At 51.9% G+C, this 138,404-nt stretch overlaps 7 protein-coding genes across 16 annotated transcripts; 5 read left to right on the plus strand and 2 right to left on the minus strand.

Moving 5' to 3' along the window:
* Positions 1-674: 674 nt before the first annotated feature.
* On the minus strand, positions 675-4,505 carry ZNF784 (zinc finger protein 784). The gene is made up of 2 exons (XM_010379202.2): positions 4,390-4,505; positions 675-2,554 (listed from the first exon to the last, which is right to left on the minus strand). Exons 1-2 carry the CDS (start codon positions 4,465-4,467, stop codon positions 1,661-1,663), a joined length of 972 nt encoding a protein of 323 aa, XP_010377504.2. The 5' UTR covers positions 4,468-4,505; the 3' UTR covers positions 675-1,660.
* A 14,491-nt stretch (positions 4,506-18,996) lies between these two features.
* Positions 18,997-27,694, plus strand: ZNF580 (zinc finger protein 580). 3 transcript variants are annotated; one of them, XM_030942723.1, is made up of 2 exons: positions 18,997-19,701; positions 26,721-27,694. In XM_030942723.1, the coding sequence occupies exons 1-2, from the start codon at positions 19,663-19,665 to the stop codon at positions 27,249-27,251; spliced, it is 570 nt and encodes a 189-aa protein (XP_030798583.1). In that variant the 5' UTR covers positions 18,997-19,662; the 3' UTR covers positions 27,252-27,694. The 3 variants fall into 3 exon arrangements, with proteins under 3 accessions (XP_030798583.1, XP_030798584.1, XP_030798585.1); XM_030942724.1 differs by lacking the exon at positions 18,997-19,701 and adding an exon at positions 25,132-25,419; XM_030942725.1 differs by lacking the exon at positions 18,997-19,701 and adding an exon at positions 25,599-26,381.
* Positions 27,695-27,775: 81 nt separating this feature from the next.
* Positions 27,776-29,847, plus strand: ZNF581 (zinc finger protein 581). Its single transcript, XM_010379208.2, has 2 exons — positions 27,776-27,998; positions 28,776-29,847. The coding sequence occupies exon 2, from the start codon at positions 28,795-28,797 to the stop codon at positions 29,386-29,388; it is 594 nt and encodes a 197-aa protein (XP_010377510.1). The 5' UTR covers positions 27,776-27,998; positions 28,776-28,794; the 3' UTR covers positions 29,389-29,847.
* A 1,388-nt stretch (positions 29,848-31,235) lies between these two features.
* Positions 31,236-36,508, plus strand: CCDC106 (coiled-coil domain containing 106). Of its 3 annotated transcripts, XM_010379204.2 has the most exons (6): positions 31,236-31,951; positions 32,665-32,740; positions 32,867-32,971; positions 33,068-33,244; positions 34,886-35,098; positions 35,755-36,508. In XM_010379204.2, the coding sequence occupies exons 2-6, from the start codon at positions 32,710-32,712 to the stop codon at positions 36,069-36,071; spliced, it is 843 nt and encodes a 280-aa protein (XP_010377506.1). In that variant the 5' UTR covers positions 31,236-31,951; positions 32,665-32,709; the 3' UTR covers positions 36,072-36,508. The 3 variants fall into 3 exon arrangements, with proteins under 3 accessions (XP_010377506.1, XP_030798582.1, XP_010377509.1); XM_010379207.2 differs by lacking the exon at positions 32,867-32,971 and having other exon boundaries at positions 31,823-31,951; XM_030942722.1 differs by lacking the exon at positions 32,867-32,971 and having other exon boundaries at positions 31,236-32,740.
* An 878-nt stretch (positions 36,509-37,386) lies between these two features.
* On the plus strand, positions 37,387-58,100 carry U2AF2 (U2 small nuclear RNA auxiliary factor 2). Of its 2 annotated transcripts, none has more exons than XM_030942130.1 (12): positions 37,387-38,487; positions 42,525-42,660; positions 43,489-43,533; positions 43,824-43,927; positions 44,451-44,602; positions 45,912-46,028; positions 46,972-47,110; positions 51,548-51,627; positions 51,711-51,833; positions 52,121-52,207; positions 52,468-52,716; positions 57,325-58,100. In XM_030942130.1, the coding sequence occupies exons 1-12, from the start codon at positions 38,439-38,441 to the stop codon at positions 57,457-57,459; spliced, it is 1,416 nt and encodes a 471-aa protein (XP_030797990.1). In that variant the 5' UTR covers positions 37,387-38,438; the 3' UTR covers positions 57,460-58,100. The 2 variants fall into 2 exon arrangements, with proteins under 2 accessions (XP_030797990.1, XP_030797989.1); XM_030942129.1 differs by having other exon boundaries at positions 38,405-38,487; positions 52,121-52,219.
* Positions 58,101-58,547: 447 nt separating this feature from the next.
* Positions 58,548-81,167, plus strand: EPN1 (epsin 1). Of its 5 annotated transcripts, none has more exons than XM_010387061.2 (11): positions 58,548-58,841; positions 61,891-62,264; positions 70,188-70,437; positions 74,020-74,144; positions 74,445-74,519; positions 75,018-75,101; positions 76,891-77,194; positions 77,792-77,902; positions 78,056-78,142; positions 80,127-80,384; positions 80,549-81,167. In XM_010387061.2, the coding sequence occupies exons 2-11, from the start codon at positions 62,037-62,039 to the stop codon at positions 80,755-80,757; spliced, it is 1,731 nt and encodes a 576-aa protein (XP_010385363.1). In that variant the 5' UTR covers positions 58,548-58,841; positions 61,891-62,036; the 3' UTR covers positions 80,758-81,167. The 5 variants fall into 5 exon arrangements, with proteins under 5 accessions (XP_010385363.1, XP_010385362.1, XP_010385361.1 ...); XM_010387060.2 differs by having other exon boundaries at positions 61,915-62,264; XM_010387059.2 differs by having other exon boundaries at positions 61,935-62,264.
* A 12,435-nt stretch (positions 81,168-93,602) lies between these two features.
* NLRP9 (NLR family pyrin domain containing 9) lies at positions 93,603-127,490 on the minus strand. The gene is made up of 9 exons (XM_030942131.1): positions 127,189-127,490; positions 118,884-120,435; positions 116,366-116,527; positions 110,120-110,287; positions 102,082-102,252; positions 99,769-99,939; positions 98,861-99,031; positions 97,268-97,438; positions 93,603-94,215 (listed from the first exon to the last, which is right to left on the minus strand). The coding sequence occupies exons 1-9, from the start codon at positions 127,466-127,468 to the stop codon at positions 94,083-94,085; spliced, it is 2,979 nt and encodes a 992-aa protein (XP_030797991.1). The 5' UTR covers positions 127,469-127,490; the 3' UTR covers positions 93,603-94,082.
* Between the last annotated feature and the right edge of the window lie 10,914 nt (positions 127,491-138,404).

Below are 138,404 nucleotides of genomic sequence, written 5' to 3' on the forward strand. Positions count from 1 at the left end.
GGAGGCAGAGGTTGCAGTGAGCCGAGATTGTGCCATTGGACTCCAGCCTGGGCAACAAGAGCAAAACTCCATCTCAAAAAAATAAAAATAAAAATAAAAAAACAAAAGAGGGCAGCCACTGGACTGCTATGCAGTTGTCCGTGTGCGAGACCGCTGTTGGTCTACAAGGGTAGTGAGACTGAAAAGATGTTCCAATTCCAAAGATATTTAACTGGCTCAATTGAGGGAAACTGATAAGGGATTGGACATAAAGATGAGGATGAAGAAGCTTTAAACCTGCTCAGGAACCCAGCTTGGGTGGTGGTGCCAATGACATCAGAAGCATGGAAGTTTCTTTGAGGTACAAGGAATGAGTTCTGTTCACATTGTGAGTTATCTCATGGGGCCCACTGGGTGAACAGAAAGGTGTGCAAAATCAGAGTCTCTCACTCAACAAGCATGCAAGGCACACTGAGAGTGCTTTTGCCAGACTTCCCTGACCCCCTCTCCTACAGCTGAACCACGTAACACGTAACCACACAGTGGGGCGCATTCACTCCCCATTCTAAGGATGGGGAAACAGAAGCTTGGAGGAAGGTATGATGCAACTCACTGCTGGTGGCAAGACCACAGTGTGGCCCCCTCCTCCCCCACCTCCCCAAAGTGGACAATCCCAATACAAGACCGACAGAGAAGCCCTTCAGATGGTCCTTTAATAGGAACAGAACTGAAGGTGTCACACCTCCAGCTCCCAAGTCCTCCTCTCGCTCCCACACAGTGACTCTTTCACTCCACACCCTGGCCAGCCCACCATGCTGCCATCAGCCAGCCCTTCCTTGGGATTGGTGGGGACTAGGCAGTAAGCTGTTTGCTTCGAACTGGGAGTGGAGGAAATCAGAGAAACCTGAGGCTACCTTGAGGCTTGTGGGGGACCATGGGCTTTGAGTCTAAAGCTTTAGGAGGGGGATGCTAGGTAGCTGCTTGCTTTATGTGTTCTCAGTTGCCTCTGAAGAAGAGTGGATGGGTTAAGGACCGACCACAATGGGGGTGGGGGTGGGGGTGGGGGTTGCCGCTGTTGGAGTCCTATGGTCAGGCTTACATCCTTGAGGGTCAAGTGCTCTCAGCTGTGACTTGGAGACCCTCTGGCTTTGAGGTGATGGGATCCCAGAGTCTCTTCACAGATAACCTGGTGAGTGTCTTCTGCCTGAGGGTGGATAGGCATCCCAGGTCCAGTGCAATGCAGTGAGGTAGGCAAGAGACTCCATCCTGGTCCACCCATGGAGGACCAGAGCAGAACACTATGGTGGACCCCAATTCCCCCCTTCCATTCGATCCTGGCTCCTCCTCTGAAGTGCCCAGGCTCTGTCATGACAGGCTGGGTCTTGCACAAGGACAAGCCAAGCAAGAGGCATCGGGGCAGTGACATCCAGCTCGTGGACCTTGCCTTTGGCCAGAGCTGCACCTGTCCTCTCCTAGGCCTGGCAGAGGTGCTGTGTGGGCGTGTGGGAGTCTGAAGCCTGGCCCTCTCCCTCTGCTCTCCATCACTAGCCGCTCACAGCCATCCCTGCAGCTGTCATCTCTCCCCCAATCTCCCCTCTTCTGTTCCCTGCCTCCGTTTCCCCACCCCCGCCCCCCGGGTCGGCCGCCTACCTCCGCCTTAACTACCCCATGTTCCTGCAGCCTACTGGTCGGCCTCCACCTTCCCCTTCGCGGTCTCCCCCCGCCCCTCCTCCGCAGGGTCCCCTGCCCCACACCGGCTCCCCGACCCCTGAGCCGCCGACGAGCCCAGCTGGCGTCCAGAGTCTCCCAGCCCCGGCCCCGGCCCGTGGAAGTGGGTGCGCTGGTGCTTGCGGAAGTTGGAGGAGTTATTGAAGGTGCGATCGCAGAGCGTGCAGCGGAACGGGCGCTCGCCCGTGTGGATGCGGGCGTGGCCGCTAAGCACCGAGGACTGGGTGAAGCCCTTGCCGCAGATGCCGCAATGGTACGGCCGCTCACCAGTGTGCACGCGCTCGTGGTCTCGCATGTCTGAGGAGCGGCGGAAGGGCTTGGCGCAGAACCTGCAGGCAAAAGGCTTCCCCACCGCTGCGCCCGCCGCCGCCGCCGCCATCACCACCTCCGCCCTTTCCGGGGCTACCCCGGGCCTCTGTTCTTCAACGGCCGCTGCGTCCGGAGGCCTCCGAGAGGTGCCCGGCTCCACCCCGTGTCGGTGCTGGTGCCGGAGCAGGGGCGCCAAGGCCTTGAAGGCGCGGGGGCAGAGCGCGCAGCGGTAGGGCCGCTCCCCCGTGTGCAAGCTGTAGTGCGCGCGCAGGCTGGCGGGGCCCGGGCAGCTGTGGCCGCACACGTGGCACCGGCTCGGGTCCCCACCAGGCCCGCCTCCCTCGGCCCCGGCCAGGTGGCCATGTTCGTGGAACAGCAGCTCGGAAACCAGCCGGAAGGCAGCAGGGCACAAGGCACAGTGGAAAGAACCTGGCTCTGGAGGCTCAGGGACCAGTGTGGTGTCTGTCACCTTCACCACCTGGATCTCGATGAGGTCACTCGGGGGTGTGCCGGGCCGACAGTCATCAGGCACCAGGACCTGGGCAAAAGGAGAAGAAACAGGAGCCCGTGGAACCTGCCTCAAGATCGCCCCAGCACGCCCCAATTATTAAAGCTTCCGCTCCTTTATTATTTTCAGACAGGGTCTCAAACTGTTGCCCAGGCTGGAGTGCAGTGGCACGATCGTGGCTCATTGCAACCCCGACCTCCTGGGCTCAAGCGATCCTCCCACTTCAGCTCCCTGAGTAGGTGGGACTACAGGCGTGCACCACCACACCCAACTAGTTAAAAAAAATTTTCTTTCTGGCCAGGTACAGTGGCTCAGGCCTGTAATCCCAGCACTTTCGGAGGCCAAGGCAGGTGGATCGCTTGAGGTCAGGAGTTTGAAACCAGCCTGGCCAACATGGCAAAATACCGTCTCTACTGAAAATGCAAAAACTAGCCAGGTGTTGTGGCTGCTGCCTGTAATCCCAGCTACTCGGGAGACTAAGACACAAGAATCGCTTGAACCCAGGAGGTGGAGGTTGCAGTGAGATGTGATCATGCCACTGCACTCCAGCCCAGGCGACAGAACAAGACTCCATCTTAAACAAAACAAAATGAAATTATTATTATTATTATTTTTTAATGTTGAGGGAGTCCCACTAGGTTGCCCAGGCTGGTTTCCAACTACTGGGCTCAAGAGATCCTTCTGGCTCTGCCTCCCAAAGTGCTGGGATTGCAAGCCTGAGCCACTGCGCCTGGCCCATCCTCCAACATTCTGTTGTATCCTCATCAACATTTCCCCTCCTGTCCAAAATATATCATGGATCCCACCTTTTCTTCTCCACCCTAGTTAAAGCCCCATCACTTGGCGCCTCCACAGTTGAAAAACCCAAGGGCATCTCTGTTCCTACTTCTGCTGGCTTGTAACCCACCTCCCCAGAATAGCCTGAAGGTCTTTTGAAAATGTAAATCAGATCAAGTCATTTTTCGCACTCAAAACCCTCCAATGGCTCCAAATGTACTTATCCCAAAACGTCACTATAATATCTGTGGCGACGTAGCTCCACTTATCTCTCTGACCCCAGCTTAAACATAAGCCAGCACCCAGCTGACTTCTCTCGTCTAAATTTAGCTCCCCCACCCCCACGGTATTGGCTCAATTTTTATTTCCTTTATGGAACATATCACAGTGACTCTCATTGATTGTCTCTCTCCCCTCAAGAGACTGCAGGCTCCAAGAGAACACAGCCCTTGTCTGTCTTGGTCACTTCTCTATTTACAGAGCCCAAGTAGGAGCTCAGTAAATGTTTGTTGAATGAATGAATGTCCTCAATTACTCTAATTACGAGTGGGGAAACGTGGAGGAAGTTCCAAAGTCACCTAGACCACCCACTTCTACTCCCAAATCCTCCCTTGGGCATTCGAGAAGCATCATTAAGACCCTGCAGAATTATCCCCTACCCAAACATAGGTGCGCCAATCATAATCCCCCACGTTTTTCAGGGTCACCTTCCCCACCTTCTACCCTAGAATTAGCCCTACAATTTGAGGCCCCGCCCCTTACAAGGCTCCACCCAAATTATGCAAATTATCCCTGGTAAGCCCCCTTCCCTGGGACCCAAACCCGCCCCACAACACACCGTCCTCAGACTCCGCCTCCATCCAGCCCCGCCCACCACCCATAGGTTCCTCCCCACGCCCCGCCCACCAAGGCATGATCTCCTCCCCTGCCCCGCCCCTCGCGCAACCCCCAAGAAGCCCCACCCCCAGGGCCACGGCACTAAATACCTCCCCCGCCCACCCCTCATAGGCCCCGCCCCGGCCCCGCCCCCTACACTACGACCTCCTCCCACCTCGAGCCCCACGCCCAGGCCCCTTCCTTGCCCGCACCAGGTCCAGTGGCTCCTGGGATCGCGACTCCGGGTTCGGTGCGCTCGGACTCCGGGGCTCCGGGCGCGCAGCGGCCATCTTGTGCCCAAGACCCGCCCCCGAGGCCAATGTTCTCTCTGAAAAGGGGTGGGGCTCGAACTGGCGTAGGAGCTACTGCGCAGACGTACTGCGGGGCGGCGGGGGGCGTGGCGCAGCAGGGGGCGTGGCGTGGCGGGGCGTGGCGGCTGAGCCCGAGAGAAAGTGAGTTGTTAGCTCTCTAATTACCTGTTGGTCCCTCCGAGGGGACGCTCTGATGGCACTAGGACGCCTGTAACACCCTGGGAACAAATCCCAGCGTTCCTTCTAAACCAACGCAGGCCGACTCGAGGCTCTAGCAGTCAGGGGAACCTCAGCAGAACTGAAGACGCTTTGCTTTGTTTCCACAGTAAACGTTTTTGTGGTTATCTCTGCCCTGCTTATGACAACATAATGACGCCAAGTTTATAAATGTCGGCGTAGGCCGGATGCGGTGGCTCATGCCTGTATTCTCAGCTACTCGGGAGGCTGAGGTGGGAGGATCGCTTGAGGCTGGGAAGTCGAGGCTGCAGTGAGCCATGATCTCGCCACTGCATCCAGCCTGAGGGACAGAAAGACTCTGTCAAAAAAAAAAAAAAATGCAGTGGAGAGAAAAATATTCAGTAAACAGCAACACAGGTGGTCCTGGGAGGACACAACCCGCAAGCTGATGTTATGTTTGGGAGGAAAGACCTCAAAGACGCGGGGTTTTCGGCAGCACCAAAGACAGGGCTCTTCTTAGCTGCCCAGTTTAGTCATTCCTGGAGGTGTCACCTTGGATAGGTCACTCCACTTCCCTGGACCATTTTTCTTTCTTCTGTACGGAACTGTAGAAGCATTGTGACAAACCACTGAGAAGAGATATGGAAGAGTTTGGAAACATCTTTAAGTAGTTTTCTTGAAAGGGCAGGATAGGAGATACTTAAACATGATCCTAATCATGATCCTTTCATTCATAAATATATATGAAATTATATTTTGTGGTATAGTGGTATAAAATAAAAATAAACACCACTTAGGCTGAATTATCTCCTCCTCCTCCTCCTCCTTCTTTTTTCTTCTTATTTTATAGAGATGGGGGTCTTGCTGTCTTACTTTGCCCAGGCTGGTCTTGAACTCCTAGCCTTAAGTGATCCTTCTGCACGCAGAAGCTATATTCCCAAAGCTATATTCCCCTTTCTTTTCTTTTGATTTATATATATATATATTTTTGAGACGGAGTCTCACTCTGTTGCCCAGGCTGGAGTGCAGTGGCATGATCATGGCTCACTGCAACCTCTGCCTCCCGGGCTTAAGCGATTCTCCTGCCTCAGCCTCGTGAGTAGCTGGGACTACAGGCATGTGCCATCACGCCCGTCTAATTTTTGTATTTTTAGTAGAGACAGGATCTCACCATGTTGGCCAGGCTGGTCTCGAACTCCTGACCTCAGGTGATCTGCCCACCTCAGCCTCCCAAAGTGCTGGGATTACAGGCGTGAGCCACCGCGCCCAGCCTAAAATGAATTTTTAAATGTTGTGGGTCGCTAAGAGTATCATGGGCCCTAGGCACTGTATCTACTACTGTGTCTAACGCATAAATCAGCCCTTTCTGTCCAGGTTTCCTAATTTGCAAAATGAGAATGATAATAAAACCTACTTCACACAGTTGCTATGATGATTAAAGAAGTCATTATATGTAAAGTATTTTGGACAACGTATGGCACACAGTAGGTGCTATGGGTTAGCTATAATAATTACTACCATTTGGCACTCCCACTAGCAATAAATAGGGACCTCTGTTGCTTAACATTCTTTTTTTTTTTTTTTGAGACGGAGTCTCGCTCTGTTGCCCGGGCTGGAGTGCAGTGACCGGATCTCAGCTCACTGCAAGCTCCGCCTCCCGGGTTTACGCCATTCTCCTGCCTCAGCCTCCCGAGTAGCTGGGACTACAGGCGCCCGCCACCTCGCCCGGCTAATTTTTTGTATTTTTTAGTAGAGACGGGGTTTCACCATGTTAGCCAGGATGGTCTCGATCTCCTGACCTCGTGATCCGCCCGTCTCGGCCTCCCAAAGTGCTGGGATTACAGGCTTGAGCCACCGCACCCGGCCAACATTCTTATCAATATCTGATAGTCAAACTTTAAAATGTTCAGTAATCTCTTGGGTGTGAAATCATTTCATTTCTTTTCTTTTCTTTTCTTTTCTTTTCTTTTCTTTTGAGAAACAGCCCAGGCTGGAGTGCAGTGGCGTGATCTCAGCTCACTGCAACCTCCGCCTCCCTGATTCAAGCGAATCTCCTGCCTCAGCTTCCCGAGTAGCTGGGACTACAGGCGCCCACCACCACGCCTGGCTTTTCTGTATTTTTGGTAGAGACAGCGTTTCATCGTGTTAGCCAGGATGGTCTCGATCTCCTGACCTCGTGATCCGCCCGCCTCACCTCAGCCTCCTGAAGTGCTGGGATTACAGGCGTGAGCCACTGCGCCTGGTCTATTTCTTACTGAGAAGCTCTCTATTAAAAGAGATCATTTATAGCACACAGAACTCATCCCCCAGTTTCCCTTTTTTGAGAGCTGGAAGTATGTCATCTCTGCATCCCTATAGAGAAGGCACGCATATGCCTCAGTGCGTGAGTGGTGAATGAACAAGTGAGAAATTGAATTCATGCAGGTAGAAGAATTTTGTACCAGAGCTTAAGGCTATTGAGTATTTTTTTCCCCTTTTTTTTCTCCCTAACCCCACTAAAGCTATTAAATATTCATAGAGGAGAGCACTATTTAGTGGAATTACCATAAGCTTTCAAATCAGGCAAACCTGGGTCCAGATCCATTTATCCACTTGCTGTGCAACTCTGGGCAAGCCACGTCCCCTCTAAGTGTCTAGCTGACATCTACAAAGTGGGCACCATAATGCCATTTGGCAGGGTTGTAGTTAGAATGCCACCGATTGAGAATGCTGAAGGTCTATGTGATGCCTGGAACCAACTGGTGCTCAATAAATATGGGTTCTGGCTGGGCATGGTGACCCCATCTCTACTAAAAATACAAAAATTAACATGCACAGTGGAGCATGCCTGTAGTCCCAGCAACTTGGGGAGCTGAGGCAGGAGGATTGCTTGAGCTTGGGAAGTTGAGGCTGCAGTGAGCCAAGATCACGCCACTGCACTCTGGCCTGGGTGACAAACTAAGACCCTGTCTCAAAAAATAAACATAAAATAAATATAAAATTTTAAAATTTAAAAATAAATCTGGGTTCCTTGCCTTTTCATCTGTTGTCTGGTTTCTGAGTCCCTCAGTGCCTAGCATAACACTAACAGACTACTGCATGACTTGAGGCCAGAAGCCCTGCCACATGGAGTCATTAGAAAATTGCAGGAAGATTTTAGTGGGGCATGGTGGCGGGTGCCTGTAATCCTGCTACTCGGGAGGCTGAGGCAGGAGAATCGCTTGAACCGGGGAGGCGGAGGTTGCAGTGAGCCCAGATAGCACCATTGCACTCCAGCCTGGGAGACAGAGCAAGACTCCATTTAAAAAAGAGAGAAAAAAAAAAAAAAAAAAAAAAAAAAAAGAAAGAAAGAAAGAGAGAAAAGAAAAGAAAAAGAAAATGGCAGGAAGAGTCTTGGACTTGGAATCGGAAGATTTGCCTCGCTTCTTTCCATCTCTACCTTCCTGTAAAACCTGAGCACTTCACTTCTCACGGAGTCTAGATTTTCTGCCTTTTAAAAGAAATTGGCTGACAGAGTTAGCTAGATGGCTCTGCAATTCCTCTCCCTTTCATTTTTCTGTGTACCCAAGAAAACTGAAATATACGTTCACACAAAAACTTGTAAACAAATGCTTGTAGCAGCATTATTCATAACAGCCAAAAAGCAGAAACAACCCAAATGTCAGTAAACAACACGTGGTATATCCATAGAGTGGAATATTGTTTGGCCATAAATGAGTAAAATACTGATCTGTGTGACAACATGGATGAACCTTTAAAACATTATGCTAACTTACAGGCTGGGATGGGTTGTGGTGGAAGAGGGGATAAATGAAGGTTGGTTAATGGGTACCAACATCCAGCTACATAGAAGACATACTTTTTTTTTGAGATGGAGTTCTGCTCTTGTTGCCCAGGCTGGAGTGCAGTGGCGTGATCTCGGTTCACTGCAACCTCCGCCTCCCGGGTTCCAGCAATTCTCCTGCCTCAGTCTCCTGAGTAGGTGGGATTACAGGTGCCCACCAGCACGCCCGGCGAATTTTTGTGTTTTTAGTAGAGACGGGGTTTCACCATCTTGGCCAGGCTGGTCTAGAACTCCTGACCTCGTGATCCACCCGCCTTGGCCTCCCGAAGTCCTGGGATTACAGGTGTGAGCCACTGTGCCCAGTCTGTATATTGCAAAGTAGCTAGGAGAGAGCACTTGAAATGTTCCCAACACATAGAAATGATGAACACTCAAGAATGGTGGTTACCCCAAATGCCCTGATTTGATTGATCATTACACATTCTATGCGTGTAACAAATACTCACCTGTACCCCAAACTATGTAAAATGTGTCAGTAAAATAAAATTTAAAAATAGATTAAGTGAAAGAAGCCAGGCACAAAAGACCACATATTAGAAGACTATTAATACCAGAATAGGGTAATCTGTAGCGGCAGAGTGTAGCTTTGTGGTTCCTTAGGGTGGGTGGGGATAGAGAGTTGGAGGGAAGGAAGAATAGAGAAGTGATACCTAAAGGGCATGGGATCTCTCTTTGAGGTGATCAAAGTGTTCTAACATTGACTATCGTGATATTTGCACACAACTATGGATATACTGACTATTGAATTATACACTTTAAATGGGTGAGTTGGGTGGGGTTCAGTGGCTCATGCCTCTAACTCTAGCACTTTAGGAGGCAGAGGCAGGAGGATCCCTTGAACGTAGGAGTTTCAGACCAGCCTGGGCAACAACATCACCACAGCCATCTCTACCAAAAACAAACCAAACCAAACCAAACCAAAAAACAAAAGTAAAAAACGCCCGGCGGAGTGGTGCATGCCTGTAGTCGCAGCTACTTAGCAGGTTGAGGTGGGAGGATTACCTGAGCCCAGGAGGTTGAGGCTGCAGTGAGCCATGACCGTGCCACTGCAATCCAGCCTGGGCAACAGAGCAGCCAGACCCTGTCTCAAAACTAAGTAAACAGGCCGGGCGTGGTGGCTCACGCCTGTAATCCCAGCACTTTGAGAGGCCAAAGCAGGTGGATCACCTGAGGTCAGGAATTCCAGACCAGCGTGGCCAACATGGTGAAACCCTGTCTCTACTAAGTAAACAAACAAACAAACAAATAAATTAGCCAGGCCCATGTGGTGGTGCACGCCTGTAATCCCAGCTACTCGGGAGGCTGAGACAGGAGAATCGCTTGAACCCAGGAGGTGGAGGTTGCAGTGAGCCAAGATTGGGCCACTGTACTCCAGCCTGGGCAACAGAGTGAGACTCCATCTCAAAAAAACTACAAAAAGGCTGGGCACAGTGGCTCACGCCTGTGATCCCAGCACTTTGGGAGGCCAAGGCAGGAGGATCACCTGAGGTCAGGAGTTTGAGACCAGCCTGACCAGTATGGTGAAACCCCATCTCTACTAAAAATACAAAAATCAGCCAGGCATGGTGGCGGGTGCCTGTAATCTCAGCTACTCAGGAGGCTGAGGCAGGAGAATCGCTTGAACCCAGGAGGCAGAGGTTGCAGTGAGCCGAGATCACACCACTGCATTCCAGCCTGGGTGACAGAACAAGACTCCATCTCAAAATAATAATAATAATAATAATAATAATAATAATAATAATAATTGGCTGAATATGATGACCTTTCAGGATCAAACTGTAGATGCTATTTAAAAACTATAAACCTGGCCGGGCGCAGTGGCTCAAGCCTGTAATCCCAGCACTTTGGGAGGCCGAGACGGGCAGATCACGAGGTCAGGAGATCGAGACCATCCTGGCTAACATGGTGAAACCCCGTCTCTACTAAAAATTACAAAAAACTAGCCGGGCGAGGTGGCGGGCGCCTGTAGTCCCAGCTACTCCGGAGGCTGAGGCAGGAGGATGGCGTAAACCCGGGAGGCGGAGCTTGCAGTGAGCTGAGATCCGGCCACTGCACTCCAGCCTGGGTGACAGCGCGAGACTCCGTCTAAAAAATAAATAAATAAATAAATAAATAAATAAATAAATAAAAACTATAAACCTGGTATGGTAAGTATGTGGATGTTCACTAAGGAATTCTTTCAACTTTTCTAAATATTTGAAATTTTTCATAATAAAATGTTGGTGTGGGAGCCTGTAGACTGTTTTTGTAATCTGAATTTTGAAAACCTCTAATCAATTCCATGACAATTCTCATGATACTGTAAGTTCCCTGAAGGTAGACACCATGTTCACATCTTCACCTCCCATATCTCTGGCGTCCACACTAGTGTCTGGGAGTATTCAGATATTCAATACACACGAATTGAATTAGTGAATCAACACATAAGTGTATTGAATGTGAAATGAATAAAGAGACGAATAAGTAGCTGGTAACAATGGGCGTCTGAAGTCCTACGCCAATAGTAATCCTCAGAGATCGTCCTCAAACCTTCCTGTTGGATCTGCAAAGTAACAGTAACATTAACAATAATAGCTAATATATATTGAGAGCTCACTGACTGTGAGGGGAGGCAGGTCCAGATTTTGCAGAAAGCGAAGCTTATCCAATTAAGAAAAAGAGTACTAAGCTAAAAATACAAAATAAGATACGCAAGCGAACATTTAGCATGAGAAAATAAATCCCACCTAATGACATTTGCAAGATGATAATTACCATATGCAACCTCCAGTTATAAAGCATACAAGACATTTTTATTAATTTACAGTCTTACACAGCTCTGTAACACTTTCCTCCCTGCATCCTTCGATCTGTACTTCACACCACAACAATTTACAGTTTAAGCAAGTTTTATTTCAGATTCAGGACAGTTACAGATTTAGTACGGTCAAGTTTGGGAAAATCAAAATCACGTTTCTTTCAGGTATGAATTTAAGTTTACAAGGCATGGCAAACTTTTTTGAGCAGTGGCTAATCTTAAATATTCTTTGAATTGTTGACACCCATTAGGTAGAGAAGTGGTCGTGCCCGCGAGGAGCTTCGGAAGCTTAAGCTTTGTTAGCTTCGTGGTAAACCCACCTGAACAGCTACGTTTAACGACTTTTAAAGGAAAGAATAATATCCGCTTTGCTACACGAAAGGGGGAATCCTGATAGGTAAGACTGGACTCCGGCTTGGAACCGGATTGTGGGGGCCCTCCATGCCTCTCTCAGGACCCTTCTTGTCGCTACCTACCCCGCCTATCTTCAAACAGAAAAACACGGAGGTTCCCAGAACGGAGAGTCGGGAGCCCCATTTGGCTCCTGGCTGGTTCCGAGCGAGTTCCTCCCCATTCTGGCGCCTGAGGTTTTCGTCTGTGTGATGAAGTGGGCACGTCCCGATCTCCCCGTCGGTTCCCAGCGCTGTCAGAACAAAAATGAACGAGAGACAGGAAGCCCCTCTGCGGAGCGTGATCGTTTGGGGAGTTGTGGGGCGGAGGGGTCCCCACTTACTGAAGCGGGTGGGGTGGGTCAGAGCGGAGAGCGGCTCCTTCCTCTCGGAGCCTTGTGTTTCCAGCCGGAGCGTTTTCGCAAAGCGCCCGAAACGCGCCCCTTTTTCCCAGGGACTCTTCCCAGAAGTCACGGCCCGGGCCTTTCCTAAAAGCACTCTCACTGGCCGCCGTTTCCTCTCGGCTGGACCAGAGAGGCAGCTCGGATAGCCGACCCAACCCGCCTAGGACCCGCTGGCTCCAGTGCTGAGGAGCTTAGAGAAGGAGAAGTTGTAACAAGCCGGACGGCTGGGCCTGGGGAGACGGGGAAATCATAGAGAGGCGGGCGGGTAGAGGGGCCAGTGTGGGAGTGCAGACGAGAGGAAGCCTGTGGGTAGATGGGCAAGAAGGGAAAACCCTAGAGACGCGAGGCGGCTAGACGGGCTGTCACGAGCGAGATGCAGTGTGGGGCGGGCCGCTGGCCTCCGAAGGCGGGAACGGAAAACGGATCTCCTTGGGTTGAGGGATGTTGGCATGTTGGGAGGACTTTAGTCTCAGTCCAACGCTACCAGCGTGCCCTAGAGCTGTGAACTCTTTAGTCAGCTTCATATTATTTGTCACTTGTAAAACAGGAATGATTCTGTTACCGCTCAGGGCGATGAAAGAAAATCATGTATGACAGGACAAAGCATAATGCCTTTGCACAGACAGAATAGGACACTTGGGAACGGCGCCAGTATTATTTTCCCACTCTGAAGTTCTGCAGCTCTGAAGTTCATCAGGGAATTAAAACCAGGCACTCGCGCATTAAGGGAGAGAGAGAGAGATCTGAGGATTCCCATATAATCACTCTCAAGGTGTCTCCGTCTCTAAAGCCTCGTCCCTAGCTTGGCTCAGACCTCATTCTTTCTCATGTGGGTCACAGTATCAGCCAGCCTCCTCCTCCCTTCCCTAGTTTCTCAGCTCCCAACTCAGCCGCTTAACATACACAGACAGATCCTTTTTGTTTGTTTGTTCCGTTTGAGATGGAGTCTCGCTGTGTCGCGGGGGCTGGATGCAGTGGCGCAATCTCGGTTCACTGCAAGCTCCGCCTCCCGGGTTCACGCCATTCTCCCGCCTCAGCCTCCCGAAAAACTGGGACTACAGGCGCCCGCCACCACGCTTGGCTAATTTTTGTATTTTTAGTAGAAACAGGGTTTCACCATGTTGGCCAGGATGGTCTCCATCTCTTGACCTCAGGTGAGCCACCCGCCTCGGCCTCCCAAAGTGCTGGGATTACAGGCGTGAGCCACCGCGTCCGGCCAAGTCCAGGTTCTTTAGTCTGGTAGTTGTGGATGTCTCCACCAGCATCGTCCCCTGCTTGGTCCATTGTGTGTGCTCTGTTGCCCTGAAAGATGGACAGTTCTTTAGGCTCTTTCAGTCCTGGCTTTTGTACCCACTTCCCCATCTTGGCTAACTCTCTTGTGTTCTCCAAGACAATTCAGATGTCACACTGGAAAACCTTTCCAATTCTATTCCTCTCCCCTGCTGAGTCAAGTGGCCCTTCTGGCCTCTTGCACCTGTCATTGCACTTATGAGCCTGCATTATAATTGCCTGTTTACCTGTCTACTTCTGGAGACCTGTCTGTCCAATATGGTTACGTTACTAGCCACATGTGGCTTGAAATTGCATTAGGCCAAATTGAAACATGCTGTAAGTGGAAAATAGACACTAGATATCCAAGATTTAGTACAACGAAAATGAATGTAACACAACTCAGTAATTTTTATACTGATTATATGTGAAAAGTTTTGATAATATTTTAGATAGGGTGGCTTAAATAAAATGTTATTCATATGCACTTCACTGTTTGTTTTTTACTTTATCAATGTGGCAACTATTAGAAATAATTATCTATGTATATTTACACTGGCTAGCATATACATAGAAGACTATAGGTGTATTTCCTTGCTCTGTTGGCTGAAAGGACTTAGAAGATGATGCCCCAGTAGCAATGAGCACACTAAGCACCCAGGTGTTGGTTTCTGATACCAATCTCCAAGGACTCATTGGGAAAATGATGGTAGGAATGGGACAGGAAACATACAAGATGGGCCCAAACGATCTTCTTTTTCTTTTTTGGTTTCTTTTTTGAGATAGAGTCTCGCTCTGTCACCCAGGCCGGAGTGCAGTGGCGCGATCTTGGCTCACTGCAGCCTCCACCTGTTGGGCTCAAGGGATTCTCCTGCCTCAGTCTCCCAAGTAGCTGGGAACACAGGTGCCTGCCACCATGCCCGGCTAATTTTTGTATTTGTAGTAGAGACAGGGTTTCACCATGTTGGCCAGGATGGTCTCGAATTCCTGACCTCAAGTGATCCGCCTGCCTCGGCCTCCCAAAGTGCTGGGATTACAGGTATGAGCCACTGCGCCCGGCCCCTTTTTCTTTTTCTTTCTTTTCTTTTTTTTTTTTTTTTTTTTTCCGAGATGGGGTCTTGCTTTGTCACCCACGCTGGTGTGCAGTGCCACAATCATCACTCCCTGCAGCCTCGACCTCCTGGGCCCAAGCAATCCTGCCACCTCAGCCTCCTGAGTAACTTGGACTACAGGTGTTCACGCCATCACGCCCGGCTAAGTTTTGTATTTTTTTGTAGAGACAGGGCTTCACCATGTTGCCCAGGCTGGTCTTGAACTCCTGGGCTCAAGCAATCCTCCCACCTTGACCTCCCAAAGTGCAGTCCTCCCACCTTGACCTCCAAAAGTGCTGGGATGACAGAAGTGAGCTACCGTGTCTAGCCGCCATAATTTCTGTTTCTTTTCTTTTTTTCTTTTTGAGAGAGTCTCACCCTGTCACCCAGGCTGGAGTGCAGTGGCGTGATCTCAGCTCATTGCAACCTGCACCTCCCGGGTTCAAGCAGTTCCCTGACTCAGCCTCCTGAGTAGCTGGGATTACAGGCGTCCGCCACCACATCCAGCTAATTTTTGTACTTTTAGTAGAGACGGGATTTCACCATCTTGGCCAGGCTGGGTTCGAACTCCTGATCTCCTGATCCACCCACTTCGGCCTCCCAAAGTGCTGGGATTACAGGCGTGAGCCACCGCGCCCGGCCTACTGCCATAATTTCATTCAACCTCTCTGGTCCTCAGTTTCCTTATCTGTGAAATGTTAGTGCTGAATCTGAGAAACCAAGGGGCCTTCTTCTTCCAAATTCTAGTCGTGAGTTAGGTAAGATTCTTTAGTGAGGCTGAACGAGTCTTTGAACTTGAGTTTCTGTAGGCTAGAGGAAACAGTAGTCCCTACCTACTTCTCCCAGGTTCTAAGGTGGGTGAGACATTTTGATATTTTGGTCTTTGTCGCCCCCACGAGGCCTAGGAGGGTTCCCTGTGCCCCAGGTGTCCAATAAAGATCAATCCGCCAGGTGCTGTGGCTCAGGCCTGTAATCTCTGCACTTTGGGAGGCTGAGGAGGGCGGATCACCTGAGGTCAGGAGTTTGAGACCAGCCTGATCAACATGGAGAAACCCCGTCTCTACTAAAAATACAAATTAGCCCGGCGTGGTGGCGCATGCCTGTAATCCCAGCTACTCCGGAGGCTGAGGCAGGAGAATCGCTTGAACCCGGGAGACGGAGGTTGCAGTGAGGTGTGCTGAGATGATGCCATTGCACTCCAGCTTGGGCAACGAGAGCGAAACTCCGTCTCCAGAAAAAAAAAAAAAAAAGAAGTGAGAAAGATTTACTTGCCACCTAGGGTAACTGCTGGTCTTCTTTCCCCTATTAGTGGAACTCAGGAGGCGGGTAATCTATTTTAACTCTGCACCTGCTGGACTTTGTGAATGGGGAGTTTACTCTCTGGTCTCAGTAGCCCCATCAATAAAAGGGAATAACTTATCTCCTCCTTGTCAACAGCCAGATGGTGGGGATTTGCCAAATCTAAGACATCTATTTTCTTGCCTTGTTCTTCTTTATTTTTTCCCTCTCAGTTTTAAAACTGGATAGTCCCAAGACTTCTCCCAAACCAGGGTGAGTTGCTCACCTATTTTGTCCTCACTTGTATTCTTAAGTGCAAACTGTCATTACCTTATTGACCACCAGGGGTGCCCTACACACATAGTACTGTGGTTAAAGAAGCTGGCTCAGCAGAGGGCAGAGAAACAGTGCCCAGTTCCCAGCCTTGCCCTGAGTTCCTACAAACCTTCAAGGGCCTGCTCTACTTCACGCAGCATCATGTCTCACACTCAGCATCCTCCTGGCCTTATGATACGAACATGTGTGTGGTCCTGTGGAAAAGTCTTTAAGTACTCCAGCCGCCTCTGCCAGCACTGGATAACCACCTGGGTGGATGATCACTGACTCTCTGTCCATTGTTCCCAACATTTCCAGGAGGTGGCCCAGCATATCCCGGCTGGCTGCGGAGGCTGAGGCCACATACTTTATTTATTTATTTATTTATTTTGAGATGGAGTTTCGCTTTTTTTTTTTTTTTTTTTTTTTTTTGAGACAGAGTCTCGCTCTGTCGCCCAGGCTGGAGTGCAGTGGTGTGATCTTAGCTCACTGCAAGCTCCACCTCCCGGGTTCACGCCATTCTCCTGCCTCAGCCTCCCCAGCAGCTGGGACTACAGTCGTCCGCTGCCATGCCCAGATAATTTTTTTGTATTTTTAGTAGAGACGGGGTTTCACCGTGTTGGCCAGGATGGTCTCAATCTCCTGACCTCGTGATCCGCCCGCTTCGGGCTCCCAAAGTGCTGGGATTACAGGCGTGAGCCACCGCGCCCGGCCAGGGGCTTCGCTCTTGTTGCCCAGGCTGGAGTGCAATGGCGCCATCTCGGCTCACTGCAACCTCCGCCTCTCGGGTTCAAGCGATTCTCCTGCCTCAGCCTCCCGAGTAGCTGGGATTACAGGCATGTGCCACTTCGCCCCGCTAATTTTGTGTTTTTAGTAGAGATGGGGTTTCTCCATGTTCGTCAGGCTGGTCTCGAACTCCCGACCTCAAGTGATCCTCCCGCCTCAGCTTCCCAAAGTGCTGGGATGACAGATGTGTGCCACTGTGCCCGGCCAGGAAAGATTTTCTAGAGTAGGAAAGACAGCATAAAGTATTTCTAGAAATCGGACCTGAAATCAGAAAGGTCTAGCGATTTGTCTATTGCTACAGAGCAAAGGCAGAGGGCGGAAATTCTTCAACTCGTGAGACAGTTGAAGACAGGCCCTAACTCTTGATATACTCCATGGCAAGAAAATGGAGTACTATATCCCCATTGGTTAGGTGGTAATGCCAAGGCCATAGAGGGGCAGTCACTGGCCCTGGATCACACTACTAGTCAAAGCTGGCTAGTAGAATGTAAAGGAAAATGAAAGTCTCAGGGCTGCCAAATTCATTATGCCCAAGGTAAGCCTGGAGACTGAGTCATGCAACACTGCTGTCTGCTTCCCAAACTGCTGTCGTTGCTTCACAACCCAGTGTCAAAGCATTACACATTAGCCAGACCCTCACAGAAAGACAAAGGGCCTCAGGCATCTCCACAGGACCACCAGTACAGATTGTTCTTTGCTGTCCTCCATCCTCCCATAAAACAAGAAAATAGGCCGGGTGCTGTGGCTCACGCCTGTAATCCCAACAATTTGGGAGGTGGAGGCGGGCAGATCACCTGAGGTCAGAAGTTCCAGACCAGCCTGGCCAACATGGTGAAATCCCGTCTCTAGTAAAAAAAAAAATAAAAAAAACCAAAAACAAACAAACAAAAAAAACAATTAGCCGGGCGTGGTGACTACACCTGCAATCCCAGCTACTTGGGTAGGCCCAGGCAGGAGAATCGCTTGAACCTGGGAGCTGGAGGTTCCAGTGAGCCAAAATGGCGCCACTGCACTCCAGTGTGGATGACAGAGTGACTCTGTCTCAAATAATAATAATAATAATAATAATAATAATAATAATAATAAAGAACACGTCCCTTGTAACTTTAGGTCTGCAATCTAAGTCTAGTTCCCAAAACTAAAGTCTGTTTGATTTCACACTGATAATGCTTATCTTCCCAGGTACAGAACAAAAACGATGAGCTCAATCATTGTTGAGGTGGGTGGATCACTTGAGGTCAGGAGTTCAAGACCAGCCTGGACAACATGGTGAAACCCCCATCTCTACTAAAAGTACAAAAATTAGCCGCCCGTGGTGGCGGGCACCTGTAATCCCAGCTACTCGGGAGGCTGAGGCAGGATAATCACTTGAACCCGGGAGGTGGAGGTTGCAGTGAGCCAAGATCGCGCCACTGCACTCTAGCCTGGGCGACAAAGTGAGACCCTGTCTCAAAATAAATAAATAAATAAATAGGAATAAATGAAAGTCTTTCCTTGGCTCAGTAGCCCTGGGGGACAAGGGAAAGGAGGAAGAAAGTTTTTTCTGTTGTACAGTCTTTCCCTTTGTAGAAAGACTGGCTCCTTCTCGAGCCCAGAAGGATAAAGTGACTTTTTAAGGAAAGTCCTTTTCTAGCTGGGCACGGTGGCTCACGCCTGTAATTCCAACACTTTGGGAGGCTGAGGCAGGCGAATCACAAAGTCAGGAGTTCGAGACCAGCCTGGCCAACATGGTGAAACCCCGTGTCTACTAAAAATACAAAAAAATCAGCCGGGCATAGTGGCGGACTCCTGCAATCTCAGCTAGTCGGGAGGCTGAGGCAGGAGAATAGCTTGAACCTCGAGATGCGGGGGTTGCAGCGAGGCGAGATCACTCCGGTGAACTCCTGTACTCCAGCCTGGGTAACAGAGCGTGACTCTGTCTCAAAAAAAAAAAAAAAAAAAAAAGAAAAGTCCTTTTTTTTTTTTTTGACAAAAGCCATCTCTGTTGTATTTCCTCCCTCAGCATCCGGCACGGCGCCAAAAAATAGTGATTTCATTTTAACTTTTGTGTTGTGTGTGTGGAGTACCAAGCTGCGCGATGCAGGAACCTTTCTCTTGTGGGTGCGTTTCCGGACGGAGTGCTTTCCTGCTGCTCTCCGAATCCGGAAGCTGCCGGAGAAGTCGGAGTATCCCGGAAGTCGTCCCTGCGGGTACTTCCGGACGTGAAAGTTTGCTGCGTAGGGATAGGGAGACCGGGCCGGACTGCGGGGAGTGAGCAGGTTCAGCAGTGACGGCATTAAGAGTCCTGTCCAAGTGAGGGATTTGGGGTGTGGGACAGAGTGGTCCCCAGGGCAGTGGGCATTGGAAACTGAGAGGCCCTGCGAAGGAGGCTTGGGGAGGGGCTGCGGAGACCAGGGGACGAGTTATAGGAAGAGGAGGGCAGAAAGCCTTGGGAGTAAGTGGGCTTGGATCCAGTTGCCCTAGAGGCACAGGCCTGGGAATCACTGTATTTCCCAAGGGATGAAGGGGCTATTTCCCATGGGAAGACAAAGTGGGATGAATAGTGGACCTTGAGAAGAGGGGGTGGCCAAGAAAAGGTTCCTGAAGGAGGCAGGACCCAGACTGCAGGCTGGGGAGGGTTTGGGCAGCCAGAGGGAGGTGAGGGTGCTGGAGCGGGGGTCACTTGGTCACTCCGGCCGGAGATCTGAGTGGCTTCTGCTCCCTCTGCGCTGTGGAGTGCATCTGTTTGCCAGCCTCGCTGGACCGTTGAGAGGATTCATCGAGACCCTGGATATGAATATGCAGTGTGAACTGAAGTTTGGGGACATGGGTAATCAGTCACAGTGGCCCAAGATTTGAGGTGTAAATGGAGAAGTCAATGATTCGCTGCAGCTGTCTGGAACAGGTTGGGTGAGGGCAAGGGTGGGAAAGGTGGCTGAGGTCAGGTTGGGCCTTTCATGCCAGGCTGAGGGGCTTATACTGTAGGGAGGATTTTAAGCAGAGGAGCTGGTGGACTGGTGAGCAGGGCATATAGGTGACACCTAGCCAACTTGAGAGGTCAGAATACATGATTCCAGAAGGCTAAGGAGAAGGCTGCCAGTAAAGGGGAAGAATTCTCAGGGCGAGGAAAACACATAAGCCGTTGCGTGTGGAGCTGTGTAAATTCACGGTCTGGCCAGGGGCCTGTGAGATGCCATGTGTGGCTGGAGCACAGGAATGAGAAGTGAGGTGGGGAAGTGGCTGGGCCACCTCACAAAGGGTCTCAGATTCTAGGCTGAGAAACTCGGACTTGGTCCTGAGGGTAAAGGGGGCCAGGAGAATGTTACGCACGGTGCTGAAGTTGCATTCAACACAGCTGTGAGAAGAACCTGTCGAGGTCAGGCCAGTGTGGGAGAGGAACTGGAGGCCAGGGTACCAGGGAGAAGGCTGGTATGGTGGTCCAGGTGAGAAGGAAGGGGCCAGAACTTGGTTTGGAGAACGGAGGGGAGTGCCCTCAGGGGGTGGAGGTGATGGAACTTGGTGCTTGTCTGACTTTGGGGAGTGAGGGAGTGGGAGGAAATGGGGACGTTCAAAGTTCTAGATGGTGTGACAAGAATTTTGTTTAGATGGTGTGGCTTCCCCATGATCATGTCTTGGGGGTGAGCAGGGGTTCTCTTTGTTAGGGAGCTGGGTAGGGAGGTAATGCTTGACTTTTGGATGGGGCGATCAAATTCATTCATTTATTCAACCAATATCGAATTGATTCCCTACCCTTTCCTAAGACCTTTGATAGATTCTGAGGGTAGAATTTTGACCAGGATGGTGCTGGGCCTTGGAGAGTGGGGAAGGCAGGCAGTCACACAGCAGGCAGTAGATCAACGAGGCCATGATGGATCGTGCCATGGGATGTGAAGGAAATGAACAGGCGGAGGACACCGAGCAGGGCACCTCGAGCTAACACGGTCACTAAAGGCTGCTATGACCAGGTGTCCTATGAGCTGAAACTTGAAGGCCAGGAAGGAGCCACTCTTGTGAGAGGCTGAAAGGAACATCACAGAGAGAGGAAGAGCAAGCACAAAGACTCTCCAGATGGGAGAGGCTGGTGCATCAGGCAAGGGAGAGGCAGCACCATGATGCCCAGAAGGGAAGGCAGCCGCGGGGGCAGTCTATGCGGGGCCTTGCAGTGTCTAGGTTTACTCTAAGGGCAGAAGGAAAGGTTTAGATCATAATGCACTGCATTCTGTAACTCCTGGACTCAGGCAGTCCTCCTGTCTCAGCTTCCTGGGTAGTTGGGACTGTAGGCAGGCACCACCACCTCTGCCTAATTATTATTACTTTTTTGGAGAGATAGGGTCTCAATATGTTGCTCAGTCTCAGAAGGGAAGGTTTTAAGTCAGGGAATGATTCTATGAGCTTAAAAAATCACTTGGAAATTGCCACAGGGAAGGGAGGGAGAAGGCCAGGCATGATGGCTTACGCCTATAATCCCAGGACTTTGGGAGACTGAGGCAGGTGGATGCTCGAGGCCAGGAGTTCGAGACCAGTCTGGGCAACACGGTGAAACCCTGTCTCTTCTAAAATTACAAAAAAGTAGCCGGCTGTGGTGGTGCGTGCCTGTAATCCCAGCTACTCAGGAGGCTGAGGTGGGAGAATTGCTTGAACCTGGGAGGTGGAGGCTGCAGTGAGCCGAGATTGCACCGCTGCACTCCAGCGTGGGTGACAGAGCGAGACTCTGTCTGAAAAAAGAAACAGCAACAAAACGAGAGGGGAGGGAGAGTGATGGGGGGGGGGCTGCTGCTGCTATAGGCTGGGGCTTATTGGTGGTGGTTGGCGCTGGGGTGGCAGCAGCGACGGTGGGATTACAGGGAAATGTGTGGCTTGCTGACGGGTCATGTGCACTGACCTGGTGCGGACAGAGGCAGGTGCTGTCCTGGCCATCCCGCTTGCGGATATGTGACCTCAGGCCAATCACACCATCTCTTTGAGCTCTGCTTCCCTCATCTGTAAAACAGGGATCCTCATGGTACTTTCCTTGTAACTCTGCCCTGAGGATGCTGTGCATTTAGCAATGGCTGTTCCCGCGTGAGGGCTCAATAAATGGTGGTTATTGTTGTCATTATTTCCGGGGACAACAGTGGGGGTGGGGGTTGTGGCCACTACAATGCCAATAGTTACATGGTCTGAAACTCAAGAGAGGGATTGTGTTAGTTTCATTGCGTCTCTATGAGTGAATACTTGAGGCTGGGTAATTCATAAAGAAAAGAGGTTTAATTGGCTCATGGTTCTGCAGGCTGTACAGGATGTGTGGTCCTGGCAGCTGTTTCTGGCGAGGGCTTCAGGAAGCTTACAATCATGGTGGAAGGTAAAGGGGTGGTTGGCATATTACATGGTAGGGGGAGAAGACTGGTGAGAGGTGAAAGGTTTTTTTTTTTTTGAGACGGAGTCTCGCTGTGTTGCCCAGGCTGGAGTGCAGTGGCCGGATCTCAGCTCACTGCAAGCTCCACCTCCCAGGTTTATGCCATTCTCCTGCCTCAGCCTCCCAAGTAGCTGGGACTACAGGTGCCCGCCACCTCGCCCGGCTAGTTTTTTGTATTTTTTAGTAGAGATGGGGTTTCACCATGTTAGCCAGGATGGTCTCGATCTCCTGACCTCGTGATCCGCCCGTCTCGGCCTCCCAAAGTGCTGGGATTACAGGCTTGAGCCACCGCGCCCGGCCACTTTTTTTTTTTTTTTTAAGATGGAGTCTTGCTTTGTTGCCAGGGTGGTGTGCAGTGGTACAATCTTGCTTCACTGCAACTTCTGCATCCCAGGTTCAAGCGATTCTCCTGCCTCAGCCTCCTGAGTAGCAGGGACTACAGGCGCTCGCCACCACACCCAGCTAGTTTTTGTATTTTTAGTAGAGATGGGGTTACACCGTGTTGGCCAGGATGGTCTCGAATTCTTGACCTCATGATCCGCCTGCCTCACCCTCCCAAAGTGTTGGGATTACAGGTGTGAGCCACTGCATCCGGCCTGACATGCTCTTTTAAACAACTAGATCTTGTGAACTCAGCGAGATCTCAGTCATTACCTCAAGGATGGCACCAAGCCATTCATGAAGGATCCACCCCCATGATCGAAATGCCTCCCACCAAGCCTTATCTCCAACAGTGGGGATTACATTTCAACATGAGATTTGGAGGAGGCCAGGCGCGGTGGCTCAACCCTGTTGTCCCAGCACTTTGGGAGGCCGAGGCGGGTGGATCACCTGAGGTCAGGAGTTGGAGACCAGGTGGCCAATATGGTGAAACCTCGTCTCTACCAAAAATACAAAATTAGCGGGGAGTGGTAGTGTATGCCTGTAATCTCAGCTATTTGGGAGACTGAGGCAGAAGAATCGACTGAGCCCGGGAGTTGGAGGTTGCATTGAGCCTAGAATTGCGCCACTGCACTTTAGCCTGGGCGACAGAGCAAGACTCCCATCTCCAAAAAGAAAAAAAAAAATTTTTTTGGAGGGGACAAACGTTGTAACCGTATCAGGGATCTGGGCAAGAGACTCAGGTTGGGTAATTGTCCGGGTAAACCAGGGGTTCTCATCCAGGAGCACTGTTGCCTCCAGGGGACACGGGCAATGTCTAGAGACATTTTGGGTTGTCACGACTGGGGGTTGGGGAAGGGTGCTACTGGCATCTGGTGGGTGGAGGCCAATGATGCTGCTCAACACCCTACGGTGCACAGGATGGTCCCCCACAACAAAGAGTGGTCTGGCTCAAAATGTGTGGTGGCTCATGCCTGTAGTCCCAGCTGCTTAGGAGACTGAAGTGGAAAAGGATCACTTGCACCTGGGAGGTTGAGGGTGCAGTGAGCCAGAAGCATGCCACTGCACTCCAGCGTGGGTGACAGAGTGAGACTCTGTCTCAAAAAATATACATACCCCCCAGTAAAATGTTTAAAAAGTACCCTGTGTTCCAAACCAAATATAACTGTGAGGCCTTTTGGGCCCTGGGGCCTCCAGTTTACAACTGGTTGACGGTGGTCTCTGGAGTTGTTCATAAGGCAGGAGCCACATGTGGCTTAAATTTTGATTATGGGGGGAAATTATTTTTTTGAGAGTCTCCCTCTGTTGCCCAGGCTGCAGTGTAGTGGCATGATCTTGGCACACTGCAACCTCCACCTCCTAGGTTCAAGCGATTCTCCTGCCTCAGCCTCCCAAGTAGCTGGGACTGAAGGGGGGGACCACTACGCCCGGCTAATTTTTGTATTTTTAGTAGAGACGGAGTTTCACCATGTTGGCCAGGCTGGTCTCGAACTCCTGACGTCAGGTGATCCACCCGCCATGGCCTCTGAAAGTGCTGGGGTTACAGGCGTGAGCCACCGTGCTGATTATTGGACATTTAATACAATTTAAAATTCAGGTCCTCTGATACACCAGCCACATTTCAAGAGTGTAAGAGTCCCACGTGGCTAGTAACCGTCATAGAACTTTGTACCATTGCAGAAAGTTCTGAGGGACAGTGCTCTAGGACGTAGCTGTGGCACCCCCAGGGTCCTGGGGCTCGCTGCAACTGTTACTCCTCTTCTGTCCCCCACTCCCAGCTGCACCTGCAGATGCTGCTGCTGCCGCCCTCCTGCGAGGCCGTGGCGCCACATGGCTGGAGGAGGAGCTGCAGCTGCCGCGTGTGCAGCTCTCCAGTGCAGCTGCAGCGCCACTGCGCGTTGCTTTCGACGCCGGAGTCCTTCGCATGCGCAGCCAGCGCCCGGGCCTCAAGTGCCCCGGGACCTGGCGCAGCCCGCGAGCCCATTTCAGGCTTCTAGTGGGCCCCGTGGGCAGTGCCAGCCTTTCCCACCTCCGCATCTGGCAAGGCCTGGCCTTCGCTGCGCCTCGGTGTCCCCATGTGCCTTCTGGAAATACCACACCTCCCCACCTGCGCATGTAGCCGTCTGGCTCTCTGTGGGCCTGGGTTCCCGCATGTGCCCTGTGGGAAGAACACACCTTCCCCAACTATCTGGCAGCTTCCCCAACTATCTGGCATCTGGCCTTCTCCGGGCCTCGGTCTCCCCATTTGCTGGGTGGAGAATCACGGCCCGGCCACATCGGAGCCAATGCCTGGCCTCTGGACCTCGGTCTCCACATTTGCTCAGCCGGCAGGAACATCCCTTCTCCCGCCCTCTACCTCGGTGGGTGGCCACGGCCGAGCAGACAGCGACGGCCCAGTGGGAAGAGGACAAACCCTTGTGGGCCTTCGGGCAAAGACGTAACTTTGCTTAGTCTCGGTTTATTGGCCGATCTCTTGTCAAGTCGCGGAATTGTTCCAGTCCGGAGGTGGGAGGGGAGCGGGGCCAACGGGGGCGGGTGTCTTCAGCGTGCCCCGCGCCTCCGGTCCCCTCCCCGCAGGGCGCTCCGCAGAGCCGAGGGGTGGGAGCGCCGGCTCCAGGCGGCGGAACCTCCGCACGGGGCTCGCGCGCTTCCGGCCGGCGCCTTTTCCCAGGGACGCAGCCAACCCCTCGCACCCCCGCGCCCGCGCCCCCAGTCCCCGCGTCCCCGGCGCCGCCGGCCCGGAGCTGCCCGGAAGTCTCGGTTCCGCCGCCGGCGCTCGCCAGGGGAAGCCCGGGGCCGCCCGGGACCTCGGCCCGCTCCTCCGGACCCGAGAGGCCGCCGCACGGGGTACGGGGGCCGGGATGGAGGGAGGAGCCTGGCCCCGGGACGACGCCGAGGCCGGGCAGGCTGGGGGAGTGCACTGGAGCCACCCGGGATGGGGATGGGGGTGGGGAGCGGCAGGGTCGGGCGGAGGGACGGGAGGGGCAGTCGAGGCGCCAAGGCTCCTTGGGGAAGTGAGGGGAATAGGAGGGGCCCCGGGGCCGGGAGGCGCGGGTCGGTGTGTAGCGGGATGGGGGCGAAAACGCTGGGGTTTCCAGAAACAAGGGGAGTAGAGCAAAAGAACGGGCGGGGGCCATGCTGTGTGTAACAGGCAGAGGGATGGGGCTCCTGGAAGAGGTGAAGAAGAGGAGGAGAGATGCCAGATGTACACAGAAAGGAGGGGAAGTGGGCTTGGGAGCGGTGCCGTGGGAAGCGGAGTCCCGGGGCCTGGTGTGCATAACGGGGTTTGGGAGAAGGCCCCTGGTGGGTACAGAAAGAAGTAACGATATCACCGCCATATATAGGGGCGGGGGAGAAAAGGGGGCCCTTGGGGAGAATGTAGCAGGTAGCCAGGTTGGGAGGGCGGGGTATACAGAAGGAAGGCATTTGAGTCATCTTGGGGTGTATAGATGTAGTGAGATGATGGGTTCCGTTGTGACTTGCGGTGGCTAGACTTCGAGGTGCTAAGTGTAGGAACAGGATGGAAAGGCCCTAGTGAAATGTGGGGAATTGGGTTAGTGGGGCTCTGGGGAGGTACCTAGAGAGGAAGTGAGGGAGGCCACGGAATATGAAGATGGGGCGGCCCTGCGGCATGTAGTGGGGATGGAGCCCCAGCAGGGCCTGGAGGCCGATGCGGGGGCTGGTGGGGGGGGGGGTGCGGCAGAGGGAGGGGAAGCAACCTGAACTGGGGCTGGGCAACAGGGAAAGAAGAAACCACAGATTAGAGAAATCTCGGCGATCAGCAGGGCCGGGGTGTGAGATGTAAAGAGGTAAACAGATTTAGGGATTGATTGCAGGGGTAGGTTGAGAGAAGAAAAGGGAAGAAAAGTCGGGGGACTACGCCCCCAGACCTGACCTGGGTGCTGAGAGGTGGATCCAGGAGTGGCAAGTGGTGGCGGGGTTTTGCAGAGCTCAATTGGATGTCCTCTCCGAGGCAGCTTGATGGAACGTGGGAGAGCTGGGCTGGAGTGAGTTGTTCTTTTGCTGGGGAGGTGGTCAGTGGCGCACAAAGGGTAACAAGCAGCGATAGTGGGGACGCTTTCCATTTTAGGAAGCTTTTCCTAAAAGGAAGTGGCAATTTTAACTAATCTCCCCTCCGCCGCTCCCAGCTGCCGCTCCAGATGCTGCTGCTGCCGCCGCGGCCACCCCACCCTCGGTCCTCCTCTCCGGAGGCCATGGACCCACCGCCCCCCAAGGCTCCCCCTTTCCCCAAGGCGGAAGGCCCTTCCTCCTCTCCTTCCTCGGCGGCGGGGCCCAGACCCCCGCGGCTGGGCCGCCACCTCCTCATCGACGCCAATGGGGTCCCCTACACATACACGGTGCAGCTGGAGGAGGAGCCCCGGGGCCCGCCCCAGCGCGAGGCGCCCCCAGGAGAGCCCGGCCCTCGCAAGGGCTACAGCTGCCCGGAGTGCGCCCGTGTCTTTGCCAGCCCTCTGCGGCTGCAGAGCCACCGCGTGTCGCACTCGGACCTCAAGCCCTTCACGTGCGGCGCCTGCGGCAAGGCCTTCAAGCGCTCCAGCCACCTGTCGCGGCATCGCGCCACGCACCGCGCCCGCGCCGGGCCGCCGCACACCTGCCCGCTCTGCCCACGCCGCTTCCAAGACCCAGCGGAGCTGGCGCAGCACGTGCGCCTCCACTAAGCTCGAGACCTGGCTTGAGCTGCCCTGCCCCTCTCAGGGCCACGAAGTCTGACCCACACAGCGTCACTCACTCCCACACACACTCCCTGGCTCCGCTGAGGTTACTGCCTTACCCTGGGCCTCAGTTTCCCCACCTTCCAAAAGGAGGAGCATCATTCCTTCCTTACCCCCTTTCTAGCTGTGTGATGTAGACCAAAGTCGTTGCCCCTCCCTGGGCCTGGGAACCAGTCGGAACTGGGTTCCGGTCCAGTTGTGCTATGTGAGCCTTTGCAAGTGACATGACCTCTCTAAACCTTGGTTTTCTGCTCTCTGGAGCGGTGAACCGGTGGTTGTCTGTGGGGAAGAGATGATAAAGAGCACGGGCACCGTCTGGTTCATTTCTGTATCTACCCCCCTTCCGCCCATGCCCCCTACCCTTTGCTCAATAAACATTCCGCACTTCATTTTCAAGCTCTTCCTTGCGTGTGCGTGCGCGTTGGGGGCTCGGGGGTGGAGACCGGATCTTCCTCGCTTGGGTACTTTTCTCTCGGTGTGTGTTTCTGGCCGGAGCCGTTTCGCGACGGCCCGGGCGCCCCGCCCCCACCTTCCTTCCCTAGACCCTTTCCTCTCCCTTCGGCTTCTCTCTTTCGGCCGGCGCCGCCAGCTCCTGGGGCACACCCAGAGGTCCCCTTCCCGCCGCCGCCTGCAACTGCGAGGGTAGCCCGGGGCCGCTTGGAGTCGCCCGGACCTGAGAGGCTGCTGCACTGGGTACGGGGGCCGGGAGGAGGGAGGGGGCTGGGAGCGGGCGGCAGGAGGGGCCGGACCGCGTGGAGGGTACCTGGGCCGGGGCGGCAGTGGGGCAGGCGCCGGAGGAGGCTCTTCTGGAGCTTGCAGGGGGCGAGAACGTACACAGAAAGGCCCAGAAAGCGAGGGCTGTGGCCCTGGGGGTGGAACCCCCGAGAGCGCTGGGACCTAGAACGAGCCTGGTGGTGGCCGGGCGAGCACTAGAGAGAACCTGAGGTGGGTGGACGGGTGGGAGCACGGAGTCGTTCAGACATGTCGCTGGAGAGAGGGCCAGGACCTGGGGGTCCTAACGTCGGAGCCCCTGTTAATAGGTTTGGCTTGTGTGGAGGGGGTCAGGAAAGGCTTGAGTATGTAGGATGAGCCAACACGCAGACCCTGGAAAGGGCTAGAAGGAGGGGAGGGAGAGGCCTGGAGGCCTGCGGGGTGGGGCACCCACTGACCTGGGAGGCCACAAAGGGGAAAGTTAGAGCGAGGTCCAGGTTGTGCAGAGCAGGTCAAGAGATCCTGTGAGGACAGTGTGTGGTGGAGCACCGAGGCTAGGAGAGCTTTTCCAAGGAGGGAAACCCTGGGGACCTTTTAGGGGGTCACAGAGTCCAGCTGTGAGTGGGACTGGAGAAGAGGGACTGAGGGCAGCAGGATGCAGAGGTCCTGGGCCGTTTATAGGGAGGGAAAAGGATGGAGCCTGCAGTGCTGAGCTGCCCTCCTCTATATAACCGTCTTACCCCATCTCCCATCCACCAGGCCTCAGCCAGCCCTCCGGATGCTGGTGCTGCCATCCCCCTGCCCTCAGCCTCTGGCATTTTCCTCCGTTGAGACCATGGAGGGCCCTCCCCGTCGGACATGCCGCTCCCCAGAACCTGGACCTTCCTCCTCCATCGGATCTCCCCAGGCTTCATCTCCTCCAAGGCCCAACCACTACCTGCTCATTGACACTCAGGGTGTCCCCTACACAGTGCTGGTGGATGAGGAGTCACAGAGGGAGCCAGGGGCCAATGGGGCTTCAGGCCAGAAAAAGTGCTACAGCTGCCCCGTGTGCTCAAGGGTCTTCGAATACATGTCCTACCTTCAGCGACACAGCATCACCCACTCGGAGGTAAAGCCCTTCGAGTGCGACATCTGTGGGAAGGCATTCAAGCGCGCCAGCCACTTGGCACGGCACCATTCCATTCACCTGGCGGGTGGTGGGCGGCCCCACGGCTGCCCGCTCTGCCCTCGCCGCTTCCGGGATGCGGGTGAGCTGGCCCAGCACAGCCGGGTGCACTCTGGGGAACGCCCGTTTCAGTGTCCACACTGCCCTCGCCGCTTTATGGAGCAGAACACACTGCAGAAACACACGCGGTGGAAGCATCCATGAGCCGGGCTGCCGGGTGCCCCAGGTACCACAGGACTTTGCAGGGAGCCTGGACTCCTGTCCAGACACCTGGTGAGAGCCCGAGGCTGGTGTGCAGGGCCCTGGACACAGACACAGAGCAGCCGCATCTCCAAGGCAGAGCCCTGCCTGAAGGAGGAATCCGTGAGTAATCTTCAGGTCCTCCGTGTTTTGGAGCTGAGATGGGAATGAGCCCCTACACAAAATGGAGTCCTCTAGCCTAAAGATACCAGCTGTTCCATGGCAGAGCCTCGACTGGATGGGGGTGGGGAGTGTCGTGTGTAAAGTCTCTGGCCTCATAAAAGATGGCTGTGGGTCATCAGGAATCTGTGCCATCTTCCTGAGGCTTCTGTGCAGTTGTTGGGGAAGGGACCCCAGTCCTGCCTTCCACCCCCCAGCCAGGCCTGAGACCGATCAAACAATAAACGCGTTTCCCACCCTGAACACTCGAGGTTTGTTTTTAGAGACAGCATCTCAGACCCTCTTTGGTGGCTGCCCAGCAGGGAGACCTCAGCTTGCCTGGCTGGGGAATGGGAAGGTTGGCCCGCCTTGGGTTTATCCCCTCCTCAGCTCCTGAAGACCTGGGTCATCTGGGAAGAATGTTTTTAAACTGAAACAATTTTAAAACCACAACCTCCTATCACAAACACATTTTATATGGCAATAGAGTACACATACGTAAAATATATGTGAACCAAGTTTCCTTCCTTTTTTTTATTTTTTTTAATTTTTTTTAGATGGAGTTTCGCTCGTCACCCAGGCTGCAGTGTAATGGTATGATCTCGGCTCACTGCAGCCTTCACCTCCTGGGTTCAAGCGATTCTCCTGCTTCAGCCTCCCAAGTAATTAGGGTTACAAGCGTGTGCCACCATGCCCAGCTAATTTTGTACCTTTAGTAGAGATGGGTTTCTCCATGTTGGCCAGGCTGGTCTCGAACTCCTGACCTCAGGTGATCCACACATCTCAGCCTCCCTCAGGACCCTGGGCCTTGAAACAAAAGTTTCTTTACCATAGTTACCTTTAGTATGTGCAGATTTTTTTTCATTAGCTATTATTACTTGAGACGGAGTCTCGCTGTGTCGCCCAGGCTGGAGCAATGGTGCAATCTCGGCTCACTGCAACCTCCACCTCCCTGGTTCAAGCGATTCTCCTGCCTCAGCCTCCTGAGTAGCTGGGATTACAGGCGTGCACCACCATGCCCGGCTAAATATTTTTTTAAAATGCTGATTTCATCCTATTCTATTGAATTCTTCACCCATGAACGTATAGTTTGGAAAAGACTAATCCAGGGCAGGTGGCTCCCCCTGGAATTTTTGGACCAGGCTGCAGTTTATCTGTAAAGTGAAGTGGGGAGGGGAGGATCATGGGTACAGCTTTGCAGGCCGTGCACACGTTTAGATTCTCCCTCCATCGGGTTAAGACCTTGCTCTCCCAAGGGCTGGCCACAGTCCAGAGCATGGATACTTCTGGTGAACAGGAGACGCAGGTGGAGCTGAGCCTGAAGCTAAATAAACATCTGCTTATTAATTCATTTTTCTTGCCTGTCTAGTTTGTGCCAGGCACTGTGCTAGGTCTCATTTGCTCTTCCGACCTCTTTTTTTTGGGAGGAAGAACAAATCTTCCGTTCGTACTCCCCAGAGTGGGAAAGAGCCTCGCGGAGGCTGCGATCATACCCCACCATCTGACCTCAAATAATACCAGCAGCGCGCGTCTCCAAGCCCTGACTATGGCCAGGTGCTGCTGGGCTGAGCTGTGTGTCACATCACTGCATCCTCACAAGAAATGTAGAGGGGCTTGTAAGTTCCCCATTTTACAGGGGAGTTAACAGGCTGGGGAGGAGCAGGAACAGTCAGGACTGGAATCTAGCTCTGTTCCAAAGCCAGCTCGTAATTACCAACATGGGGGTGGGGGTGGTGTGTTCCTGGCTCTCATTTTTCGGGAGAGGGGTAACTCCCCCCATTTTGGCCCCCACATCCCTGAGAACCTTGGGGTCTGGCTGTAGGAGGTGGGGGAGCTCGGGGGGGGGGGGGGGTCTGCGTTGGCTAGTTCCTGAGATCGTTAAAAGTAGATTTTCGTTTCGCTCCAACTTTCCCGGTGTCTCACACACTCTCCTGCCTTCTCCTGGGCCCACTGGGCCCACCGCCACCCAATTCGGCCCGCCAGCTCTCCAGGATGGGAATTTCTCTAGGCCCGCCAGCTCTCCAGGATGGGAATTTCGTGACGTTCCCTGCCTGAGCTTCGGGAAGGGCGGGGGAGTGCTGTAAGGGGCTATCACGCAATTGCAGACCCTCTGCTGCTGCCGCAAACGGCGGCCCTCACCTGGACCCGGGGACTCTCCAACGAGGGGCGCTAGCCTGGCCCGACTGGGCGAATCCCCGCGTCCGTACCCGTTCCGTCGCTCAGTTCCACGACTCGCTCCCCTGCCGCCCCGCCTGTTCGGGGGTGGGTGGGCGCTTCTCTCGGCTCCCCCGTGACACTTTGCAGACGCTCCCTGGCGCCGGGCATGGGCGCCGCCGCCGTCGGTCCCCGAGCCGGATTCCGCGCGCGGGTGGGTGAGCGCGGGGGGCCTCGGCCCCTCGGACCCGGGGCACCCGCGGGCGGGGGATGGTGGCCGCATTTGCACCCCCGCCCTGGTGCATTCCCCCCGGGATCTTTCCATGACTACTCCCCCTCCCACCCCGGGACAAAGGGCGGGGGCGGTGCATCCCCACGCGTGACCTTTCCCCGTACTGCGCACGCGCCCAGCCCCCACCACCGGGGGAGGGTCCGCACGCCCACGCGAGTGCGGGGGAGGGGTGTGGGGCCCCGGAGGTGGGGGGGCACCGCGCACGGGCTGGACCTCCTCCTACCCTGGGGAAGTTGGGGCAGTTTCCCTCGGCACCTGCCTCTTCCTTAGGCCTGGCGGTGGCCCGCGATGAGAGAGGGTCCTTCCCCTTCAGGCCAGGTGTCCCTGTCAGGCGACCCCTTGGGGCACCCAGCAATTTAGGGCTTCAGCTTCCTTTTCCTTCGATACCCGGGAGCCCACGTCCCCAGCTTACGTCTCCCCCAGGACCTCGGTGGCTGGGCCCCCTGCCCCTGACTCTGGGAACCCAGGAGTTTGAAGCCCAGGCGTGTTTTGCCTCAGTCCTGGGGTCCGGGCTCCCTCCTCCCTCAGACCAGGGATCCAGGCCAGAAGGTCCTTCCTGTCTCACTTCACCTCCCCCAGGATGGACCCTCGAGTCCATCCGCGTCCCTCCATTTGTGGCTGCTGTTTCTGTCCAGTGCCCCTGAGGCCCTCGGCTGCTGGGGTCCGCAGGAAGCCACGCCATGAATGACCGGAGCAGCCGGAGGCGGACAAGTGAGGAAGCTGGGTCCCCTTCCCTACCCTGGGTCCCAGGGCGCTCGGATCCAGGCTGCCGTGGTTGGGGGGTGGTCTGAGGGGCCCGGGACTTCTCTGGGGTGACCCGGGGCCTCTCCTCTCCAGTGAAGGACGATGAGGCCTTCGAGATCTCCATCCCTTTCGACGAGGCGCCCCACCTAGACTCACAGATCTTTTACAGTCTGAGCCCTTCTCGGGGAAACTTCCAGGGTGAGCCGGGGGCGGGGGAGGGACTGGAGTCAGCTGGCTAGCCAGGCCCTGAGTCCCAGGGTGTGACCTGGTCCCCCACCCTCGCTGTGTCCCTAGAGCCTCCGGAGGCTGCATCCCCCGCCCTGGCTTTGATGAACAGCGTCAAGGCCCAGCTGCACATGGCTCTGGAGAGGAACTCCTGGCTGCAGAAGCGCATCGAGGACCTGGAGGAAGAGAGGGACTTCCTGCGGTGCCAGCTGGACAAATTCATCTCTTCTGCTCGGATGGAGGCAGGTATGTGTGGGGTGCTCTGATCCACCTGCCTCCCTGTCCTGCTACTGGGTACCCGCTCACCCAGACTCAAGGCTCCACTGTTTGCCTGGCTGGGTGGGACCTGCCATGTTGGCCCTCTCTGCTAGTCCCCTGCCTGTTTTGGGCCCCCAGGCCCAGCTTCCTCCTCACTTGATGTCCAGGGCCTCATCCCCATGAACTGTCTACTGGGGCCTGTCCTGCTTTCTCCTTCAGCTCCCCAAATCCCATCAGCCTCCAGTGCCCTGGCATCTGCTTCCTCGGCCCATGGTGACTTCAGGACCCTGGAACCTGAGAGTCCCTGTCTTCTGACTACTAGGGGGACCTTCCTTCATCTCTTTGGCCGAGAGGCCCACCCTAGTCCTTCGGGTTTCCTCAGGGGGCCCCTGATCCTCCTCCTGTGCCCCCCCCCACCCGTGACACCAGGGGCCATCTTCCCACCCACCCTGTCCCATCCTTGGTTAATGAGCTCTTCTTCCTCATCAAAGACATTAAGGCTCTTCCTTTGTGGGCCTTTTTGGGTGGGGACACCAGCAGGTGCTGTCCCTCAAACCCTGCCCCACGTTCCCAGGCAGTCCCCGCCCACATACCTTGCTTTGCTATAATTCATGGCCAGAAGCAGCCGGGAGAGCTCCCATGGCAGCCCCTGGCCCCAGCCAGTTCACAGCTAGCATCTTCTCTTGACTGGTGGGACCCTGTGCCCTGCTTAATACATTTTGGACCCCAGCCGCATCCTCTTCCCCATATGGTCAGGCCCTTTGCCAGACAGCCCATGTCCTGGAGAACCCACACTTTACCCCACCTACCCTCAGCTCGGCTTTGCTAGCTCCTTGGCTGGGAAGACCCCCTCAAAAACTCCCACATCTCTCTTTGTGAATTCAACCCTTTCCCCCAAAAACCTGGGCAAGGGGCCTATGGTCTCGTGGTGTCTCTGTTACTGGGAGCCCAGCATCTGGGGATCTGGCCTTCCCTCTGCTCTGGAACAAACCGCCTCTGACTGCCCTTGCCTGCCACTGTCTCCTCCCACTGATGGTTCCATCCTGGGTGACTGACTCCTTTGCACAGTTTGGCCCTGCGGCCTCGGCACTTTCCCAGTGGGGACCCTGGCACCAGACCCCTCTCCTAACCCGCCTTCTAGAGGACCCTATGTCTGGGCCTCCGCGGGCCAGCTCCCTCTGTCTAGATGGAGGTGGGACCCATCCTGCTGGACCCAGGACCCCTGATTTCTCTCAGGGTCTGAACCCCCGACTCCAGCCAAGGCCTTGCCTGCCTGCTGGGTTTACAGAGGCCACTCTCCGGAGTTCCCACCCAGTCCCCAGAAATCTCTCCCTCCCCTATGGGAACTGCACATAGTCACAGGGGTCCTGAGGTCCCTGGTCGGCTGCCTCCCCAAGACCTCTTGCCAACCGAAGCTTCTGAGAAAATGCTCGGCCCATTACTACCTCCCACAGACCCCAGCAGGCTCTACTCGGCCACCAGCGTCTTTACTGTACTCCTTGTCTGTTTCTTTAGGGGACCAGCCCAGGTTGGGGGATGCGGTTCTGGGGACTGCAGCCTCTCTCAGTCCCAGCACCTGTGATGGGATGTCTGGTCCCATAGTTCACGTGTGTGTCTCTCTCTCCCCAGAGGACCACTGCCGGATGAAGCCTGCGCCCAGGCGGATGGAGGGGGACAGCCGAGGTGGGGCTGGGGGTGAGGCCTCGGACCCTGAGTCAGCAGCCTCCTCCCTCAGCGGAGCCTCCGAAGAAGGCAGCGCCAGCGAGAGGAGGCGGCAGAAGCAGAAGGGAGGTGCTAGTCGGAGGCGCTTTGGGAAGCCCAAGGCCAGGGAGAGGCAGCGAGGTGGGTGAGGTGCATGGCGCGGGCGCTGAGGGGCCTGGGCTGCTGAATTGCTGTGTGTCCTTCCCAGAGGCCCCCCTTTCTCTCCAAGCCCCTCCAGCCTTGCTGGAGAAAGACCCACCGGGTTCTGTCTCCTCCTCCTCCCTTGTCATCCTGGGATTACCAGGCGTGAGCCTGGCCTGGGTTTACTTTAAGTTTTGGTCAACCCTCGAGGGCAGGGCCACTTTGGGCACCTCCTTCACCTTCATCGGTAAGAAGGAGGTGCGCAGTAGGACCTACCTCGGGGAGGGTGAGGCTTGAATAAGTGAATTCACCCGAGGCAGGGAGGCGAGGGTGATGGTTGGGCGTGGTGGAGAGGCAGGGGTGGGGGGGTGCTGGGACTGCGTTGAACCCGGCCTCTCGGCTCATTTTCTCTCCTCACCCTCCTTCCTGGGCCTGCCTCTTCCCATTTCCCACTGGTCCAAGTACTGGGTGCGCTTCTTCCCGCCTCTCCCCCTTCCTTCCCTGTTGTTCTCTGTCTCCTCCTGCACCGCCCGTGCCTCTGCCCGTGCCTCGGCTCGCTGGGATCCTTCCTTCCCATGGCCATTTCCCTTCCCGTGTCCGCCCCCTCGGTCTTGTCCCCTGCTCCTCACTTCCGTGTCCCCGTCTCCGCCCCGCAGTGAAGGACGCCGACGGGGTCCTCTGCCGGTACAAGAAGATCCTGGGCACCTTCCAGAAGCTCAAGAGCATGTCGCGGGCCTTCGAGCACCACCGCGTGGACAGGAACACCGTGGCGCTGACCACGCCCATCGCCGAGCTGCTCATTGTGGCCCCCGAGAAGCTGGCCGAGGTGGGCGAGTTCGACCCCTCCAAGGAGCGCCTGCTTGAGTACTCCCGCCGCTGCTTTCTGGCCCTGGACGACGAGACGCTCAAGAAGGTGCAGGCGCTCAAGAAGAGCAAGCTGCTGCTGCCCATCACCTACCGCTTCAAGCGGTGATCGCGCCCCGCCTCCGCGCCTCCGCCCGGGCCTTCCTCCCCCGCGGACCCCGGCCCTCCCCAGGCCCCCGGTGCATGACCTGCGCCTCGCCCTGCCGCGCCCCTGCCCCTCCTCCTCGCTCCCTGGGTTGGGGGCTCCCTTAGCCGGGCCCCCAAGCGCGACGGTCCAGAGCCCGCCGCAGCCCCTTCCCGAACGCCGGCATCCCCTTCCGCTTGGGCTGGCCAGCGCTGTCCTCGCCGGACCCCTTCCTCCTGGAAATCAACCAGGCAGGAGGGTGCCCCCCGCCTCGGGTGGGGGACTATATAGACCCCGTCTCCGCCCCGGCCCCGCGGAGGAGCTGCCCACCTGATTGCCGGGCAGACCTCCCCAACTCCGCGTGAGACAGAGAATTATTCAGAGAATTTAAATTAAAAAACGACGTGAAAATTTGGAATAAACTGGGCCTCAGCCTTTTCCTAGGAGGGGGACGTGCCTGGGAGGGGAAGGCCGTCGCCCCGAAGACGGTGATGGAGTTGCGGGGGCTTCCTAGGGGGTGGGCGGTCAGGCGGGAGGCCGGTTAGGACAGGGTGTAATTAGCACCCCGGAGGCAGAGACGGAGAAACAGCTGTGCCCCTGAAAACTCGGAGGCAGAGCTCTGGAAAAGAAGCGCGGACACAGCCGGGCGCGGTAGCTCACGCCTGTAATCCCAGCACTTTGGGAGGCCGAGGCAGGCGGATCACGAGTTCAGGAGATCGAGACTGTCCTGTCTAACACAGTGAAACCCCATCTCTACTAAAAATACAAAAAATTAGCCAGGTGTCCCAGCTACTTGGGAGGCTAGGGCAGGAGAATCGCTTGAACCCAGCAGGCGGAGGTTCCAGTGAGCCGAGATCGGGCCACTGCACTCTAGCCTGGGGGATAGAGTCTCCGTAGCAAAAAAAAAAAAAAAAAAAAAAAAAAAAAAAGTAAAAAGAAGCGTGAACACTACCCGCTGGGCTACGCGGACCAGTGAGTGGCGCGAGGCGGGACTCGATGACCTCGAGCAGGGGAGGCCACCTAGCGGCCAGGCCAAGTCTGGAGGATACTTCCGTCCGGCCGCCAGGGGGCAGTAACGCCGGATCATCCGTCTCCCGGAAGTAATGAGCGATCATCCATCTGCTGCGCCTGCGCAACGGGAGGGGCCGGAGCGCGTTGATGTGGTTGCCAAGACGACCAAGAGGGTGGCCGGATTTAACCGTTGGGGATTAAGCACTTTCACTCTAGGAAGGGAAAATCTCGCGCACGCGCAATGGGGACTGAAACCTGGTCCCCGCAACCCCCTTCACTGGAGAAGTGAGAGAGCGCGCCACAGACTCTTACGCAGGCGCAGAAGCCTGTTTCCCCTCACCCGCCGCTTCCACCCTGCGCAGGCGCAAAAAGCCGCGCTGGGAACCACCGTAGCGGTCGCGCGCACCGTTCACCCCTCTTGCTGTTTTTGTCTCGCGCAACCTTCTCAGGCCCTCCGCGAGGCCGGTCCTTTTTTTCTTTCACTTTTCCCATCCGGAGAGCCAGGTGCCGGGAACCGGGACCTCGTCCCCTTCTCTGTATCCCTTCCCCTGACCCACCTCGCCTCCGTCTTCCCTCCCTTTTCGGTTCCCGAAGCCGGAAGGAGCCGAAGCACGCACGAAAAAAGCCGAAGCTGTCCCCGGAGAGTGAGGCCTTCACGAAGCGGTGGCGGAAGGAGCCGAAGTTCTCTGATCGGCGGAGTGAGCGAGTGGCATCTCCGGAAAAAGCCGAAACTTGGACTCGAGCTTAATCCCAGGAGGGGCCCGAGGGCGAGCTCCGGAAATCTCCGGAAAGAGCCGAAGGCCGGGACGGTTAGGATTGTCGGAAGTGGCCGATTGCTTGGACAGGGCCGGCGGAGAAGATCGGAGGAAGTCCGTGGAAGCACCCAAAGACTGCGACGGATTGAATTGTCGGAAGAACCCGAACTCGCAGAGCGGGCTGGGCGCATTGGAACACGAAGACACACGGAAACCTCCAAACGTTGAGGAGATAATTTTTGGAAAAGTTACGGAAATCTGGGAAGTCGGCGAAACCCTACCTTCGGGTGTTTTCGGAAGCAGTCGCAGCTGCCGTCTGCCTCTCCTTCGTCCAGTGTCCGGAAATAGCCGACGTGCTTCGGAGCCAGGCTCGGGGGGAGGGGCAAGCTCGCGGGCGGGCGGGCGGGTGAGGGGGCGGAGCCCGGGCGGGTGGGGAGGGCTGCCGGAGGCTTGATTAGGTAGGAGGTGGCGAAGCGCCGGCGGCGGCCGGAAGTAGCCGAAGCCAGCGGCGGAAGTAGCCGAAGCGGCCGGAGCGGGCGGCAAGGCGAGGCGAGAGCTGCACAGGGCCGTACGCGGCCGCCTCAGCATGTCGGACTTCGACGAGTTCGAGCGGCAGCTCAACGAGAATAAACAAGGTGAGGGCGCCGGGGTCGCGGGGCGGAGGTGTGGGCGGCGCCTCGTGTCGCTCTTTGCCCCCCCGCCATTTTCTCCCTCGTTTCCCCCCCACCTCTCACGGCCGTGCGACCCCCCCCAACCCCGGTTCCCTGGCGCGCGCCTCGTTCACGTGACGTCCCCAGCGTTCGGCCGCGCGCTAGGCGAGGGGAAGGGGGCGGCGGGGCGCGGGCCCATGACGCATGCGCACGGCGGCTGTCCCCGTGCCCCACGTGGTCCTGCCGGAGGTGGCTCGGGGGACGCGGCGCGAGTGCGCCAGGTACCTCGACGTGAACTTTTGTTTTTTAAAATCTTCTTGTTTTCTCTGAAAAGGAGATTATGTTAGGCCCCGTAATCCGTTCTTTTTCTCCCGCTGCCTTGGCACTTCCGCTTCCGGTCGGGCCCACGGCCGCGTCTCCACGCCCCCTTTGTTTCCAAAATGGCGGTTGTGAGGACTCGGGGGGGCCCCCCCTTTCCCTCCTTCACGTGGATGAGGACAGAGCTGTTTCGGGGACTCTTGGAGGCCACGAGCCCGTCTCTTACCCTTTTTCCTTTTTGCTGATTTGCTGCGAGCTCTCCTGCCAGGTTGTTTCTGCCCCGTCTGTTGGTAGTGTTGCGCCTCATTAATGTGTTGGGCGCATGTTCCCTAAAGCAGCTGCATTCTTTGAGTGTCGGCACGCACACATCCTGCATATGCGGAACTTTTGGCGGTCCCGAGAATCGCGATATGGAGTGTTTGAGACAAACCTCAAATCATGTACGATCCCAACTCAGGGCACCTGATAATACCCAGCCTCAGATCTCAATGTAGAGATAAGGAAGCAGGTTCTGAGGAAGGAAGAGGGATCTGGCCCACTGCGTTAAACTCTTCACTTAACGGGGAAGATGGGAGGCAGGTTCCCTTCAGGGTATCCATAATTATGATGGGTGAGAACAAAAAGCTTGGGGCCCTGCTGATCTTAGGGATTCCGAGAATGTTAGAAGTGGGAGAGTTGTTCCATGTTTCAGTTTGAGAGTGAAGAAACACAGGACTAGGGAAGGTTGGGGACTTGTTTCATTTGTTTTGAGGCTTCAGCTGCCCATGATCCTATGTCGTTTGGAGGACGAAATGAGGGCTAAGGAATTTTCCTTTGAACCCAGGCTAGAGTTGGGTAGGGGCTGTATTAGGAAACAGTGCCCTGGGGAAGAAATAACGTTTACTGAGGGTCTGACTCTGTCTTAGGTGATGGACTGTTCAAGAGCATAGGCTTTGGAGTTGAGCACATCGGGGGTTTAGATACTTGCTTTGTTGGTTAGTAACTACTTTTAATACGTTTGTATCTTTTTTTTTTTTTTTCTATTTGTAGACATTATTATTTTCTTCTCACTGGGTTTTGAGAGGATTAATAAAGATTGTAGTAATGATAGGTGTAGTTAAACTCTGAGCGCTTACGTGTGCCAGGCTCTTCGCTAAACTCTTAGCATGATTTTACTTAGGGGATCCTTGTAACAGCCCTGTGAGGTCAAAATGATTTCCACCTCTACTGGGGAGGAAACTGAGGGCTCAGAAAAGTTAAAAACTTTCTCAGGGCTCAGCTAGTCAGAGGCAGAGCTGAGATTAAATGGGGTAACATAAAGTGTGTGGCATGTGGCTTGTTGTACACTAGGTGTTCAGTAAGCGATATTTGCAATTGTAAAATCCCATGCTTAAAGAGGAGGGTCTTCCACTCACAGGGATTGTGTCATAGTTGGGAAAGGGCAGGAAAAGGTGCTTTCCAAATGTCATTCTGTCACACAACACCTGGGTGGAGTAGATGTGACCCTCGTTTACAGAGAAAAAACCAACTCTTAAAGGTTAAGTTGTTTTTGCATAGTTTTTGTTGGTTAGAAGAAAAGCAGGTGCTGATTCTGAGCTCTGGCTGGCTGCAAGGCCAAGTTCCACTCTGCTGGGCCACCAAGTGGAGCTGATCGGGCCGTTCTTTGAGGCTCTCAGATGGTGCTTCGCTGGTTCTCGTGGGGTTTCCCCCTTGGTGCTGATAGGGCCGTCCCTGAGACCTGGCACGGCTCCTGAGTTGCCGGAGCTGCTCCCATAAGATGACCACAATACAGTGTTTTGAGCAGATGAAGTTCTCTTGTTTTTACCTGTCCAGCATCAGTGTGTGGGAGAGGGTTCTTGTCATAGGGGAAGCTCTGCCCACCTGTCACTCTGCCTGTGGGTCTTTGTGGAGGACGGATCAGCCTCTGTACCTCAGTCCCTTCCTCTGCTACCTGTGTCGATAGGGAATTTCCTTGCCTGTCCCAGGCACCCAGCGGGCGTCATTGCTTTCTCTGCGTGGCTTCCTCTCTGCCTGCTTGCCTGTTTCAGAGCCTTAGCAGCAGGAAGGGCTCTTGGGGCTCACAGCCTGTCCATCCTACAAGCGTGGAGTTGTGCCCAGTGCCGAGCCTGCGTGCTTACCCTGCTGCTCTGCACTGCTGGCCTGTCCTGCCGATTGTTCCTCCCAATTTCAGTTTTTGATTTTGGGGTTTTTGGCCTTCAAGGGGACAATTATATTGTCATTAGTGGTTCTAGCCAGACTTGAGTGTTCTGCCTGATCCACATTCAAGAGTATGGCCTCATGCTTAACTCACTGATGTTTGAGTGTTTCCATTCCGGTATCACCATTTCTTAGCTGTTTGGCTTTGGGCAACTGTGATCTCTCTGAACCTTAGGTTTCTACCCATTAGGTCAGCCCCCAGCAGTGTTTCCGAAGCAGTAGTGAGGATTAAGAACAAACAAAACTATTTAGTACAGATTCCAATTGTAGGAAGCATCTCAATATTCGTTACTGTTTTTTTCTCTTCTGGGTGCATATTTTTCTGAGTGTTGGTGGTTTTGGAATTGCGGTGCTTTTCCAAACATTCAAATTGCTTCACAGAGACATAAGACAAAACACTGTGGGTGAGGCTAAAGTTTAACATCTTCCCTCAGTGCCTTTTCCTCCTCTTGTCCCCAGGGATGATCACTGCAGGAGATGCGTGTTCACATACATGAGCACCTTAACGTGTGCATCTTTTTTGTGTGTGTGCTTCGTGGCTAGTTGAGAAATCTGGGTGTCTTTGAATTAAGGAAATGGTATGGCGGTGCTCATGAACACCCCCAATGCTCATGCTTTATCCTCCATCTTAAAGGGCTGGTCTTCCTTCTTCAGGGGTTGAAGGGTCTAGTGAGAGCAGAGGTTTCTGTGGTTTTACCAGCGAGGCTCTGTTTCTAGTGGCTACATCAGGCAAATAGAGGGTTGAGGGAGCCGGCTGGAGGCTGGCAGAGATGCATGCCCCTACCCTATAGTACAGCCTCTCCAGTACTTGGCTTTGAAGGGAGTGAGGCCGGGAGAATCAAGTGGTTTGGGATTCAAGTCGGGATGGGGCAAGCTCCTCCCCTGACCTGTTGAAGTAGAGGAGGGCCTCTTTCCCCTTCAGTCTGCGGATTCTCTGAGGCCCTTCCCTTCCCCTGGGGAAGGGTGCTTGCTTCTGCATTATTCACTGGCTTGGGAAGGGATGGGTTGAGTTTCCCTGCTTCCTGGGGATATCAGATCCTGCCTGGCACCTGACCCCTAGGCTTGGTGGTGGGGCTGTGGGTGCCAGCTGGTTGCAGAGGTCTTTCCTGAGGGGTCGCTGGGTCCCTTCAGGAAAACATCATTGGGTCTCTTGATTCCCCAGCCTCTAGCCCTGCCCCTCTCAGGGACGACCCTGGGGTCAGGCCCCTCAGCCCTCGAGGGGACCAGGAGCCAGCCTCCTCTGTCTTCTCTGGCTCCCAGCTCCTCCTGAGCATCCTCAGGTATCTCACACCCCGGGGGCATTTCCAGGCCCCGTCCCCCTGGTCCCCTCGTGGTCCCTGGACTCGCTTGTGGACCCAGGAGGCCTGTTAATTCCCTTCCTCCATTGGATCCCTTCCCTTTGGGGGTGGCCTCCCTGGGGCTGGGGAAATAGCCACCAGCGCGCAGGGTGGGCTGGGCCCGCAGCCTTACTCCGCTCATCCCTTGCCCCTCCTCTCACCCTTGCCCAGAGCGGGACAAGGAGAACCGGCATAGGAAGCGCAGCCACAGCCGCTCTCGAAGCCGGGACCGCAAACGCCGGAGCCGGAGCCGTGACCGGCGCAACCGGGACCAGCGGAGCGCCTCCCGGGACAGGCGGCGACGAAGGTACTAGGGCTCAGGGATCCTCCTGGGCCAGCCTGGGAGTCAGGGGGTTGGTGTTGGCCGGCCTGTGGGTGGCCTGTGCGTGTGTGTCTGGGCCCGGGCCCTGTGTGGCTCGTTTGTTCTTCGTATGGATCTGGGGGAGGGATCTACTGCTTGGTCTGTCTTGAATTCCGATTTTTTCCCCTCTTTCTGGGGTTTCTTTCATTTTCTCTTGGTGGTTGCTGGTGGGTTGCTGGGGGCAATAGGTTCTTTATCTGGAGCCTGGGAATTGATTCTGTGTTTTCCTTCACAAGGGGCTGTTCTCTGTCTCTGACTCTGAGGGCCTGTTCCTTCTTTTCGACTCTGTGTGGCTCTCTGTGGGACTCTCTTCGAGGGGGTTGGTCTCTGTCTCCAGTTTCTTTCTTCCCTGCCTCCCAGGAGAAGGGAGCTCTTGGGACCGAGGCAGTATCCACAGCCTGGGCTTACTTTCTGGCCCGGGGTGTCGGTTTCCACCGCCTCTTCCCTTCTAGGCTTCCCTCTCTGTTCTCTGCCCCCTTAGGTGAGGAAGGGCAGGATAGGCGGAAGTCCTCCTGCCTCCTCCCAGCTCAGTTTCTCCAGCTAGAGACCGGTCCTTCCTGGCCCCTGGCCCCTTTCTCCTTTCCTCACTTCCTCTTTCCTGGGGGTTGGGGGTGTTTGGGGGGAAATGGCAGGGCCGAGGGGGGCCTGCTTGCTGCTTGTTCACCTCGGCCCTGCTCCCACCCTGGGGCTCAGTGCCCTTGGGGGGGTGTGGCATGTGGGGAAGACGAGGGTCCCCAGTCACCCCTCCCCATACCTTTCCCTCCCACCCCCCAGCAAACCTTTGACCAGAGGCGCTAAAGAGGAGCACGGTGGACTGATGTGAGCTTCTCTTCCTGCCCCTTCCTCCCTGACGTCCACTCCCTTCACCTTCCTCACGCCCGTGCACCCTGTCCCGCCCGTTTCCAGCCCTGGGCCAAGCACTGGGAAGAGTCCACTTACCTTGAAACCAGCACCCCTCCCCCAGGCCCTGCCCCAGATCCTCTCCTTTCCTGGAGAGAGTGGAGCTTACATGGTTGGGGGGAGGGTGAAAAGGTGCCTGGGGGGGGGCTCGCAGGCCCACTGTTAGACTGAGGTTGCCCTGCCCCGCTCTCCCCTCCCACCTCCCCCAGTCGTTCCCCCCGCCATGAGAAGAAGAAGAAGGTCCGTAAATACTGGGACGTGCCACCTCCGGGCTTTGAGCACATCACCCCAATGCAGTACAAGGCCATGCAAGGTAGGCCCCTGGCCGGGCTGCTCCCAGAGCGAGAGGGTGCAGGGGCTGGGATTCTCCGTCAGGCGTTCCCCTGCGTGTGTGCGTGGAGGGGTTGAGGACACAGCTGGAGGGTTGCACACCCCGAGAGGTCTGGGCCTCCGTCAGTCGTTCCCCTGCGTGTGTGCGTGGAGGGGTTGAGGACACAGGTGGAGGGTTGCACACCCCGGGGGGTCTGGGCCTCCGTCAGTTGTTCTCCTGCGTGTGTACCTGGAGGGGTGAGGACACAGGTGGAGGGTTGCACACCCTGGGAGGGCTGGTCTCTGTGCTTTTGGGGCCTCCCTCTGGATGCCATGAGGAAGTGAGGCTTCTTAGGAGCAGCAGTTACAGGGTGGGGGTCCCGAGGTGGAAAGAGGATTCTGGAAGGTGCTAGGGCCGAGAGCCTGTAGGAGCTTTCTGCCGAGGAGGGGAGCTCCCAGTGTGTGATGGGGGAGGCCACTGAACACTCCCCTCATGGGGTTTTGTCCTGCTTTTATCCCCTTTGAAGCTGCGGGTCAGATTCCAGCCACTGCTCTTCTCCCCACCATGACCCCTGACGGTCTGGCTGTGACCCCAACGCCGGTGCCCGTGGTCGGGAGCCAGATGACTAGACAAGCCCGGCGCCTCTACGTGGGCAACATCCCCTTTGGCATCACTGAGGTACTGCCCTCCCCCTGCCCCTGCCCTCTCCCTTGTCCCCCTACCCCATTCCTTCCCTTCCCTCCATTCCCTTTCCCCAACCTGCACGGGTCAGACTCTGCTCCTGCAAGACCCCCCGGCCCCCTCCCAGACGGACCGATGGAGTTGAGCCAGCCAGGGGCCGGGCTGGGGGTGGCCCGCCCTCCCTCCTCTTCCCCTCTCCCGTCTCCCCTCCCCCCAACCTCCTTCAGCAACCCAGGGATCAAGCACACACATAACGTACCCACGTGTTGTACCTACGTGTCGGAGAGAGACAGAGAGGGAGACTTGGACACACGCACACACATACACACACACACACACACACACACACAGACGCACGCTGCCCCTCAGTTTTTTTCTGACACGCCTCTCCTTCTCTGCCGCCTGTCCCCCATCCTCTCCCCCACGTCCCTCCCATGGTCGCTGTTCTTTTGTTTTTGATCGCCCCTGACCTCCCCGTTCCCCACCACTCCTTTTCCCTCTCCCCTCTCCCCAACCCCTTCCTGTGGCACCCCCTGAGAATCCCGAGATCAAAGAGTTGTTTCCATTTCTCTTTAAAGTGAAATATTGTGGGGCTGAGATCCCTCGTAGCAACAAAAAGTTTGCTACCATCGTCGAAGGCAAGTAAGGTCCATTCTGACTTTCTCAACCTGCACTTTGCTACATTTGATAAACCAGCCCCCGGACTCCAGGGCCAGATTCCTCCACATCACTCTTTTCTCCTCCCCTCCCGTCCCTGCCCTCCTCCCTACACTCCTCCCCTCCCGCCCCTGCACTCTTGACCTCCTCCTCCTCGCTCGTCTCTGTCTGCTTTCCTTTTCTGTCCTTTGCTCGTCTCTGCCCCTGCCTGCCACTTCCTTTCTACTTTCCTGCCACTTCTCTGTCTGTCTCCACTGGGTGTCCCTTCCCTGTGTGCTCTGTCTCTTCATCTCCTCTGTTTCGTGTTTTTCTTCATTTTGTGTTGTCACCATTTCCTCTGCCTTTTCTTGAACAATCTTCTCCTTTCCCCTGATTTTTTGGGGCCCCTGTGTCTGTCCCCCAACGCCTGTCCATCGCCTGCCCTTGGCCGTCTTCTTGCTACTGCTTCCTCCCCATTTTCTCTCTCGCTTCTGTTCCTACTATTGACTTCTACACCCCCACCCATATTCCACTGTTCCTTCCCCCTCCTCCCTCCCCTCATCCCTCTCCCCTTACCCCCAAACCCCTCTGTGTCTCCCTCTCTCACCCTTCCCCTCCTCTCTCCACCTCCCTTCCCCCGCCCCCCCCTTGTCTCCTATTCCCTCTGCAGGAGGCCATGATGGATTTCTTCAACGCCCAGATGCGCCTAGGGGGGCTGACCCAGGCCCCTGGCAACCCAGTGTTGGCTGTGCAGATTAACCAGGACAAGAATTTTGCCTTTTTGGAGGTGAGCTGGGGAGTGAGTGGGGTGAAGGAAACGTGTGTGATGTGAGGGCCCATCCCTCAGGCCGCTGGTGTGTGGAGCTGCCCTGTGCTGTTTCCACTGGGCCCTCTGCAGCCCGTTCTCCACCTGGTCACTGAAGTGAGCCCTGTAATAGCTCTGCAGATCTGATCCTACTTTCTCCCTTACCTTTGCTTTCTCTGTGACCTGAGAGGCCTGTTTGGCCTCTGCAGACCTTTTTGGCCTTTTCCAGACCATTCCGGCCCAGTCCTCTGCACTCTGGCCATGCCGACCTTCCCAGAACGTACCATGCTCCTGCCTGCTTGGCTAGAGCTCTTTACGCCAGCTCACTGATGTTCTAACTAGTCTTCCGTGACCTCAGCTAATTGATGTTCCTAACTAGTCTTCTGTGTCAGTGTTTCTCAACTGTTGGGAAAGGGCCTTGGTTTTTGATTTTCGACTCTTGGACTGATAACTGTGGTGAAGTACTGTGAAGGCATTGGCAGTGCTGGCTTGCCGTGGAGGCTTCTCAGCACTCCCTCGCGCTTTGTGCTTGCCTCACTGCACTCCACTTTCCGTTGCACTGCTCCAGATATGGGCTGAAATGTCCCCTCACCAGAAATACTCCAGTACTATCATCTCCTCATTCAACTAAGCTTCCCCGTGACATCCTTTTTCAGCATTTTGTCCCTCTTCCGCATCGTCACAGCCTGCAATTGTGTGTTTGCCTCTGTGTTGGTGTTGGGTGCCTGGTGTTTTTAACGGTCGAGTGTGAGCTCCTGGCAGCAGGGACATGTGTGTCTGTTGTCCTCCCAGTGCCCAGCCTGGGGCCTGGCATGTTGTATTTGTTCACATGAGTGAAAGGAAAGAGGAAATCCCAATCCTGGAACACTAGGGCCTGTATCAGTCCCTGGCCGCCACCCTCACCACACCTTTCTCTTTCATTCAGTTCCGCTCAGTGGACGAGACTACCCAGGCCATGGCCTTTGATGGCATCATCTTCCAGGGCCAGTCACTAAAGATCCGCAGGCCTCATGACTACCAGCCGCTTCCTGGCATGTCAGAGAACCCCTCCGTCTATGTGCCTGGTGAGTGGGGGATCCATTAAGGGTCCTCTTCCTCCCCAGTCCTGTTCCCATGGCCCATCCTTCCCTTCAGCCCAGCTGGAGTGGCTTAGGAAGTCGTGTAAGTACTGTGGACCATAGGTGCCTTTTCCCTGCTTCCCCTCAGTCTGTGCGAGTGGGGTGCTCTCCTGCTGATAGAGAAGGTGCCTAGGGCCGGGAGAGGGAGCTGTGACTTGCTTGGGGACACACAGCTTGTATGTGGCAGAGCCAGGATCGGGCTTGTATGTGGCAGAGCCAGGATCGGACCAGAGGTGCTGGGGGAAGTGAGAGGCTTGTGGTCGGGACCTCATGCCTGCTCTCGGACCTTGGAGGGCTCAGTCCGTGCCCATCGGGGCTGGCGTGCGTCGACAGTTGGCAGCAAAGTTCCTGCTGTGGGGTCTGGCACCTGGGTGTTCATTTGTTTTTTGTCTCCCAGTGTTTGCCTTGAATCTTCTGTTCTGGGCCATTCCCCATAGCTGTGTTTAATATCGTCTCTAATTGGTAGGTAACATAGCAAATCAGGGGTTGGCAGACCATCTCACTGTGTGAAAGCAGCCAGACGGTGTCTGCGTGCATGGGCCTGGCTGTGCGCATGGCTGCTGAGATGGGGCTTTCCTGTGCTATTCACAGGCCACAGAATGGTCTCCCTTTAGAATGCTTGCAGGATGTACAAAACCAGGTGATGGGCCCTGTCAGCCCACAGGCTATAGTTTGCTGACCCTTGTAGTTGATGAATGGATTTGAGTGAGGGTTTGTCTGATGCCCTGTCAGGGTGTGGCCGTGTCTCTTAGGACGTGGAGGAGGTAGGGTTCTGCTGGCCGGTACTCACTGTTGGAGGAGTCCTTTAGAAACCAAGTCAGCTCTTCAGGGAGGCAATGTGGAGCCCCAGATGGAGGCACACCTATGTCAGGCAGGACTTGGGCTGGGTCCCTCACTGGCCTCCAGTGCTTTTCTTTTTGTTGTTGTTGCTGTTGTTGTTTTTTGAGACGGAGTCTCACTCTGTTGCCCAGGCTGGAGTGCAGTGGCACCATCTCGTCTCACTGCAGGCTCCGCCTCCAGGGTTCAAGCAATTCTCCTGCTTCAACCTCCCGAGCAGCTAGGATTACAGGCACCTGCCACCATGCTCGGCTAATTTTTGTACTTTTAGTAGAGGTGGGGTTTCACCATGTTGGTCAGGTTGGTCTTGAACGCCTGACCTCAGGTGATCCACTCACCTCGGCCTCCCAACGTGTTGAGATTACAGGCATGAGCCACCGCACTCAGCCCAGTGCTTTTCCACCGTGAGTTTTGGTAAATTCAGCTAACCTTTTAGAGCCTGTGGTATATGTTGACATGCTTCAATCTGTATGGACTTTTTATGTATGGGTGCGTTTCCCCGATCAAGCTACAGAATATCTTCCCCACATCTCTTCTGGCGAATCCACTGTGTTTTCATTTTAAATCCTGTGAGTGGCCCACCACTTGCTGGTGCTTACTGTGTGTGTCAGGCACCGTCCTAAGTGCACTCCACGGATGACAGTCCTACGATACAGGGATTGGCAAGTTACGGTTGAGAGGCCAACTCTGACCCACTGCCTGTTTGTTTTTTTTTTGAGACGGGGTTGCTCTGTTGCCCTGGCGGGAGTGCAATGGTGCGATCTCAGCTCACTGCAACCTCCGCCTTCCAGGTTCAAGCGATTCTTCTGCCTCAACCTCCCGAGTAGCTGGGATTATAGGCATGTACCACCATGCCTGCTCATTTTTTGTGTTTTTAGTAGAGACGGGGTTTCACCATGTTGGCCAGGTTGGTCTTGAACTCCTGACTTTGTGATCCACCCGCCTCAGCCTCCCAAAGTGTTGGGATTACAGGCGTGAGCCACTGTGCCTGGCCACTGCCTGTTTTTGTAAGTAAAGATGGATTGCGGCAGAGCTGGCCTCGTTGTGCAGTGCCTCCTTCCTGGGTAGGGACGTGGTGGACCTTGGGGAATAGGAATGGTGGGTTATGGATCTAAGGTTGCTTCTCTTACCAGGCTGAGGGGCTTGACACTTCTGAAGGTGATGGGGTGCTCTGGCAGGGGCTGAGCTGAAGGCGACCCAGTGATAGCAGTGGCTGCCGAGCTCCTTTCAGGCGTCCCCTGGGCCGAGATGGCCTGGTCACCATGGGAGGGGACATTCCTCCATCTTACAGATGAGAAAGAGCTTCGGGACAGTGGGGATCCTGCTGGGTCCTCCCCATACCACCTTTGCTCCAGGTGCGATGCTTGATAGATGCAGCCGCTGAAGAGGTATGGGGTCCTGTTTCCCCTCCCGACTCTTGCAACATCCCTGCCAAGTAGAGCTCCTCCTCCTCAGTGATGAGTGGAGGAACTCGAGGCTCCGAGAAGATTCCTTTGAAGTAGTTGTCATGTAACAGGGGCTGACCCCACTGACAGTGCTCACAGTGTGTGTCTGGGCTGGGCTAGCCCTGTTGTGGGCATTGAGTCTCGCAGATGCCCGGGCCACGGCGACTGCCATGCCTGTTCTCACATCCTCTATTGAATCAGCACTTGGTCCGAGCTGTTCTCACGCACGTGGCTCGCACAACAGGCGCCAGTATTCTTCCCATTCTACAGATGAAGACACTGAGGCCCTTGGAGCCTCATACGGTACAAACATGACTCGAACTCAAGGAGCCATGTACCCAGAGAGCCCAACTCTTGCACCCTTGGCCCTGGGTTGCTCAAGTGAGACGTGTAGAGCCAGAGCTCGAGGCCAAGCTTCCAGTGTGACCCATTCTTCCTTGGACCCAGGCACAGCCTGCAGCCTGCCATGCTGCCTGTGGAGAGTCACAGCTGAGTGTGGGCTCTGGAGGCTGCCTTTTTCCTGCCTATGTGGCTTTGCTCTGTGCCTCAGTTATTGCCTTCTGTGCTGTAACAGCATTGCAGTAGGAGATTTGAAAGTCTTACAGGATGCCTGGCCGTTGGGGTGAGTGCTTGGTGTGTGTTCCTGCTCCCGGGCTGCTGCTACTTGTCCCTGTAGCATAGGAGACGGGTCTCCTGGGGTCTCCGTGGCCCCAGTCTGGTGTTTGGAGCTGGCTGGGTTGGTGCTTCCAGTTCTCTGGGGGCAACGTCGTCATGGACTGAAGGGGCTTGAGGAGGTAGGAGAGGGTGCATGGGCGCCTCCCTCCTCCCGTGGGCACAGCGGCTCAGCTTCTGAGGGTCCTTCCCATTTCCTGCCTTACCTGTTCCTTCCCAGCATCAGGATGGAGGTGGGATGGGGCCACTCACACTTGGTGTGGGGGCTGCAGAGGAAGGGGAGGCCGCATGGCCTAGGCTTTGAACTTGGGAGTCAGGCTGGTTGGTTACCGGGTCCTGGCATAGCTGGCATCTGACAGGATGGCATCAGGATACGTTGGCAGAGCCTGTGAATCATCCCACCAACAGGCACTTGTCTGTGAGTCCAGAGTTCAGCGGATAGGGCAGGATCAAGGGCCAATCAATTCAGCTGATAAGCCCTCACTCTGGTATGTCAGCCCTCGAAGACAGTGGACCCTGCATCCCACAGTCAGCCCCCAGTTCCCAGTGAGATCAGAGTGGCTAATGCTGCGGACACTGCTCTGAGACTTGCTGAGCAGCCTCGGCTCCTCATCGTGTCACGGCCCCCGTGAGGGCAGGGGCACCCCTGCAGTGACACCTGCTGTTCTGGCAGGGCGTGAAGGGAGGAACTGAGCCTTTTTTTTCTTTTTTTTTTTTTGAGACGGAGTCTTGCTCTGTTGCCCAGGCTGGAGTGCAGTGGAGTGATCTTGGCTCACTGCAAGCTCCACCTCCTGGGTTCAAGCGATTCTCCTGCCTCAGCCTCCCGAGTAGCTGGGATTACAGGCGCCCACCACCACGCCCAGATAATTTTTGTATTTCTAGTAGAGATGGGGTTTCACCATGTTGGCCAGGATGGTCTTATTTCTTGACCTCGTGATCCACCCACCTTGGCCTCCCAGAGTGCTGAGATTATAGGCGTGAGCCCCCCGTGCCCGACCAGGGATAAGCTTTAATGGGAGCCTTGCCTGGGTGGCTGTCAGAGAAGGGGTGGAGTGTGTTGGGACTCACTAGTAGGTCCCGAGCCCAGGTGACCTGCCAGCATTCCACAGCAGCAGGTGGCAGATGTGGGTGTGAACTTTGTGCCCTCGGAGCATTCTGGAGGATGTTCTAGTTTGAGGTTCCCTTGAGGCTGGGCAGATTTAGATTTGGGAGACAAGGTGCGTTCTCCCCAGGGAGCCTCTGTGCCACTGCCCAGGACCCTCCCTCGTCAAATCAGGCTGGGGTGGGATGGGCATGTGGTGGCCCCTCCCTCGTCAGATCAGGCAGGAAGTGTTCTTTTTGGCGATTGAGGAGCTTGCTGTAGACTGTCCAGGTTTTTGGGAAGATGACCTGGTACTGGAATTGAAGTCCTTCTCTCCTCTGCCCATAGGGGTTGTGTCCACTGTGGTCCCTGACTCTGCCCACAAGCTGTTCATCGGGGGCTTACCCAATTACCTGAACGATGACCAGGTAACCTCCGTGCCTCCCTCCAGTCCCGTGCCCCCACCCCACCCCACCTCATCCCAGCCCTGATAGACTCTCGGCCGCTGCAGGTCAAAGAGCTGCTGACATCCTTTGGGCCCCTCAAGGCCTTCAACCTGGTCAAGGACAGTGCCACGGGGCTCTCCAAGGGCTACGCCTTCTGTGAGTACGTGGACATCAACGTCACGGATCAGGTGAGTCCCTGGTCCCTGGCCGCTGCCGCGTCTGTCCTTCCCTGCCCTGCGTCTGTTGCCAAGCCGTGGTCTCCCCTCCTCGGGACGGGGCGGGAGGCGGCCAGCCTGAGGCAGTGCCCTGCGTGTGGGCTTGTCCTTGTCCCATGGTGTTGGCTTTTTCCAGGCTCTTAATCCCCTTTGCCTTCCCCTCTTCCCCCACCAATGCCCCGGCTTGGGGGTAGGTGTTGGGCTCCCGGTCCCTGACCCCACCTCTCCCGCACCCCCTACCCCTCATCCTCCAAACGCAGGCCATTGCGGGGCTGAACGGCATGCAGCTGGGGGATAAGAAGCTGCTGGTCCAGAGGGCGAGTGTGGGAGCCAAGAATGCCACGCTGGTGAGCCCCCCGGCACGTCATCTTCCATTGGCTCGAGGGACCCTGGGGGTGGGAGGGCTGGCTAGGGACAAGTGTTGATCTTTCTCCCAGCTTTCATGGGAAGGCAGTTGGGGGGCGTTCAGTGCAGTGTTGGGGAGTGGGGCTTTAGGTGTTTAAGAGATGGCCTTTTCTCTGGGTGGGCATCTGAGGGGCATAGGCTTGAGCAGAGGGAGACTGGGTCTGGGCCCCCTGTGACGCCCCTGCCTCCCCTGGCCCCACAGAGCACCATCAATCAGACGCCGGTGACCCTGCAAGTGCCGGGCCTGATGAGCTCCCAGGTGCAGATGGGCGGCCACCCGACTGAGGTTCTGTGCCTCATGAACATGGTGCTGCCGGAGGAGCTGCTGGACGACGAGGAGTACGAGGAGATCGTAGAGGATGTGCGGGACGAGTGCAGCAAGTACGGGCTTGTCAAGTCCATCGAGATCCCCCGGCCTGTGGACGGTGTCGAGGTGCCCGGCTGCGGAAAGGTCAGGAGGCCCCAGGCTCAGAGCTTTCTCACCCTCTCCCCCTTCCTCTTCTCGCCCTCTCTTTCCTCCCTTCTCCCTCTCTTCCCACCTTTCTCCCTCTCTTCTCTGTTCCTCTCCTCTCCTCAGTCTCCCTTTCCCTTCGCTGAGCATATAGGTGTGTGCCGTCACTGAGTGCTGCCCTTAGGCCTGGCCATAGGAGATGTTGGTGACGCAGAAGGGTGTGTGGCCCTGTGGGGGCCTAAGGCCTGCAGGCGAGACAGTAGTTGGGGAATGCAGCTCTGTATTGCTTTAGAAGTTGGCCCTGCTCCCCCTTCTTAGGTGGCCTTGCTTGTGCAAATGGTTTTGTCTGGTCTGTGGAGTGGGGAAGAGTGCTGGGAACAGTCCCAAGACACCTGCTGGTGTCTGCTATGTCAGGCACCCCGCTGAAGCTGTGTTTGCACTCACCCTGAGCCCTCTCAGTAGCTCCTGAGCTCCATTGTGAGAGGAGACAAGCACAGCTGGGGTGGCTCACACTGGCAGGTTTCAGGTTCTCGGAGTCTGATTTCAGAGCCCACTAAGTCCTGTCGCCTCCAGCACTGTGACAGGTGTAACCAACTCACCTTGGCTGCCTTGTGAGATGGTGGTGGTGAGGGCGTGTGACCTGCCCTTTGATCCCCTTGCTTGGCGTATGTATGGAATTCCCACTGTACCAGGCTTGGAGGGACCTCTGTTTACTACTGAACCCTCAGTGTCCACATCAGAGCCTGGTATGATGATGCTGAGGGTTCAGTAGTAAATAGAGGTCCCTCCTGTCCTGTGCAGCAGAGGTCCTGGGGATGCAGCTGTTAGAGGACATGCATGCTGTGTTGAGTCGGGGCAGGGGCAGCATTCCTGGGTGTGCTGTTCATTCAGGGTGGTCAAGGTTAAGAGGTGGCAGTGAGCAGGTGAGTGAGCGAGGTGGTGGGGCCGGGGCTGAGTGGCAGGCCTTGGAGGGCTGCATGGGTCTTATCATGACCGGTTATTTTGAGCCAGATGGGAGGGAAGCAATATTGAGAGGCCTCCAATGTGGTCACGCCTGGCACATGGAAATGGCCCCACATGGTGAGGTTAGGGGTGGGTGCGGAGGCACAGCAGGTGCTTCCCTGGGTTCTGCCTACCCTGCTTAGTCCTGCAGGGCAGAATGTGGATGAGCAGGAGGGCGGAGAGGGTGTTGTGGACAGGAGGGCAGAATGTGGATGAGCAGGAGGGCAGAGAGGGTGCTGTGGACAGGAGGCCTTGCTGGGGCTGGCAGGGTTGGTGCTGCCGAAGTGATGCCACAGCCAGGTTTGTCAGGACCAAGGCTGGCTCTGCAGGGCCAGATTGGGCAGGGGGGCCTTCTTACGTCGTGGAAGCAGCTTGGCTTTCCCCTGGAGTGGTGGGCTTTTCAAAGAGAAAACAGGGCTGTGGTGGTGGCATTTTTGAGGTGATTGTGGCTGCAGTTGGGAAAATGAACGGTGGGGAGGTGTCCCATGATAAACTGGGTGAAAGATGGTAATCCGATTTTTTTTTTTTTTTTTTTTTTTTTTTTTTGAGGCGGAGTCTCGCTCTGTCGCCCTGACTGGAGTGCAGTGGCCCGATCTCAGCTCACTGCAAGCTCCGCCTCCCGGGTTTACGCCATTCTCCTGCCTCAGCCTCCCGAGTAGCTGGGACTACAGGTGCCCGCCACCTCGCCCGGCTAGTTTTTGTATTTTTAGTAGAGATGGGGTTTCACCGTGTTAGCCAGGATGGTCTCGATCTCCTGACCTCGTGATCCGCCCGTCTCAGCCTCCCAAAGTGCTGGGATTACAGGCTTGAGCCACCGCGCCCGGCCAGTAATCTGATTTAAAGTAGTAGCAGGGGATGGAGAGTTGATGGATTTGAGGGAGACTTGTGCCTGGGAAGTGTCCAGACTTTGGTGATTGGTGTGTTTGTGTAGAGGGGAGGCCTATGGGCTGCTCAGTAGCAGCTCTGATGGTGGGGACGGTAGGTGAGACGCAGGGGTGACGAGCAAGTTGGCGGGGGTGAGCCGGGGGGAGGGGGTGGCTAGCTGGCTTTGGATTTCTGAGACACCCAGTAGAGATGTCGAGGATAAATTAGCTGGACAGGTCTGTGTTCCCAGCATGAGGGCTGATGGAACTCAGGTGTCAGGGTCCCGCTTGGGACCTTGGGATGGCGAAGTGGGAGAGCAGGGTTGAGGAGGCAGTTGGAGAGGTGGAAGGAGCATCTTAGAGAACGGGCAAGGGGAAGGCCAGCAGCATCTCCTCTCACTGCAGCTCCTGCCCGTGCCCTCCAGAGTCCCCGCCCCTTGAGCTCGTATGTCAGGGCTGCTCTCTGGTGTTGGGCTGGAGCTTGGCTCAAGCAGGGGCTGAGGAAACATTTGTGGGAAGAAGAGAAGGAATGGAGAGACCCTGGCCTTTGGGATCAGCTGACCTGTTTTACATATTAAAATTATTGCACTGGCTGGGCAAGGTGGCTCACACCTGTAATCCCAGCACTTTGGGAGGCCAAGACAGGCGGATCATGAGGTCAGGAGTTGGAGACCAGCCTGGCCAATGTGGTGAAACACCATCTCTACTAAAAAAATACAAAAATTAGCCGGGTGTGGTGGCACATGCCTGTAACCCCAGCTACTCAGGAGGCTGAGGCAGGAGAATTACTTGAGCCCGGGAGGGGGAGGTTGCAGTGAGCCAAGATTGCGCCACTGCACTCCCAGCCTGGGTGAAGGAGCAAGACTCGGTCTTACTGCATTGTATTCCTGTTTTACATTTTTTGTTACATGTCTTTTCAAATGTATCTGAAAGTAGAGACTATAATAGTGATGAGTGTTTATCATAGTATATGTGCTAATATTTTGGCGTTCCTTCATCTGGCTTCAAGTTACCAATATTTTGTCATTCTTAATTTTCATATTCAGCTTATTTCTCCCCCCTCCTCTTTTTTCTTTGCTGGATTATTTTAAAGCATATCAGATAAATTTCATCTGAGATCCTTAAGTATATGTCTGTAATTTCTCAACTAACATTTGGGTCAGATAACTTCTCTGTGGGGGCCTGCGCTGTGCGTTGTAGGATATTGAGATGTATCCCCACCCTCCACCCACCAGATGCAGGAGCACTGCTCCTCGCTTTGAGACACCCAAAAGCATCTCCAAACATTGCTCCGTGTTCCCTGGGGACAAGCCCTCCTCCATTTGACAACCATTGCTCTAAGCAGATAACCTTAAAAAATTGTTCTTTTAACAAAACCACAATAAGCATGATTAGATTAGCAAAATTCTTTAGTGCCTATTCCATGTTCAAATTTTTCTGTCTCAAGAATTTTTTTTATTTCTACTTTTTGAGACGGAGCCTCGCTCTGTCGCCCAGGCTGGAGTGCAGTGGCGCGATCTCTGACTCACTGCAAGCTCCGCCTCCTGGGTTCACGCCATTCTCCTGCCTCAGCCTCTGGAGTAGCTGGGACTACAGGCACCCGCCATCTCGCCCTGCTAGTTTTTTTTTTTTTCTCTATTTTCAGTAGAGACGGGGTTTCACCGTGTTAGCCAGGATGGTCTCGATCTCCTGACCTCGTGATCCGCCGGTCTTGGCCTCTCAAAGTGCTGGGATTACAGACGTGAGCCAGTGCGCCCGGCCAAGAATTTTTTTTTTTTTTGATACTGAGTCTCACTCTGTTGTTCAAGCTGGAGTGCAGTTGCGCAATCTTGGCTCGCTGCGTCCTCCATCTCCCGGGTTAAAGAGTACCTGGGACAGGCACCCGCCATCATGCCCAGCTAATTTTTTTTATTTTCGGTAGAGATGGGGTTTCGCCATGTTGGCCAGGCTGGTCTTGAATTGTTGACCTCAGGTGATCCGCCTGCCTCAGCCTCTCAAAGTGCTGGGATTACAGGCGTGAGCCACTGTGCCCAGGCAAGAATTTTTTTTATAGTTTGTTTCAGTAAGGATCCAGATCAAGGTCCCTACCTTGAATTTGGTAACAAAAATTCCTGTAATTTATCGTTTGTACCTTTCTCCCTCCCCCCCCCCCTTTTTTTTTTTTGCAAGCTCTTTTATTTGTTGAAGAAATAAGATTCATCTGCTGTATAGGATTTTCAGTGTTCATGTAGGCTCATTGTATTCTTCCCTCCCTCCATTTTCCTGTAAATTGGTTTAAGTAAGGTTAGAAGCTCGAATAGATCAAGATTCAAGTTTTTAAATTTTACTCAACCTGAGTTTGAATCCTAATTTCTGAGCTTCCCGTAGCTCATTTATTGTTGGGGTGGTTCTGGGAGCGCCCACCATGGTGGCTGGTGTGGAGTAGACACTCACTCAGCACGAGGGACCCTCCCCACGATGAGCTTGTCCAGGCCTGCCCTCTATGGCTCTGCTGACCCCAGCGTCTCTGTTCTTTCTCCTCCTCCATGCCTGTGGTGTGTCTTTGCTCTTTTTGTTTTTTGATTCTGGAGGATGTTTGGGTAAACTCCACCAAACCTGCACTAAGGGTTCCTTTCCGACGCCTGTGGTGAAGCCCCCTCCTCCCTGTCCCTTCCTGCCTTCGGTTCCGGGGTTGGGTAGATGCTGGCTGCCTGGCTGCTAGGCTTGAGCCTTGTTCACAAACCTGCCTCTCCTTTCCCCACAGATCTTTGTGGAGTTCACCTCTGTGTTTGACTGCCAGAAAGCCATGCAGGGCCTGACGGGCCGCAAGTTCGCCAACAGAGTGGTTGTCACAAAATACTGTGACCCCGACTCTTATCACCGCCGGGACTTCTGGTAGAGGCGGCTGGGGGAGGGTGGGGGCAGGGCTGGCTGGGGGCTTCTCCCCACTCCCGCCCCCCCCTTATCCCCCTCTGAAGACGATGGGCAGAGGAGTGACAGCCGCAGACACACGACAGCCGGCAGCAACTGGAATGGCAGCAATTAAGGGTGGGGGGCGGGGGTTGGGGGGTTAGGGCAGGGAGGGGACTGGGGAAGTGCGCACACAGCCCACACAGACAACACGCACCCACACAGACACAGAGGGAAGGGGTTGGGATGGGGACAGGGTGCACAGCAGGGCGGGGTAGGACCCCAGCCCCTCCCAAAACAGCCTCTCCTTCTCCCTTAGACCCCCTTTCTCCTCCCCTTCCCCACGGTAGGAACATAGCGTGTTTATATTTTATGGCCAAACTATTTTGAATTTTGTTGTCCGGCCCTCAGTGCCCTGCCCTCTCCCTTCCCAGGACCACAGCTCTGTTCCTTCGGCCTCTGGTCCTCTCTGGTCCCCTCCTGGGTTTCTTACGTAGTTGATTTTTCCTCTTTAGTCTCCCCCGACCTGCGCCCAGCCCCGTGGCCCCTGCCCCTCTCCTACTCTCTGTGGCAGTTTCATATTTGCTAAGACGAATTTGCTCATTAAACATTTTGTTGTATTTTACTTTATCGAGCGGCTGTGTGTCCAGTGTGTCCGAGCCTCTTCCTCGGTTCTGGGCTTGGGGGGCGGTTCCCTTGCAAACCGTGGGCCCCTGACTGGGACGCCCTGGTGCCGGCGCCGGCACCCTCGGGGCCTTCCCTGCTTGCGCGGTGCGCTCCTCGGGGTCGGTACAGGCATAGTCCCGGGGGGCGTGAGGTTCCCGAGTGCTCTCCCACCTCGCCGACAGGAGGGAGGGTGGCCGAGCGGGCCGGGGCGGGCGCGGCGTGGGTGCGCCAGGAGCTCCGCGGTTGCCGCCAAGCCAGCTTGAGGGGACCCTCGGCGTCCGGTGAGCACCCCGCGGAGCCCCCACGGCAGTGGGTGGAAATGACGTAAGGCGCCTAGCAACGGGGACCAGCGCGCCGGAAGTGATGCCTTCCAGGTTGGCTTGGCTGCGGAAGCGACTCCCGCCAGGGCGGGGCGCGGCACGGGAGGGCGGGGAAACCAGCAATTTCCGCTTCCGGTCCGTCGCCCCTTTCGGTTGCTTCCCGTCTCCTCGGCGGCTCCCCTCCCCCGCCCGGCTCTCCGCGCCCCTTTTGGGCGGCGGGGCGGCGGAGCCGTCGGCGTGCGGTCCCCCGTTGCGTTCGTGAGTGCGCCCGTGGCGCCTCCTGGTCCGCCGCCCGGGGCCCGGCGCACGCCCCGCGACACCGAGGCCGAGCGGGGCAGGGGGCTGACCGCCATGACCCCCCAGAGCCCGGCGTGAGGGGGCCGAGGTGAGCGCGGGGCGGAGCGCGGGGGACGCCGGCCCACCTGCTCCGGGTGTTCGGGCCTGGGCCGCGGCGTGCGCGGGCTCGCGCCTGGCCAGTTCTGGGTGTCTCTGGCGGCCTTTGTGTCTCTGCTCCTGTGTCGGCCTTGACTGCCCCCGTGTCGGTTGTCTGTCTGTCTCTCTCGTGTCTGTCCGCGTCTGTTTCCCGTGGGCCTCTGCCTGTGCCTGTTTCAGTGGACTTAGAAAAGGGTTTGGAGATAGGAGTGTGTCTGTGTGTCTGTCCCGGGTCTCTTTTTCCTCTGCCTGTCATGCCTGTCTGTCAGGATTCTGTTTGTGTCTTTCGAGTTTCTGAGTCTTCATTTCCCTAGGTGTCTCTAGCCCTTCCCTGCGGGCTTTTCTGCCTATGGTGCAAATCTTACCCCCGCCCCGTCTTAACATCTGAGTTTTGCCCCCATACCTATCACCTCCAATCCTGAAGTTTCTTTCCAGGAGTCTGTTCCCTGGTCTAGAATCTGCCCCTTTTCCCCTGTTTTCTGAGTCTCTGGTGTGGTGGTGAAGAGCCCCAGCCTTGGATTCAGAGGCCCGGCTGTCTGCTAAGCTGTGTGGTATTTGCCAGGTGATATTCTCCAGCTCCAAACCTCAGTTTCCTAGTCGTAGGAAATTCGTAGTTCGTAGGCGTTCATAGTTTCTGCATTATAGGGCCCCTGTGCACGTAAGTTGAGGTGATGTTTGTGAAGTACCAGATGGTATCTGACACATAGCAAGTGTGTAATTACTGGGAGCTCTGGTTTTTGTTATTACAGTGCTTAGAGATTTTTACACAGTCCGTGTTAAGATATCGGTCGGTTATTTGGGAGTACTCCTTGGAGAACTTTGCCATATCCTTTGTATTCTTTTTAATCTAATACTTCTCTTGGAATCAATTTAATTTGAAATACGGTCTCATTCTAAGCAGTATCTGAGAAATCTTAGCTTTGATGTGCTAGTTGGGTATTTTTTTCTAATGCACGCCAAATAGGTACACAGCATTAAGGTAGTGCATTTTCTGCCGCCACCCTTTGGAACTGTTCTGTTTTTTTCTCTGATAATAATAGCAGCCAGTGTTATTGAGCGCCTACTATCTGTGGGGCACAGAGCCAAGCACTGTATGTACCCATCTTATTTAATCAACCGGCCTGCCAGGTAGGAATTTCTTCATTTCAGAGTTGAGCAAACTGCATCTCAAGGAGGTTGGCGCTGCAGGTAGCTGATGTGGCCAGGATTTGAACTCACATTTTCTATTCTTTGCCATTAGATTCCGTTTTTCTTGTCTCTTACTTCTCGCCAGGTCTCTTTTTGTTTCTGGGCCTCTGTCTTTCCTCCTTGGCCTCCTGCCTCCCTGTCTTCCCATGTTCTTGTATCTGCTGTTGCTTGTATCTTTCTCATTGTGTCTCTGCCTAGCTCCTTCTGCCCGGGTTTGGGTTTCTGTGTGTCTCTGTCCGGGTCTGTTTCTATTTCTTGTCAGTCCCCTTCTCTGTATTACATCATCTCATCATCTTAATGTGTCAGGCTGGGGCTCTTTTGGGACCCCGGAGAGTTTCTTTTTAACTAGCTACATCTGTCTTCAGGTGCCTGGCTCTCTGGTCTGAGTTTGAAGCAGAGGCCGGCCTCTGTCAGTCATCCCTATCTCCCCTGGGCTTACATCATGGTGGGGCTTTGAAAATCTCCCTCTGTGGCTTGTTGGAGCCGCATAGACCGGTGATCAGAGCTGGCTCTGGAACCAGGCTGCTCCAGGAGTATGGTGTGTCCCTGGGCAAAGGGCTGAACCTCCGTGTCTCCAGTTTCCACCCTGTGAGGTGGCTGTGAATCATGGGGTTGTTCCAAGGATTAACTGAGTTAATACATGTAAAGCGCTTAAAACAGTGCCTGGCATGGGATACGAGCAGTGTGAGTGTCTGCTGGTGTCATCATCGTTTGCTTGATTCTCCTTCTGTTTCTCATCACCAGTCTTGGGATGGGTTAATTTAATCGAGGTTAATTTAAAAGTATGAGTTTTGGAGTTCAGGTGGGCCTTGGTTTGAGTCTGCCCTGCTATTCCTGGTGTGTGACCTTGGTTGAGTTAGTTAACCTCCAGGAGCCCAGTCTCTGCATGCAGTATTGAAAAATGTAATGTCCCTCTTGTGCTGAGTGAGCACCTGGCACACAGCTGGGACCCAGGCAGTGGGGCTGTTAGGTTCCTTATCTCTCCTGAGCCCTGGGCTTCCCCTATCCTTGGGATGTCTGGTCTTCTGGCTTCCCCGGTTCTTCCTGCCGCTCTGGGTTGGCTCCCTGCTCCTGCCCCTGTCTTTAATCCCTTCATCCTTCATCAGCCTTCTTTCTCATGTGTCCTTGTTTTGCTGTGGATTCCTGCCCGCTCCATCCTTGTTCCAGAGGTCTGTCCTGTCCTCCCTCTCCACTTCCTCCTTGCATGGTTTACGGAATGGTTTTTCTGGGCCAGCTTCTTTGCTAGGAAAAGCCACGTCCAGACAAACATGTTCTCTGCCCCCATGGGGCCTGTGGGTTGACCTGAGCTACAGAATCAGACAAAAGAATATAAAATCAGGAGGGAGGCTGGGTTTACTGATGAGGCTCCAGGGAAAGGTGACCGTGATGTTTGGGTGTGGACCTGGGAAGTGTAAGCAGAGCACTTGGGGTGAGTGGACATCCCTGGGTGAGGAAGAAGGAAGAGCGCATGGGCAGGACGGAGTGCCTCTGGATGTGCCGCCAGTGTTTACAGGGCGTCAGTTCCCTGGATGACCGCACGGAGCCCCATTTGACGGAAGAGAAAGCTGAGGTGCAGGAGATGGCAGCCCACCCAGGGTGGCCTGGCCAGGAACTGGCTGAGCCAGGGTGTGGGGCTGTGATGTGCCACTGCATATACTCTGCCTCACTGAGCAGGGGCCCCAGCAGGAAGGAGGCAGCCTGTTTGAGGAACTGAAACATGGATGGGGTTACTTTGAGACCTAGAGGTTAACAAGGGACGGAGCCTTCTGGGCCACAGTTAGGAACTCATCTTTGACCCTGAGGGCTCTGGGCAGCCCATGTCCCACTTGTGTTTCCAGAGGTCCTGTTCCTCTCTCAGATGCGGTGACCTGCCAGCGCCTGCCGCAGCCTTCGTCCGGGAGTCGCCGCGTCTCTCCACGCATCAGGGGCCCTGTGCCCCTTGCTGCTGCAGCCAGGCACCATGTCGACCTCGTCCTTGAGGCGCCAGATGAAGAACATTGTCCACAACTACTCAGAGGCGGAGATCAAGGTTCGAGAGGCCACGAGCAATGACCCCTGGGGTCCGTCCAGCTCCCTCATGTCAGAGATTGCCGACCTCACCTACAATGTCGTCGCCTTCTCGGAGATCATGAGCATGATCTGGAAGCGGCTCAACGACCATGGCAAGAACTGGCGGCACGTCTACAAGGTCAGCGTCCCGCTCTCCTCCCCAGGCAGGTGCAGGGGCTCAGGCGGGAGGGCAGGAGCCCATGTTGTGCACCCTGCCTGGGATGGCGTCCCGGTTCTCAGGAGGAGCTGTAGAAGAGCAAAATCTCTCTTTTTGTTTAATGAAGGCAACGAACGTAAGGCGAAGAAGTTTGGAGCCTTGTGGTTAAAATCTGTTTTTGAGTGAGTGGTGCATTCGTAAGATTCATGTGCTGAGGAGGCCTGAAAGGGCCACGGTGCCCATCTCTTCTGTGTGCCCAGATACCCAGTTCCTTTCCTCAGAGAGCCAAGTTTCCGCTCTGGGCCCCGTCTGTGAATGCCCCTCAGGCAGATGTGTGCTCCCCGTGGCACAGGCGATGCCACGCTGGGGATGAACGCTGAAACAGTGTCGTGTTCTCACACTCCTTGTCAGACTCAAAAGCCTGCATACCGTTTGCTGGCATCGATCCGACTGGGAGAGACAGGACCATAGGGATGGAATGCAGATAGCAGGTTGGTGCTCGCCGGGAGTTGGACGGGAGGGGTCACCTGCAAAGGGCAGCACGAGGACATTTTGGGGGCAGCGGGACTGTTCTGTGCCTTGAGTGCCGTAGTGGCTTCATGTCCTGTGCATTTGTCAGAACTCAGACTGATGTTAAAATGAGCGAGTCTTACCATATGTAAATGAGACCCCAATTTAAAAAAGGAAAATGAGGCTTTATCTTAAACATTCCCTATCAGGATGTAAAAGATTTGCCGCCTTTTTTTTTCTTTTACAACTGCAGAACTTTCAACTCTATGGATTGGTCATCATTTATTTAACTAGTGACTTGTTGATGGATTTTTTTGAAAAGGGTTTTGCAGTGTTTTAAGAATGAGATGGCCGTGAATATCCTGGTACCTTTGCTGTTTTCTAGAACTGGAGTTGCTGAGTCAAGAGACTCGTGCATGTGTAATTTCGGCAAATGTGTCCAAAGTGCCCTCCATGGATGTGGCCTAGTTGCTGGCCCTGATCCACTGACCACACACGCAGATCGCAGGTTTTGGGCCAAAGGGCTCGCGCCTGTGAGCAGGACTCAGCGAGTGGGTTTTCAGTTTGCTGCTCTTGGGGTCCAGGGGCCTTAGCATCCCCACCTTTGGTCTTTGGTTACTGGGTTACTGTGTTCCTCGTGTTACGGCAAAGTGGCCAAGGGCGTGGGCTGGGGCCGGGTTACTCTCCCAGTGGTGGGATCTCGGGCTCGTCCCTGAATCTCCCTCTGTGAGGGCCCGTGGAGTTGATTCACGTCCGACTCGGGTTAGGGGCTGGTGAGTGTTAGACAGCTGCTGTTGCGGTCCATTGGCAAGCATCTGCAGAGGGCCCGCTCAGGGTGTCTTGGTGCACCAGACCTGCAAGGCTCCACCCTCATGCCCTTAGACCTGGGCCTTTTCTGGGCGAGGTCCCCGTCCTTGCTGATTTTTGAGACTTCTGCCCAGGTGAGGGCAGTTCCCTCCCCTCACAGGTGAGGAGGCTGAGGCCCAGAGCGCTGCACCACTTCCACGTGGAAGCAGCGTTGAGGCTCGTTTCCTGTGACTCTTTTTCATGCCCAGCCCGACACACCAAGATTGGGTTGAGTCATAGGTTGAATCAGTTATTGGTTATTTACTGTGAAGGGCTGGGTGGCGTTTGTTTAGTTGACGATCTTGGAAAAGCCTGGGGGTGCAGGGGAGCCTCTGTGGAGGCAAGGAGGAGGGGCGGGGCTAGAGGGGCAGGTGGGGCCGGAGGGGTGGGTGTGCAGAGGTGATAAATCCAGAGGGGCCCTAGACGCAGATCCTTCCTGGCTAGTGGCCAGAGTGATGCTGCTGGGGGCAGAGACAGAGTGGCCTGTGGGCAGGGCTGGCAGGTGCCAAGGCCTGAGAGTCTGCTGGGGAGCATGCGGTGCTGGTAGCCGCGGTGGACGGCGGGCAGGGCAGGAGAGGGATGTGGCCGTCAGTGCCAGGCGGGGCTTGGGCTGCTTCCTAAAGGAGGTGGGAGAGCCTCCATGGGGAAGCAACTTGATTTTTTTTGTTCATGCCGCACTTTTGTCCTGAGGTTGGTTACCTGTGGGCAGCCTCTTGCTGGACGGTGCTGGGGACCCAGCCCTGATCAAACCTGACCCCGACCCTCAGGCAGCTCCCAGGTAGGTGGGAGTTGAGCCGATAGGTTGGCGGGTGCCATGAAGGAGGGAACACAGCACAAGGCTCTGCAGGCCTCAGGCAGTCAGGGCAGACTTCCTGGAGGAAGCAGCCAGCCAGTCACAGGTCTTAGCCAGCCTTTCTAGCCTGGTTCTTTCTAATAACTTTGTAAAGGCAGATTTACTGAGGTATAATTTGCACACAATAAAACCCAGCCTTTCAAGATAGAGTTTTCTGGGTTCTGACAGATGCACGTGTTTCATAATTGTCATCACAGCCAAGGCATAGAAGGTTTTTGTCACCCCCAAGACCTCCCCTGTAGTTTTTGCGGCCCCTCTGGGACCCTCCCCAGGCCTGGCTGTTCTTGCTGGGTTCACCATCCTCACAGCATCTCTTGATTCTTGGGACTCTCCTTTCTGTGCTCCCCACAGCAGAGTCTGGGCGCCGGCCTTTTTCTTTGAGCTTGGGGATCCCCAGCCCATGTGGCTGAGGTCGTGGGGTTCCTGCTCCACCCTGAACTGCTGATTCCTCACACTGACGGTGGGGTTCAGCCTCACTACCCCTGGGCAGGGTTGATGGTGTCTGTGGAAACCTGCTCTGGTTGCTGCTTGTGCTGCCTGCTGGATGCTGTCCTGAGAGCAGCTTTGTGAGGTCAGCACGTGTCACTGCTGTCCCTGCTGTGGCATGTGCTGATAGCTAAGCATAGGCACAGGGCAGGGGTCCAGGAGGGGCTCCCTGCGTCCACGTCTAGCCAGCGCCTCCCCTCTTGGATGACCACTTCTGTCCCGCAGTCCCCTTCTGGAAGTACGGGTGATGAGGACGACCCCACGGGCCCTGAGGCCCTGAGCCACTGTGAAGCTGCTGTGCGCCCTCTGACCCTCTCCGGAGCCCTCTGTGCTGACCTGTTCCGGCATGAGGGCGGGTCCTCTTGCTTCCCACCATCCCTTTGCCACATGGTCTCATCTTGTCACTTCACCCCAGGTGGTGGGTTGTGCAGGAGCAGTCTTTCCACTTTGATGGATGGGGAAACTGAGGCCCAGAGATGGGAGAGGTGGGGCTTGGGCCCGTCTGTTCAGAGCCCAGGCTGTCCCACCCTGTGGCCCTGCTGGCTGGTACTTTGTGGATCTTACTGTCCCCGTGGAGAAGGAGGGTGGTCTGTGGGGGCCTCGCGGGCCTGGCTCTGCACGGCCTCCCTGCGTGGCCTTGGGGATGAGTCTTGGTGAGTAAGGGCCAGCGTTTATTTGGTAACTTGTATGTGTAGCACACATAGGTTCTCATCAAATCCACAGTTACCTGGTGAAGGAAGTTCTTTTCTTCCTTTTTCTCTGTTTTCCAGATGAGGAAACTGAGACACAAAGGAGCTCAGCTCTACCACGCAGGATGTGGTAGAGCCAAGAGGAGTCCCGAGCCCACCCTCTGGACCCTGTGTGGAGCCCCGAACACCCCCTCTGGGTCCTGCCCCGAGCCCACCCTCTGGGCCCTGCACTGCCACCTCAGTTCTGAGGAATGCAGGGTCTCTCAGTCTTGACTTTAAACCAGGGGTCAGGAAAGTACAGCCCACTGGTGAAATCCCACCCACAGCCGTTTTTGTAAAAAAGTAAAGGAACACAGCCAGGCCCATTCATCTGTGGCCGTGGAGTAGTTGAGACAGAGAGTATATGGCCTGAAAAACAAATTTTTTCATCTGGCTCATTACAGAATGTTTGCTGATTCCTGTTTTAAACTTTATTTCTGCATTGCAGCATGTCCTTGATAAAGCTACCTTTAGCATTAAAAAGGACTATTACTTTATGCATTTGGCCACTGCTTTTTGTTTGTTTTTAGAAAAGCAAAGGAGAAACAACTTATTCTGCAAACTTTTTTTTTTTTTTAACTTCTTTAGAGACAGGGTCTTGCTCTGTAGCCCAGGCTGGAATTCAGCAGTACAATCATAGCTCACCGAGCCTTGACCTCCTGGGCTCCAGGCATGGTTGAGGAATAGCTGGGACCACAGGCACATATCACCATGCCCGGCTAATTTTAAAATATTTTAAAATTTTTTGTAGAGATGAGGGGTCTCACTGTGTTGCCCAGGCTGGTCTTGAACTCCTGGGCTCGAGTGATCCTCTTGTCTTGGCATCCCAAAGGGCTGGGATTAGACGTGAGCCACTACATCTGGACCACTTGCTCACTTCTAAAATAAGGTTTTAAATTTTTGATTAAGGAATTGCATACTAAGCACATCATGAATGTCTAACATATTGGACACCTGTGTAGCCTTCGCCTAGAGGGAGGTAGAGGATGCATCCAGCCTTCCAGGTTCCCTCAGGAAACCCGTCTCCTGCGGGCACCGTGTCTGACTTCTGTCTGCCAAGACTGTTCTAGAACTTTATATACAGGGAGTCACATGCGTGGTCTTTTGTGTCTGGCTTCTTTTGCTCACCATCAGGTCAGCAAGGTTGACTGTGCTGTTGCATAAAGCAGTTGTTCATTTATTTTGAGAAAGAGTCTCACTGTTGCCCAGGCTAGAGTGCAGTGGCGTGGTCTTGGCTCACTGCAGCCTCCGCCTCCTGGGCTTAAGCAATCCTCCAGCCACAGCCTCCCAAGTAGCAGGGATGACAGGCACGTGCCACCATACCTGGCTCATTTTTTGTTTTATTTATTTATTTATTTATTTACTTACTTAGAGGTGGGGTTTCACCATGTCGCCCAGGATGGTCTTGAACTTCTGGACTCAAGTGATCCACCCACTTCAGCCTCCCAAAGCACTGGGATTACAGGATTGAGCCACTGCACCCAATCTAATAAGATTAAGTAATAACCTTATTATTAAATAATCTTATTAAATAATGTTTGTTTAATTATTCTTTCTTATTTATGAGACGGAGTCTCGCTGTGTCGCCCAGACTGGAGTGCAATGGCGCGACCTCAGCTTACTGCAACTTCTGCCTCCCAGGTTCAAGCAATTCTCCTGCCTTAGCCTTCTGAGTAGCTGGGATTACAGGTGCCTGCCACCACACCTGTCTAATTTTTGTACTTTCAGTAGAGATGGGGTTTCACTATATTGGCCAGGCTGGTCTCGAACTTCTGACCTCGTGATCTGCCCACCTTGGCCTCCCAAAGTGCTGGGATTACAGGTGTGAGCCACCGTGCCCAGCCTATTTTTTGTTTTTTCTTGAGACGGAGTTTCGCTCTTACTGCCCAGGCTGGAGTGCAGTGGCGCTATCTTGGCTCGCTGCAACCTCTGCCTTCCAAGATCAAGTGATTCTCCTGCCTCAGCCTCCTGAGTAGCTGGAATTGTAGGCGCATGCCAGCACGCCCAGCTAATGTTTTGTATTTTTAGTAGAGATGGGGTTTCACCATCTTGGCCAGGCTGGTCTCTAACTCCTAACCTCAGATGATCTGCCTGCCTCGGCCTCCCAAAGTGCTGGGATTACAGGCGGGAGTCACTGTGCCCAGATATGTATTTGTTTCATTTATTGATTTATTTTATTTATTTACTTATTTATTTTTGAGACGGAATATTGCCCTGTCGTCCAGGCTGGAGTGCAATGGTGCGATCTCGGCTTACTGGAACCTCTGTCTCCTGGGTTCAAATGATTCTCCTTGCCCCAGCCTCCTGAGTAGCTGGGATTACAGGTGTGCGCTACCACACCCAGCTACTTTTTTGTATCTTTAATAGAGATGGGGTTTCTCCATGTTGGCCAGGCTGGTCTCAAACCCCTGACCTTGTCATCCACCCACCTCGGCCTCTCAAAGTGGTAAGATGACAGGTATGAATCACCACACCCGGCCTTATTTATCTATTTTTAAATGGAATCTCACTCTGTCTCCCAGGCTGGAGTACAGTGGCGTGATCTTGGCTGACTGTAACCTCTGCCTCCCCCATCCAAGGGATCCTCCCACCTCAGCCTCCTGAGTAGTGGAGATGACAGGTGTGCACCACCATGCCTGGCTAATTGTTTTGTATTTTTAGTGGAAACGGTTTCACCATGTGGCCCAGGCTGGTCTCGAATCCCTGACCTCAGGTGGTCACCTGCCTCAGCTTCCCATAGTGCTGGGATTAGAGGTGTGAGCCACCACGCCTGGCCTGGTTTATTTTTTATCAGGGCATGTGGTAGTCCCACTGTGTGAGTGTACCATAGTTTATATTTGCATTTCACTGTGGGTGGGTTTTCGCACTATTTCCCACTTCACAATCTTTTTAGCTGCGATACCAAAGTCCAGAGAGCTCTGGAAACAAAAGTGTTTCATGATCCATTTGGCACAAAGTCTGACCCAGACTGAAGTGAGGTCGTTTATGTGGTGTCTGCTGGTCCCGCAGTAATGTGGCTGTTGGCAGGACTCTGCCTGGAGCGTTCTCTTATGTGTTGTATGTGCATTGTTTTCCTAGTCTGAACTCAGGAAAATTCTGAATTCCAGAACATAAGGGTCCCAGGAGTTGTGGACCTGGGACTGCCTCTTGGCTTAGGGTGTGATAAAGCATAGAAATGGCTTATCTTCTTTCCTTTCTCTTTTCCTGTAAATACCTTGAGGCCGGTTAAAGACCAATCTCTGATTACACTGTAAATGCTGTTAACACACCTTTGAAAGGCCTTGCCAGAGCTAGGTCCAGCTGCCTCAGAGGGCGAGGAGATACGAATGGCCCTGGCATCTTTCCTGGCAGATTTCTCCTTGGTTCAGGCGGAGCTTAGCTGTGATAGCTGACTCTTCCCCTAGGAGCCCTGGGTGGGTTTCTGTGGCTCTGTGAAGGCCCTGGAATCACCTGCAAAATTAAAGGTGTGCCTTTTTCTGAGGTCAGTGACCAAGACACCCCCTGCAGAGCCTTAAGGGGGCCATGACCCCTCAAGCCCAGGACTTGAGCCTGAGCTAGGAAGAGCCACAGAGACCTTGGTCCCCCCGCCCCCACTATTAATTTCAACTTGTTGAGAGCAAGTTTGTTTTCATAGTATAAAATGCAAAACATACCACAGGGTGCAGATTGAACGATCATGTTCCCTCTGCCCTGTCCTCTTGCTCCTGGTGGTGTGGAACCTGGGTGCCCCTCCCGAGAGAACCCAGGCCTACGTGGGCCCTTGCGTGGATCTCTTCCCTTCTTGCAGAGGTGACAAGCTACTGCTCCAGGCTGTTAATACCAGCGTGAGGATTTACAGTCAGAAATACTGACACATTTCAAACTGAATACTAAGACCCCTTTCATTGTGATTTAACGAATGTGGTTTTCTTGGCCATGTTACTTTAGATTTTAGTTGTGGAGAAATAGGGCTCCGGGATGCCAGGTAATGCCCACGGTGGCTGTGGTGCCTGCAGCTGCCATTTCCTGTTTTATTTGGATTGAGATGGAGCTCCTGCAGTGTGCAGTCCTCTTCATACCGCACAGTTCAGTGGCATTCGGCCCATGCACAGTGCTGTGCGACCACCTCTGTCCAGCTTCAGAACTCCTTCATCGCCCCAGAGAGAAAACCCATAGCTTCAGGTGTTCCCTCTCCATGCCTCCCTCCACCCCTGGCAACCCATAATCCACTCTCTCTCTCTCTGGATTTGCCGGTTCTGGATGATTCATGTCCCAGGCCGTGTGGCCTACTGTGCTGGTGTCTGTCGCTGAGCGCAGTCCCTCTGCGGCTGCGCCCCGTCACAGCATGGGGCCGTGTCATACTCGGTGGGGACAGGTGGGTTGTGGGACTTGCACCCAGTCAGCTGCCCCGGGGCCTGGGCCGTCTCCAGCCCGCCTCGCGGTGCCTGCCCAGCGTGCTGACCGCCCAGCGTGCTGACCGGGTGTCCCTGTGCCTGCCCGCAGGCCATGACGCTGATGGAGTACCTCATCAAGACCGGCTCAGAGCGCGTGTCACAGCAGTGCAAGGAGAACATGTACGCTGTGCAGACGCTGAAGGACTTCCAGTATGTGGACCGCGACGGCAAGGACCAGGGCGTGAACGTGCGCGAGAAAGCCAAGCAGCTGGTGGCCCTGCTGCGCGATGAGGACCGGCTGCGGGAGGAGCGGGCACATGCACTCAAGACCAAGGAAAAGCTGGCACAGACCGCCACGGGTGAGCTCTCCCTGCATCCCCTGACGGCCTAGAGTCTGTCCTCTGCCTGCTGCGGCTCCCAGCACCCAGCCGCCCGCTTCCCTCCCTCCCAGCCAGGAGGGACTGAGGCATCCCCCTTTTCCTCTCCTCACCTGGGACCCTTGCTCTGGTCTCACTTGCGCCCTTTTTTCCCTTAGCACCTCCCATGCAGCAGCTCCGGGACCCTCCCTGCCTCTTGCCTTGTGCCCCGGGACAGGTCTAGAATTGGGAACTTTTATTTCACTTCCCCATAGCCTCAGGGCCTGAGGGCAGTCAGTGCTGGGGACAGGGCTCTGAGGGGACAGTCACACAGTGACCCCCGAGGGTGCCGTGCTTCTGTCTGCGCCGAGATGAGGGGAACATCGGAGAGGCAGAGGGTGGCCTGGAAGGGGCACAGAAGGAAGGCCAGAGCCAGGGCCTGCAGGTTGCACCAGGCATCTGGGCCTGCGTTAGGAGCCTTGACAATGCCTTCCGGAGGTGGAGGACTCAGTCTGGTGGGTGGTTACCAGCACTGAAAACAAAACTTGAAATAGTGCCTCCCACATCGTCAGGCCAAGATCTGTCCCACGAAACATTTCCAGTTGTGTGATGGGTGTGTGGGCCTTGGACTGTGCCGGAAAGTGTGATCTATGCTGGTCGTGGGCTCACAGCCGTGAAGAGACTAGTCCTGCTGCTCAGGACTGGGAGGGAGGCGGGAGAATGTCTGCGAGGCTCTTCTGCTCTCCAGGAAGAGTGGAGGTGCCTCAGTTAGTGGGGGTGTGTGAGATGGGGAAGGGCCGCTAGAGCACTGCCCTGGAGATGGAGGTGGGTCAGCCAGGCCGGCGCAGACAGCACAAAGGGCCTGTGGCCCCCATGGGGTCCGGCTCGAGGGACGGGACTTGTTTGGGGAAGTCTAGGCCTTCTGTTTGGACAGGTCTCATTTGGGATCACCGTTCAGCACCCATGGGGATACATGGGTGTGATGGGGTGTGTACGGCCCTGCCCAGAACTCCAGAGTAAGGACCCAGGAACTGGTAGACGGCATGAAAGCAGAGAGTGTGAAGTGGAGGGAAGAAGCTGGCGTGGTGTTGGAGTGCTCAGAGCTGGGGACACCAGGAGGGAGTGTGGGCGGCTGAGAGGGGCTGGTCAGCTTGAGGCAGGCAGGTGGGCGGCGGGGTTGGGGTGGACTGAGGAGGGACGTTGGCAGGAGCTGGGAGGAGAGCAGGAGCCTCAGGGAAGAGGCCTGAGGGTGGGAGATCCTGGCTCGGGGGTGGTCAGACTCTGTGCAGGGCCAGAGCCAGCGTCCTCTGCGTTGCTGGCCATGCCTTCCCATCCCAGCTGCCTGGCCCTGTCTGCCAGCGGTTGCTGGGAAGCGGCTGCGCCCCTCTGACACTCACCAAGGACTCGGGAATTTGAATTTCATGTAGTTTTCACATGTCTTTTTAAGAGTTTTCAGTTGTTATTTAATTTTTTAAGGGTACTCAAGTTTTCGCCCATCTTGGTGCATTCTTTTCATTTTTTCCCACCATTGAAAAATGTAGCCGGGCACGGTGGCTCAAGCCTGTAATCCCAGCACTTTGGGAGGCCGAGACGGGCGGATCACGAGGTCAGGAGATCAAGACCATCCTGGCTAACATGGTGAAACCCCGTCTCTACTAAAAATACAAAAAACTAGCCGGGCGACCTGGCGGGCGCCTGTAGTCCCAGCTACTCGGGAGGCTGAGGCAGGAGAATGGCGTGAACCCGGGAGGCGGAGCTTGCAGTGAGCTGAGATCCGGCCACTGCACTCCAGCCCAGGCGACAGAGCAAGACTCCGTCTCAAAAAAAAAAAAAAAAAAGAAAAATGTAAAGGTCTTTCTCAGACCTTCTCAGGCCAGCTGCGGCTGCCACTGTGGTGTGCTGGCCCCTGTCCTGGAGCGAGCTGTGTGGAGGGCTGTGGCTGGGGAGGAGGTTGGGGGCAGCTAGGGAGTGCGCCCTGAGACCCCCAGTGGGCGGGCAAGGGCCTGTGGTCCCCGGGCAGCACCGAGGCTGGGTGATCCGAGGCTGGGTGATGCGAGGCTGGGTGATGCGAGGCTGGGTGATCCGGTGATGGGAAGGCCCAGGTGTTGCTGGCTGAGTGCCGGTGTTACCTGTGATGTGGGAGGTGCGGCCCTCGGGGCTGCTGGGCATTGGATTTAGCCACCACCGGGCTGGGGGAGTTGGGGCATTTGCAAGGTAGAGGTTGGGCAATGGGGTGTAGATTCCCAGCACCCACACTGAGAGTCCTCAGAGCTTAGGAGGAAGTCGCAGGGGCAGGGAAGAGGAGGAGGGGCCACAGGAGTGTGGTCCTCCCTGTGCCCTGGCCTCACCTGTGCCCCACGCTGCCCTTCCATCTGCCCATCCCCCCAGACGGCCACTTACCCACCCAAATCTGTCAACCGCTGCTGGTTCTCTCATCCTTTTTCACTCATAACCCCAGATGGTCATCCTTTGGCCCCGCTCTGCCACTCACGTGCTCCCTGGGCATACCATGCACCCAGTCCTGCTGGGCACACTGCAGGGGGGCCAGCCTGGGGGCCCCTGAACCTGGTACAGGTGGGGCCACCAGACAGCTGCCTGCTGCAGCTCCAGGCGAGGGGAGCCAAGGCCTGCTCGTCAGGGAGAGGCCTGGGCCTAGGGTTGGGTGGCGACAGAAGTATAGAACACAGGTGCAAGGCGTCTTGGAGCTGGAGCGGACAGAACTTGCTGACGAGTGCACAGTGGTGGGGAGGGCGGGTTAGGAGAGGCAAGGTCCACCCTGGGGCTTTGGAGGCTGGGGCGATGGCCCCGCGCTCGGCGGGCCTGGGGCCTGGTTGGAGCCTGTTCTCTACACTGTGGAGGGGGCCTAGGGTCCACAGGCCTTGAGGGTGGAGAGAACAGTGTCAGGACAGAGTTTGAGGGTAGGTGAGGGTCACTGAGAGGATGCTGCAGTGGAGGCCGGGGATATCTCAGCACCCTCCTGGAGGGTCCGGCCATGCTTTCCTGTGTCCTCTCTCTCCCTTCCCCTCCTGCTCCTGGAACCAAGGGCTCCTTACTGGCCACTCCCCAACCCTGACCAGGCCTTGGATCCTGCCGTCTCAACAGACGCTGTTCTCCCACTCTGAATTCCAGTTGTTCCCTGCCAGAGCTATCATTCTCCACAAGCCCTGGACACAGAGGCCTGGGAGACCCGGGAGGAAGGGCCTCCCATCCCCCAGGGGCCCAGTGACAGACCCCAGGCACGCGGGGAGTCCTGGTGGTGGCAGGGCTCAGAGGTTCCTGGGGTTCCCCATCTGCTTATCAGACTGACTTTTGCTCTGGTCCTTCCCTGATGCCTGGCCCCTCCCATGGGTGGGGCTGCCTGCTGCCCCCACCCCTCTCCCCTGGGACCCTGCATCCCCACCCTTTCTCCTCTGAGCACCTGGTGTCTGGTCTCTGCCTCGGTCCTAGTCTTGGCCTTCAGAGGTTGTAGGGTGGGGGACTAGGGCGATGGGGTTGAACACAGAAGCCCCCGTCTGTCTAGGCTGTGGGGTTTCCTGTCTCTCGTTCCCTGGTCTGGGTCTCACGCGTTTCTCCCCTACCCTCCAGCCTCATCAGCAGCTGTGGGCTCGGGCCCCCCTCCTGAGGCGGAGCAGGCATGGCCACAGAGCAGTGGGGAGGAGGAGCTGCAGCTCCAGCTGGCCCTGGCCATGAGCAAGGAGGAGGCTGACCAGGTACTGGGCGTGCAGCTGGGGCTGTCTGTCCGCTACCCGCCTCCATGTCTCACCTCAGGCTGCCTCCCAGCCAGACGCGGGCCTGGTCCTCACTTTCGCTGCTCCACGTGCTGTCACTCGTCTCCTCCCCAGTCCTGCCTCATCCTCACCCCCGTCCCTCTGCGTGTCGCTCTCTGCCTGTCCCTCACTGGTTCAGGGACCCCAAGCCCTCTCTTCCTTTGACCCTATCTGACTCTGGCTCTGCCTCTGCCTCTGCCTCTGGCCCCTCCCACCATGCCCCTCACACTCTCTCTCCCCCAGCCCCCATCCTGCGGTCCCGAGGACGACGCCCAGCTCCAGCTGGCCCTTAGTTTGAGCCGAGAAGAGCATGATAAGGTCAGAGCAGCCTCCCTGTCCCTGCCTCTGCCAGGAACTCCCCTCAGACCAGCCCCATCGCCCCTTCCTAAGTCACCCCCCACCATCCTGCTGGGCTGGAAAGCCCACAGGCTCACGCATGTTGAAACCTCCGTACCTTCAGCCGTAGGATGTAGGACCTCAGGTCAGACAGAGCCTGGGTGGCGGCCAGCGCAGCCGTGCCAAGGTTGCTTGGGTGACCAGGGTCCCTTCCTCCCCCCAATGCAGGAGACACCACCGAGGCAGGTGCCTGTCCTCCCTGGGTGCCCCAGCACAGCACCCCACTCTCCTCATCCCCGTGTCCCACCTGACCTTTGACCCAGGTGCCCCATCCCCATTTCATACATTGTCCGCATTCCATCGAATCCTTCAGCCGCCTTCATTGGGCTGGGAGGGGTTGCCGGGGCTTCCGGGCTGAGGTGGCCTCTGCCTACGGCCCACGTTCTCACGTCTCCCTGGCCGCTGCCCATGCCCCAACAGGAGGAGCGGATCCGTCGCGGGGATGACTTGCGGCTGCAGATGGCGATCGAGGAGAGCAAGAGAGAGACTGGGGGCAAGGAGGAGGTGAGCGGGGCTTGTTCTGCCCTCCCTGCCCGCAGGTGTCCGTCCGTCCCCTGCTCACTCCTGCATGGCCAGGTCCCTGGAGCAGAGGCTGAAACACAAGGTCCTGGAGCTGGGCACTGGGTTTCCAGGCCCGGTCGGCCTCTCACTGCCTCTCCCTCCCCACTGGGCTGAGGCTGGTGACTGACCAGGCTGCCCTGCAGCCACCTTCTGTGGTCAGCACTGGCCATCCCTCTTCGGGCCGAGCACCATGAGGGCCACCCCCGGCCCACAGCTGAATGGGGAGGCCCAGAATAGGTCAACAGCCTGACATGGCCACAGGGAGGAGGGTGCAGGACTCACCCCTCTGTTACACTTTCTTGGGCACCTCCTTGGTGCCATGCCATGTGCTGCACACCAGGGCCTGTTGGTGAGCGAGGAGGCACGGTCCCGCCCTTGCAGACAGTGTTTCTGTGGCATTCCTGTGCTCTGCAGCGGAGTAGCAAACCCTCCCACAACCTTGCGCTTTCAGGTCACGCTTCAATACTTCTCTGTGACGGGGCCCGGCTGGCTGGTTTTGTTTCGTGTCAGAGCTGAGGTCACTCTCGCCTCTGGGCCCAGGGCGTCCACACTGGCCTTGCCCTCCAGCCTCCTCCCCTGGCCTCTCCCCAGTTACTAGTCTGTCCCGAGTGTCCTCACAGCACAGTAGTCGCTGCTGCCGCCCCCCAGGAGAGGCTCATCGGGCTGGGTTGGAGTTGGCTCCCCAGCCTGTGCACTGCTGTTGGTCTCAGCAGGTCCTGAGGCCAGCCCAGGTTTGAGGGGTGGGAACAAGGCCTCCTCTCCATGGGAGGTGACACATAGCTTGTGACCATAAGTGATAGGCACAGTGGGACTTTCTTGGTAGATGGAAAGCCTCTTTATGTTGGCCTCGGCCAAGGGATCTCTACCAGTGTCCCCCACAGCTCAGTGACCCCAGTAAGGGCTGCCCCGTTGGAGGAGCACCAGATCTCACCCATCTGTTCTCCTGCCCTGCCCTGGACTCAGCTCTTCTTCCCCTCCCATCCCCCCGGGGCCTTTGCCTCACGGTGCTGACTGGAGATGTGTGCATGAGTCTGTTGGGGGCACTTGCACTTTCTGAGACAGGGGCTCTGGTTAGCTGGGCCCGTCATGTGGCACCTCCAGAACACAGGACCTTGCATGCGTGTGCATGCGGCGTGGGAAGGCCTGCAGTGCGGTGACTGGGTGACGGCAGGACCTTGCATGCGTGTGCGTGTGGCGTGGGAAGGCCTGCAGTGCGGTGACTGTGGGGTGACGGCAGGGCAATGTAGGGGCATCATGAGAGGTGCTCAGGGTGACCTGAGTGGGGTTCACGGGGGGCTTCCCAGGGGAAGGCATGGAGCAGGGACTGGCGGGGCTGACTGAAGAAGGCACAGTGGGCAGAGGGAGGATTGAGCTGCTTTGGGTTGAGTGAGGGGAGGGCTTGGCCTCCATCCTCAGGGCTGGGCAAGGACCTGGGAGCAGGTGGGGTTAAGGGGCTGCCCTGGTGTGTGTGGAGAATGGATGTGGGGCAGGGTGTGGCCTGTTTTGGGGCTCCCTGGGGTGGGGGAGTGGGCAGGGGTGGGCCGACCCTAGGACGTATGAGGAGGGAGGGTGGGTGGTGTGTTTGGGGCCTGCCTCCCTCTTACCCCTTACGGATGGCTGCTGTCTGGACACCCAGGGCCTGGCCACCTCCCCAGCGACGGGTCCCAGCTTGGTCCCTGTCCTGGGCTTCCCACCACTTCTTCATGCTCCTTCTCTTCTCTCTCCCCCACAGTCGTCCCTCATGGACCTTGCTGACGTCTTCACGGCCCCAGCTCCTCCCCCAACCACAGACCCCTGGGGGGGCCCAGCACCCATGGCTGCTGCCGTCCCCACGGCTGCCCCCACCTCGGATCCCTGGGGCGGCCCCCCTGTCCCTCCGGCTGCTGATCCCTGGGGAGGTCCGGCCCCCACGCCAGCCTCTGGGGACCCCTGGAGGCCTGCTGCCCCTGCAGGACCCTCAGTTGACCCTTGGGGTGGGACCCCAGCCCCTGCAGCTGGGGAGGGGCCCACGCCGGATCCATGGGGAAGTTCCGATGGTGAGTGCGTGGCCTGCTTGCATGCGGCCTCTATGCCTGTGTGCACCTGTCCTTGGTTGGCTGTGCCCTTGGACAGGGACAGATGCAGCCAGGTGGCACTGGGCAGTGGTGGGGGCATCCTCGGTACAGGGGAGGGGTAAGGGAGGGTGTCAGATGAGACAGGACAGGGCGTGTGAAATTGTGCCTTGGAGGACATGGGGGTGTGCTATGGGGAGGGGATGGCAGCTCAGCCAAGGGGCACAGAGGCTGCGGCCAGGGCAGAGCCTGTGCGACGTAGGCATCTGGGAAGGGCGGTGGGTGGAGCTGGGAGGTGCGGGTGGAGAAAGGCCTGACACCTAGCTGGACAGGGGAGGGGTGGGGGAGCTGAGGGAGGGCTGGGTAGGTCTGGCAGAGGCTGCAGGGAAGCCCCGCACCCCAGCTGGGGTCCCAGGGGCAGAGCCTGGCCGTGATGCCCAGTTGGAATTTGAGTTTGTGTGCGGGAGGCCGGGAGCGAGGGAGCTTTTGTGTGAATAGCCACAGATTTAGAGGCAATGGTCCCCCCTGGCCATCTGGGCAGTCAAGGTTGTCAGCTCCTCATGCTCTTTTGTCCTCACCCAGGTGGGGTCCCGGTCAGTGGACCCTCGGCCTCCGATCCCTGGACACCGGCTCCAGCCTTCTCAGACCCCTGGGGAGGGTCCCCTGCCAAACCCAGCACCAATGGCACCACAGGTACTGCATTGGGGGTGGGAACGGAGCCCCGGGCGGGAGTGAGTGGGAGATGTTAGAGTCGAGCATCCTAAGGAAGGGTGGACGCCTGGACTGGAGGTGGGAGCTGAGGCGGGGCCCCAGGGAGAGGCTGAGCAGAGCATCCTGACCCCACAGCCACTGGGGGATTCGACATGGAGCCCGACGAGTTCTCTGACTTCGACCGACTCCGCACGGCACTGCCGACCTCCGGGAGCAGCGCGGGTGAGCCCCTGCCTTCCTTCCCAGCGGCCAGAGGGAGCCCCCTAGCTCTTCAGCCCTCCTTCCCAGCAGCCAGAGGGAGCCCCATCCCCGGCTGTCTCTGTCCCGCTCCAGGCGGGGCTGGCTGGACTTAAGGATGAAGAGTTGACTTGGGTAGAGTGGGCCAGAACCATCCACCTGTCTTTAAAAAGTGTGCATCTTGATTTTAGAGAAATTGCAGACTTAGAGAAAAACAGAATTCTTCTCAAGGTTTTCCACCCAAATGTCGACCTCTGACCTGTCTCTGCCTCCACATCGCTTGAGTGCCTTGCAAACTCTCCAAGTGTGTCAAAGAACAGGGACTGTCTTGTCCTGTGCAGTGAGCTGCATGGACAGAGGTTTGGAAGGCAGCCGAGGCTCCCCTTCCAGGTCCCCACTCGCTTGCTGGTGGCTCCAGGGCTGGCCAGGGTGCGTCCTCATGGGTGCTGCCTTTAGCTGCCCTGGCTCCTTGGGGTTTTCAGCTGGCGTAAGCCGGTGCCCGCCGCCTGTGACGGGCCCATCTGCTGAGTCCCTGAGTGGCTACTCCATCAGGAGTGTCCGAGGTCATTGTGGCCACTAGTGCTTCACCATGGCCCTCAGCTGGCACCTGTCTGTCCCAGGATGTGTCATGTCAGCCTGATCTCTTGGTTTTTTGTTTAAGTGAGCTGTTACTGAGGCACAGGTTGTGGTACAGAAACCTGTTTCCCCTGATGAAAGGCCGGCGGCTAGCGGGGAGTGAGTTGCGCCTGTACTCCCCTCCTCTCATTATCTAGGTTAACACAGAGCAGTCTTCCAGCCTGCAGTTTTCCTTCTTTTTTTTTTGAGACGGAGTCTTGCTCTGTCGCCCGGGCTGGAGTGCAGTGGCCGGATCTCAGCTCACTGCAAGCTCCGCCTCCCGGGTTCACGCCATTCTCCTGCCTCAGCCTCCCGAGTAGCTGGGACTACAGGTGCCCACTACCTCGCCCGGCTAGTTTTTTGTATTTTTTAGTAGAGACGGGGTTTCACAGTATTAGCCAGGATGGTCTTGATTCCTGACCTCGTGATCTGCCCGTCTTGGCCTCCCAAAGTGCTGGGATTACAGGCTTGAGCCACCGCGCCCAGCCAGTTTTCCTTCTTTTAGGCTCTTTTTTGTCCCATACAAATGTGTGCATTTTTTCAACGGTAGATAGAATTGTTAAAGCTATTTAAAAAGAGAATCAGGCCAGGCGCAGTGGCTCACGCCTGTAATCCCAGCACTTTTGGAAGGTCGAGGTGGGCGGATCACGTGAGGTCAGGAGTTCAAGATCAGCCTGACCAACGTGGCTGAAACCCCGTCTCTACTAAAAACACAAAATTAGCTGGGCATGGTGGCACACGGCTGTAATCCCAGCTACTCGGGAGGCTGAGGCAGGAGAATCGCTTGAACCCAGGAGGTGGAAGTTGCAGTGAGCTGAGGTTGCGCCACAGCACTCCATCCGGGGAAACGAGCGAAACTCCGTCTAAAAAAAAAAAAAAAAGACCTCCAGCCAACAGACGTCTTCACGCCGCCCTGGAACACGTGTCTGCGCTGTCTGTCCACTTGGAAGCTCCCACTGGGGCTGTGTACTCAAGGAGTGTCTGAGGGCAGGCTCCTCTGAGCCTGGAGGCGCCTGTGAACAGGCCCCCGCTGCCTTCCCCCATGGGCCTAGAGACCCTGGACAGCCCCTCCCTGAAGCAGTTGCTGCCTTGTGGTTGTCAGAGGGTGACACCTGCTTCCATCATCCCTCTTGCGTTTGCTCACTGGAATCAGACCCACCTTGTGGGAATCTGGGCTGACATGCAAGCTTTTGGCCTGGGCAAGCGTTGCTCCGCTCTGCACCTCAGTTCCTCTTTCCCGAGGCCTCTGGGCACCAGGCTCTTTGACGCACCCCCTATGATGGCCTATACTGCTCCCAGGTTGGAGCCTTGCTGCTATCTGCCCTGTCTGAGCCCCTCTCCCGGCTCCTTTCAGGAGAGCTGGAGCTGCTGGCAGGAGAGGTCCCGGCCCGAAGCCCTGGGGCGTTTGACATGAGTGGGGTCAGGGGATCTCTGGCTGAGGCTGTGGGCAGCCCCCCACCTGCAGCCACACCAACTCCCACGCCCCCCACCCGGAAGACACCGGAGTCATTCCTGGGGCCCAATGCAGCCCTCGTCGACCTGGACTCGCTGGTGAGCCGGCCAGGCCCCACGCCGTCTGGAGCCAAGGCCTCCAACCCCTTCCTGCCAGGCGGTGAGTGTGGGTCCATCACCTGCCCGAGTCCTCCCTGTGGGTTCCACCAGAGCAGGTGCCTCACAGGGCAGGGATGCTTTGCCCCTCGCCTGCACGTGCTGGATGGACACAGGTGAGCTGCGCCACTGACTGCACTCCGTGTCTCTGGTCTTCTCTTCCTGCAGGAGGCCCAGCCACTGGCCCCTCTGTCACCAACCCCTTCCAGCCCGCGCCCCCTGCGACGCTAACCCTGAACCAGCTCCGTCTCAGTCCTGTGCCTCCTGTCCCTGGAGCGCCACCCACGTACATCTCTCCTCTTGGCGGGGGCCCTGGCCTGCCCCCCATGATGCCCCCAGGCCCCCCGGCCCCCAACACTAACCCCTTCCTCCTATAATCCAGGGCGGAAGGGGGCCTGGCTCCATCCGGCTGCCCCATTCTGGCTCCCTGGGAGATCAGTGTTGTGAGTGCATGTGAAATGGGGGATCCCTGCCCCCAGTGCCCTTCCCCCTCCTGGGGCCCACTCACACTACACCCTCTTCCTTTCCCACCCCACCTCCCCGGAGAGAAACTGGACTTGGGGCCTGGGGAGGGGAGCTGGCCAGAGGAGGACCCCTTTCCCGTGGCATTAGAAGGGGGAGGGGCGGCTGGGGCCCCCACCCATTCCCCCTCCCTCCAAACTCTCAACCCCCAGTCAGTGTTTGAGCCTCCTTGTTCCCCTCACGCACCCCCCCACGCACCCTTGGTGAATCCTTGGTGATGATTTTGGCAACTTGGGGAATAAATGGCAATTCCCACGGGCTTGGCTCCCCCAGCTTCCCATCTGTGATTTCGCGTGTCCCCCAGAGCCCTTCATACGGGGACCCAGGGCTCGGTCCCATTGCTCTCTCGGGGGTGCCTGGGAACCAGCCCTTCTGTCTCAGAAGTCCTGATTTTCCTGACCCTTCCGAGTCAAGGGGTGGCTGGGTTGAGGGTGGACAGTGCGAGGCCTGGCAGAGCTGTAGCCCACGCAGGTCCAGGTGGGCAAGAGGCCACGCGTGGCCGGACGCCCCCAGTGCAGGAGGCCTCGCTCTTGTGTTGAGGGAACACTAGGATGAGGTCAGAGAGTGCACTGGGGTTCAGGGAGAAGAAGAATCCTGAGGGATGGCACATACGCAACACAGGTCACCATCGCCGTCACGTGGGCCCACCGCAAGCATCACTAATCCATCCCTGCATTCCTGGAAACCGGGTCAGCCTCTGTCGGCTGACCTGAGTGAACCACCAGGCGCCTCATGGTTGTCGTCTGTGCCGTTGTCCTGGGCTGGACCACACCTGATGGGATCATCCCTGAGAAGCCTCGGTCCGCCTTGTGAGCAGATGTTGCTGTTATCTCCAGGGGTAGGTGACAGCTTGTTGCAGGCCCCACAGCCAGGGCCTCAGTGACGGGGATCTGGCGGTGTCTGTTTTAAGTGGAACAGGCTGTTCTTCCATGTGGAGTCTCCCTCCATGATCCCCTGGGGTCAAATCCTGATGGCTGGGTTGGCTCCCTCAGTGACTCCGACAGCTCTTGTCTCAGAGGTGCTGGAGTGCAGGCTGTGTGGGGCCAGACCCCTGGAGTCAGACTTCTTGCCCCTTCTGCCCGGAGATGCTCTGGGCTCAGGGTGGGGCCAGATAGCTGTGTCACAGGGACACTTGCTGCTGTGGGTCGGGGTCCAGGGAGCACCCAGCCAGTAGAGGGTTGGAGGCCCTGAGAGGAACATGACTGCGGTGTCCAAGTGGCCTGGTGGCCACCCTGTGTGCCCCCTCCCTGGTGGACCTACGTCACCTGGGGATTGCAGAGCAAAAGAAGTGCCATCGGGGTGACGTGAGGTTGGGGTTCTGTTACTTGCTGTGAATTGGGTCATGACCTGTCTCGGAGCGTTCTCTGGTCTCCACTTGCCGCTGCAGACCAGGGTGTCTGGAGGGTGGGGGGCTTGATGAGGAATTGCTGACCACGCCATGCAGGAAGGGGTGGGGCCCAGGGATACAGGAACTTTGGGGTCAGCTGGTTACAGGTTCAGTTGCAGAGGAGCATCTCCCTTCCTTAGCCAGGGAGGGGAAGCCCTCTTCTCACACCCGGCCTGGGTATGTTGTGGGGGAGTCATTTCCCGGGAGGAAATGGCCGTGACCAGGGAATGGGGTGCCGTTCCTGGGCAGCAGCAAGCGTCCCTTACGTTTGGGCTCTCCGAGACCCTGCTGCTCTAGGCGGATGTGATGGGGGAGCCCCCCAGGGCATGGAGAGCCAGCCGAAGGCAGCTCTGAGTGGGATCGCAGGGAAAGGGGAGGTGAGCCCTACTCTTGGCGATCTTGGTCTCCCCACAGGGTCGTAGTTCCTCCGCCCCTTACTTGTCAGACCCTCCATTCGCCAAGTTAAGGATGAGTTTCACGATTTCGCAGTGCGGTGCCTTCACTCCCTTTCTCTTCAGAAAAGCTGAGGAGGAAGAAGATAATATGATACATTTGGGCTTAGTCCAGTGGAAGGGTTAAAGGTGTAAGGCTTCAGTTCTCCCCACCATTTCCTCATTTGGCAAAACAAGACTATTGAAAACACAAGACAAAAACCCAGAGGCTTGCACATAAATTCGGGGCTTATTTACGGCATCCTCGGCATCTTCCTTTCCCTACAGTGCAAATTACCAAGTAGCACCACGGATCTCGTGTCTCCTACTTTATTCCTCTTTCCAGAATATTCCAGCCACCGAAGTGCTCAGCAGGAGCTGCCGTGTAAGAGTCTCCCGTGAGGCCCAAGCACCTGGGCTTAGCGACATGCAGGGTTGAATGCTGGAGTCTGCTGTTGTCCCCGATTGAGGGTTCACTCCCCTGTATTTGTGTCACTCTTTCTACAGCAAATGCGTCTCTGTCCCCAGGGTGGGATGGCGAGCTTGTTAAATGGCCATAAGGAAGACTTTATTCAGGACCATCGAGATAGGTACAGGTACCATCAGTGGATGGAAAATCACTAAGAGCAAACCTCAGGGGTCCAGGGTGTTTTGGCTGAACCCACCTAGCAGGACTCTTGCTGCAGGCAGGCCAGGGTGATCAGAGGTCACCTGGGGATGGTGGAGGCTGAAGACGACGATCAAGATGTGAGGGCGGCGGGGGTTGGGGGGACGGCGGCGGGGTTCATTTGCGGTAAGGATTTTACAAGGACATGCACAGATGGGCCTAGGAGGGGGTTCAGAATTCTCAGGTTTGGCCTGAGTCGTGTTGCTCCCGGCCACCTCTCCAGAGGAGCAGATGTGCCTCTGACCCCGCGTCTTCCCCCAGAAGGCTGAAGTGGAAAAAACCGCACAGAACTTTCCCCTGGGACAGGTGAAGCGGATGGGATGGGGCGTGGGGCATTCCTGGGTCTTGTCTCCGTTCAGGGCCTAGGGGCTGGGTGGGGAAGGCACTTGAGGGAACCTCCCTGGAGCCCGAGGGAGCTTCAGCCAACTCCTAGGTCACCCCACCCACCAGAGTCCAGGCCTGCCAGAGTCCCCTCACACCTGTGTTCACCCTACCCTTACCCCTCGCTCTACTCGCCCCCCGCCCTATTCTCGCTCCTCGCCCTACCCTTGCCCTCGCTCGAGCTGCGATGCCAGCCTTGGGGCTTTCAGTCCTGCCTTGATCTTTGTTTTATACTGAAACTCAATGTTACACACACAAATCGTCTCCCAGCCAGCCTCTGCCTTTTCCTCATGTTCTCATTGAATAGAAAGGCATATTTTTTTTCCCTGAGACAGAGTCTTGCTGTGTTGCCCAGGCGTTTTTTTTTTTTTTTTTTTTTTTATGTATTTTTAGTACAGACGGGGTTTCACCATGTTAGCCAGAATGGTCTCGATCTCCTGATCTCATGATCGCCCTCAGCCTCCCAAAGTGCTAGGATTACAGGCGTGAGCCACTGTGCCCGGCCCCCACCCCATTCTGTGATCCTGCAGGCAGGCCCTTAGTTTATGCTGCTCTGCACTGCTTATCTGTGTGTGCTGAAAGGTGAGGGAGAGTGTGCCCATTCACAGGCACCTTCTTGCAGCTGCAGCCATCTCCCCCACGCACGCTTCCAGCTTCCCTATCTTAGTGTGCCTAAAGAAAGGGAAAGGAATGTGCTTTAGGCCCACTGTTTTTATTGGGGACCATTGTATGTATGTGGCTTGGTGATTACCCAGGAACCTCCCAAGTCTGCCCTGAGTTGCTTATCTGTGTTTTACAGCCTGAAAGATCAGGCTGCTCTTTGTTAGAAGTGATTTCTTTGAACTGGGTGGTGTGGTTAGAAAGGGAGCAATTTCTAAGCTGCTTTTTGTTAGAAAGCTTTTTGCTGGGGACTCTCTTCACCTTATCTACCTAAATGATTTCTTTCTGTTTCTTATATCTATTGGGTATTGATTTCAAGTAGAATGAGTGAATGCATTCATTCATCTAAGCCATATTGACTCATTGTTTCTTTCCCTATTTTGATAGCAGATTATCTCCTTTGGCCCTGAGTCCTCTCTGGCTGGGAGGGCGTGTGTGGCCATGTTTCTGTCCTGGACAACACTGTCCTGAGGGGCCTAAGTGAGAAGTGCCCTCAACCAAGGAGATTCCTGCTGTGTGTGTGTGTGTGGTGTGCGGTTGGGACAGTCGGGGAATCCTTTTTTTTTTTTTTTTTTGAGACGGAGTCTCGCTCTGTCGCCCAGGCTGGAGTGCAGTGGCCGGATCTCAGCTCACTGCAAGCTCTGCCTCCCGGGTTAATGCCATTCTGCCTCAGCCTGCTGAGTAGCTGGAACTACAGGCGCCCGCCACCTCACCCGGCTAGTTTTTTTGTATTTTTTAGTAGAGACGGGGTTTCACCGGGTTAGCCAGGATGGTCTCGATCTCCTGACCTCGTGATCCGCCCATCTCGGCCTCCCAAAGTGCTGGGATTACAGGCTTGAGCCACCGTGCCTGGCCTTTTTTTTTAAAATTTGAGACAGTGTTTCACTCTTGTCACCCAGGCTAGAGTGTAGTGGTGTGATCTCAGCTCACTACAACCTCCACCTCCCGGGTTTAAGCGATTCTCCTGCCTCAGCTTCTCAAGTAGCTGGGATTACAGGCGCCTGCTACCACGCCTGGCTAATTTTTGTATTTTTAGTAGAGACGGGGTTTCACCATGTTGGCCAGGCTGGTCTCAAACTCCTGACCTCGGGCGATCCACCTGCCACGGCCTCCCAAAGTACTGGGATTACAGGTGTGGGCCACCGCGCGCAGCCCGGGATCCTCCCTTTTTTGCAGAGATTGAGTGGTCACTGGCAGGGCGTCTGATGGAACTTTCTGAGATGCTGGGAATGTTCTCTGTGCTGTACAAAAGGGATGCCAGTAGCCACATGCCACGTGGAACAGTTGAAATGTGGCCAGCGTGAGATTTTTAAAATCTTGCCTATTTTTGATGGACTTAAGTTGAAGCACCTGCTTGTGAGCGGCTACCGCGTGGGATGGGACTGGAGGAAGCTGGAAAGCGCTCGCCTGCGTTTCGGGTGCTGGCCCAGCAGAGGGCGCCGGAGAGCGGCCGGAGCCGCAGGCGGGGTTGTGGGAAGCCGCTGGGATCCCGTGCACGCTGGTGCACCTGGGCCAGCGCGCAGACTATCAATGGAGGAGTTCAGCTCCTCGGAAACAGTTCCTCCGTCTCCAGCCCACACCGAGACAGTCGCTCTCACACGTACTTCTCGCGGGCTCTTACTCGTGGTCCTGGTCTCCCGGCCCCCACCTCCCAGCCCAGCGTGCACAGTAGATGCCACGTGATCTCCACGCTCTTCCTCCCGCGCCCCTTGCTCACCCGACCCCCGTGGAAGTGGCCCATCCTCTCCGCTTAGACACCTGCAGTCACTGTCACTAGCTGAACTGCGCCCTCCTGAAAGCCCTCTGTTGGAGTCTTACCCCCACCTCCCCCGCCCCCATACCCCAGAATGGGGCTGTATTTGGAGACAGGGTCTTTACACAGGTAAGGTTAAAATGAGGACATTAGGGTGGGTCCTAATCCAACCTGCCTGTTATACAGTGGGGTTGCACCTTCATGTGAAGACGCAGGGAGAAGACAAGCCGTCTGCGAGCCAAGGAGAGAGGCCTCGGCGGAAACCAACCCTGCACCACCTTCATCTTGAACTTCTGGCCTCCAGAACTGCGAGAAAATACATTGACGTTCTATAGGGCTCCCAGCTGGTGGTACTTTGTTATGACAGCCCTAACACATGAATGCAGCCATCCACACTGTCTGTGGGAATGCACGCATACCCCACAGCACCCTTGCTCTGTCTCACCCTGTATCGCAAAAGCTCACACGTCTCTCTCCCGAGTCCCTGGAGCGTCATCCCACCTACATCTCTCTTCTTGGCGGGGACGGGCCTGCCGCCCATGATGCTCCTGGGCCCCCTGCTCCAGCACTGTTCCCTTCCTTCTGTAATACAGACAATAGAGAGAGGAGACGGCGTGGCCCCACTTCCTCATTTCTGTTCCCTGGAAAATAAGCATCTCAAGTGATCCATAGAACGATAGACATCATCCACTTTCCAAGCATCCCTGGCTGAGTGATCATCTACACATGCACGTGGGAGGCCCCAGGGAGCCCAGTAGAAATGAAAAGCCTGGGCAAACACAGAAGTACGCCACACAGTCAATGTGCTACTCCAGCCACTCGGCCTGGGTGCCGGTGGGTGGAAGCCTTACTGGCTTGAGGTTTCTGAGTAAGCTCTGACCCAATCATTGACTGTTACACTTCAGAGGTCCATGGAGACCTCTTAGGAGTCTTTGAAGGAACTTAGCATAGATACAGACAGCTGCTGACTGCAGGGAGATAGGGAGATATGTTTTGTAAACGTGTCCAGGCAACTTTTTTGCCTACGGAAACAAAGATGAAAACAAACAAATGAAAAAACCTCAGAACAATACAGAATCCAGAGTCACTACAACACGTTTCCTGAAGTGGCGTGAGCCTGTAATCCCAGCACTTTGGGAGGCCGAGGCGGGTGGATCGCTTGAGGTCAGGTGTTTGAGACCAGCCTGGCCAACATGATAAAAGCCCCGTCTCTACTAAAAATACAAAAATTAGTTGTGCATAGTGGCATGCGCCTGCAGTCCCAGCTACTCAGGAGGCTGAGATGGGAGAATCGCTTGAGCCCAGGAGGTGGAGGTTGCAGTGAGCCGAGATCATGCCACTGCACTGCAGGCTGGGCAAGACCCTTTCCAAAAAAAAAAGTATCCCTGAACATTATCAGGGTCAAGTTAATAAAGGCCAAAGGTAGAGAAAATCTTTAAAGTACTGAGAAAATGACATGTCATTCATGAGGTCAGGTTCTTCAACAGTCATATTGACATTTTGGCTGGAATATTTGTTGTTGTGGGATATATAGATTGTCTTGCTCTGTCACTGAAGCTGCGTTGCCGTGCGTGAGCATAGCTCACTATGGGATTCTTGATTTTCAGTGAGTATAAAGTGTAAGACAAAATAAGTCTTAGTTCAGGTATGTTCCAGTGCCCCAAAAGTTAGCTGTGTGACAAATGGTACCTACCTGTTGAAAATTGAGAAAAGATGAGATGTTCTAAGGTGCTCTAACAATCTAAAGTCTGTAACAGCTGAATAGCGAGGCCATTTTACTCAATGGTGATGCAGTCATGTCTTCACTGATGGGCATTTCAGGTTAGACTCCACTCTTGAGAGGTGTCACTAGGTTAAAAAAGTGAAGATACTTCTTTTTTTTTTTTCCTGGGACGGTGTCTTGCTCTATTGCCCAGGCTGGACAGGCGACCCTTTGATTGCATTTTCTGCTTTGAACCACTCTCTCTTCCTTCGTGTATTCACAGAATGTCCCCAATCTTCTAATATTTCAGTGATTGTAAGAACATAAACACATGTTCTGTGCTTTCGGTCTTGGTTCTCAAATATGCCCAGGAGTCGGTCTAATTCTCATAAACTCCTGTCACAGCAGCACTGCCAGGTCCTCCTCGGGCTGCGTTCCTGCTCCTGAAACAATGCATGGGTCTGGGTACCCGCGGCTACTTGGCTACTCACCGACAGGCACCGCAAGCTCCTTTACTTTCTTTTCTTTCCTTTTTTTTTTTTTTTTTTGAGATGAGGTCTTACTTTGTCACGCAGGCTGGAGTGAAGTGGTGCAATCACGGCTCACTGCAGCCTCGATCTCCCTGGCCCAAGTGATCCCCCCGACTCAGCCTCCTGAGTAGCTGGGATCACAGGCGCCCGCCACCCTGCACAGCTGTTTTTTTAAATTTGTTTTTTTGTAGAGACAGGGATCTCCCTATGTTGCCCAGGCTGGTCTTGAACTTCTGGACTCAAGCGATCTTCCTGCCTTAGCCTCCCACAATGCCAGCCACATCCACAATGTGCCCCCGTGCGGGCCCAGCCAGTGCCCCGGCTCCCTGGAGGCACCCGCCCTCCGGCTTGGTGGAGCCCTCGTGGTCACAGGCCCCACCTAGCTGGGTTTGGACCTCATCACAGAGGCGCTGGAGGCGCAGGCAGGACCAGCGAGGCCGGTCAGTCCCGGGGCGGCAGCCCCACGTGCGGCAGGACGCCTGAGGGGGTCCCGGAGCCTCGGGCCGGGATGAAGGCGCTGCCTCTGTCCAGGCAACCGCTGCTCCGCATGGATCCCGCCTCTCACTCGCCTCTCCTCCCTCCCGCTACAGCTAATTAAAAAATTTTTGGACCGGGCGCGGTGGCTCAAGCCTGTAATCCCAGCACTTTGGGAGGCCGAGACGGGTGGATCACGAGGGCAGGAGATCGAGACCATCCTGGCTAACACCGTGAAACCCCGTCTCTACTAAAAAATACAAAAAACTAGCCGGGCGAGGTGGCGGGCGCCTATAGTCCCAGCTACTCGGGAGGCTGAGGCAGGAGAATGGCATAAACCTGGGAGGCAGAGCTTGCAGTGAGCTGAGATCCGGCCACTGCACTCCAGCCTGGGCGATAGAGCGAGACTCCATCTCAAAAAAAAAAAAAAAAAAAAAAAAAAAAAAAAAAAAAATTTTGTACAGAGATGAGGTCTTGCTATGTTGTCCAGGCTGGTCCTGAACTCCTGGGCTGAAGCATTCCTCCTGCCGCTGGCCTCCTGAAGTGCTGGGATTCCAGGCGTGAGCACGGTCATATAGGAGTGCTTCCAGCCGGGCACGGTGGCTCACGCCTGGAATCCCAGGACTTCGGAAGCCTGAGGCGGGCGGAATGCTTGAGGTCAGGAGTTGAAGACCATTCTGGCCAACATGCTGAAACCCCATCTCTACTAAAAAAAAACAAAAAAAAAACAAAAAAAAAACAACAAAAAAAAAAAACAGACATAGTAGCGCACGCCTGTAATCCCAGCTACTTGGGAGGCTGAGGCAGGAGAACTGCTTCAACCTGGGAGGTGGAGGTTACGGTGAGCCGAGATCAGGCCACTGCACTCCAGCCTGGGTGACAGAGCAAGACCTCGTCTCAAAAAAAAAATGAAAACAGTTCATATTATCCTGAGGAGACAGTGATAGGGTGCAGTGTGCGGTATTTAGAGTTCATACTATCCTGAGGAGACAGTGACAGGGTGCAATGTGCCTTATTTAGAATTCATATTATCCTGGCCGGGTGCGGTGGCTCAAGCCTGTAATCCCAGCACTTTGGGAGGCCGAGACGGACGGATCACGAGGTCAGGAGATCGAGACCATCCTGGCTAACACGGTGAAACCCTGTCTCTACTAAAAAATACAAAAAAACAAAAAACAAAAAACAAAAAACTAGCCGGGCGAGGTAGTGGGCGCCTGTAGTCCCAGCTACTCAGGAGGCTGAGGCAGGAGAATGGCGTGAACCCGGGAGGCAGAGCTTGCAGTGAGCTGAGATCCGGCCACTGCACTCCAGCCCGGGCGACAGAGTGAGACTCCGTCTCAAAAAAAAAAAAAAATAATAATAATAATAAAATTCATATTATCCTGTCACAGGAATGCAATAACTTAAGATAAAATGGAACAATGCAAAGTCTTGCTCAAATCATAAGATCATCTAACTCATTACAATTGCGAGAGGAACAAGTGTCAACTTTTGAGAACTCAACATTATTCCTGGGAGTGAGTGAATACAAAATACCTTTAAAAATCAGTAGCTGTTGGCCGGGCATGGTGACACATGCCTGTAATCCCAGCACTTTGGGAGGCTGAGGCGGGTGGATCATTTGAAGTCAGGAGTTCAAGACCAGCCTGGCCAACGTGGTGAAACCCCATCTCTGCTAAAACTACAAAAAAAATGAGCTGGGTATGGTGGCGGGTGCCTGTAATCCCAGCTACTTGGGAGGCTGAAGCAGGAGAATCACTTGAACCCAGGATGCGGAGGTTGCAGTGAGCCAAGATTGCACCACTGCAGTCCAGCATGGGTGACGGAATGAGACTCTGTCTCAAAATAAAAACAAAAACAAAAGTTACAGTTTCATAAGATCTGAGAACTACAGTTCTAAGTTTTTCTCTCTGTCCTTGCTGCATCAGGTTAAAGAAGGATAGAAGGTTCTTTTTCATTAACTTGGATAAAAGTATGAGTGTACAACACACTACAGAGCACACAGAGAAATGTGTCTCCAGAATCTTTGGAGAAATAATGAGACAGTCCTATTCTACTACACCCCACCATGGTGTACCATAGATGATTTCTTTCTGTAAATTTCCATTTGTACATATATGTGTGTGTCACTGGACCTAGTTTTTGGCATTAGAATATTTAAGTTCTAACACAAATCCTGCACTTTAATTATCTGTACTTTTTTGAGATGGAGTTTTGCTCTTGTTGCCCAGGCTGGAGTGCAATGGCAGGATCTCGGCTCACTGCAACCTCTGCTTCCCAGGTTCAAGCAATTCTCCTGCCTCAGCCTCCCGAGTAGGGGATTACAGGCATGCGCCACCACGCCTGGCTAATTTTTTTTGTATTTTTAGTAGAGACAGGGTTTCACCATGTTGGCCAGGCTGGTCTCAAACTCCTGACCTCAGGTGATCCGCCCACCTCGGCCTCCCAAAGTGCCGGGATTACAGGTGTGAGCCACTGCGCCCGGCCACGTATTCATACCCAAAGCTAGATCTGAGGGGTCTGAGAAAATGAACAGACTCTTGCTTTCATGGTTCAGAGTTCAGTGGGTCTGTTCATCCAAGGTTTGGTTCAGACTCCAAAGAGACCCTGTCCTTTCTCTAGGACTCAGGGATTTGCAGTGACCCTCACCTGTGGTCCTACCTGAGACATTCCCCTGCAGGTAGCCACCTACATCTGTCCAGCCAGAGCATGAACGGGATGTCAGCATGAGGCAGGGTTATCACCTGCTCTGAACAAGGTGACTTCACAACCACCGCTCTGTGTTCCTCTCTTGAGGGACGACACTAAGTCCCGTCTTCTTCCCTGAGACTGAACATAAGAAAGCACCCACCTGGTTCCTCTTGGCTCCAGAGCTCTGTGCAGGGAAGTGTCAGTCAGGAGGAGCAGGGGCCCCTGAGTCCCTAGTTATAGGGAGCGAGTTCCTGGAGCTGATCTCCCCACAGAGATGCATTATCATGCCATCTGTAGAATCCATGACATCGTCAGCAGGGAGAGTCTGGAGAATCTTCAGTGAGGAACAAAATGTATCCCCAGCCCCTTCCGGTAGTGAGTTACAGCTTTCGGCAATTAGTGAGAGGATGGTAGAGAGCAGCGGAACCAGCGGCAGAGGAAGTTTTCTGCGCTCCCGTGGGAGAATCTAAGTTCTGAACCGGTGTCATCAGAGTGTAAGGGGCACTCAACAGTGGGTCTGAGCTCCCCTTTACTGTTTACAATTGGGCATTTCCTTCAATGCTGTTTTTCTTTTTGGGACGGAGTCTCACTCTGTCACCCAGGCTGGAGTGTAATGGCGCGATCTCGGCTCACTGCAACCTCCGCCTCCTGGGTTCGAGCCATTCTCCTGCCTCAGCCTCCTGAGTAGCCGAGACTACAGGCGCCCGCCACCACGGCCAGCTGATTTTGTATTTTTAGTAGAAACAGTGTCTCACTATGTTAGCCGGGCGGGTCTTGAACTCCGACCTCAGGTGATCCACCCACCTCGGCCTCCCAAAGTGTCGGGATTATAGGCATGAGCCACCGCGCCCGGCCCTCTTTCACTTTTCTAAAATCACGCTGACACGCGAAGCCTGTGAATACAGAGTGTCTGCATGTGATCCGGAGTCTGGTCTTCTCCATGACGTGAAGTTCCACCGCTTACGTGAAGGCTGCTTATTGCCCCAGGTCTGAGTAGTCTGGAAGATATCCCATTTGAAGCTTTTCTGTGTCATCTCAGATCTCGTAGTTCCTCTCTACACGACTCTGCTGGGAGACTCATTTTTATATTTCCATGTGTCCACACAGCGTTGCTTCCTTTGTCTGTCTTTGGACCACCGGGCTTTCCCCGTTTATTCCTGAAGGGAAGCAGCACTCCTGGTCACGTGGGCTGGTATTAGGGGAAGGAAACATACAAGAAGATTATGCCAGCATTCTTTTTTTTTTTTTTCTTTTGAGACGAAGTCTCATTCTGTGCTCCAGGCTGGAGTACAGTGGTGCAATCTCAGCTCACTGCAACCCTCTGCCTCCCAGGTTCAAGCGATTCTCCTGCCTCAGCCTCCCAAATAGCTGGGACTACAGGCGCCCACCACCTCGCCCGGCTAAATTTTGTATTTTTAGTGGAGACAGGGTTTTACCATATTGGTCAGGCTGGTCTTGAACTCCTGACCTCATGATCCACCCACCTGGGCCTCCTAAAGTGTTGGGATTACAGGCGTGAGCCACCGCGCCCAGCCTATGCCAGCATTCTTTAAAGTTGTGGAAAAAGGCCAAAAGCAAATAGAAAATTGGGCAAAAAAGTTCATAATTGCTTAAACATATGGAAAACCTGGAAGTAAAATTAAGCAAGTAAGTGCAAGCACTCTACATCGAAGACTATAGAAAATTCAGCCTCCCAAGTATCCAAAGAATCCAGGAGTGTGCCAAGAGATCCAGGGGTAGGTCTACAATTTCTCATTCTCAGGAGAATCTGAGATTATATTTCAATCTAATAACTGAGACTATATAATCCAGCTTCTGTATCACCTTACATTTATATTTTGTAGTAACAATTTTAGACCAGGCCAATAAGGGCATCAGCAATTTGCTGCAGGGAACTAGGGAATGTTTAATTATGGCAGTGAAGTGTTTAATATTGTATTTTAAAATAGAAACAGTATAGAAACATTTGAATAATACCGAATTTTTAGAAACATCTATTGGAGTGTCATATATAAAAGGATAAGTAGAGATTTGGAAATGCTTTTTTTATTGGACAAGAAAACTGATCAAATTAAATCTGGGCAAACTAGAAAGTCTGGATGCTAGCAATACAATCTATAGACACATTCTAGCATCACTTCTATGTCAGAAGTATACGGATAGTGGTGCCTGCAAATGCACGCCCCTACACACTCAGACATCCATTAAGAAAATAAAGCCATGCTTTCCAGAGCGTTGAACACTTGTTTAACATACTTGTTCTTCTAAATATCACAAGGCAGGATGGGGATTCTAAAGACAAGGGGATATAGGACCAAGGCAAAGACAGTCAGCACATACACTGAATCACGTTCCATAATCATATTGCTAGAACACCCAGGGAGTAGCCCTGAAATCACAGCCCTGCTGCCATGATGTACAATTACAGGACAGAGGTGCCAGGAGAAGGGCCCACTGTGGCCAAGGAAAGCTTTTGTGAGAAGACTACTTCAGGGTGTTCCCCATCAGAGAAGCACACCCCTGATCTTGTATTCCTCGTCGATCCAGGGTTCATGTGAAATGGTTAGGTGGGGCATTTTTTCTTCCACAGACATCAGCATCTTCTGAGTTTCTTCATCAAAGCCAGATTTGTGCAGCCTGGGAAAAATAGAAATAAAGTTATTTATTTATTTATTTATACACAATATTGCCTCTCTACATTCTGATGTCTACCTCTCCTCTCCTCTTTATTCTCTCCTAGAAATCACTGGGAGAATTGTACTGAATGTGAAAAACAAGCATGAATCTTTCCTATAGGACAGGAAGCCTCTGATTTATACCATAAAGTGAAATTTCATATACAGCATGTATCAATTAAGATTTAATTCAAAAAAGATGAATTTAAGTTAAAAAGAAAAAAAACAGGATAACTTCCATTCACCTGATGTTCACATGCCCTGGCATATTTATTGCTTCTTATAATGTGCTTTAAAAAAAAGAAAACTTAACATATTATGAACTTCTCTCAGAGACACTAGTATAATGAATTCATGTACCCATCACCAACTTCTACAATTACCAGTATTCAGCCTCTTCCATTTACAAGCCACCCATTTTCTAAGAAATAATTAAAGCTGATGCTATACCCATAAATATTTCAAACCTTCTTGTCTATTTTTGCTATTTTCAGTTCCTTTCATGTCATTGTCCCCTGAACCCACCTCAACAAAGCTGGTTTTTGTCGTCATCAATAACATCAATTTATTAAATACATTCTATCCTACCTAACCAGTTAGCATTGAATACAGTTAATTACACTTTCTTGTTGGAGATATTTTTGCCCTTAGCTTATTGGTCACCACTTCCTCCCAGCTTCTCCTCCCTCAACAGCTATCCTTCTTGCTTTATACATTGAATCTTTATCTCTTTATAACTTCGAAATGTTATCGGCATCAGGAAAATATAAAAAATAAGTTCACAAATAATTGGTAAGACTGAAACAGGCTTTCCTGGAAGAATATAACTAACATTTGCAGTTTTCTTCTCCCCTCTCCCGTGTCTTTCCTTCTTGCCTGGTGTTCATAGTTATGTGCCTTTTTATCTCCAATTATAAAAAGAAGTTGAGGAGGATGAGCAGGTCACAAAAGTTCACAGACATTTAGACACAGGAGAAGTAGGAGTTTATTACCTTAAATATTCAGAGGTAGGGAAGATGGCTAAGTTTCCTTTCAGCTACAGCGACACTATGAGAAAGTCATCCAGAAGCAACTGCTCTGAATGCTTGCTACTGTGGAGATGACATGTTCTGGGTGTGGGGATGGTGGTTGAAGAGCAGGGAGATATGATAATTATTATTTTATAATGCAGGTCCTAAGTGCCTGGCCTGTCCCTATGGGCGCTGGGTCTCTGTCTCCTCTCTGAATTCATTTTTTTCCTTCTCTGCTATACAGTTCCCCGGGACTCCCTTCTAGCCCTGAAGGGTACAAGGCCTGGCCCCATCTCAGGGCCTGTGCGTTTTGCTGTGCCCCCTTCCCTTGGGGTCCTCCCTAGATAATCATTATATGGTTTGGTTGGATCTGTGTCCCCACCCAAATCTCATGTTTAACTGTAATCCCCAGTGTTGGAGGTGGGGCCTGGTGGGAGGTGACTGGATCGTGGGGGTGGATCCTTCGTGAATGGTTAAGCACCATCCCTTTGGTGCTGGTCTCATGATAGAGTTCTCACAAGATCTGGTGGTTTAGAAGTGTGGCATCCCCCCGCTTCCTTTCCTCCTGCGCCCGCCACCAAAGACGTGCCTATTTCTCCTTCACATTCCGCCATGATTCAAAGTTTCCTGAGGCCACCTCAAAAGCAGAAGCCGCTATGCTTCCCGTACAGCCTGCACACGCATGAGCTAATTAAACCTCTTTCCTTTATAAGTTACCGTCTCTGCCAGGCGTGGTGGCTCACGCCTGTAATCCCAACACTTGGGGAGGCTGAGGCGGGTGGATCACCTGAGGTCGGGAGTTCGAGACCAGCCTGGTCAACATGGTGAAATTCTGTCTCTACTAAAAATAAAAAAATTAGCCTAGCATGGTGGTAAGCGCCTGTAATCCTAGCTAGTTGGGAGACTGAGGCACGAGAATTGCTTGAGCCTGGGAGGTGGGGGTTGCAGTGAGCCAAGATCATGCCACTGCACTCCAGCCTGGGTGACAGAGCAAGACGCCGCCTCAATAATACAAAAAACAAAAAACAACAACAAAAAAAACTTAACGTGTTGTGAACTTTTCTCAGAGACACTAGTACAATGAATTCATGTACTCATCACCAACTTGAACCATTATCAATATTCAGCTTCTTCCATTTATATCCTGCCCATTTATTTTTTAAAAAATAAAAAAAACTTTTTTTTTTGAGACGGAGTCTCGCTCTGTCGCCCAGGCTGGAGTGCAGTGGCCGGATCTCAGCTCACTGCAAGCTCCGCCTCCCAGGTTTATGCCATTCTCCTGCCTCAGCCTCCCCAGTAGCTGGGACTACAGGCGCCCGCCACCGCGTCCGGCTAGTTTTTTGTATTTTTAGTAGAGACGGGGTTTCACCGTGTTAGCCAGGATGGTCTCCATCTCCTGACCTCGTGATCCGCCTGTCTCAGCCTCCCAAAGTGCTGGGATTACAGGCTTGAGCCACCGTGCCCGGCCAAAAAAAACCTTTAAAATTAAAATAAAATCAGAAGGAAAAATTACCTTAAAAAAATTCATCCTACAGATTTCAAATAGGTACAACTCCAAAGGCAAACCTAATTTTCAGAACAATGTTCACTGCTGCCGTTTAGCCAATGTATTTCTGAGTCAAGACCCTGCTCAGCCCGTCCCAGAACCCCTTCCCAAAGTCTGAGCTGGGGTTGCATATTTATGGCCAACGTAAGTAGAACCTGTTTTAATAGAGCAGTGGTTCTCACCTGGTGCAACTGTGTCTCCAGGGGACTTTTGACAATTTCTGGAGCTCTTTTGATTGTCACAACTGAGGGAAGCGCTACTGGCAACTCATGAGAAAGGCCGAGAACGCTGCTTGACATCTTACAATGTCAACCGTTTTTACATTTTACAATGACATTTTACAATGTCCACAGGGGCCCAGCACAGGCCCCCACCACAAACGACCCTCCAGCCTGACATCCATCATGTCGTAGTTGAGCACACGGCCAGTGAACAAAGCTCGTTTTGAAGTCACTCACCCCAACATCTGCAGGGCACAGTCCGGGTGGCTCAGTGCCTCACACAGCACCGCCACTGCGTCAGGTTCCAAGGTAATCCAGTCGAGGTTCAGGCTCCTCAGTGTTTTGCAGGCGACGAGTGCCGCAGCGAGGTCACCACAGCAGGCACGGGTGATCGGACATGTTTGCAGCCTGCAAAAAGGGAAACACACCAGAGAATCCACTCTGGCTTGGGGCAGGCTGGAGGGCACACCATTGTTACTTACCAACTACTTATCACCCCCCAATACAGATAGACAGAAACATAGTAGGTAGAGGAAAGAGGATAGGGGACAGATGGACAAATAGATAAATGACAGATGATGTATACATAGATATAGATAGATGTGTGGGTATGCACGTATCTATCCACATTCATACACACGTATGTGTATGTCTGATGTGCGTACGTGTGTGTTGGTGGCATGATTGTTCCCCAGGAGCACAGCTGCCCTGGCTGAGAAATGCTGGTGGTCTACACGGTAGAGTTTCCTGCCAGGAGGTGTGTATCATTTTTGCCCACCGGAGGATACTGGTAGTGTCTGGAGACATTTTTGGTCTACCACACCAGGAGAGAAGGTGCTCCTACCTCTTCTTTCCCTCTTCCCCTCGTCGCTTACCTCTTGCATCCTCTCTTCCTCTCCTGCCCCCACTTCCATCCCCTCTTCCCCTCTCCTCCTCCCCCATTCTCCCCCATTCTCCCCTCTCCTCCCTCGTTTTTCTGTCCTCATCTAGTGGCTGGGAACCAGGGATGCTGCTCAACACCCCAGGAAGCATGGAACAGCCGCCCCAAAAACACAGAATGAATTGGGCTAAAATGCCCCTCGCGTCAATACTGAGAAACCAGGATGCAGACACACATCCTTGCAACCTCACGAGCGCATGTAATTGTTTGACAAATTACACGCCTCCTGGCAGGAGACTCTGCCGTGCAGACCAGCGTTTCTCAGCCAGGGCAATTGTGCTCTGGGGCACGTATGTCTAGTGACATCTATCCCAACTGAGGGGTGCTCCTGGCAACTGGAGGATAGTGTCCAGGGGTGCTGCTGAAGATCCTATGATGCACACGATGGCCCCCAAGGCAAATAACTCTCCAGTTTCAAACAGCAAGAGTTCCAAGGCCCGGCGCAGTGGCTCACACCTGTAATCCCAGCCCTTTGGGAGGCCGAGACAGGCGGATCACGAGGTCAGGAGATCGAGACCATCCTGGCTAACATGGTGAAACCCCGTCTCTACTAAAAATACAAAAAATTAGCCGGGTGTGGTGGCGGGCGCCTGTATTCCCAGCTACATGGGAGGCTGAGGCAGGAGAATGGCGTAAACCCGGGAGGCGGAGCTTGCGAGATGGCGCCACTGCACTCCAGCCTGGGCCACAGAGCCAGACCCCATCTCAGAAAAAAAAAAAAAAAAAAGAGTACCAAGACTGAGCAAACCCTGGAGCAGCATTTTACGTATCAGATCATCCCAGACAGACTTGCTTTTAAGTCTGCCTCCCTTCCATTCTACTGACCCTCCAGCTCTTCCTCTTCTTGAAATAGGTAAATTTTCCTGCGATGAGGATTGGTAGATACTCACCCAAGTCCCTCTAATTTACAGTTAGGATGCTTCAAAGCTGCACATAACTGTCTGATACCAGCATCTCCTATTTCATTATGCCCGAGTTTCAGGGTCTTCAGTTTTTCATTGCAAATAAGAACAGCAGCAATGTCCTTACAGGAATCGGAAGTAAGGAAACAGCCCATCAACCTGGCGGGAGGAAACACACACACACACACACACACACACACGTGTGTGCTTATGGGGCCCGTCACAAGGCTCCACTTTAGTTTCATTTTTTCATGTGATACAAGAAATACCCAAGTACTTCTGAGATGATGAGGAGGGTGGGGAAGGGCAAGAGGAAGACAAAAGAGGAACGAGGGAGGAGAAGGGAGGACAGGGGATGGGGGAAGAATGGGGGAGGAAGGGGGAGGAGGAGAGGGGAAGAGGGGATGGAAGTGAGGGCAGGGGGGAAGAGGATGAAAGAGGTAAGGGATGAGGGGAAAAGGGGAGGGAAGGGGGAAGAAGAGGTAGGAGGGAGGAGGGGAGAGGAGAGGAGGAGGGGACAGGGGAGGAGGAAGGGACAGGGGAGGAGGACGGAGGAGGGGACAGAGGAGGAAGAGGGAGGAAGGAGGAGGGGAGAAGGAGGGAAGAGGGGACAGGGAGGAGGAGGGAGGAAGGGGGAGGGGGAGAAAGGGGAGGGGAGAAGGGGGAGGGGGAGAAAGGGGAAGGGAGAAGGGGGAGGGGGAGGAGGGGAGGGGGAGGAGGGAGGAGGGGAGGGGAAGAGGGGAGGGGAAGGAGGGAGGAGGGGAGGGGAAGAGGGGAGGGGAAGGAGGGAGGAGGGGAGGGGAAGGAGGGAGGAGGGGAGGGGAAGGAGGGAGGAGGGGAGGGGAAGGAGGGAGGAGGAGAGGGAGGACAGTAAAGCAAATCACAGCCGGTCGTACCACAGCTCCTGTATGCTGCAGGCTGGGTGCTTCAGCGCTCCACACAGAGATGCCACTCCGTTATCCTCCAGGGCATTTGAGCCCAGATCGAGGAGGGACAGGGACTTATTGCACAAGAGGACTTGGGAAATGGAGTCACAGGAGACACAGGTGAGACAGCAGTACATCAACCTGCAAAGAAACGCACCGTCTCCCAGCCCACTGAACAGCCGCTCGTCCACCTGGAGAGAAACGCACCATTCTCCCGCCCACTGAAGCTTCCTGTGGTAATATTACCATATTCTCTTTGTCACAGGCAAAACCTTTCCAGATGTTCCTTGAACTCTGCTGTCACTCAAGAAAATAAGGAGCTGGGTGAGGTGCCTCACACCTGTCATCCTAGCACTTTGGGAGAGCAAGACAGGTGGATCACCTGAGACCAGGAGTTTGAGACCAGCCTGACCCACATGATGAAACCCCGTCTCTACTAAAAGTACAAAATTAGCCGGGCACGGTGGCGGATGCCTGTAGTCCCAGCTACTCGGGAGGCTGAGGCAGGAGAATTGCTTGAACCTGGGAGGCGGAGGTTGCCGTGAGTTGAGATCGCACCATTGCACTTCAGCCTGGGCGACAAGAGCGAAGCTATGTCTCAAAAAAAAAAAGACAATAAAAGAAGGGGATTAAAACTTGTAACACCCAGGGACATACAGAAGGAGGAATGTGGAATATAGTGTCCCAACAAACAGAATCTCAGATTCCAGTTCCAAGTCAGATCATCACCAGCTGGAAGATCTAGGGCAAAAGTCACCCATTCTTTGCAACAGAGTATACATATGGCTTAATGGAATGTACTGGACAATATCCCATGTAGAATAATTTTTGATTTGTTGTTTAATATACATATTTAAGGTTTTGTTAAAAGAATAGGTTTTAGGGGCCGGGCGCGGTGGCTCAAGCCTGTAATCCCAGCACTTTGGGAGGCCGAGACGGGTGGATCACAAGGTCAGGAGATCGAGACCATCCTGGCTAACACGGTGAAACCCCGTCTCTACTAAAAATACAAAAAAAAAAAAAAAAAAACTAGCCGGGGGAGGTGGCGGGCGCCTGTAGTCCCAGCTACTCGGGAGGCTGAGGCAGGAGAATGGCATAAACCTGGGAGGCGGAGCTAGCAGTGAGCTGAGATCTGGCCACTGCACTCCAGCCTGGGCGACAGAGCAAGACTCCGTCTCAAAAAAAAAAAAAAAAAAAAGAATAGGTTTTAGGTGCTCGAGCCACAAAAAATAAAATGGATCAGCTATGTCAGATGATAAGTATGTTAATTCCTTGACAGTCAACCTTTTACTATGGATATGTATATCAAATAATTTTTGTTTTAAAAATTATTTAATTGGTTGGGCATGGTGGCTCCCAGCATATTGGGAGGCTGAGATGGGCGGATCACGAGGTCAGGAAATCAAGACCATCCTGGCTAACACGGTGAAACCGCGTCCCTACTAAAAATACAAAAAATTAGCCAGGCCTGGTGGCAGGCGCCTGTAGTCTCAGCTACTTGGGAGGCTGGGGCAGGAGAATGGCGTGAACCTGGGAAGCGGAGCTTGCACTGAGCTGAGATCACGCCACTGCACTCCTGCCTGGGTGACACAGCGAGACGCCGTCTCAAAAAAAAAAAAAAAATGATTTAATCACAATGTACTGTATCCTTTGCTGAGAGTTGATTTTAAATGTTCTCACATCCTCCAAAATGGTAACTTTGTGAGGTGATGGATCTGTTAATTAGCTTGATTGTAGTAACCATTTTACAGTGTATGTATATATTAGAACATCACATTGTATGGCTTAAATGTATGCATTTAAAAAATATTTTAATTTTTTTTATTTTTCTTTTTTGAGATAGAGTCTTGCTCTGTCTCCCAGACTGGAGTGCAGTGGCACAATCTCGGCTCACTGCAACCTCCACCTCCCAGGTTCAAGCAATTCTCCTGCCTCAGCCTCCCAAAGTGCTGGGATTACAGGCATGCGTCCCAGCTAAATTTTACACACGGCTAATTTTTCTATTTTTAGTAGAGACGGGGTTTCACCATGTTGGCCAGGCTGGTCTCGAACTCCTGCGCTCAGGTGATCCGCCGACCTCGGCCTCCCAAAGTGCTGGGATTACAGGCCCAGCCAGCTCCATTTTACTGATGAGCACCTGAGGCGTGGAAAAGGAACTCAGGTCGAGCTACAGATTCCACATTCTGCCGTGTCCCTCAGTGAGCACTGCATTGCTTTGATAATGGGTGGATCTAGGCGCATGCTTCGGAAATCTCCGAACCTGCTTTCTGCAGGCCAACTTACATCAGCGTCTCCAGGGCACAGTGTGGGTGCTTCAGGGCTTCACACAGCAACATCATTCCTTCGTCCCTCAAGGAATTTTCTACCAAGGAGAGGTGTTTCAGCTTGCTGTTGCAGGCCAGGACGGAGGCGATGTCTTCACAAGCTTCACTGGAAATGTCACACTTTCCTAGTCTACATATGAGACACACACCATGAGACAGAACCAAAGCTTTCAATCGCTCATGAAAGATTAGCCATGGACCAAATGACACCTCTGATTCTAGTCTTGCACCTGCCAATCCATTATCTACATTACAGAATTTTTTTTTTTTTTTTTTTTTTTTGAGAAGGAATCTCACTCTGTTACCCAGGCAGGAGTGCGGTGGTGCGATCTCGGCTCACTGCAACCTCCACCTCCTGGGTTCAAATGATTCTCCTGCCTCAGCCTCCCAAGTAGCTGGGATTACAGGCGCCTGCCATCACATCCGGCTCATTTGTATTTTTAATAGAGGTGGGGGTTTCACCATGTTGGCCAGGCTGTTCTCGAACTCCTGACCTCAAGAGATCTGCCTACCTCGGCCTCCCAAAGTCCTGGGATTACAGGGATGAGCCACCGCGCCCGGCCACATTACAAACTTTTAAAAAGTGCAAATGTAAATGACATGACTCCCTCATTAATCCCGTGGCTTGGCATTGAAGTTAGGAAAAATGTCTAAGCCCACGCTTCTCTACTACCTGGGGTGATCTGCCCTAAGGGAGACATGTGGAAATGTCTGGGTATATTATTGGCCGTCACAATGGAGGCTGCCAGGGATGCTGTTGAATATCCTTCAGTGAACAGGACAGACCCTGCAACAAAGGAGTATCCAGAACTCAATAAATCTGACTCTCTGTCAATAGCACTTCAAGAAGTAGGAAAAACCCAACTGTTTTTTTCCTACTTTCACACACTCAGTGCAACACGCTTCTGTGACCAGAGGCGGGAAGGCAGCTCGCCCCCCATATTGGGCAGCTCTTCCGCAGCCACTAAGTGGGCATCCTAAAACTTAACCCAAACCTGACACTCCCTTTGAGGGGTTAGACACAGAGCTGATCATCGATTATGCCTGTGTGATGAAGGCTCCATAAAAATCCTAAAAGGATATCGTTGAGAGAGCGCCCAGGTTGGCAAACACGTCCACCCGCCACACCCCAGCTCCACAGGGACAGACGCTCCTGTGCTCGTGTGGGGAAAAGAAAGAGAGAGATCAGATTGTCACTGTGTCTACGTAGAAAAGGAAGACTTAAGAAACTCCATTTTGATCTGTACTAAGAAAAATTGTTCTGTTTTGAGATGCCGCTAACCTGTGACTTTAGCCCCAGCCCTGTGCTCGCAGAAACATGTGCTGTAATGAATCAAGGTTTACTGGATTTAGGGCTGTGCAGGATGTGCCTTGTTAACAATATGTTTGCAGGCAGTGTGCCTGGTAAAAGTCACCGCCCTTCTCCATTCTTGATTAACCAGGGACACAATGCGCTCGGAAAGCCGCAGGGACCTCTGCCCAAGAAAGCCTGGGTATTGTCCAAGGTTTCCCCGCACTGAGACAGCCTGAGATATGGCCTCCTGGGAATGGAAAGACCTTACCATCCCCCAGCCTGACACCCATAAAGGGTCTGTGCTGAGGAGTGAAAGAGGGAGGCCTCTTTGAAGTTGAGATAAGAGGAAGTCTTCTGTCTCCTGCTCGTCCCTGGGAATGGAATATCTTGGTGTGAAGCCGACCATTCCTTTTATTCTGAGATAGGAGAAAACCGCCCTGTGGCTGGAGGCGAGCTATGCTGGCAGCAATACTGCTGTTACTCTTTGCTACACTGAGATGTTTGGGTAAACAGAAACATAAATCTAGCCTGCGTGCACATCTGGGCACAGTACCTTTCCTTGAACTTATTCATGACATAGATTCCTCTGTTCACATGTTTCCCTGCTGACCTTCTCCCCACCTGTTGCCCTGCTACTCTCCCCTCCCCGAGATAGAAAAAATAATGATCAATAAATACTGAGGGAACTCAGAGACCAGCACCAGCGCGGGTCCTCACACGCACGTTGAGTGCCGGTCCCCTGGGCCCACTGTTCTTTCTCTATACTTTGTCTCTGTGTCTTGTTTCTTTTCTTAGTCTGTCGTCTCCACCTGACGAGAAATACCCACAGGTGTGCAGGGGCAGGCCCCCTTCACACTCGGGACCCTTCCAGATCTCATCCTGTGTCTCTCTCCATCTGGCTGCACATCTGTATCTTTCAGATCATTTATTAAATTGAGAGTCAGATCCCATATGGTAGGAGCTCAGTCCACATAAGACCTCCCTTGACTTCAGATGCCAGTTGCAGGTACTGGATTGCTCTGCCTGTGTTTGACCAACCGGCTGTACATGGGGGTTCCCATGACCCCTTCCTTGAGTTAGACTTGCTAAAGTTAGATTTGCTAAAGTTAAACTCTTCCTAGAGTTAGATTTGCTAAAGTGGATCACAGACCTCAGGAAAATAATTACATTTAATAAATGATTGCTTGAGCCCAGGAGGTAGAGGCTACAGTGAGCTGAGATCCCACCTCAGCCTCCCAACTAGCTGGGATGACAGGCGCCTGCCACCACATCCGGCTAATTTTTGTATTTTTAGTAGAGATGGGGTTTCACCATGTTGGCCAGGGTGGTCTCGAACTCCTGAGCTCAAGTGATCTGCCCGCCTTGGCCTCCCAGAGCGCTAGAATTACAGGCATGAGCCACGCCCGGCCCCTGGCCGCCTTCATATCTCTCTTCTCCATCCGACTCAAAGGGGAATGCACCTGCAAGTTTTTATGCATGGATTGTTTGCTCACTATTGTGATAATTTTTTAAAAAGTTCCTCAGTCTTTTCTTTTTTCTTACTTACTGCATGCCTGTATCAGATTATCTTCCGTACCGCACAGAAAGCTCCTCATTCTTCAAGCCTCTTGATTGAAAGTATGATGGGGATCTCTCCTCTCAGACCAAGAGGAAATGAGAAGATGGAGCAGAAGCAATATTTAAAGATAGAGATCATGGTAGAGCATTCTCAGAAGCCTGTACAAACATTCATCCACAAATGGAGGAAGCTCCGTGAATTTTTAAGCACAATAAACACAAAGACCAAAACCACGCCCAATGAGGGAAGAAAAAAAAACCTTAAGATTAGCCGGAGACAAGACACATGGAGCACACTGCCTACGATAGGACGAAATATACTGATGGCTACATTGAGAAAAAGCATGGAAGCCTGAATGGGATGGAATTACATCTTTAACATGTAAAAGAACAAAAGAAAGAAACAGTGAAAACCTACAATTCTCTGATGGATGGGTGAACAAAATCTACAAAAATAAAATCAAAACAGATATTTTTGGTCTCAGATACACCGTGGTCATCTGGTTTATAACGATAACTACTGCTGTTCACTTGAGAAAAAGTCATCTTCCAACAGCACTCTGTGTTCGTTATGTGAAAATTTAAAAAAAAAAACCTGACTTTATACTACACAGAAACATTCATTCAAAGTAGATCATAGCCCCAGTTGTGCATGGTAAAACAAGACTTTTAGAGAGAAATGCATAAGAAGTTATTCTTATGACTTTGGGCTTGGAGTGCAGCGACTCAGGTTGGAGTGCAGTGACAGTGATGACAGCTCACTGCAGCAACTTTGGACCTTTGGGCTCAAGAGATCCTCCTGCGTCAGCCTGCTGAGTAGCTGGGACTACAGGCATCCACCACCATACCTAGATAATTTTGTTTTGTTTTTAGAGACGGGGATCTCACTATGTTGTCCAGGCTGGTCTCCAACTCCTGGCCTCAAGCGATCCTCCTGCCTCAGCCTCCCAAAGTGCTGGGATCACAGGCATAAGCCACCAAGCCTGGCAACAATTGCCTAAACAAACACAAAAAGCAGTTGAACATGAAGAGATACATTCAGTTTTCATAAAGAATCTCTCTTAATTCAAAGAGGATATTAAGCATGTGGAAAACCAAACCACACAGAAGATATTTGCAATGCATAGATTTGACCTAGAATTCATTCCACAATAGAGAAAAAACACCTGTCAATGAATGAGAAAAAGACAACTCAATAAAACAACGGGCTACACCAGCATGTCAGAAGACATATCACAGAAGGAAGTCCAGAAAGTCAAATAGATGAAAAGGCGCTCATAGCATTAGTCGTTAGACAAACGCAAATTAAACCCACTCAGATATTATGCCCTAAGCAGAATGGATTTGAAAAGATCAACACCCTCAAGTGTTGGTAAGAAAACAGGACAAGTGGAACGCGTTCATTTCATAGGCATATAATCCGGTGAAGCCTCTGCCTAAAAGATACTGATTAAGTCTAGTTTCACTGGAGGTCTCATAAAAGCATATTTTTAAAAACAGCTTTGTACGTTTCATTAGTAAAATTTCCTAGTTTTAAGAATGCACTATTGTTATGTAAGATGTTACCTTTGCTGGAAGCTGGGGGATGATTGGTACGTGGGACTTCTCTGTACTATTTTTGTAATTTCCTGGGAGTATAATAATCTTTCAATAAAAAGTAAACAACAATAATGACAAAGTAAAATGACCGATGTGGAGAAACAGGTGTTGGTCATAAGGGTTTCCAGACACACATGAATTAAGGTGTGGTATCCATAAAAATGCTTGTCCAGGACCACTGCACATTGTATTGGATGGTTTTTTCCTAGCACAAGAACCCCTGGGTTGGATTTAGGCAAATACCTCATTCTGTTTTAGCCAAGCTGACCCCCTCCCACCACCAGAAGAGAAGCATCACTCTCATTCCTCCTAGAGCACTTCACAGGCTAGCACTACTGACATTTTGGACTAGATAATCCTTTGTTATTGGGGAGCTGTCCTTAGCGATATGCTTTGGCTCTGTGTCCCCACTCACATCTCATCCTGTAGCTCCCATAATTCCCATGTGTTATGGGAGGGACCCAGTGGGAGATAATTAAATCATGCGGGTAGGTCTTTCCTAGAATGTTCTTATGACGATGTGTGTGTCTCACAAGATCTGATGGTTTTACAAAGGCGAGTTTCCCCGCACAAGCTCTTTTCTCTTGTCTGCCGCCATGTGAAATGTGCCTTTTACCTTCCACCATGATTGTGAGGCCTCCCTAGCCACATGAAACTGTAAGTCCAATAAACCTCTTCCTTTTGTAAATTGCCCAGTCTTGGGTATGTCTGTCAGCAGCGTGCAAACACTTGGTCTCTGTCTACCAGATGCCAGCAGCACCCTCCCCACTCAACTGTGATCATTGAAAATGCCTCTAAACATTGACATTCCCTAAGGGACAAAATTCCTCCTACTGAGAACTACTGAGCTGGAGAGAACCTGATTTTGAAGACCTTCCACCACCAATACCACATTGAAGTAAATGAAGAATAGTTAGCTTACCCCAAAAGGTAACATTTCCAGCTACATTATGTCTATCATTATGCTAATCCTCATGTTAATGTATAATAGATAAAACCCTATGCAAATAACATAATTATGAAATGGAGCAAAATACAATGGAATTCTGAAAGTCTTCCCCCGAGAAGAGAAAGTTAGAGTAGAAGTTAAAAAAAAAGTTGCCATGATATGGAAACAGCTTGAATGAGGAATGAGATCTACAGCAGTTCTATAAGCTCAAACAACCCTTATTCAGAGAACCTACCTCTTTCTCCTGATGAGTCTGGATGCATAAAATTAACCGAGTATAGATGAATCTGTCAATTACATTTTTTGATGGTTACTGCAAAGAAACGACAGCAAACTGGGAGAGAGAAGAGCATATTCTCTTGGTGGGTTTAATGGGCTAATTTTATTTTATTTTTTAATTTTATGTAGTATGTATGTATGTATGTATGTATGTATGTATGTATGTATTTAGAGATGGAGTCTCGCTGTGTCACCCACGCTGGAGTGCAGTGGCACAATCTCAGCTCACTGAAAGCTCCGCCTCCCAGGTTCACACCATTCTCCTGCCTCAGCCTCCCGAGTAGCTGGGACTACAGGCGCCTGCCACAATGCCTGGCTAAATCTTTTTTTTTTTTTTTTTTTTTTTCTGAGACGGAGTCTCGCTCTGTCGCCCAGGCTGGAGTGCAGTGGCCGGATCTCAGCTCACTGCAAGCTCCGCCTCCCGGGTTTACGCCATTCTCCTGCCTCAGCCTCCCGAGTAGCTGGGACTACAGGTGCCCGCCACCTCACCCGGCTAGTTTTTCGTATTTTTTAGTAGAGACGGGGTTTCACCGTGTTAGCCAGGATGGTCTCGATCTCTTGACCTCGGGATCCGCCCGTCTCGGCCTCCCAAAGTGCTGGGATTACAGGCTTGAGCCACCGCGCCCGGTCAATTTTTTTGTATTTTTAGTAGAGACGGGGTTTCACTGTATTAGCCAGGATGGTCTCAATCTCCTGACCTTGTGATCCGCCCACCTTGGCCTCCCAAAGTGCTGGGATTACAGGCGTGAGCCACGGTGCCTGGCCTGGGCTGATTTTATCGATTGCTGCCTCAATGACTTCCCTTTGTTCTCTTTGGAAAGACAGATTGGCCAGTGATCATTCTACTATAAAGACACATGCACACGTATGTTTACCATGGCACTGTTCACAATAGCAAAGTCTTGGAACCAGCCCACATGTCCATCAACGATAGACTGGATAAAGAAAATGTGGCACATATACACCATGGAATACTATGCAGCCATAAAAAAGGATGAGTTCATGTTCTCTGCAGGGATGTGGATGAAACTGGAAACCATCATTCTCAGCAAAGTAACACAAGAAGAGAAAACCAAACACCGCATGTTCTCACTCCTAAGTGGGAGCTGAACAAAGAGATCACATGGACACAGGGCAGGGAACATCACACACCGGGGCCTGTCATGGGGGAGGGTGCTGGGGGAGGGATGGCATTAGCAGAAATACCTAATGTAAATGACGAGTTGATGGGTGCAGCACACCAACATGGCACATGTATACATATGTAACAAACCTGCACGTTGCGCACATGTACCCTAGAACTTAAAGTATAATACTAATAAAAAAGAAAGATAGATTTGCTCTGCCTAGAAATCACCCAAATAGGACAGGGGCCACCCTGACAATTTTCAAGAGGAAGAAATGACTTTTTTTTTTTTTTTTTTTGAGACGGAGTCTCGCTCTGTCACCCAGGCTGGAGTGCAGTGGCCGGATCTCAGCTCACTGCAAGCTCTGCCTCCCGGGTTCACGCCATTCTCCTGCCTCAGCCTCCCTAGTAGCTGGGATTACAGGCGCCCGCCAGGTCGCCCGGCTAGTTAGAAATGACTTTGGGCAAGTCATTTTTCCCCTGGCTTCAACACTGTCAACTGCCAAATTAGACAATCATACTTGTGATCATTAACGTACTTCAGTTTTAAGTCTCTATCAATGTCTTTAGGGGGTAAAAATGATGTTCTTGTTTTGGCCTGGTTGGCTGAAGGCAGAACCAGGAAGTACCAAGGGAGGTGTCCATGAGATGAGGCTGGGTGTGGTGGCTCGTGTGAAGTACTGTAATCCCAGTACTTTGGGAGGTGAAGGGGGGCAGATTGCTTGAGACCAGGAGTGCAAGATCAGCCTGGGCAATATGGTGAAACCCCATCTCTACAAAAACTTACAAAAATCAGCTGGGTGTGGTGGCATGCACCTGTAATCCTAGCTACTCGGGAGGCTGAGGTGGGAGGATCGCTTGAACCCCGGAGGCTGAGGTTGCAATGAGCCAAGATCGCATCATTGCACTCTAGTCTGGGCAACAGAGTGAGACCCTGTCTCAAAAAAAAAAAAAAAAAAAAAAAGTAATTAAAGTGAGTATGAGAGATGGGAGGGCGGAAATAAACCTTCTGAGAGGAGGCCTTGCCCAGCAGAATCTACCTTCACCTTACAAGGAGACTGAGATTCAAAAGATGAAAAACAAGATAGACGAAGACTGAAGCAATGACCTTCCAGGAAGGAGAACAAGAATATTCAAACCGCAAAGCCCACCTTGGAAAGCAACACCGCTCGGCATGAACAGCCCGGACTTACATCAGCTCTTCTATCTTGCACATTGGATGTTTCAGCGTCTCACACAGGTGCCTGACGTCAGTATGGGAGAGGCTGGTGCCATACAGGCTCAGAAGTTTCAGGTGAGGGTTGTGAAGAACTGCCTTAAATAATTCTGAATCATGTCCAAAGTTAAGCATAGAAGTAAATCTGCAGAAGATTAAAACAAAAAATAGCATCACGCAATGAGATCCCAGCACAAAGCCAGACACCTGTTGTATGATTCTTCCTGCCCTGAATGCTAGGCCTTACCACGCAGTTTCTGGAATTCTGGTTACTCCTGGCCATAAATTATTTCTCGGTGGGGTCTTCAGACACCAGACAGCACAGACGCTCAAGCTGCTTAGAACTTTCCCGTTTCTCCCTAGCCCCTCCACTTCTACATAACAGCAAACATATAAGGAAAATGAGTCCGACGACTCCCATGTTAAATCGAGCCCCAGGGGGACGGAAACAAACTATACTTGTACCTCTTTGAATTCTGAGATTAATGCCTCACATAAAATAGACACACACATATCTGAATTAATGCTCCAAGCAAAACTGTGTTACCCAAGGAAAGAACCCATTTCTGTTTTAAAAATAAGATTTTTTTTTTTTTTTTTTTTTTTAAATAAAGGAGACGGTGTTATGTAGTGTCAAAAAACTCAGGCTCCAGAGTTACAGGAAACTGGATTTGATGTTTTGCTTTTCTCCTTGTTGCTTTTGCAAGACTGGGCAAATGACCTAATGGCTGTGTGGCCCAGTCTCTTCATGAAATACACAGATATGGTCATGGTGATTAAGAAATTAGCATTTAAGGACAGGCATGGTGACTCACACCTGTAATCCCAACACTTTGGGAGGCCGAGGCAGGTAGGTCATGTGAGGTCAGGAGTTCGAGACCAGCCTGGCCAACTAGGCGAAACCCCATCCCTACTAAAAATACAAAAAATTAGCTGGGCATGGTGGTGCATGCCTATAATCCCAGCCACTCAGGAGGCTGAGGCAGGAAAATCACTGAGCTGAGATTGCGCCACTGCACTCCAGCCTGGGCAACAAGAGCGAAACTCTGTCACCAAAAAAAAGAAATTAGCATTTACTGTAATGCCTGGAATATGGCCAATTCATGTTGGCTTTTATTTTAATATCTACATGTATATGCCATATATGTGTATTTATAAACCAAATATGTAATTATAAACCAAATATGTATTTATAAACCAGATATATATATTTACAAGATAAATACGAAACCAGAATATGTACTTACAATCCAGACAAAATTTATGTATAAACCAGATATATATACGTATTTATTAGCCTGATAAATGTGTATTTACAAACCAGACACACGTAAGAATAAATGCATGACACATAAAACTTGCTCTATATGACTCCTGGTATTAGAACAGATGAGAACACCTTGATTTCTCTCCTAGTCAACTTTAAGAAATGACGGAGAATTTTAAAAGTAAATATTTTACCATGTTCAAAAACTAGAATGGGAATTTTGAGTAGACCAAAATCAAAAGACAGATAAGGGCAGATCACAGAGGGAAACGGCAGGCTGGAGGAACTGTGGGGACTGTGGGCAGAGTGATCCCCTAAATATATTAGCAACACCCTGGTACCACCTGCCCAGAGATAAAGGAAGCCAGGAGCTGGTGACAGGGAGGGGAGATGTACAGGGATCTGCGCAGCCAGTGAGCAGAGTCTGGTACAACTGACAGGTGGACGTGCTGCCACAGGAAAACAGAGAATCTAGGCCAGGCACGGTGGCTCACACCTGTAATCCCAGCACTTTGGGAGGCCAAGATGGGTGGATTGCCTGAGTTCAGGAGTTCAAGACCACCCTGGTCAACATGATGAAACCCCGTCTCTACTAAAACACAAAAAATTAGCCGGGCGTGGTGGTGGGCACCTGTGGTTCCAGCTACTGGGGAGGCTGAGGCAGGAGAATTGCTTGAACCCAGGAGGTGGAGCTTGCAGTGAGCCCACATCTTGCCACTGCACTCCAGGCTGTGGGACAGAGCAAGACTCTGTCTCAAAAAAACATAAATAAAAATAAAAATAAAAATAAATAAATAAATAAAAGAAAAAGAAAAACAAGGAAACCCCTTGATATCTGGAGACACCTGTGAGAAAGGCGGGTGACACAAAAGACGGGAAGATCCGGCCCTCAAGCCACCACATCACATTAATGAAAGCACCGGGATTGGTTAACCAGGCAGCTGCAGTGAATGTCAACCATCGGCCAGCAGCAAACAATCGAGTCAACAGACAATATGGTGGGAAAACAGTCACAAAGATGAACATGTAATTAGGAATCATCACCATTTCAGGATAATCAACCTCAAGGAAAAGGGGGAATCTAAAATAGAAGAGTTGATTATGATACCATTTGTTGACTCTTTGTCTTGTCAACTTTTTCCTTTTTCTGCACATAAATAATAAAAAAAAAAAAATACAATTGCTGAGATGAATGCAGAATCAGAAGTCTGGGTTCATTCCTTCAACTTCAACTCCAGTGGCTCCCTAAGGTTAGGGATGAAGGAACGCTGGAGGTATGTGTGCTTGGAACATACTGATCTGTCTGTGATTAGTCTGCCCTACGTAACCCAAGGAATCAGTCTACTTCTCTCAGCCTCTACTGACGCCACTCTGCTTCCAGAAACTATTATCACTTTTTCTCAAGTACAACTTTTCCCTTAACTATAAGGGAAAAAAAAGTTGATAAAGCAAATAGAACAGGATCTCAACTAACCATTCCATGTGAGTGATGAAATTGGATGATACCTCCAACGTTCCCTAAACCCTAACCTTGGGGAGGCATTAAAATCGGTGTTGAAGGAACGAGTCCTGGCTTCTGATTCTTTATTCGTCTCAGCAACTGCATTTATTATTTCATGTACAGAACCAAAAAGAAGGAAGAACATTTTCCAATTTCTTTCTTTCTTTTTTTTTTTTTTTGAGACAGAGTCTCGCTCTGTGGCCCAGGCTGGAGTGAGTGGCGCGATCTCGGCTCACTGCAAGCTCTGCCTCCTAGGTTCACACCATTCTCCTGCCTCAGCCTCCTAAGTAGCTGGGACTACAGGCGCCCGCCACCATGCCCAGCTAATTTTTTGTATTTTTAGTAGAGACAGGGTTTCACCGTGTTAGCCAGGTTGGATGATCTCAATCTCCTGACCTTGTGATTCGCCTGCCTCGGCCTCCCAAAGTGTTGGGATTACAGGCGTGAGCCACCACGCCCAGCCCATTTTTCAGTTTCAAGACATGTGGCTAGATACTTTAGAAGAGAAATGACCAAACTATCTCTATTATTCCTGGACAACTTAAAATGAATCTAATGATATTTGCTAGACACTGAACTAAAGAACTTTGTGTAAAATATCAATGAATTGGGAGTCCAAGGCAGGTGGATCACATGAGGTCAGGAGTTTGAGACCAGCCTGGCCAACATGGTGAAACCCCATCTCTACTAAAAATACAAAATTAGCCAGGTGTGGTGGCGGGCACCTGTAATCCCAGCTACTTGGGAGGCTGAGGCAGGAGAATTGCTTGAAGCTGGTAGGCAGAAGTTGCAGTGAGTTGAGACTGCACCATTGGACTCCAGCCCGGGCGACAGAGTGAGACTGTCACAAAAAAATTTTTAATTAAAAAAATATTTTTTTTAAAATAAAAGATCAGTGATTTATTCTCATTGTCATTAAGACCGTGAAGAAGCACTGATATCCTCATTTTGTAACCTAAGGCTCCTAGGAAGGACATGTACATCTTAATTCACGCCTTCACCCAGGTTTATCCGGATTACTCTTCTACTTCACGTTGCCATTGATCTCATCTAAAAATCAATGACTTCTTGTGCTTTAAGACTGAATTTATACAATAAAAATCAACGACAAATGTCTTAATTGCAAGACCACTAACCACCTCTTCCTTGCTACTATTCCTCACATCACACTGAAATTCAGATACTGCTCATGCCTTATAATCAAGCTAGTCCCTACTTTAACATATTTTCCAGAAAAAAAAAGTTCAGTGAGGTCCACTTTTTACTATCTATGTGGGATCTTTAGAAATTCTTTTATGAGTCAGTTCCTTCACTATTTTCAGCACGCATTCATTCAATGGATGTTTAGTGAGCCCGTACAAAGCTTTGTATTTTTCTAGATGCTGAGGACATGAGGGTGAAGGTATCCCCATCCATCACAGAGGTTTAGTCAACAGAGAAACACTGCACTCCCTAAGATCACTCCTGGCTTTGGTGACTTGCTAGGAGATCTCATACGACTTGCAATACAGTCATACAATGGCTATGATTTATTTCAGCAAAAGGATACAAAGGAGAAACCACCAAGGGGAAAAGGAACATAGGAAAAATCCAGAGAAAACGAGACACAAGCTTGCAAGAGTCCTCTCCCCGTGGGATCACCGGGACACAATAAATTCCTCCAGCAACAAAATGTGAGAACACATGTGAAGCGTCATCTACCAGGGAAGCTCATGAAGGACTCAATGCCTGTGGTTTTTACTGGAGCTTGTCATATAGGCACCTTCTGCCTAGCATGAGCCAAAATTCAAAAGTCACTGAAGGAAACCAGACGTTCAGTATAAACCACAGTGTTGGTACAGTTCAGGAACAGTGAACCATTCTTATCAATTAGGTTGATGGAAACTCTCCCAAAGTCCAATTTCCAGATATTAGCCAGGCCGGGTGCGGTGGCTCACGCCTGTAATCCCAGCACTTCGGGAGCCGAGGCGGGCGGACCACGAAGTCAGGAGTTCGAGACCAGCTTGGCCAACATGGTTAAACTCCATCTCTACTAATACAAAAATTAGTCGGGTGTGGTGGTGCACGCCTATAATCCCAGTTGCTCGGGAGGCTGAGGCAGGAGAATCGCTTGAACCTGGGAGGCAGAGGTTGTGGTGAGCTGAGATCACACCACTGCACTCCAGCCTGGGCAATAAGAGCGAAACTCCATCTCAAAACAACAACAACAACAACACAACACAACAAAACAAACAAGACGTCAGCCGAGGACCGACCTAGCAAACAGACCTTTCTAGAGACAGCAGTCTGAAGACTGTTATGTTAACTTTTTTCTGCACAAATATGTGGGCTAATAATTCAATGCACTAACTCTTACCAAAAAGACGTATAAGGTGCTTTGGGAGCAGACAGTCTTCCGTGATGACATGACCTTTCAAGCTTAAGAAAGACTTAAATTTAACCTGGAAGCAATGTTTACTTATGGGGGTAAAGAGAACAGCATGGCCCAGGCAAATCAAGATAAGTAAAATATCAGGGAACAACTCTGTTTCTATCCTCTCATATATTATTTGTATAAAAGTAATAACAAAACTTTATTAGGATTAAAAGAAACCGAAGGAAATATTGCACATCAGCACTCTGTTTCATAAATGCCACCTATTATGCTTGTCTTTATTATTTTTCTTTTTTTTTTTTTTTTTTTTTTTTTTTTTTTTTTTTTTACAAATTTAAGGTTATTTTTCTGTCTGTCCTCAAGCACCCTTCCTTTCTCACCTGAGAAACATCTATTCTTCATCCATCCACAACCAAGCAAAGGTCACCCCTAACCAGGACTGCTCACTCTCAGGCCCTCCAACTAGATTTCATTTTACATGTCACTACATTTTTTTTTTTTAATACTTTAAGTTCTAGGGTACATGTTTACAACATGAAGGTTTGTTACATATATATACATGTGCCATGTTGCTGTGCTGCACCCATTAACTCGTCATTTACATTAGGTATATCTCCTAATGCTATCCCTCCTCCCTCTCCCCACCCCACGACAGGCCCTGGTGTGTGATGTTCCCCTTCCCGTGTCCAAGTGCTCTCATTGTTCAATTCCCACCTATGAGTGAGAACATGCAGTGTTTGGTTTTCTGTCCTTGCGATAATTTGCTCAGAATGATGGCTTCCAGCTTCATCCGCGTCCCTACAAAGGACATGAACTCATCCTTTTTTATGACTGCATAGTATTCCATGGTGTATGTGTGCCACATTTTCTTAATCCAGTCTATCATTGATGGACATTTGGGTTGGTTCTAAGTCTTTGTTATTGTGAATAGTGCCGCAATAAACATACGTGTGCATGTCACTGCATTTAACACACTGGATTGCGGCTCTGCATTTATGCACTGTTCTTCTTCCAAAAAGGCCACAGTAGAGAGAAGGAAACTCTGCCGTTTACTTAAAGGACAGGTTAACATCAAACTTACATGAGTTTTCGGAGTTTACAAACAGGCTGAGTCAGCGCTTTGCAAAGAATCGCCAGGGAGGCATCGTCGAGGCTGCTGTTTTCCATGTCTAATATCTGGAAGTTCTTGTTGGTAATGAACACTGAGCAAAGCTCTCGCCAGTAGATGAGCTTCTCGTTGTAACTATGAGAGAACAAAGATCGTGTTTCTCCAGTGACTAAACTCAATTCAAGACATTCTCAAAACAGGCCAAACACCATTTCCAAAGCCCCTCAAAGCTGACAGACACCCAGGCCTGAACAGGGAGAAGGTCAGCCAGGTAAACTGAGCCAACATGACATAATAGTTATAAAGTAGGGGCCGGGCGCGGTGGCTCAAGCCTGTAATCCCAGCACTTTGGGAGGCCGAGACGGGCGGATCACGAGGTCAGGAGATCGAGATCATCCTGGCTAATACGGTGAAACCCCGTCTCTACTTAAAAATACAAAAAACTAGCCGGGCGACGAGGCGGGTGCCTGTAGTCCCAGCTACTCGGGAGGCTGAGGCAGGAGAATGGCGTAAACCCGGGAGGCGGAGCTTGCAGTGAGCTGAGATTCGGCCACTGCACTCCAGCCTGGGTGGCAGAGCAAGACTCCGTCTCAAAAAAAAAAAAGAAAGTAGGCCCTGGCCAGGCAGAGTGGCTCAAGCCTGTAATCCCAGCACTTTGGGAGGCCAAAGCAAGAGAATCGCTTGAGCTTAGGAGTTTGAGGATGACCTGGGCAACATAGCAAGACTCCTTATCTATTAAAAATTTAAAAACTTAGCCAGGTGTGATGGCATACACCTGTAGTCCCAGCTATTTGGGGGCTGAGGTGGGAGGATCACTTGAACCCAGGAGTACAAAACTAAAGTGAGCTATGATCATGCCACTGCACTAAGCTAGGGAAACAGAGCAAGACCCTGTCTCAGAAAAAAAAAAAAAAAAAGAAAGCACTGTTTACAATAGCAAAGACATGGAATCAACCTAAATGCCCATCAGTGATAGACTGGATAAAGAAAATGTGGTACATATACACCATGGAATACTACGCAGTCATGAAAAGGAACAAGATCGTGTATTTTGCAGGGACATGGATGGAGCTGGAGGCCATTATCCTTAGCAAACGACTGCAGGGACAGAAAACCAAATACCGCATGTTCTCACTTATAAGTAGGAGCTAAATGATGACAACACATGGACACAGGGACGGGAACAACACACACTGGGGCCTGTCGGAGTGTGGGGCTTGGGAGGAGGGACAGTATCAGGAAGAATAGCTAGGAGATGTCGGGCTTAATACCCGGGTGATGGGATGATCTGCGCAGCAAATCACCATGACGTATGTTCACCTATGTCACAAACCTGCACATCCTGCACATGTATCCCCTGAACTTAAAAGTTGGAAATAAAAAAAAAAGAAAGTGGATCCTGAGATAAGAGTAATTGATTGGAATGAAACTCTGGTGTAAACATTTAGTAACTATGTGACCCTGGCCAAGCTATTCAACCTTATTCTGTTTCCATTTCCTCTTCTTTTAGATGAGAATACTTGATTGTTCTATGGACAAGGGTTATTTGGTGACCCCTCAGTGAACAGGGAACTGTATCCAAAAACGTTATCACGAACAGCAGCATGTATCTGAGAGCTAACGTGTGAGTTCACGTCGGTAACGTGAACCCGACGGAAGAATACAAGGCAAAATCAGCAGCGGGAAAAGACGTATGGAAAAAACGCAGAGGAAACGAGGCAGGAACTTCCAGGAGTCCCCTCCCAGTGGGGTCACCAGGGGATACTGCACAAGCTATGAAGGGAGGGGGAAGCAGCACAGTCTGAAAACAATAAACATGGTGGAAAAAAAAGGAAAAAGAAAGAGAAAGAGAAAAAGAAACAGAAAGAGGAAGGAAGGGAGGGAGGGAGGGAGGAAGCAAGCAAGGCCAGGCGTGGTGGTTCAGGCTTATAATCCTAGCACTTTGGTAGGCTGAGATGGGTGGATCACCTGAGTTCAGTAGTTCAGGAGTTCAAGACCAGCCTGGCTAACATGGTGAAACTGTCTCTACCAAAAATACAAAAACTAGCCAGGCGTGGTGGCGTGCACCAGTAATCCCAGCTACTTGGGAAGCTGAGGCAGGAGAGTTGCTTGAACCCAGGAGGTGGAGGTTGCAGTGAGCCAAGATCACACCACTGCACTTCAGCCTGGGCGATAGAGCAAGACTCCATCTCAAAAAAAAAAAAAAAGAAAAAGAAAAAGAAAAAACTCCTGCTAGCCTCTTAACCTCACATTGGTCCTATGAAGTTGATAAAACTTTTATTCCTCTTTATGCAAATGGAAAAAGTTCAAGAAGTTGCAGCTCATGATCCCACAGCTGACAAATGGTAGTGCCAAGGCTCGAAAGGAAGCCTTTCTGACTCCAACCTCCATGCTCTTAAGCACAGCAGCGTAAGGCCCATGAAACACCCACAGGCCACTAGAGCAAACTCCAAGCGTAGTGCGTGGGGCAGGGGATTAATAGAGGACTCACCCTGACGCGCATCCTGAGTCATCTGGAAAGATACTCTCCATACACATGCGAAGTGTTGTTAAACGTCGACAATGCTTCAGGCAGAATGAAGCTATTGCCAAATGTTGTATGTTACCAATATAAATGAAAACTTCTTCAAAGAAATTCATCACTTGTGTTACAAATTCTTTTTCCTGAGTTTCAAATAAACTAACGAATAATTCCTGGAAACCTATGGCTTCCCTATCAGCTTCACATTGACTTAAACTTTTAAGGCATTGGGTTATTTCCTGCTGTAGGTCTTTTGACAGTGGAAAACCAAAGGATGTCTCCAGCATGCTGACAATTTCTTCTGCTGAAATTCCAAACGTGAATACCCCCACCTGGGTCAAGTGGGTTTGAGGCTGAGTCATACTTGCTTTTATAAGCTGAGTTATGCTTCCAATGGCCGGGTTAGGATCGTCTTTGGGTCGTTTGAGCAAATAAAACATAGCGGCACAAAACTCTTGGATACACAGATGGACGAAGGTAAAACAGTCCCCTCTCCTTTGGAGAAGTCTCATACCCACCCACATCAAGCCCTCAGACTCAGATAACCCATTCCTCCGGAGATCCTCATGGCAAAATACAAATGTGTATGTCCACACTCCCTCTGCAGCCAAAGCACACAGGTTTTTTAGTCGGGCTCTGTTCACCTTAGGCAGAAAACTCTGACTTCCTGCTTTGAATACATTTGTTAAGAAGGATGCATATAAAGAGGTGGTGTTTTGGGAGTTTATTTCAAGGTCTTCTCCCCTCTCTAGCCTCTGTTTCACACAAGTACAGACCAACCAGCATATAAAGGGATTATGGCACAAGATAAACAGCGGTCCACTATCTCTCACAAAATTGAAGACTTTCAAGGCTTTGTTCTTCTCACCAAAGTAGTAGGAGAAATACGACTTCTTTTCAGATTCAGTGAATCCTGAGAGCTTTATGAGTTTTGGATGCTGCAACGTAAAATAGTGTTTTTGCATAGCCAGTTTTCCTAATGCAATAAGCAGAGAGGATTCTGGAAGCATCTTTTTTTGCAACAAACTGCTCAGGATAATTGGCGTTGGCTGCCGCCGCCTCCAATCATCACTGAAGTCAGCCTTAAACTCCAAGTTAAACTTCAGTTGCTCAAAGCCATCCAGGATGAACAGAATTCTCTCTGGCTGGGAAAAAATGTCTTCGATCGTCTCTGAAGATTCAGGCCAGTCCCTAGAGAGGAGCTCCAGTAAGCTGGTCTCTGTGACACCGTTCATTTCATAGACATTGAGGAAAAACACAAATGTGAACCTATCCTTCCATAAGTTTCCCTCTGCCCAGTCCAACATCACTTTTCTTAGAAGGGTTGTCTTTCCAATTCCATCGGAACCTTCCAGGACCACAGTGTGCAGTCTAGCCGCAGCAGTATATGCGCCATTCAATTCTTTATACTCATTTTTCATGGTTTCTTTGTAGAAATGCTCAGGGACTTGAAGACAGGTTTCCTTCTCCCATATATGCTGAAATTTTTCCTTCATATGCTTTCTATATGGGTTTAGCTTATCTGTGAGAACAGGATATAAGAGTGTTAAAAACACACTCATTCTTTTATACTCCTCAGAACTGTAAACCAAAAATAAAATTCTAATACTCGCCAGCCATCTGAAGCCAGGGTGCTTTTAAAATTTAACCCGAGAGACTGATTCATGCCTTGATGGGAAGTGGGGGTCAGACATACTTCGTTATACCTCTCCATTAACACAAACACAGGCTTTAAGTCTGATAAGAAACATTTTACAACCTATTCTCTCTGAAGGCTTCCTCTGCAAGTAAGGATGTGGATCTCCATAATCCTTTATCTTAATCCAGACATTTCCTTTTCTTTGATCCCAGGTCTTAGATAAACTCAACCAGTTGTCAACCAGATAATTTTTTCTTTTTATTTTTTGAGACGGAGTCTTGCTCTGTCGCCCAGGCTGGAGTGCAGTGGTGTGATCTCAGCTCACTGCAAGCTCCGCCTCCGGCCGTCAACCAAAGAATTTTTAAACCCATCTAGAACCTGGAAGCGTCCCCCTCAGCCTGCTTCCGGCTTCCAGTTGTCCCACCTTTCTGAATCAAACCAATGTATTTCTTATTGAAGTCTCACATCTCCCTAAAATGTATAAAACTAGGGCCGGGCGCAGTGGCTCATGCCTGTAATCCCAGCACTTTGGGAGGCTGAGCCAGATGGATCACCTGAGGTCAGGAGTTCAAGACCAGCCTGGCCAACATGGTGAAACCCCATCTCTACTAAAAATACAAAAGTTAGCCAGGCGTGGTGGCGGGTGCCTATAATCCCTGCTACTCAGGAGGCCGAGGCACAAGCATCACTTGAACCTGGGAGGCAGAGGTTGCAGGGAGCAGAGATCGTGCTATTGTACTCCAGGCTGGGTGACAGAGCAAGACTCTGTCTCAAAAAAAAAAAAAAAAAAAAAAGTATAAAACCAAGCTGCACTCCAACTACCTTGGGTACATGTTCTCAGGACCTCCTGAGGGCTGTGTCACAGGCCATGGTCACTCATATTTGGCTCAGAATAAATCTTTTAAAGTATATTACAGAATTTGACTCTTCGTTGGCAGAATGATGCCTAAAGATTCACTTGGAACACACACAGACTGGCGTACATATCGAGATAACCAGGCTGGCTAACTTAGTTTTGTTAGGACCATAATCTGTCTGAAATCATGTTCATGGAAACACATGACCAAACTGGAAACCTAGATAGAGTGATGGCCACCGTGAGGTGTGAACGCTGGAGAATTATATTCCAAGCTGGAAGAGGGGGTGGCATCTCCCCAGTAGAGGATCCAAAAGCACCACCATTTGCTGAAGCTCTACCGGGAGTCAGGGCTGAGGCTATGACTACCGATCCCGCACATTTCATCTCAACAACTCATTCAAATTCATCCTCTTTCTGCTTTCCAAAACGGTGTGAGTGTATGTGTCTGGACTAATTTAGACTGATGAATAGATAGCAGGGGTCAGGTGCACGTCCCATGTCTGCTGGACTGGAAGCCATGAGGTCTAGGTTATTTCTCTTGCCCCACGCTGGCTGTATTCAATTTTGGAAATCCACCCCTGAACCATCAATTTCTTTCTTTTTTCTTTTGAGACAGGATCTCACTGTGTCGCCCAGGCTGGAGGGCAGTGGCGCAACGTCAGCTCACTGCAACCTCCCCCTCCCAGGCTCAAGTGATCCTCCTGCCTCAGCCTCCCAAGTAGCTGGAACTATAGGCGTGTGCCACCATGCTTGGCTAATTTTTGTTTTTTGGTGTAGGGTTTTTTTTTTTTTCTTTTTGTAGACATGGAATTTCACTATGTTGTCCAGGCTGGTTTCGACCTCCTGGGCTCAACCGATCCACCCACTTTGGCCTCCCAAAGTGCTGGAATTACAGGCGTGAGACACCATGCCCCACCAGAACCATCATTCTTTCAACCTGTCTTTACAGCCTTTACCTGCCTTTCTGTCACTTCATTTTGGTCAACAGTTACAGTAACTGAGATTTGAGCATTTCCGTTCAAGCACCCAGTGTTACTCCAACTATTAGAAACAAAATCCTACTCCACCTTCTATTCTCAGCCAGCTTTGCCTTCTCTATACAGCAGGACAGACACGAAGAGTTTATTCCTTTCATCCTTCAGTGGCAGCTCATGTATGCTCCTAAAATGACAATGGCTTCGGTGTCTTTTGATGGCAGTCTCTCTTAATCCTGATGATTAAGAACCAGGATTGCCTCTGGTATTTGCAGTGACAGCTGTTAGCAAGCCAAAATTTAGAAACATAAGAATTTTGGCCGGGTGTGGTGGCTCACACCTGTAATCCCAGCACTTTGGGAGGCTGAGGTAGATGGATCACTTGAGGCCAGGAGCTCAAGACCAGGCTGGCCCACATGGTGAAACCCTGTCTCTACTAAAAATAAAAAAATTAGGCCGGGTGTGGTGGTACGTGCCTGTGGTGCCACCTACTCAGGAAGATGAGGCACAAGAATTGCTTGAACCTTAGAGGCAGAGATTGCAATAAGCCAGCATTACACCACTGCACTCAAGCCTGGGCAACAGCCTGAGACTCTGTCTCAAAAAAAAATTTTACTGTATCAATTGTCTCTAAAATTGGTCTTGTCTATATAATCTTCCCTAATTTCTGCATTCTCTTTAATTAAACTGATGATAGCAGGTCACCTATGAGCAAAGTACATATATATATATATACACATATATATATGTAAATATACAAATTATATATATATTTTGAAGATGAACTCTCGCTCTTGTCCCCCAGGCTGGAGTGTGATGGTGCCATCTTGGCTCACTGCAACCTCTGCCTCCTGGGTTCATGTGATTCTCCTGCCTTAGCCTCCCGAGTAGCTGGGATTACAGGTGCATGCCACCACGCCGGGCTAATTCTTGTATTTTTAGTAGAGACGGGGTTTCACCACGTAGGCCAGGCTGGTCTCAAACTCCTGACCTCAGGTGATCTGCCCGCCTCAGCCTCCCAAAGTGCTGGGATTACAGGCGTGAGCTACCACGCCCAGACACAAAATGCATATTTTATGCAAAGTTTATCTGATGAGTGATGAGAAATGGGGAAGGGAGAAGAATTAAAATCCTGTTTATAATCTGAGTTTTCAAATTTCAGAAAAATCTTGGGTCTGGGGAAGGGACTGAAAGGAAGTAGACTGCAAAGGGGCCCTATGGTCGCTCACAAAGGCAAGGACGGTTCCACCGATGGTCTTTGTTCTCCTTGCACACTGACTGTGGACACCACAGGAGGGAACAGCATCCACTTTATTCTCCACTATATCCCTTTAACATCACCGCACAGGAGTTATTTAAGTCTCTGGGCAGTGACTGTCTTCGTACAAAGTCAATATTGTACAACTGTCTCGAATTTAAAACATGCATGCTAGGCACGGTGGCTCATGCCTGTAATCCCAGCGTTTTGGGAGTGCTGAGGCAGGAGGAGCACTTGAGGCCAGGAGTCCGAGACCAGCTTGGCCAACATGGTGAGACTCTATCTCTATCAAAAAATTAAATTAAAAAAAAAAAAACATGCAGATAAACAGAAAGGAAATCAAGTCATTCTAAAAATTCCATTGATGTATGTAGTCATGGCTCATAGCTTAATCTGTGTCTGCATTACTCTGTATTTTTCTTCTGCCCGATTTTTCTCTCTATAGTAGAATTATACTGCATATACTATTTTCAAACATGGTTTTTGACAGAATAATATATTATGGACATCTTTCTAAATTCATGCACATTTTTCATCATAAAACCCTATGCTATTTATTAAAAAATATATATATATATAATTTTTGAGACAGAGTCTCATTGTGTGGCCCAGGCTAGAGTGCAGTGGTGTGATCTTGGCTCACTGCAACTTCTGCCTCCCAGGTTCTAGTGATTCTCATGCCTCAGCCTCCCGACCAGCTGGGATTACAGGTGTGTGCCGCTACGCATGGGTAATTTTTGTATTTTTAGTAGAGACAGGGTCTCACCATGTTGGCCTGGTCTCAAACTCCTGACCTCAGATGATCAGCCCACCTCGGCCTCCCAAAGTGCTGGGATTACAGGCGTGAGCCACCGTGCCTGGCAAAACCCCGTGCTATTTAATTGAATGTATTTATCATTATAGTATTCACTTTCTATATTTACCCATAATAAACATTTGCTGACATCCAAGGTTTTTTGAGACAAAATTCATAAGCAAGGTTATTTAAAACTGATGATTCGCACCTGTAATCCCAACACTTTGGGAGGCCGAGGTGGGTGGATCGCGAGGTCAAGAGATCGAAACCATCCTGGCCAAAGGGGTGAAACCCCGTCTCTACTAGAAATAGAAAAATTAGCCGGGCGTGGTGGTGAGTGCCTTAGTCTCAGTTACTCGGGAGACTGAGGCAGGAGAATCGCTTGAACCCAGGAGGCGGAGGTTGCAGTGAGCCAAGATCGCACCACTGCACTCCAGCTTGGGTGACAAAGTGAGACTCTGTCTCAAAAAAACAGAAAAACAAAAACCAAAACCCAGTGATTTATCATTATTTGTGGCATATCTACGATGTACCAGAAATGTAGGCATCAAAGATATAATTAATAAAAGATAAAATCTATATGTTAAAGTTTTTTTTTATTAAAGGCAAGAAAAATGAAGCCTTTGACCCCTATTTCCAGCAACTCAGGTGACAGCACTCAGTGGCTTACTCTCATTCTCTTACAATGAAAAGGTCACCTTAAAAATATTCGTGTCGGCCGGGCGTGGAGGCTCACGCCTGTAATGCCAGCACTTTGGGAGGCCGAGACGGGTGGATCACGAGGTCAGGAGATCGAGACCATCCTGGCTAACACGGTGAAACCCCGTCTCTACTAAAAACACAAAAAATTAGCCGGGTGTGGTGGTGGCGCCTGTAGTCCCAGCTACTCGGGAGGCTGAGGCAGGAGAATGGCATGAACCAGGGAGGCGGAGGTTGCAGTGAGCTGAGACCACACCACTGCACTCCAGCCTGGGTGACAGGGTGAGACTCCATCTCAAAAAAAAAAACAAAAAAAAAACTGTCATATCTTAGAGATGAAATATAACATTTAGGACCTCAGCGTCTCAAGTGAGAAACCCTCAGTTCAGACATCGACTTGGTCATTTTTTCATCCGCCAACATAGAACATGAATCAGCAGAGAAGTCAAAGACACAAACCACACAGATAAAGAAAACTGCCAGGCGCAGTGGCTCACACCTGTCATCCCAGCACTCTGGGAGGCCGAGGCGGGCGGATCACCTGAGGTCAGGAGTTCGAGACCAACCTGACCAACATGGTGACATCCCGTCTCTACAAAAAATACAAAAATTAGCTGGGTGTCGTGGCGCATGCCTGTAATCCCAACTGCTTGGGAGGCTGAGGCAGGAGAATCGTTTGAACCCGGGAGGCGGAGGTTGCAGTGAACCGAGATCAAGCCACTGCACTCCAACCTGGGCAACAGAGCAAGACACCATCTCAAAAACAAAAAACAAAAAACAAGAAACAAAAACACACACACAAAAAAAACAAAAAACACAGCAAGCAATTCCAAACCAAATAAAATACCCTCAAGCATGCGGGGATATGAACTAAGGTCTCAAATTAGAATTACCAACACAAAGAACAAACGTGAACAAAACAGAAATCAATGTAACAGAAGTTGATTGAACTCAAAAGTAACGGGAGAAGATAACAATCATCAGAAACAAACGCTAATTACTAGATACCTAATAGGGAATATATTTAGTTTTTCCTAAGCATCCCCCCCAGAGGAGGGTGGAGACCCCATCAATGAGTACAGTAGAACTGGTTTGGAGTCAGATCTGTCACTTTTGGAAAAGTCACATAACACATGGGAACACTGTTTTGTCCAGTTTTCTCACTTGTAAACCTTTCCTGGGTTGTGATGAGAATGAAAAGACATTATGCAGAAAGAGTGCTTCCAGGACGTGAGGGCAAGCTGGCTGTGATGTCTGTCATCCCACTGATCGCCAGGGCTATTGGCTGATCTGGTCGGCTGGGCGGGTGTCCGCTTCCTCCCTCACTGCTCCATGTGCGTCCGTTCTGAAGCTCTGCCCTGGGTCAAAGGTGATGACAACCTTCCCCCATAGAAGACGACTGTTCTTCAGGCACGGTCAGAAGAGAAGCTGTGCACCCCTACCAGAACCTCCAAACAAGCTTGCAAGAGGGCTTCCTGTAGTACCGGGACATACGCTGTCTGTGACTGTCTTAAATATTAAGATTCTACCTACTCCTTGGTGTATGTCTGGACAACAAAGACAGGCAGTTAGGCATGGTGGCTCACTCCTGTAATCCCAGCAGTTTGGGAGCTCTAGGCAGGCGGATTGCTTGAGCATGGGAGTTCAAGACCAGCCTGAGCAACATGGCAAGACCCTGTCTCAAAAAAAAAAAAAAAAAAAAAAGAAGGCAACTACCATACTAGAATTCCATCTCAGTAGACCTGGCAATGCAGACACTAACTGGCCACTCATCTCCTATAACAACGACTCCACTTGGGGTGGGAAAATGGGAAGACACTCCTTAGGTGAACGGTGTGTATCAGGATGTCATCCGTCCCCAGTTCATCACTGGCCCACGTTCGAACGGCCCTGGCCTGCAACTCTTTTCCTACCTTCAACTCTCACCTTGGCCCACACACATTCTCACCTGATGGAGGGGATGGCCATGCATTCAACAACGATACCACCTTATTCCCAGTACACCAGCCTTCCCCCGACCTGGGTCCTCGCCCCTTCATCCAGCACTTACTTCTCATCTCTTCCTGGGCCTTTGTCCAGAGATCTTTCCTACTGATCTGTAGAAATAGGTTCAGGGTCACCTCCCATGCCTGCTTTCCTGGGTAATGCTTGTCCAGCAGCTTTGCTACGTCTTCTTTGGAAGCCTTCTTCAGCTCAGCCCAGGGGATTGGCTTGAGTTCAAATTTCTCCAAAGGTTGTTTGAGGAGCTCCTTAAATTTCCAAAACTCTTCCTTTCTGAGCTCCTTCAGATACCACAACAAGCCAAAATCCGAAAAAAAAGATTCTGCCATATCGCCCCAGGACTGTGAGCTCAGGTGTCTCCAGAGGGAAAAGAAAGATCCTCAAAAATAAAGAATAAATGATACCTGGAGAAGAATGATATGATTACAGAGTTAAATTTCAGCAGCCGAAAGCAGCTCAAAATTATTGATAGCATCATACACATCCTGCATCAAACATCATCTAGGGAAGAAGCTTCATCTTTTTCCAAACAAATTCATGTGAATGGCAGAGTTGACTGCCATTTAAGTGTCTTGTTTTTATCTGACATAAATGATGCTCTCATGAACAAGCGTTTCTGTGTAGCTTGGTGCATATAAGCACACATTTCTCTAGATTTATAAATTATAGGTCAAACAGCACACACGGGTCACCATGTTTGCTACATAATGCGCCACGATTTTCCCTTCTGGATATAATAACTGACGTTCCTACCAGCATTCTGTGAGTTTGTTTGCTCTATAACCCTTCCCATACTTAGTATAGTCTAATCCAATTTTCATAATAAAAAAAGAACTGATATTAACATTACAGATGATCATATTCAGGAAGATGAAAATAAAGGAAGAGGATATAAAAGCAAATTTAGATGTTTTTGGTCTTGTTTGGGGGTATATGCCTTCTAATTACAGTATATAGGGAAAAAGTTAGATTTACTATAGGTTAGCATTTGCAGACTAACAACTCGGACAGAAACAGAATGGTGAACTGTCCTACTATTACAAACCCTCCAGATAATCATTGCAATTCAGCAAAAGACAGGAAATGAAGTAGAAATATACGCTAGACAAAATGAGAGAGGTGGCAAAAATAATACCATACATATATGTATAATATTATTTTATTTTATTTTTTGAGATGGAGTTTCACTCGTGTTGCCCAGACTAGAGTGCAATGGTATGACCTCAGCTCACTGCAACCTCTGCCTCCCAGGTTCACATGATTCTCCTGCCTCACCCTCCCAATTAGCTGGGATTACAGGCACCTGCCACCATGCCCGGCTAATTTTCTTTTTGTGTGTATTAGAGACAGCGTTTCACCATGTTGGCCAGGCTGGTCTCAAACTCCTGACCTCGTGATCCACCTGCCTCAGCCTCCCACAGTGCTGGGATTACAGGCGTGAACCACTGCGCCCGGCCTCAGTATAATTTTAACACATATGAATGAAATAAAATTACTCACTAATACATAGACTCACGTTGGATGAATAAAAATCTTGCTATATGTTGTTTATAAGAGAATCCTAGAAAATACACAGAAAAGTAAAATAGAAGAAAAAAGCCTGGCAAATTCTTACCCAAAAAAGTATTAATAGTATAAAAATATCAGCACTGAAAAACACTCAAGCTAGAAAGTACTAAATGGATGAAGAATTTTTGAACACCAAGATTCAGTTCCCCAAGATCTAGAATTCACGAGCGTATGTGCACCTGGCAATATCATTTTACACACAAGGAGATAATGAAAAATACAATATCATTGTATCTGAGCTAATATACCTTTCAGATAATTACAAACGACTAGCGAAGATTACATACCATCTATGGCCACATGCAAAAGAATAAATTTGGACCCTCGATACGACAAACAAAAATGAATGCAAAATGGACTGGAGATCTAAACGGAAGGCTCGAAGTGTGAAACTCCTAGAAGAAAACGTAGGGCAAAAGCTTCCAGACACAGATATGGCGATTATTTCTTGAATATGACACAGACAAAAGAAAAAATAGACAAACTGGACTTTATACAAATTTTAAAATTTTGTGCATCAAAAGACAATATTGGCCAGGCGCAGTGGTTCACGCCGGTAATCCCAGCCCTTTGGGAGGCCGAGGCAGGTGGATCACTGGAGGTCAGGAGTTTGAGAGCCCTGGCCAACATGGTGAAACCCTGTCTCTATTAAAAATACAAAAATCAGCCAGGCGTGGTGGCAGGCACCTGTCATCCCAGCTGCTTGGGAGGCGGAGGCTATAGCAAGCTGAGATCGCGCCACTACACTTCAGCCTGGGTGACAGAGTGAGACTCTGTCTCAAAAACAAAGACAATATCAAAAGAGTAAAAAGTCAACCAACAGAATGGGAGAAAATATTTGCAAAGCATATATCTCACAAAGGATTAAAATCCAGATTACAGGGAACGCCTAAAACTCAAAAACCAATCTTATTAACAACGAGAAAAGGACTGGAAGAGACATTTCTCCAAAGATATACAAATGACCAATAGCCAATAAGCACATACAAAGAGGCTCAACATCACTAATCATTAGGGAAATACAAATCACAACTACAATGAGATAATGCCTCACATCCACTCAGATGGTAACTGACAACAAAAAAATCAAAACAAGCGTCGATGAGAAGGTAGAGAAACTGGAACCCTTGTATCCTAGTGACGTATACATGTTAAATAGGTTCAGCCACTGCGGAAAACCATATCGTATTTTCCGAAAAATATAAAAACAGAATTACTGTAAGATCCAGCAACCCAAAAGAATTGAAGGTAGACTCTCTCAAAGAGTTACCTGGACACTTATGTTAATAGGAGCCTTAGAGACCCAAGTGTTCATCAACAGATGAATGGAAAAGCGAAACGTCGTCTATAAATACAGGATTATACAGCCTTAAAAAGGAAGGAAGCCAGGCGCGGTGGCTCACGCCTAGAATCCCAGCACTTTGGGAGGTTGAGGAGAGTGGACCACCTGAGATCAGTGGACCACCTGAGGTCAGGAGTTCAAGACCAGCATGGTCAACATGACGAAACCCCATCTGTACTAAAAATACAAAAAAAAAATTAGCCGGGTGTGGTGGCGGGTGCCTGTAGTTCCAGCTCTCGGGAGGCTGAGGCAGGAGAATAGCGTGAACCTGGGCGTTGGAGGTTGTAGTGAGAGGAAATTGCGTCCTGGAACTCCACTCCGGGTGACAGACCGGGACTCCGTCTGAAAAAAATAAATAAGTCAAGAAAGGAAGGAGATTCTGATGTATGCTGTGACAGGAATGAACCTTGAGGACATGTACTAAGTGATATAAACCAGTCACAAAACGACAAATACGGTCTCATTAAACGTATATGAGGTGCTTAAAGGGGTCAGAATCATAGAGACAAAGTAGAATGAGATGGTTGCCTGGGGCTGAAGAAGAAAATGGTGAGTTATTGTTTCATGAGGACAGTTTCAGTTTTGTAAGATAAACAGTTACGGAGATGGATATGGCGATGCTTGCACAACATTATATTGTATTTAGCACCATTGAACTGTACACTTAAAAACAGGTAAGATGGTAAGTTTTGTATTATGTCTATTTTACCACAATAAACTTTTTGAGACAAGGTCTCGCTCTGTGCCCAGGCACAGCTCCCTGCATAATCGACCGGCCCCCTCCTTCCGCACCCACTGGGACTCAAGGACCTCCTCAATCTCCCCACCTGTGCCTCCCAAGGAGCTGGGACTACAGACACACACCGCCAGGCCCAGCTAACATTTTTTTTATTTTTGTAGAGCTGATGTCTTTGCTATGTTGCCCAGGCTGGTCTCAAACTCCTGGCCTCAAGTAATCCTCCCACCTCAGCCTCCCAAACTGCTGAGATTACAGGCCAGAGCCACTACACCAAGCAAAACCAAAAAATTTAATATATCATTTAGGTAATGCACAAGAAAGAGTTTGTGCCGTATGTATATGAAATATATGTATGTATTTTTTAAGGGGAAAGTGCTTTATTACAAATCAAATATGTACATTCCATTCAAGCACACATGGGACATTTACTAAATTTGACCTTATCTTGGGCATAAATAAAAACTGAAAGAGAAACACGCATTCTAAATCAGAGATCACTGGTCTCATTCAGCGATCACAATAAAATTAGAAAATACAGGCAAAAGCATGGAAATCCATTGTTAAATTTTAAGTGTACATTTTAATATCACAGGCAAGTAAGAAGCTAACTTATTGAGAAAGGAATGGAAAAACTTCATGAAATAAACTTAAATGACTGTTAAAAATAGGAAAAATTTCCTAGAAGCTCGTTTTCCATCCAGATTTGAAATCTATAGGCCAGGTACAGTGGCTCACGCCTGTAATCCCATCACTTTGGGAGGTGGTTGGATCACCTGAGGTCGGGAGTTCGAGACCAGCCTGCCCAACATGGCGAAACTCCAACTCTACTGAAAATACAATAAATTAGCAGGGTGTGATGGCAGGTGCCTGTAATCCCAGTTACTTGGAAGGCTGAGGCAGGAGAATCACTTGAACCCTGGAGGCAGAGGTTGCAGTGAGCCGAGATCATGCCATTGCACTCTAGCCTGGGCGACAAAAGCAAACTCAGTTTCAAATAAATAAATAAATACATAATTTTCATCATAATATATGGGGAAATGGATTTTAAACACTGGTGCAAGAAATATAAATGCATGTAATTTTGGAGGAAAATGTGGCAACCTCTAGTAAAATGGAAAATGAAGAGTTTCTTCACCCCCACAATTTTACTCCCTGGTATCCATTCCAAAGTAGCCTTTGCAAATGTGCCCAGAGTTTTGTGTGCACAAATGGTCAATGCAGGCTTTTAAATAATTGTTGAAGGCAAAAACCTAAATATTCATAACTAAAAGAACAGTTAAGTAATGGTATAATATTATGGTACAGTCGGACCATTATATGGAATCAGACGGAGACTAGAGGGGCTGGAGGAGAAGAAACGGGGAGTTGTTGTTTGATGGACATTGCATAGAGTTTCAGTTTGGTATGAACAGGTTCTAGGGATGGTGGTGATGACTGCACAGCAATGTGAATGTACTTCATGCCACTGAATTGTACTCTTAAAAATAGTTAAGATGGTAAGTTTTATGTATATTTCACCAAAAGTTTTTTAAAAAAAAAGAAAAAAGAAAAAACCCCTCACATCCCTCAGTCTCTTCTCTGAACATTCCTTTCTCCTCCCTGCCCTAGGGGAAGCCTCCCTCTGCAGACAGAGTCTCCCGCGTTTCTCCCATGCTGACGTTTCATCAGCCTCATTCCTCCTGCTGCAGAGATAAGGGATAGATACCTTCGCCGGCGCGCCCTAGCACCTCACAGACTTTAACTAGGCTCCCCTACCCATTACCATTTCGTGTTGTTGCCATCCAAGGTCCCTGGCACAATCTCCTCATTCCTCCCAGATTCTACCCCCGGCTCACCCCTACTCTCACGAAAGCAAACATTACTGACAACGTGATGAATATGTCCTTTAGCATCAAATTAGGACATCCTAGAACTGGCTGATAAAAGATTACTTCGAAACCAATCAGCCAAGTCACCATATCAACAGGTCTCAACCTTCCTTCTCCCCACTTCATTCCTCACTGCCAGAGATTCGTTGTTTTATTATTTGTCTCCCAGGTGACCTGAATCCCCCAATCAGAACCAACAAACCGAGTCTGGAAAATGGACCTTCAGCTTTCGATACTTTCATCGTTTCTCCTCAGCTCTCCCAGACCTCCACTTTTCTGTACCTCTAATTCAAGTTGAGAAAACACAAAAGGAGGAGACAATGCCTTCTGGAAGAGTCCCATTCTCTCACCTAACTTAGAGTTGGGAAACACAAAAGAGTAACTAGTGAAAGTGCCGGGTGCACAATCTCTCTGCAAATGTATCTGGTGTTCATTCCAGGCCGGGAACAGTAGCTCTCGTCTGTAATCTCAGCACACTGGGAGGCCAAGGCGGGCGGATCACCTGAGGTCAGGTGTTCGAGACCAGCCTGGCCAACATGGCAAAACCCCATCTCTACTAAAAATACAAAAGTTAGCCAGGTGAGGTGGAGGGCGCCTGTTGTCCTAGTTACTCGGGAGGCTGAGGCAGGAGAACAGCTTGAATCTGGGAGGCGGAGGTTGCAGTGGGCCGAGGTCGTGCCATTGCACTCCAGCCTGGGTGACAAAGTGAAACTCTGTCTCAAAACAATAAATAAATACATACATACATAAATAAATAAATGCTTTTCACCACAGTGCATCTTTGCCAAAACAAAAGGTCAAGACTTGATCATTTCTGGTGCCCTTGTACCTGTTCTTTACGCACTCCAGACCTTCAGGAAGCACTGAGAATTTAGGGAAATGAAGAAGAAAGAAAGGCCGGTGGCGAAGACTTACCCAACCCAGTCCCTGGTCCTCCGGGCTGGAACTCAACAAAGAACAGCTGTGGAAACTAAGAATAAAAGGCCCTGGCTGCTCTGTGACTGGCCACAGAATCTCTCCTTTTCATTGGCTGTCGTGGATATTGATGACTAGACCCAGAGGGCAATTGTTTAGGTTTGTTTTTAACTCCTCAGGTGTGAATGCTTTCCCCCCACCTGGAAAGTCCCAGGCTGCTATTAGTATTATCTCCCTATGTAATATAATATGATCACAGGGCTTCTGCAAACTATCTTCTCCCCACCCATGAGAGCTAGTTTGGAGACTGGTAATGGGAACCACTGGGCTCATAATCTGAGTATGTGACTCCTCCTATGAACTTCCTAAGGGAACCGATTTTGTGCATGTCTCAACTTTCGTTTTAAAAGTTGAGCACTTCCAAAGGAGCACTTGTATATAAGGAAATCAATGAATATGCTTGAATAACTGGCTTTGAAGGAGAAGTTAGAATCTGCAGGTGTCTCCCTGAACGTCCTGTTACCCTCATCATTGACTCCTGTGCGAATGCTGTCCCCTCTTCACTCTCATCCCTATTATCCACCCGCAGCTGCCATTCTTGTCTCCACCCTCTTTAACATTAATTGAATGCTAATGGTGCAAAAGCCCTAACCGATAAATGCATTTCCTGCAAGATCCTTCTCTTCACAGCCCTCTGAAGTAGATAGCATTATTATTCCCATTGTCAAAGATGCTTGAGGCCATCAGGGTGGAGGCTACAGTTGAGAACATTCCTACTTGGTCACCCTGAATTTTAACCTTAACTGCTCCATTGTGCTGCCTCCCAGGCATCATTGATCCCAGTGAGGCTTTCGAAGGTCTGTGTTGGATCTATGGGAAGATGTGGCTCAGTTCTACCTAATGAGACTGAGCTAAGAGACTCAAAGAATCTTTCCTCTCCAGGATCTTGGCCTTTCTTTAACCCAGCTACTCACCATCAAAATTCTGACCTGACCTCTTTACCCTGACTGATTAAACCATCCTTAGATGGGCCAGCGTGCATCCATTAGAGGCTGTGTCTTGATCTCCCTTTTTTCAGTTTTCCTGACAGCTGCCACAGGATCTGGCATAGAAGGTTAGAAGTGGTTAAGCACTTGAGCTGGAACAGCATCCTCTATTCTAGACCGTTGGTGTGGCTGTGGGCAAGTATTTATTAACTTCACTTTTTTTTCCTCCTCTGTGAAATGAAGAGGATGATGATCATGATGATATTGATGATGATGGTGATGATGACGATGATGATGATGATGATGACGGTGATGGTGAAGATGAAGATTATTATGATGGTGATGATGGTGCTGATGATGATGATGACAGTGATGGTGAAGATGAAGATTATGATGATGATGATGATGGTGATGGTGAAGATGAAGATTATTATGATGGTGATGATGGTGATGGTGAAGATGAAGATGATGATGATGATGATGATGGTGATGGTGAAGATGAAGATTATGATGATGGTGATGATGATAGTGATGACAGTGATGATGATGGTGATGGTGAAGATGAAGATTATGATGGTGGTGATGATGGGGGCAGGAAGGGGGCCTGGGCTGTCACTCAGTTTCTCATTTGTGAATTGCTTGTTCTTGTCCTTAAAGATTTACTTGATTTTATACATTTTTGTGTGTATATTTATGCAAAATACGATTTTCCAGTTAATACAAAATCATAAATCTTTCCAAAATCTGAGCTTTTCTATTTATTGTTTATGGTATTGTAAGGGTAGAGTTGTTTTAAAATGTATTAAGGTCTATTTTTATTAATCTTATCATTTGTGGGTGATATAAATACTTCCTATCCTGAAAGTCAACTGTTTCCCTATATTTTCTTTTCTTTTTTTTTTTTTTTTTTGAGACAGAGTCTCGCTTTGTCGCCCAGGCTGGAGTGCAGTGGCTGGATCTCAGCTCACTGCAAGCTCTGCCTCCCGGGTTCACGCCATTCTCCTGCCTCAGCCTCCCGAGTAGCTGGGACTACAGGCGCCCACCACCTCGCCCAGCTAGTTTGTTTGTATTTTTTAGTAGAGACGGGGTTTCACCGTGTTCACCAGGATGGTCTCGATCTCCTGACCTCGTGATCCACCTGTCTCGGCCTCCCAAAGTGCTGGGATTACAGGCTTGAGCCACCGTGCCCGGCCCCTATATTTTCTTTCACACATTAATATCTCTTTTTACATTTTCAATTTGCTTATACATAGCAAATCTTCATAGTGTGATGTAGTGGTTCAATTTTATCTATTGATACCAATTACTTCAACATATATATTGCGCAGCCTATCTTCCCATACCAATTTTCTGGTGCCATCCACTTGATATGAAACACCCACCTGTTGCCTTGGTCTCTTTCTGTAAATTTTGTTGTACTGTATTTGTCTATTTTCTATTACTGCTACAATATCATATGACTTTACAAATACTGAATATTGGCTGGGTGCAGTAGCTCATGCCTGTAATCCCACAACTATGGGAGGCCGAGGCGGGTGGATCACCTGAGGTCAGGAGTTTAAGACTGGCCTGGCCAACATGGAGAAATCCCGTCTCTACTAAAAATACAAAATTAGCCAGGCATGGTAGCACACGCCTGTAATCCCAGCTACTTGGGAGACTGAGGCACTAGAATTGCTTGAACCCAGGAGGCAGAGGTTCTAGTGAGCCAAGATTGTGCCGCTGCACTCCAGCCTGGGTGTCAGAGTGAGACTCTGTCTCAAAAAAAAAAAAGTCTTTTGCCAGAAAGTTAGAAGTTGCATCTTATCCACATGTAACAAATATGTAGTCAGAGACCCTTTTGATAAAGCCTATTCACAAGTATTCCCTAAAAGCTCACTCAGAAGATAAAATTGTTTCTTCAGATATATTTTTCTAATTGCAGGAATTTGTTTTCAGAAGTTTTTTTTTTCTTTTTTCTTTCTGAGACGGAGTCTCGCTCTGTCGCCCAGGCTGGAGTGCAGTGGCGCGATCTCAGCTCACTGCAAGCTCCGCCTCCTGGGTTCCCGCCATTCTCCTGCCTCAGCCTCCCCAGTAGCTGGGACTACAGGCGCCCATCACCTCGCCTGGCTCGTTTTTTGTATTTTTTTTTAGTAGAGACGGGGTTTCACTGTGTTAGCCAGGATGGTCTCGATCTCCTGACCTCGTGATCCGCCTGTCTCGGCCGCCCAAAGTGCTGGGATGACAGGCGTGAGCCACCGTGCCCGGCCAGAAGTTTTTTAAACAAGCTGAAAACTGTCTTGAAATGACTTGTAAACTAAACAAGAACCTTTTTGAACATTTTATTTGCCAAAAAATAGTAACCAAAATAAATGATATTTTAATTTCTTTTTTATGAAAAGATTTTCCCCTAGCTTTATTGAAATATAATTGACAGGTAAAAATTGTATCTATTCGATGTGTTTGAAGTGATAATTTGATTATACATAGGCATTGTGAAATGATGACCACAGCTACATTAGCACATCATCACAATTACTTAACATTTTGTGCTTGTGTGGGATAAGAACACTTAAATCCACTTTCTTCACAAATTGTAAGTAAACCGTACAGTAGTGTTAAATATGGTCATCTCATTGTACTTCAGGGCTTCAGAATTTATTCATCTTATTATTAAGAGTTTGTACCCATTGATCAGCATCTTTTCATTTCCTCTGCTCCCAGCCCCAGGCAGCCACCTCTCTACTCTCTGCTTCCATGAGTCTGGCTTTTTTGTTTGTTTGTTTGTTTGTTTTTGAGCGGGAGTCTCGCTCTGTTACCCAGGCTGGAGTGCTGTGGCGCCATCTCGACTCACTGCAAGCTCCACCTCCCGGGTTCAGGCCATTCTCCTGCCTCAGCCTCCCAAGCAGCTGGGACTACAGGCGCCCGCCACCTCGCCCGGCTAAATTTTTTTGTGTTTTTAGTAGGGACGGGGTTTCACTGTGTTAGACAGGATGGTCTCGATCTCCTAACCTAGTGACCCACCCGCCTCGGCCTCCCAAAGTGCTGGGATTACAGGCGTGAGCCACCGCGCCCGGCCCAGAATCTTTGTCTTAATAGGGGTGCAATGGACACTCAGGAGTGGGTCACAGACTAGTGCATTTTTCCAAGTGGGCATTTTTCCTCAACGCTGCTTCCCTTTTCCACAAATCACGCTGACACCTCAAGTCCTTCCACACTGAACGTCTCCGTGTCATCTGGAGCCTGGTCTTTCCCGTGAAGTTAAATTCCACAACTGCTACACATGCACCTGGTCTCTTTAGTCTAGAAAATAAGCCACATGAAGCCACTGTTTCTCTCCCCAGAAGCTGCTGGTCATCCCCAGGCAGGGAGATTATCGTTTGCTTCTCCAGACACCTCTAGAGCCCTAATTTCTTGCGTCTGTCATTGGACTACCAGACTCCGAGTCGCGGGTGTTCCCTGTTTTTTCAAGGACTTGCACTAGGAAGAAGCCATCTAAGACATGTACACAGGGATGAAGGAAAAGCAAGAGGCTCCGGATGGCTGACTAGGTCCAGCTGGGCACCTCTCTTCCACGGAGGGGATCCAAAATACGGGGTAGATACTGACACTTTAAATAGATTGTCTGAGCAGGAACATCAGAATTCACCAGAGAGGCCACGGGACACTCTGAGGGTGCAGAAAGGGGGAAGTGGGGCTGCCTGCTCAGACGGGATTGCTGGGAGCTAGGAGTTAGGAGTGGCCTCTGGGCCTGGACCATCCATGGAAGGAATAAGTGAGAGACCCTCGAGACTCCCATTCCCACCATGAACCTTTACAATCCTAGGTGCAAGAGGGCCCTCGACCCCTGCAGGCCTCCAGACTGGC

The sequence above is a fragment of the Rhinopithecus roxellana genome, chromosome 12 (assembly GCF_007565055.1).
Source record: "Rhinopithecus roxellana isolate Shanxi Qingling chromosome 12, ASM756505v1, whole genome shotgun sequence".
NCBI classification, from domain to species: domain Eukaryota; kingdom Metazoa; phylum Chordata; class Mammalia; order Primates; family Cercopithecidae; genus Rhinopithecus; species Rhinopithecus roxellana.

Bases quoted from the DNA above. Each gene is read 5' to 3' on its own strand.
- ZNF784 (XM_010379202.2), bottom strand. From the start codon at position 4,467: ATGGCCGCTGCGCGCCCGGAGCCCCGGAGTCCGAGCGCACCGAACCCG. The intron at 2,555-4,389 runs GTGCGGGCAAGG...CCTTTTGCCCAG, and splicing joins CCCAGGAGCCACTGGACCTG to GTCCTGGTGCCTGATGACTG.
- ZNF580 (XM_030942723.1), top strand. From the start codon at position 19,663: ATGGAGAAGTCAATGATTCGCTGCAGCTGTCTGGAACAG. The intron at 19,702-26,720 runs GTTGGGTGAGGG...CGCCGCTCCCAG, and splicing joins GCTGCAGCTGTCTGGAACAG to CTGCCGCTCCAGATGCTGCT.
- ZNF581 (XM_010379208.2), top strand. From the start codon at position 28,795: ATGCTGGTGCTGCCATCCCCCTGCCCTCAGCCTCTGGCATTTTCCTCC.
- CCDC106 (XM_010379204.2), top strand. From the start codon at position 32,710: ATGAATGACCGGAGCAGCCGGAGGCGGACAA. The intron at 32,741-32,866 runs GTGAGGAAGCTG...TCTCCTCTCCAG, and splicing joins GAGCAGCCGGAGGCGGACAA to TGAAGGACGATGAGGCCTTC. The intron at 33,245-34,885 runs GTATGTGTGGGG...CTCTCTCCCCAG, and splicing joins TTCTGCTCGGATGGAGGCAG to AGGACCACTGCCGGATGAAG.
- U2AF2 (XM_030942129.1), top strand. From the start codon at position 38,439: ATGTCGGACTTCGACGAGTTCGAGCGGCAGCTCAACGAGAATAAACAA. The intron at 46,029-46,971 runs GTGAGCTGGGGA...TCTTTCATTCAG, and splicing joins AGAATTTTGCCTTTTTGGAG to TTCCGCTCAGTGGACGAGAC. The intron at 52,220-52,467 runs GCACGTCATCTT...CTGGCCCCACAG, and splicing joins CCACGCTGGTGAGCCCCCCG to AGCACCATCAATCAGACGCC.
- EPN1 (XM_010387061.2), top strand. From the start codon at position 62,037: ATGTCGACCTCGTCCTTGAGGCGCCAGATGAAGAACATTGTCCACAAC. The intron at 62,265-70,187 runs GTCAGCGTCCCG...GCCTGCCCGCAG, and splicing joins ACTGGCGGCACGTCTACAAG to GCCATGACGCTGATGGAGTA. The intron at 75,102-76,890 runs GTGAGCGGGGCT...TCTCCCCCACAG, and splicing joins AGACTGGGGGCAAGGAGGAG to TCGTCCCTCATGGACCTTGC.
- NLRP9 (XM_030942131.1), bottom strand. From the start codon at position 127,468: ATGGCAGAATCTTTTTTTTCGGATTTTGGCTTGTTGTGGTATCTGAAG. The intron at 102,253-110,119 runs GTAAGTCCGGGC...TCTCATATGTAG, and splicing joins TGCAAGATAGAAGAGCTGAT to ACTAGGAAAGTGTGACATTT. The intron at 99,032-99,768 runs GTACGACCGGCT...TCCTCCCGCCAG, and splicing joins TGCAGCATACAGGAGCTGTG to GTTGATGGGCTGTTTCCTTA.